The sequence below is a fragment of the Microcebus murinus genome, chromosome 13, assembly GCF_040939455.1.
Source record: "Microcebus murinus isolate Inina chromosome 13, M.murinus_Inina_mat1.0, whole genome shotgun sequence".
In the NCBI taxonomy this organism is placed as follows: domain Eukaryota; kingdom Metazoa; phylum Chordata; class Mammalia; order Primates; family Cheirogaleidae; genus Microcebus; species Microcebus murinus.
This window is the reverse complement of record NC_134116.1, coordinates 5485584-5629762: the sequence shown is the minus strand read 5'-3', so window position 1 is coordinate 5629762 and position 144179 is coordinate 5485584. Positions and strand designations below refer to the sequence as shown.

Genomic DNA, 144179 nt, shown 5'->3' with positions numbered 1-144179 from the left:
ATTGGCCAACTACAAATATATAGAAAAATTAGCCGGGCATGGTGGCACATGCCTATAGTCCCAGCTACTCGGGAGACTGAGGCAGGAGGATCGCTTGAGCCCAGGTGTCTGAGGTTGCTGTGAGCTAGGCTGACGCCACGGCACTCACTCTAGCCTGTGCAACAGAGTGAGACTCTGTCTCAAACAAAAAGAAAGAAAGAAAGAAAAAACCTCTGGGCCCATGAGTAATAAAATAAAAATTATGTGGGTATATACTTTTAAATAATTACTTCATTTTTGAGTAGGTGATACACGCTTATACCATAAAATTCAAGAAGCTACAAAAAAGGGTATATGATAAAAAATAGGTCTTCCTCCCATTCTTGTCTTCTAGCCATCCAATTTCCCCTTCAAAGTCAGCTGCCATTTCTAGATTATTTTGTATCCTTTCCAGAGTATTCAATGAACATACCAATGTATCTAAAACCTTTATATCTGTGTCTTATTATTTATCTATATGGTTGTTAACAGTCTTGGATTGAAAACAAAGGAGAGGCATTTAAAATATTTTGGGAATAAGGTTTTAATATTGGAAATCAGGATTTACATGAATATTGGAAGAGCCGGGGCAATGAGTGTCATTAAAGCACCTTGGAAGGTCAGGAAAGCAGACACTGAAGACTTGAGTTTAAAAAAATATTTGAGTCATATTGTCTATAGTTCACTATAATTCCCAGGCAATATAATAAAAAGTACATGGGCCAGTGTGAGTTCATGTTTTTGAAATTGTGCTATACTTATACAAGATGGAAGCATTGGAGGGAACTGAGTGGAGGATACATGGGTCCTCTGTACTATTTTTGTAACTTCCTGCAAATCTATGATTATTTCACAATTTAAAGGAAAGTACATGGACCTGGAATTGAGTCTAGGAATCTCTATTTACTATCTGAGTCACCTTGGGAAAGTCGTTTAGCTTCATTAGTTTCAGCTACCATGTTGGGGGCTGATTCTGGTGTTATGCCTTATACTACTCATTCACTACAGCCCGTAATGTACGTGTGCTGCCTGAGGCAGCAGCAGTCGGCATTTTCTTCAGACACAGTTGCTGCCCTGTGACTTGATAAGAGGCCTGAGTTGTTGCACATAAGCAAATGCTCCCAACTCCCACACGGAGGGCCCCCATGGTGGGAGTCTGGAGGCCAGGAGAACAAGAACAAGAAGAACTCTCCCAAGAACTGGCCTCCAGTTGATGGTTGGTAGTCAATGACGGGTAAGACTCCCCATGTGGGGGGCGACCTAAGACAGGCACAACCGTGGGGGCCAGGGAGGAGCACCAAGAAGCACATTGAGACCAAGAAGCACTTCAAACGGCTGCATTGTTTTAGGTTGCCTATCTCGGCCTTGGCTTTTGGGCTTTGTCTGGCACCTTAACTTTAGTAACCGTTTTGAGGTCTGATATCATGGGAAATTGTTCCCTTTTGAAACAACTCCAGAATTGACTGATATCGCTGCTATGCTCAGATGCTCATGTACAAGGAACTAACCTTTTATACCTCTGGGGGGTATAAAAATAAAGCGACTGGTGCATTGGTCACTCGAGTCATTGTCATGTCCATGTGTGTCTGTGTCATTATTTTATGTTCTGTGTCATCCCCAGTCCTGTAATCAGGCCACGTCATACCATATTTATAAAATGGGGTTGATAATAAATCTCTCACAGGATTGACATAAGGATCAAGTATGAAAACAGTTTGTAGACAGCAGAACTCTATGTGAATTTTGCTTCAAATTGGATACTTCGTATAATTAAGAATATTTTTACTTATTAAGGGGTGTTGCTGCCTGACCAGGTTCATTTGCCCGTTGCCCAAGAGGAAGCCAATACGCTGAGACAGCAGGATTTGCAGCAGAGAAAGAGTTTATTCTGCATAGCGCTAAGTGGGGAGGCAGGAGAAATTTCTCAAATTCTCCTCCCCAAGAATTTGGGAGACAGGGTTTATAAAGACAGTTTAGCATAGGCAATTGAGTCTGCTAATTGGCTAGGTTCATGGCAGAACCATACTGTTGTAGAAATTGTCTTCTTTGCTGACCAGGTTCTTGGGGGGGGGTGTCATAAGACCAGTTAATTGATTTTCTCAGTATTGGCCTCTGGTCTGTGTGGATCAGCCATTCCACTGGAATGCAGGTCCTGGAAGACATCTCAGAAATTATCCCTAGGTTTCAAAAAGGTTTCTCCATAGATACTATGTATTGAGAAAGCCGAGAGTCTTTATGACCACCAGCTATATGGCTCCAGAGTGGCAACTACAGAGAAACAAATGGGGACAGTGGCTAATTATTATCATTATTTTTAGCTAGGCTCATGCCTTACTAGGCTCTTACTACAGTTCTCTCCTTGCACCTCTTTATCAATTTGTAAAGGCAGTTTAAGGTCATCTTGTTTGATTTTTTTTTTCAAACAGACGATTTCACAAATTCATTAAAATTGCTTTGAAGTTCAGTTCTACTTTCTAAGGTTATAATTCTTCTAAGCTTGATTTTACCCACAAACAATGAATGTACCCTCAGTAATATGTGTAGATAAAAAGTTTGCAGTAGGGTATAGTCCCTTTTGCATTAAATTTATCTTTCTTTTCTCTTAGCAACAACAGCTTGAAGTCATTATTTGCAAGGCTTATCATCATTTGCAGGGGTAGTAGCTTTTATAATTTATTTATTAGGCTAGATTGGACAAAAAGGAATAGGGCCTCATGGCTCTTAGCAATGTTGTAGTCCTTAGACACTGGCACCTGAGGTTTGGTTCTTTCATTCAACAAATGTTGATTGTATGTTATATGCTGAATACTGTTGTAGACACTTGGAATACATCTATGAACCAAAGGAAAAAGTTGCCATCAATTGAGAGAGAGTTTTCTAATGAGACAAGACAGAAATAATAATCAAAATAAATATATCATATATTAGAAATCGATAAGTATCATGATGGGGAAAAATGCGTGTAGTGCTGGTGGGAGAAATGGGATAGGTTTTATGCAAAAGGTACTATTTGAGCAAGGGGTTAAAGGATGTGTGGAGGTTAAGCATGAAGTGTATCTGAGGAAAGGGCACTGCAGTGCAGGCCAAGGGAACAGCTAAAACAAAGGCCCTTAAGCAAGAGAGTACTGCCATATCTGAAGAAGGAGTTTTACATGGCTGGAGTAGAGTGAGCAAACAGGAAAGTAAAAAGATGTTAGTTCAGAGAGTTAATGGGAAATCCAAGCTGACACAGTCTTACCTTCAATTTTCTATGTGATTAAAGTCAATTTTAGGACATTTTATATCTTATTCTGATATACATGGTAGTATTATTAAATGAATCATGTGTGTGGGTATTTATCCCTCATTTTATGCAATTAACTAAATAAACCAAAAAATATAACCATGAAATCCTATATTTGTCTTTTTACTATAAGTATAAACTCTTTCATGTGAATGAGTACTGTAGTAATTCATTTTAAGGGAATCTTACTTCAGAAACATTTCAAACTGGTACAAATGGAAAAGACAAGTCTTTGCCTTTAAGGCTAAAGACAAGAATGTCATGATATTCAGGTGCAACTCCATCTCTGTTAATAAAAGCCAATGTAGATATATACATTTTACCATTTGAAGTAGCTGTGTCCCAACCTGTTACCGCTGATTTTTTTTGGAATAGCTTTAGAAATTTCTAAGTTGTCCTTGAATTGTGACCATGGACATCAGCAGTTAGTTGTCTCCCTTCTACCATGTAGAATATATTGACTTAATAAAATTACTGTCTTGGAGAGATATCTGCATTCCCATGTTCATTTCAAAAAATAGCAAGTTATGGAAACAAAAGAACATTGGCTGATAGATAAAGAAAATGTGATACACATGCACAATGCTAATACAATTCAGACTTTAAAAATGATATTCTGCCATTTGTGATAACACGGATCTAAAAGTATAGACCTGGAAAACATTATGCTGAGTGAAATAAACATGACACAGAAAGATAAATACCATATGACCTCAAATATATGTAGAATTTAAAAAAAAATCAAACTCATATTAGTAAAGTGTAGAATGATGCTTGCCAGAGGCTAGGATAATGGAAATGAAGAGATGTTGGTCAAACGGTACAAACTTGCAGTTATCACATAAATTAAGTTCTGAAAAATGGATGTACACAGCATGGTGACTATAGTTACCAATACCGTATTGTATATTTGCAATTTGTTAAGAGAGTAGATCTTAAGTATTCTCACCATTCATGCACATAAAACCTAACTATATGAGGTGATGGATATGTTAATTAGCTTGATTGTACTAATTGTTTCATAATATGTAAGTATATTAAAACATTAACTTGTACACCTTGAATATGTACAATTTTGTCAGTTATACTGCGAAAAGCATGAAAAATAAAATAAGCAAAAAATAGGTTATGTTAAAAATAAATCTATGAAACTAGACTCATATCCTGAGGATTGGGAAGCTTTCATGAAACAAAAATAATTTTTAAAACATTCATATATTTGACTAGTTTAAATACAAAATGTTTTGTATTTCAAAAAGTTAAAAGATAGATGGCAGCCCCTGGAGTGAATATGCAAGAGCTAATAAGATAATATCCATGCAGCAAATTAGAATCTCCCCCAAAATGAAAATCCAAAAAATAGGAAGTATCCCATTAATTTATAAAAAGATGTGCAGGTAACAAGAACAAGAAAAATGAACACTTACATTGAAATAAAATACCATTTTTCCCAACAGGGAGTTGAACTAGTTTTTATTTTTCAAAGATCCATGTGTGTTCATATAGGAACTCATACATAATAGGTGGTTGTAAATTAACCTGACCAATCTATTGAAACGACAATGGTGGGCCAGTTTCACGGGTGTGTGGCCAGCACAATTTTACTGGGCCCCATGCTAAGAAGAGGGTCCTCATACTTGGGGCTTAATGTTCTCTGGCTGCTTTCTTAAAATTCTTATTACATTTAACTTGGGTCTATAAAACAACCACACACAAACAACAAACCTACACGACGAACACACACACACACACACACACACACACACACACACGGGCGGTTCCTGAGGCCGCAAGGCTCCACAACTCGCCGGTAGGACCCGTGGGTACGAGGCACACGGGAGGCGAGAGGACTTCGCGCTGTCAGGGGACGCACGTGCACAGCTGGAGGGCCTCAGGCAGAGATCTACCCTCCATTCCTGGACGACACGCCGCTTCCCCGCGCGGCGACGGAGGCTTCTTCAGCCCGCTGGGCCGTCCTCCTCCTCCCCCAGGGAGCACGGGCGATGCCCCTGCCGGCGTCCGGGCGAGGACAGGCCGAGCCTGGCACGGACGCGCCTGCGCGCTGAAGGCTCCCGCCAAGCGGACGCGCCGCTAGGCAACAGCAGGGCGCGGCGCCGCGACTTGCGCACGCGCAGTGGTGAGGCCGGCCCGCCGCCCCCGAGGCTGCGGCGGCCCCGAGGCTGCGGCGGCCCCGAGGCTGCGGCGGCCCCGAGGCTGCGGCGGCCCCGAGGCTGCGGCGGCCCCGAGGCTGCGGCGGCCCCGAGGCTGCGGCGGCCCCGAGGCTGCGGCGGCCCCGAGGCTGCGGCGGCCCCGAGGCTGCGGCGGCCCCGAGGCTGCGGCGGCCCCGAGGCTGCGGCGGCCCCGAGGCTGCGGCGGCCCCGAGGCTGCGGCGGCCCCGAGGCTGCGGCGGCCCCGAGGCTGCGGCGGCCCCGAGGCTGCGGCGGGCGCGACCCGGCGGTCCGGGCGGTCGGGGACGCGCCAGGGCGTCGGTGCAGGGCGAGAGCGCGCGGGCCCGGGCGTCTGGCAGGGCGGAAGGAGGCCGCGGGACCGGGACCGGGACCGAGGGGCACAGCCTCCCGTCCGGTTCTCGGGACCCCTCTGAGCAGACCTCGGCGTGGGCTCGCGGCTCCCGGCGGAGGGCCGGCCTCAGGGCGGCAGGCGGACGTTCCGGTCCTCCCGCTGGGACCGAGCTGCAGGAGACACTGGGGACGGGCGTGCCCCCCACGGCAGCGGGGATGGAGGTCTGGTATGTGTGAACACACCCGGATGAATCACCGAGAGTCCAAGAGGAAAGAGAATATAATAATAAGGTCCTTTGAGGGAGTATTTAGTCCGAATTCCCCCTGCTGCCATGGGAGTACACGGAGAAGATGTGGGGAAGGTGGTGGTCGCGGCACTGAAGGTTTGGGCAGAACCAGTGGAATTGTGTGAGGCAGCCGGAGGCCGCCACAGCCGTGAGAACGCGTGTGAACGCCGAACGCCGGCAGAGGAGGGCGAGGGCTGCGACGCATGCGCAGCCGGGGATGAAAGTTAACAGCAAGTGAGGAAGAGGAGATCATTAGGAAATAAAACAAGAATTATTCCTTTTACTAAAGTCAGAGAGTCAGTTGTGGAGCCTGCAAAGTACTCTCCCTGCATGCAGAATCAATTCTGCCTCACCTTGGACGTTTCATTGTTTTATCCAGAGGTACAAACTCACTCTAATAAAAATATTTTACTCCTAATTTTACAGCATATATTACACACCCTGTTCTATCCTGTGTATTTGTTCACTTCATGTAAATGTTGAAACAGCCTTTTGCCTTGCAAGGCCTCCCCATTTTTCATTCAAATTAACTGTCCAAGTACAGTCCAAACAGATGATGGTACTTATAAAAAGGGAAAAGGACAACTTTTTTTTTTTTTTCACACAGCTTGAATAAACGAAAGCATCAGAAAAGGACAACTTTTAAGTGGCTTAAATAGTGTTCTTTAATTGAGAAGAAAAATTGAAATGTACCAATTAAATTAAATGTAACTTAATGCACTCACTGTAGAATTACATCTTTAAATTAATATCTGAATATCATTAAATTTTATAAAAGCATTATTAAAATCGATGAGCAGGTTATAGAAACAATACTTTATGAATGCTGGAACAAGGCAAAGAACACACACACAGTATTTGCAGTAGGAGATTCTGGACAAGGAACCATGATAATTTTGAGAAATGAATTCAGTGTAGAGAAAACATATTTTCTTTCAGAATCTGTGAGGTTTCTAGTTTGTTAGTATACCATCAACTCTTTTAAAATTATATGTTCTGTTTCAGTATTTTCATTTTCCTCTCTTTTTCTCCATATAAGTATCCTCTCTCCCTCTTCCTCTCCATTTCTCTCGCTCGCTCTCTCACACACACACACATTCACACATACAAATGACTTCCTCCATAGTTCTTATACTCCTAAAATTTATCTTTAGATTGATACATTTGTATACTTCTTAGTGTAAATCAAAACCAAAAGTCTGTGTGTGTTTTGTAGGCCCAGAGGGTTGGCATGCAAAAAGGAATTTATGGGATAAAATGTTGTAAATAGTCATACCTGATTAATAATGATACCAATTATTGTTGCACTCATTAAATTTGTGTTATAACCCTCATTATGCCACAGAAGTTACAAAAAAGATAAAAGAATTTTAAAGACTTATGAGATAAATGTTCTCCAAAGTATTTGGAGTTTAATACCACTGGGAATAAGGATTTCTAGAAATATCATTGGACTGTATTACACAATAGTACATTATTGCCATATATTGCCACAACTTTGAACAAGATGGACAGGCTAATATTTGTGGCAGGATAATATATTATTCTAAATATAACAATGTTAAAACATCAAAAACCATTCAGTTTTATTTATTATAACAACCCAGTTCACACATAGTCTGAAGAAAGCACTTTAAAATGCACTGTATCTTCAATGGCTAGTATAGAGGTTACAAATGCTCAAGAACATTCTTGTTCTCCTGATACCATGATATATGTGAAAAGTGTGCTTCCTTTATTTTTTAAACTGAGGCTAAGTATTTAGAAAATTGGATTCACAATAATGCCATGTCCTACCAGAGGAGTTTTTGTATCTATTTCTGTTATCTGTAAAGATTTCTTTATTGCTACCATATCAAGAAATACTTATTACTTCTAATTATTGCTACTATGAATATAAATATCTGTATATTAAAGAAATGGCTAGATTCTTCTCCTACATGGGTAACTGGTAAAAGCATTTATTTCTAAAACTCAGTGTTCCTATCTGAGACTTTAATGAAGAAGACTGATGCCCTGAACACCTACCTTATACATGACTTATAACATGACTTATAAGTCAAACAAAAAGAGCTTTTCTATTTAGATTTTCATCTTACACCCTATGTTTCAGTGCTCTTAATCATCCATGAGAGTTGATGTGAATGATGCCCACCTAACATAGAATAGCCTCTCATAGCTCAGGGGTATCAACAATCAACCACATGCTTTTACATAAATAGTAGAAATGAAAGAATAGCATCAAATTTAATTACATCAATAGTATTTGTTCAAATCTCAAATACTGTAATTACAAAAGGTATACATTGAATATAGTTATACCCATTGAAACATCAATCTCTTTGTTCCTTTGACTCATACAATTAAATTATCTAATTGTTTTGACTTTGGATTATTCTTTATAATAAGCATTCCAATTTAGAGGAATGTCTAACAGTGTTAGTGCATTAGTCCTTCCTAGGATGATTCCTCTGATTTTTATTTAGACATGATTTTTTTTTTTTTTTGAGACAGAGTCTCACTTTTGTTGCCCAGGCTAGAGTGAGTGCTGTGGCGTCAGCCTAGCTCACAGCAACCTCAAACTCCTGGGCTCAAGCGATCCTCCTGCCTCAGCCTCCCGAGTAGCTGGGACTACAGGCATGAACCACCATGCCCGGCTAATTTTTTTGTATATATACTTTTAGTTGGTCAATTAATTTCTTTCTATTTTTAGTAGAGACGGGGTCTCGCTCAGGCTGGTTTCGAACTCCCGACCTTGAGCAATCCGCCCGCCTCGGCCTCCCAGAGTGCTAGGATTACAGGCGTAAGCCACCATGCCCGGCCCTAGACATGATTTTTGATTAAATAAATTCTCACATATATTTCACCTATAAAATTGCTTCCTAGTATAAAGTCTCTGTTGTTTTCTAAGGTGTATATTTCGCACAAAGGTTGTTCCATATTTATAACATTTTTAAGAGTTCTCTTCTACAGGAACATCTGTCGAGTAAGATATGAGCAACAGTTAAAGATTTTGCTATCTGATTTACATTTGTAATTTTTTCCTCCAGTATAAATACTGTGGTGTTATCTAAGGTACATATTTTGGACAAAGACTTTTCCAAAATTATTACACGTATAGGGCTTCTATCCAGTATTCATTCTTTGATGTTGAGTAAGGTATGAGCACCATTTAAGGGTTTTGGCACTTTCTTTATACTTGCAAGGTTTGTGAGTGGTATGAATTCTCTTCTGCTTAGTAAGGTCTGATCCAAAATTAAAGGCTCTGTCACATTTTTTACACGCGTAGGGTTTCTCTCCAGTATGGATTATCTGATGTTGTGTAAGATGTGTGCACTGCCTAAAGCCTTTGCCATATTCTTTAAATTTAAAACATAAATTCTCTTATGTTGTGTAAGGTTTGCGTGAAGTCAAAGGCTTTTCCACATTCTTTACATTTGTAGGGTTTATTACCAGTATGGGTTTTTATGACATGCATAAGGATTAGGTGTTAGTTAAAGGCTTTGCCACATTCTCTACATTTGAATGGGTTCTCTCCAGTATAGATTTTCTTATGTCTATGTAGAGGTGATGACTGATTGAAGACGTTTCCTCATTTATTACATCTGTGTGAATTTTCTCCAATATGGGAAAATTCTGACATTGAGTAAGTATTGGGGACTGATGAAAAGTTTACCACATTCGTTACATTTGTAAGTCCTTTCTTGAGTATGGATATTTCTTCAATCTAGACAAGAGTTTGAAGAGAGCATTTAAGAACATATTTATCAAATGCTATCCTCTTGGTAGAATATGGACATGTTCTTGCCTTGTAGACTTTGCTAACTTTTTTATTCTGGAGTAAAAGCAGCTCACTGAGAGAGAGGCTCAACTCTAAGAGCTATATGACAGCAGGGTAGGAGGACCCTGCCCCTTTTTGTGGCAACTTCTCTCAAGAGTGGGAAATCCCTGACATGCTTCTAGAACCCTAGGATTTAAAAAAGAAGTCTGCAAAGAACCACATCAAAACCCCACAAACAAAAACAAACCTGAGTCTGCAAATATCTGTAGTAGGGGCCTCGTGCCCCATGTCTGAGTTCTCAGGGGTCGCCTTCCCTTGCAATCACTTTAATGTAGGGCAAATCAAAAGGGCTTACCCTCCTTGAAAACAGAATTTCTACTCCTCATTCTCTTCTCTCTTCTCTGTCACTGGCCCTGCAGTTTTCTCTGTGGTTACAGATCAAGTTCTGTCAGAAGCCAGTTACAAACAGAGGACGCAGGCTGGCTTATCAGACATAAAAGGAAAGAATTAGATCATCTAGAAAAAGTAAATTCTTAAAAGTTTCTCTAGCATCCGAAGGGGATTACCAACATGGGGTGAAGGTAAAATACAGATAGTAGTAAGGTAACCAGAATGTGGTCATGGAAAAGGGGTTCTCTAACTTCCTGAGGCTTAATGTTGGTTTGCCATCATCTTGCATTGCTTGTGTCCACCAGATCAAGCTGCTGGGAACCCACAGTCCTGGCCGTTATGAACTGCACCAGAACCGTCCCTGTCGTAGGGAAACCGTCTCTCCAGGATGCGATTTGTGAATCATCAGGTGTCATTGGGGATGGGGACTAGAGTATAGCGGACTAGAAATCAGGGCTGGGAGGAGAAGGAAAGGCATAAATAATGGAGTAAGAGGAATGGGGTGGTTGAAAACCATGACAGCATCAAATGGATAATAATCTGGAAGGATGAGAGGAAGAACTGGACAGAGGGATCTTTAAGGTAGAGTAGTGAGAAGGAAGGGCAGAGAAGGTAAACAGGTAGGGTAGAAAACAGAAGAAGTTGGACAAATATAGAGGATAGACTAAAGGCCAGAAGATTGAGATGAAAGGGGAGGAAGGAGGGCTGGATAACAAAAACATAAAGAAACAGAATAAGGCAGATGTTGGGGTTGAGAAAGAGATATACAACATAACTTTCTTGCTATTTTTTCCAATATGAGCTCTCATTACTCACTTGTCCAAAGGAGTCAAAATGAGTAAAGGGACATGCTCACACTTAATTCAGCATTTATCTCACACCCACTCCTCATGCCATCCCATGACTGAATACCCATCATGATATGTACATTTCCCTCCCTCAGGTCCGGTGAGTAGGACCCAACAGCCAAGAAAATGGTTCCAGTTTCTAGGTTTAAGTTCTGTCAAGAAGCCAGTTACAAATGTAGAGAATGCAGTATGGTAAATAGTAATGAGAAGAAATGGGGCTATAATGTTAGTCTCTCTTCCTTAACTACCATGTAGCTTTGACCCTCATGAGGCAAAGATTGATCAAAGGGCTAGGAGAGAGTTAGGGGCTTGGTGCCTAAGGGAATGGTTCTGAGGCAGCAGTTGAAAAAATGGGTGAAAGCAGGTGCCCCAGTCCTTTTTGTTTTTTTTTTTTTTGAGACAGAGTCTCACTCTTGTTGCCTGGGCTAGAGTGCCATAGTGTCAGCCTAGCTTACAGCAACCTCAAACTCCTGGGCTCAAGTGATCCTCCTGCCTCAGCCTCCCTAGTAGCTGGGACTATAAGCATGTGCCACCATGCCTGGCTAATTTTTCTATATATTTTTAGTTGGCCAATTAATTTCTTTCTATTTTTAGTAGAGACAGGGTCTCACTCTTGCTCAGGCTGGTCTTGAACTCCTGAGCTCAAACTATCTGCCTGCCTTGGCCTCCCATAGTGCTAGTATTACAGGCATGAGCCACTGTGCCCAGCCCCATTCTTTAACTTACTACATTTTTTAAAGCCCTTGCATCATTTTATTCCTGTGTAAATATGCATGACTAGAGAAGAGAGGTTATATCAACTTTACCAATGAAAACACTGAAGACTCAAGAAGGATCTATTATAGGCAGGGAGTGGGGGACAAAGCAGGTAAGATTTAAACTTGAGTCAAAAGGAGGGAACAGGGAGAAAGGAGAGCAAAATGGCACAAAGTGCTGACATTCCCTTCTCCTGTCCCTCCAGGCAAGATCCTGCAGGGGATTCTCCAGAGCAAAATTTTACTTTTGTAGCTTACCTCTTGGTCCCTGTTGTTTTTGGTTGATACTTCACTTTGAACTGGAACCTAAAACATAGAGCCAAAGCTGAGAACATGAATGCTCACTCCTGAGTGTCTAATGACTAGATTTGGACTTCTTGCTCAATACCTGAGATGCCTAACTTCATGTCACAAGAGGAAGGAGGTTACTGCATTCTCCTCCTTTCTTTTGTCTCATGTAGCAATCCTCTCTGCTTAACATTCCTGGTATTTTTTACCACAATCCAAATCATAAGCCCCTTTTGTACCAAATTCTCTCCTGTATTGTTACTATAATATTCTGATTTTTCTCCCTAAACCTAATATGCTTCTCCTCCCATATGACACAGAACTTTCAGTTGTATTCTCTGAAAATCAAGCTACATGAATCCTTCTTTATTGACAGTTTCTTCCATCTTCTGGCTTTAAGTGTAATCTGGATTTCCCTTGAGGATATTGCTGCCTTGTATCTCAAGTAAAGTGTACTCATTCTCTCAAACTCTAAAGCACTTTAAGGTGGAAATGTGGTTTATAGAGTCTCCTTGTTCCTTCTGATTTCTTGAAGATCATTATTCCTCTCTTCCTACTAAAATGTATCTTGCTGCTTAGAAGCTTGTGCTACCCACCACCATTTCCCTGGCATTGCCACCTTCAGATCTCCTTGATGCTCTCCTATGAAAACTTTTACACTTGTCTCAAAGTTTTATTCTTGAGTCCATCATCCTGAGTCACTTCAATATCCATTTAGATGGCATCATTCAGTCTTCTGGGTTCACTGTGAGTCCTACCCAAACTTGATCTGTTGACTTTTGGATTTTTTAAATTTATGTGCTTGCTTTTATTTATTTTCTTCTCTATGGAAACACAGAATAAGGAGTTTACACAATTTCTAAGACAGGTGAATGCAAGGGACCAGAGGAGGGTACAATAGTTGTGCGAGAGGGATAGGGCCAGGACATGGGGAGGTGTTATTCTCTTTAAGATTTTCACCCTAAAGTCTGTGCTTTCCTCTTTCCTTTGTACCTTCCTATATTTGGAGAGCATTCAGGATCAGAAGCTTCTATCTTTGCTGCCATGTTTCACCCCACTGTCTTTAGCATTTTCACCCACCTTTATTACCTACTGTTCCTGCCCAGGATACCATAGAAGATGGTGACTTGGGTACTTGTATAAAAGAGAACTATAAAATTTTGAGTTGGTCCCTCCCCAAAACTCCCAAGTGGATTCAAATTTTTCCATAAAGCTGCTACAGGGAGAGAGTGACTCCCTGCTAGTAGGCAAAACACCAAATGCCACATTTTCTTTGAGTTTACTGCTGTCAGCAAAACCACAACACTTAAAATATTTTTGACTTATCCAAAGTGCTTTATCAGCTGTGGGGACTCTGTCCCGTCCTTCTCCAGACAGGAGGAGAATAAGCAGCAAATGAAGCATGCTCAGATGGCTCATTTCAATCCTCCCCCCACACAACCTTAATATCAGGTCAGAGAGTGGATGGGTTACTTTCACTTCACTTTCACTTAGGGAGAGACTTTGCTACTTGTTCTAGGGAGCCTTCTCATATCCACTAACCATGGCTCTGAAGAATCTTTCTACTTTCCTTTTATACAATGTTATATTACATTAAATGGGAAATATCTAATTTTGAATCAAAAGTTTATTATATCTCAAGCAAAAGCAGTATAGTTAATCAAAGTATGCCCCTAAACTATCAACTCAGTTTTGCCATCTTCTCTTCTGCTTGTTTATGCCAGCAGCAAAGCCTGGCATAGCTAGTGGTGATGAAATCCCGAAAGGTGTTTTCCATAGCTTGCTGAGAATTGAGTATTTTTCCTTGCAACAAGTGGTCCAAAGCCTGGAAGAAGTGGTAGTGAGTTGGTGCAAGGTCTGGTGAATACAGTGGATGACAGAGAGTTTGAGCAGCATTGTTTGTGTGACATGTGGTCAAACACTGTCTTGCAAGAGGATTGGCGTGTATCTATTGATCAATCTCAGCTGCTTAATTGCAAGCATCCTCATTTCATCCAGTTGGTTGCAGTAGACAGCCACTGTAATCGATTGACCAGGTTTCATGAAGCTGTAGGGGATTATGCCAATGCTGGACCACCAAACAGACACCATTAGCTTTTTCTTAATGAATATTTGGTTTTGGACTGTGTTTTAGCACTTCATCTTTATCCAGCCATTCTGCCAAATGCTTGTGATTGTCAAAAAGTACCCATTTTTCATCATACATAACAGTACGGTGTAGAAATGGTTTGCCTTTATGTTGTGACAGCAAAGAAAGACAAGCTTTTAGATGATTTCTCTTCTGATGTTAATTTACTTCATGTGGTACCCATCTATCCATTGTGTCTACCTTGCTGATTTGTCTCAAATGGTTGAATATTGTTGGAATAGTAATGTCAAACCTTGCTGCTAATTCATGTGTGGGTTGAGATGAATTTGCTTCAATGCAGCTTTCGGCTCATCCTTATCCGACGTGGTCTCAGGTCGCCCACATGGCTCATTTTCAAGATTAAAATCACCAGAACAGAACTTCTCAAACCATCAACATGCTGTGTGTTCATTAGCCACATCCTTCCCAAACTCTTTATTGATATTTTGAGCTGTATGCAGTGCATTGGTTCCACAAAAGAACCCATATATGAAAATAACACAAATTTTTGACTTATCAATGGTTTCACAAAAATTGTTCCAAAAAATTTTTGAAAGAAAATCACAGGCCAAACTATATCTTTGAAAGAATGAAGATGTACCTTCATAATATAAATAAAACAGTAAATGTCAAAGTGAAATGTCAGAGATGTCAACTATCAAACTTAGTACTTAAGGAAATCAGACATTTCATACTTTATAAACTTAATATCTTAGAAATCCACCATCATCACCAAAATTGTCAAAAATGTGAAGCTCTTAGATTTTTTCCTATTTGCAAGCCAACAAGTTATACTATCAGTATTGTAGAAAAGCCAGCTCCAAGGGAGGGGTGAGGTTAAATTGGGTGAGGCAATGACAGGTGACAGCAAATAAAAAGAACCATAAGACAACATTTGAAGAATAAATTGAATTTTATTATCTTACTGGAAAAAATTAAATCACTAGCCGCACAACATCAATTCTGAATGGACTGTGAAACCAAGTTTTAAAATATATTTTTTAAAAAAAGAACTTCTCTATGGTCTTAAAATAGAAAAAAATTATTAAATGAAAGAAAAGACATTTAATATACTGGGGGAAATAGCAAATGAGATTGTCGTAAATTTGAGAGAGAGAGAGAGAGAGAGAGAGAGAGGGAGAAGAGAGAGAGAGAGGGAGAGGGAGAGGGAGAGAGAGAGAGAGAGAGAGAGAGGGAGAGGGAGAGGGAAAGAGAGAGAGAGAGAGAGAGAGGGAGAGGGAGAAAGAGAGAGAGAGAGAGAGAGAGAGAGGAAGAGAGAGAGAAAGAGAGACCAAAGAAAGGATCCTATCCAGCAAACTCCTACAAACCCATACAAAAAATACTGCTAAAATAAAACATCATAGTCCTTCAAAAAGAGGTAATTTAATATCTTAAGAAGTGTAAAAAAAAAAACCTTGCCTGCACCCGCCCGGGGCCAGCGGCTCTCCACGCAGCCAGCACCCCGGGAGGCGCGCCGCGCACCGACGGAGGGGACATGGGCAGAGCGAGGGTGGCCAGGCTCGGACTGGGGCTGCTGCTTCTGGCACTGCTCCTACCCACGCAGATTTATTCAAATCAAACAACTGTTGTAAGAGTTTCAAGTAACTCCTCCCAGAGTACCTTGGCTCCCCCAAATCCAGCTAATGCCACCACCAGGGCAGTTGGCAGTGCCCTGCAGTTGACAGCCAGTCTCCTCATGGTCTCGCTCTCTCTTCTACATCTCTACTGTTGAGAGACTCAAGCCAAGAAACGTCTACACTTGCTCATCTTCTAATCACAATCCAAATGGCGTCTAGAAGTCCAATGTGGCAAGGAAAAAACAGGTCTTCATGGAATCTACTAATTCTACACCTCCTTGTATTAACACTGAAAATGTTGAGAATCCCAAATCGATTGGTTTGAAGGACATGGGAAGAGTTTGACTAGATGATGGATGCCAGTATTAAGTCTGCTGGAGCTTCATATACAAGAGGAAGAGAGGCAACATCCAAAATCAGTTAAGACATGATTTCCTTGAATGTGGCTTAAAAAATATGGACAGTTAAAACTACCTTGACTTGATTATGTCTTGTCTAGAAATAAAGGACATGATGTGGAATGGAGATTCAGTTTTCATTTGGTTCATTAGTTCTATAAGGCCATAAAAGCAGGTAATATAAAAAGCTTCCATGATTCAATTTATATGTACATTAGAAGGAACTTCCAGGTGTTACTGTAAATCCTCAATGTATTGTTTCAGCAGTACTAATTTAATGCCGATATATTCTAGCTGAAGTTGTATATTGTTAATCTATCACTGTTCTCTTGGGAACTGAACTCTTGCCTTTGAGGCTTTGGATTTGATGTTGCATTTGACCTTTTATGTAGTAATGGGTATGTGCCAGGGCAATAAAGGATTGGAATCTTCCCCTGCCCCCCCCAAAAAAAGAAGTGTAAAAAATGCTCAACTTTTTTTAGTAATCAGGGAAATGTAAATAAAGCCTGATATAATCACACAGCAACCAGGAGACAAAGCACAAATACCAGAAAATACCATGTTAGCAAGGATGTAGATATACCAGGAAACTTACATACTGTTGGTGGATGTGAAAAGTGATACAAACATTTTGGAAAACTGTTTGGTATATTATTTATAGATAAAGAGATGTAAACATATAACATGAAATTTTACTTTACATATGTTCCCAACAGAAATTTGTACATGTGTCACCAATACATTTTCTAGAATTTATATACTGGCACTGTTCCTAACAGCCCCAACTAAAGCACACTCACATGTGCATCAGCAGTGGAGTAATTATGTTAGTTGTCTGACATTTACACAACAGAATTCCATGCTAAAAAATGACCCCCAACTACATGCAAAAATACAGATAAAGTTAAAACAATCTATGCAATTTAAAAAGTCTTACTAAAGAGTTTTTGCTTCATAATATTTATATAAAGTATAAAAGAGGTCAAAGTGACCTCTGCCATTAGATGTCAGTATAGTGCTCACTGTTGAGTGTAGTGACTGGTTGAGATCATAAGAATATATCTGTGGGCTAAAATGTCCTTTAAAAAAAATTTAAAAAGCCTCATACATAATTATGCCAGAGACATTTTAATATTTCATTGTGCTTTCCACTTATGACCTGTGTATGTACCTTTAAATATTTTAAACACATGAGAATTTTTTAAAAGTTGAAGAAAGGTAGATTAATGTAATATTGTTCATAGGGCATAGGCATTGTCACTTGACACCATGATTTGTGTTTAAAAGAAAGCTTTAATTTCTAGGTTTAAAACGAAGAGATAATAAAAAATAAGAAAATAGAGCAGGTTATCATGAAGAACACACCCCAAAATATACCCATTATTATATTTAACAAAAAACAGACTAATCATTCCTATTAAAGACAACATACTTTGGCTATAATCAGTTGGATAATTTAAAGATAAATTACCATTAATCACTTACCATAGTGATATAACTATCAAATGTAATTAGACTTTACGGCAAAGCATTTGCCATTATTGTAATTGGTATTATTTTCACATTCTTCATGTGTAATTTCCAATGTTATTGCTTGATAGATAAGAATAATCTGATTGTCACAAACACATGCCAATATATACACTCATATACACACACATTTATACTTACACAAATCTATTCAGTCAGTTTCTTGAAATGAGAATATTTCATAGTTGTGTTTATAATTCTATAAAGATGAGTAAATAAACAACTGAATATTGAAAAAAACCACACAATTCACATATTTCTGAGAGGATCAGGGGTTTGTATTACTTACCCAGTGGGTGATGGGTAATTATATGAAAATATACTTATTTTTCAGAAGTAAACACTCAGGTACTCAGACCATAATGTATGTAACTTACTGACAAATGGTTCATAAAAAATTCACATAGATAAAAATTTTATTTCATAAAATATGTATAGTTATATAAAAATTATACATAATTTTATATCTTACACATGTGCATATAAAATAATTTTACATATATGCATATGACATAATTACACATATATTTTATATATAAAATTATACAGAGAGAGACAGAGAGCAAATGACAAAATAAATGGAATAAAATATTGATAATAGGTGTATCTGGACAAAGGGTTTACTAGTGTTCTTTGTACTGTTTTTATTTTTGCAGCTTATCTCTAAGTTTTAAATGTTTAAAGTTATTTTTCAAATAAAAATTTAAAAAGACTTCAATGGATGGATTCAACAGCAATCTAGACATAGACAAGGGAAAAACTAGTACACTAAACAATAAGGCAGAAGAAATTACCCTGAATTCAATAAACTGGGGGAAAATGTAAATCTAAAAGAGAGAGTAGGATACATGGGCAGATGATGGGATTGTCTATGTAAAAAATCCAAAATAATCAAAAAAATATCTGGAACTAATAAGAGATTATAGTAAGGTTGCAGGATACAAGGTTAATATACAAAAGTAAATTTATTTTCTTGCTAATATATATAGAAAAAATTAGCCGGGCATGGTGGCGCATGCCTGTAGTCCCAGCTACTCAGGAAGCTGAGGCAGGAGGATCGCTTGAGCCCAGGAGTTTGAGGTTGCTGTGAGCTAGGCTGACGCCACGGCACTCACTCTAGCCTGGGCAACAAAGCAAGACTCTCTCTCAAAAAAAAAAAAAAAAAATATATATATATATATATATATATATATATTACCCAGGTAACCAAGCTAGGCAAAAGCATCAGAAGGAAAGAAAACCATGGACCATTATCCCTTATGAATATATAGACACATAGTCTCAAAAATACTAGCAAACTGAATGTAGTAACATAAAAATGATTGTATACCATCACCAAGATGGGTTATCTTACAAATGCAAATATGGTGTAGCATTTAAAATCAGTCAGTGTAATATACTATAATACAATAAAATACAAAATTCAATTGACAGAGATAAACTTTTGATAAATCCAATGCCTATTTAAGATTAAAACCCCCAGCAAACAAGGAATAGAAGGGAACTTCCTAGGCCTACTAAAGGTCATCTATGAAAATAACCACAAATATCATACTTAAAGGTGAAAACCTGGGGGTTTATATCTGAGTTTGAGAACAAGATAAGAATACCTGCTTTTACCAGTTCTGTTCATCATTATACTGGAGATTTTACCAGGTGTATCCTACAACAAAGAGAAACAAATGGTCTCCAGATTGGAAGCCTATGCAGGTGACATTAGTCTGTGTATATCAATTTCTAAGGAATTCATACATGAAAAAAGAACAACACTAGAACTAATAAATTAGTTTATCAAAGGTCCAGGTTACAAGTCCAATATGAAAGAATTAGATTTTTGTATACTGGCAATGAACAATCTCAAAATAAAATCAAGAAACAATTCCATTCACAATAGCTTGAAAAATACTTAAAAAAAAAATTTAACAAAAGAACTTTAAGGCTTGTTCACTGTAAAGTTAAAAAAATTGAAAGAAATCAAAGACATAAAAAAAATGGAAAGGCAGCTAATATGAAAAAATAACACAACTTCATTTGATAAGATCACTATAGTCCACAAATAGATTTGCAGATTCAATGCAATTCCTGTTGACATTTCAGCTGTCTTTTTATAGAAATTGGCCAAATGATCCTAAAATGTATAAGTAAATGCAAAGGAAATCAAATAATCAAATCAATATTGAAAACAAGCCGGGCGCGGTGGCTCACGCCTGTAATCCTAGCACTTTGGGAGGCTGAGGCGGGCGGATTGCTCAAGGTCAGGAGTTCGAAATCAGCCTGAGCGAGACCCTGTCTCTACCAAAAATAGAAATAAATTAATTGACCAACTAAAAATATATATACAAAAAAATAATTAGCCGGGCATGGTGGCGCATGCCTGTAGTCCCAGCTACTCGGGAGGCTGAGGCAGAAGGATCACTGAGCCCCGGAGATTGAGGTTGCTGTGAGCCAGGCTGACACCACGGCACTCACTCTAGCCTGGGCAACAAAGTGAGACTGTCTCAAAAAAAAAAAAAATATTGAAAACAAAACCAGAATTGGATGACTTGCCTTGTAATTTTTGTTGAAAGTAGTATATGGTGTACAAAATTGCACATTAGGTATAAATATCTTTTAAGGCTATTGAGGAGCAGAATTTTTCCTCAGAGTTTAGTGTGGAATTTTCTGTCAATGTAGACATGTATCAGGCTGGGATTAACATTTGTTGTTTCAATGATAAGCTTCTAGAACCAGAGAATTCTAATTCCTTCCATGATATTTTGCAGATAGCTCCCAGGTTTGTTGTGTCTTCCGTTTGTGCTCCTTACCAGTGATGGCCTGTCTCTTGCACTTGTATCCCACCTTCATTTTTACACCATGTTTCTTAGTCTGGTGGTAGAGGTGAGAAAGTGAGGGTTTCTCTGATGTTCTGATGAGCCCTCAGACTTGCCAGCACTGTTAACCAGGGTCTAGAGATGTTGACTTTCAAGGATCTTCCTGCCCTTTCTGAAGACACAGTGCTGGGACAAGAGCACATTCCTGCTCCTCCCCAAGTGGTAGAGTTGCACTTTGTCCCTGTGCCTAACTCCCTGTTGATGTGGGTTTGCAACAGTGCCCTGTAAATTAAGGCTTTGTTTTTACTTTTCTCTTTTTTTTGTTGGAAATAATATTTATTATCCCTTCCCCCCTGTGCAGGCTACTTTTCAGAAACATGAAGATATTATTCATGTCTTCAAGAATTCATCAATTACAGTTTGTAGAAAATAAACAACTCATATCCTATCAACAATATATTTCTATCATTTTTAAATGGCCATTTTCTTTTTCCATGTTAGTTCAATAATAGCTTCAAGTTTTATCTTTTAGATAAAATCAAGTTAATTTTTGTTTCTAGATAACAATATTATAACAGAGCCCCACTCTTCAACTCCTAAAAAAATTGTATATTCTAAATGATAACCTCTTCTTGTACATTCAGCAAAATTTATATTAAAAAAAGAATTGAGGTGTTTACTCTCATTCACAGTAATAAATCTAGCTGAGTTGCTACACATTGCTTTACAATAAAGTTTACATAAATTATCTCTTATCAAGCTATGATGGTAATTTCTTTCAATGTAGATATGAAAGCTATACCCTTAATACACTGAAATTTCCCTCTAATTTTTAATCTGTAATTAAACCATCACCATAAGCATAAGCTTCATCTTAGGATACATCCCCTTTTCTCAGCTGTTTCTCTTTATATGCTCGAATCCTCTCTCAGATCATGTAAAAAGATTTATTGAACACACAGAAAAGAACTGTTTTAGATACTGACATATACTCTTAAGTTTGCTGACGTAATGCCCACATTTTAGCTTTAAAAATGTAAAATACAGTTACAGCATCACTTAATTTATACAGTACATTATAAATTAATCAACAATATCCCACTGATTAATAAGGTTTCTAAATTTGTTGTCTTCTCTGCATTTAGTAAGTTTATAACCAATTAGAAGTTTTATATTGGGCTATCTTCAAATGTAGAAATGTTATGAGTGGAATATGAACCATTAATACTGTTTTCTATTACCCACAGGAAGAATTTATTCAAATAAAATTTTACTAGACAAAATGCATATCTTTATGTCTATATAGAGACATATACATGCATATACAGAACCTAACTAAAGTTTTATAACCCATACTAACATAGTTCTGGTCATACATTCCTAAAGATGTAATTGTTTTAAAAATGTGAATTATAAAGAGGCTTATACAAAAGGCAAAAATTAAGAACTGACATGATCTTTGAGGTTTTCAATAGTAATTCAAAAAGTTGTTTCTATCCCCCATGGAAGAAAACTATGTATTTGTTTATCTTAGGGGAAAATTGTAAAAAGACAATGCTCATCATGTAAAGAAGCCACAAAACTATACTGTATATCCCATAAAAGTCATACCTACTTAAGGCCTATCATAATTATGGTTTATATTGTATTATAGGCATAACCATCATATTCCCTCTTTAATAATAAGAGGGTTTAACTTTTTTTAACTTAGTGTCACAGAAAGTCAAGTGCCAGTAGCAGCAAGTTAAACAGGATTACAAAATAAGGCATTCTCCTCACACATCATGAAAGTAATAGGCTTAGTACAGTAAAGTAGGCTCTTACCATTTTTGCAAATTTATATAATATGTATTTATACAGAAGGCAATCTTTACCAAAAAATCCAATTAATTGCTATTTTCCGGGGAAAAGAAAAACATACATAGAATTCTCAACTTTGGCTATTTCTCCCACTGCCATATACACAGGCTCATCTTATCTATGTGATAAAGCCCACTATTATTAGAAATGTGGAGGAAATGTTTTTGACTATTCCAGTTCTAAGCCTCTAGGTCACACACTAAATGATTTTTCAAATTGTAGATTAAATCTAATTTGACAAAATCCTTGTAGTGTGGAATCAGAACATACACATGAATGCAGACACACATGCCATTCAACACAATCTCCTTAAACATTAATAGTTCTCCAGAAAGAATTAAAACTCTTTTATCATCGAGTTGTAGCAGGTACATAAGAGGCAGCAATGCAACCTTTTTTTTTTTTTTAGCAAAGATGAGAATATGTATGAAATTTTAAACAACTAGTACCTTGAACCACAGTTTTTACCAAAGATGAACTCTAAAATACATATTTTTCAAAATTTGGACTCAACGGCTTCTTGCATTTTACATTATATTGCTTCAATAAATAAAAATAGAGCAGAAATATAATATTCTGTTCTCTAAACATCCTAAAGCAATGGTTATAAATCATCATCAACAAATAAAATGCTCCCAATTTGAGTCTTTTGACACCTTTCTTATCGTATGACAAAGTTCCTCACAGTTTAAAATACTGTGAAGTTTTGACAGCACAACAAAGTGATTATAATCAACAATAACTTAAGGTATACTTTAAAATGACTAAAAGAGTGGAATTGAGATGTTCCTATCATAAAGAAATGAAAAATGCTTGAGGTGATGGATAACCCAATTACCCTGATTTGATTATTATACATTGTATGTCTGTACCAAAACATCACATTGTACCCTGTAAGTATCTACAACTATTCTGTACCTATACTAATTACAAATTTGAAAAAAAATTCAAAAGAAAAAATAAATATTGTGAAGAAATATATGTATGTTTATACTCACATACATGTCATGTATACATACTATGTATTTGATGTACCCATAAACTTTGAATATGTGTGTATCAATAGGAAACCCCACACATATACAGAAACCCTGAATGACAGGGTTGATGTGGACTGTGAAATGATTTTCCAGAAATGCTTACAAATATGAAAAGAATGTTATGAATAATTATAACAAAAGTTGACTGTATTTACATAGTGCATATCTTCCAAGAGGTCTAAGAGGTAAATATGTTTTATAGATTTTTTTTAGTATCTCTGTGAGGTGGGACATTGCAGACATTATCAGTTCTTATTTTCTACAACCAAGTAACCTGTCCAGGATCATATACTTTAACAGAGGCAGAATAAAATACTAACGTGGAGATCTCCCAATTCTCTAAGTCTCTAATTGCCAGATCAAATAGTTTTGTGGCGGTAACAAGATTCCCAACACTAAACAGAACTTCTACCACAAAGGATGAACTGTGAAAGCCTCATATACTTGTGACTGTGCATTATTTCTACCACAGGGAGATCCAGATGGTTTTTGGTTTTGGCAGATGAGAAGGTTTCAGATTCTGTGATTATGATTCCGCATAACCCCTCCAGCTCAAGAGCCGCGGGGCTGACGGGTCTGTGGGAGACGCTCGCTGGCGGCGGCCCCCGCAGCCTCCGCGTGCGAATCAGCGACCGCATCGAGCGGCATCTCCCAACATTTCAACAGAAAACATTTTTTGAAGCGACATCACTGACATTCGCTCTTACTCATTCTCATCACAGAACGGGTTTCACTGTCAGACCCTTCTTGTGCTGACATTTCGTCCAATTCTTCCCCGGAAGAAAGGCTCGCGGCCGGGCGAGCGCGCGGCGGGTCCGGGCCACCGCACCGAGCGGCGCGTGCTCCCCGCTGGGCCCGCCGGCCCGTGCGCCGGCCCGCTCCGCAGAGCGGCCGTTCCGTCGTTCCGCGGTGACCTCGGTCCTGAGACGCCGCGGCTCTCGGGGTTCCCGGGCTCTCCCGGTGGGGCTGTCCGGCGAAGACGGAACAAGGACAGAAACGAGTCCCGGAGCCCTCGCTGCGGCCAGGCCAGAGGCTGGGCGGGAGCCCCGCGTTCACCTCCGCCGCGCCCGGGGGACCGAGGCCGGCGGGCTCCCAAGGAGCGGGCGGCGCCGCCTGGACGGAAGCGGCGGGACAGCGGGCGGCGGGGAGAGCGGGCGGCGCCGCCTGGACGGAAGCGGCGGGGAGAGCGGGCGGCGGGGAGAGCGGGCGGCACCGCCTGGACGGAAGCGGCGGGGAGAGCGGGCGGCGGGGAGAGCGGGCGGCGGGGAGAGCGGGCGGCGGGGAGAGCGGGCGGCGGGGAGAGCGGGCGGCGGGGAGAGCGGGCGGCACCGCCTGGACGGAAGCGGCGGGGAGAGCGGGCGGCGCCGCCTGGACGGAAGCGGCGGGGAGAGCGGGCGGCGGGGAGAGCGGGCGGCACCGCCTGGACGGAAGCGGCGGGGAGAGCGGGCGGCGCCGCCTGGACGGAAGCGGCGGGGAGAGCGGGCGGCGGGGAGAGCGGGCGGCGCCGCCTGGACGGAAGCGGCGGGGAGAGCGGGCGGCGGGAAGGAGCGGGCGGCGCCGCCTGGACGGAAGCGGAGGGGAGAGCGGGCGGCGGGGAGAGCAGGCGGCGCCGCCTGGACGGAAGCGGCGGGGAGAGCGGGCGGCGGGGAGAGCGGGCGGCGCCGCCTGGACGGAAGCGGCGGGGAGAACGGGCGGCGGGGAGAGCGGGCGGCGGGGAGGAGCGGGCGGCTGTGGCCAGCCGGCAGCGCTAGTTGCGGTGCCGACGACAAACGCGGTGGCTTTCTGCCGCGCCGCGCAGGCTCAGTCTTTGTCCCTTATGGATAAAGACCCCGGGGCGGCGGCCTAGCGTCCCGCCCCCCGCTGGGCGCGTTCCCGCGCGGCTCAGCCTCCGACGCGCTTTCTCCGCAGACGCCGCCGGGCCTCGCGCTCCGCGGGGCCGTGCAGCCCGTCTGGGAGCGGCCCGACGGCGCTCCCTCCCCGTGGCGCATGCGCAGCACTCAGGATCCGTCCCCCCAGTTTAGTTTTAGCGGTTTACAGGATAGGGTGCGAAGGGCCCTGGAGATTCCTTTGTCCACAGATAACAGGTTAGTTGTCTGAAAAATCATCCATTCGCAGTTTGTCCTGCCCTTTTGTTGTTTATTGGACGAGAGCAACTCTTTTTGTCAGTTCTCTATAGCTAAAAACTTAGAAAATAATTATTATTTTTTCAAAAAATTCTTTTCTATCATACTTTTCTATCAATTTAGAGTTAGGTTAGCGCTGCCCTGCCAATGCTAACTGTGCTTCAGTATTTTCTATATTTGTATGTCTTTAACTCTCTGTTTTAAAACCAGGTTAAATTCATTCTTAAGCTAATCTACTACTTCTTGATTTTCTTCTGATTTATTTACTTATTTCACTGTTACTTTAATTCTCTTCCGATATTTAAAGCATTGGTGTGCGAGTCCAGTGGAGGAGGTCAGATTACACAGTGCGGTCCGTCCTTGATCACTGGGTGTAACACTACAGTCCTGATTACAGTTATACCTGAAGCCAGATCCACTCTTAACTTGTGTTTATTATTTTATTATTCAGTGTATATTCACTGGTAATGGACTGTATGCCCTTATAGTCCTAGGCCTCTTGAGCCTGAATAGACAGTAACATAAATAAGAATCATAGTGCCTTTGTGGAGAAAAATCTAACCCACTGTTCTGCTTCCGTAAATTCCGCTCGCTCAACCCTACTCCCTCCCCTCGCTGGTGCTGCTCGCTCAACCCTACTCCCTCCCCCGCCGGCGCCACTCTGTAACTCCCCAGCCATTAGTCCTTGGAAACTATTGACCAAGATTAGAAGTTCCCGACATGAGCTCATCTGGTACATGTTTGTGCAAGGTCGAAGCCCATGAAACTTTCCCCCCACCCTGTGACCCCTAGCCACCTGCGTGTGGTTTCTGTCTATAAAAATCCTAAGGAAAAAAGGTTGGCGCGGCAGCTTCACTGGCTAGGTGGTGCTGTTCGTCCCCGGGAAAATAAATCACCTCATGCTTTTGCATCAAGTCTCTGGACTCTGAGTCTTTTCGAGCGGCCGTCTCTCCCCCACACGGGCTGTATATTTCTGAAGCCTAACACCTTACCTTAGGGGGGTATAATTCCTTGCTTAATTAAAACATGTTTTGCCTTTCTATGATTTTCAACCTTGAGTGATTGCCTTGAAACAGGGACCAGAGTTGAGGCTAAAGTAGCAGGTGTAGGTCAGATTCTGATGACTGAGAACATAAGGCTCATTTTGTAACTGAAAGAAAAATAACACAGGTCACCAGGTCCCTATGATCACAGTGCATTGGGCATGATCGCCATGGCAACCATATGACTGTTGGATTTTGAGAGAGCGGAACTAGAAATAAAACGACCAACCAGCCTGAGCAAGAGCGAGACCCTGTCTCTATTAAAAGTGGAAAGAAATTAATTGGCCAACTTAAAATATATAGAAAAAATTAGCCGGGCATGGTGGCACATGCCTGTAGTCCCAGCTACTTGGGAGGCTGAGGCAGGAGGATCACCTGAGCCCCCACGGCACTCTAGCCCAGGCAACTGAGTGAGACTCTGTCTAAAATGGATCTTTGTCTTCAACACATACCTGCAACACTCATAAAGGTGGCAAGCAAATGACTTGTCAGCAGTGTTCCTTCTGCTCAGGTTCTTATTTCTTAGGGTTTCATTTCTGCAAACATAGGGTCTTCACACAAACCCCTTCTGTCCCTTTGCACAGTCTGTTCTATATGAAAACATGAATATGAGATAAAGTCATCCCAACACTATCCTGTGCCCAGGTGTGACAGTCCCAGACCCGACCCATGCACTAGTACAGGTGAAAGAGATGATTAATTCTGAGCTGGAGCTGAAGCAGCTGTGAGGAGGCTGTGATGGCCAGAGAACTGAGGATACTGGGAGAGTGAAGACCCCAGTCTGCAGGGAAACCAACCTCAGATTCTGGGTGAAATCCACTGGCAATTCTCCAAATCACATGTGGGAAGTGGTACAAGACTGTAGTTGAGGAAGTGAAATTCTCACTCATTGTTTGACTATCCTGTGTTTTCCATGTCTATAAATCTCAAGGGACTTCTATATAAATTGCTTTGAAAACAATAGATGTTTCAGTGTGAAAAACAAGCAAAAAAACTTATGGTTAAAATTAGTGTACTGTAATATGAAGTGAGTATTAGCATGGGAGATATGAAAACAAAAGTATATTATATTACTTAAAATATAAGAAAAGTTCACTTTAATAACAGCAAATATTACAAAATAATAAAAATGAGAAAAAATGGTATCAGCTGATTTTCCAAAAAGAGATAAATAATCAAGATTTTTAAAGTACCTCTAATGATGTAAATATAAGAAAAGCTTGACAAATATCCAATGTTGATAGACAGATATGGACACATATATTTATGCTACAAAGCTAAAACAAGGAAAATCTAAGCAATAATAAGAAATGAGTAAAAAATATATATCATATTCTTTTTTGTGTGTTATAAACCATATACTTGGCTGGGCACAGTGGCTCACACCTGTAATCCTAGCACTATGGGAGGCTGAGGCGGGCGGATCAATTGAGCAGACCAGCCTGAGCAAGAGCGAGACCCCGTCTCTACCAAAAATAGAAAGAAATTAACTGGACAACTAAAAATATATAGAAAAAATTAGCTGGGCATGGTGGTGCATGCCTGTAGTCCCATCTACTTGGGAGGATGAGGCAGAAGAATTGCTTAAGCCCAGGAGTTTGAGGCTGCTGTAAGCTAGGCTGATGCCACAGCACGCTAGCCCAGGCAACAGAGTGAGACTCTGTCTAAAAAAAAATATATATATATACATATATGTATATATGTATATATATATATAAACTTGTGTTACTGTATACACAATGCAAAAAGATATTATTTGAGACATCAAAACTCAATGAAGTACAGTGGGGATGTAAAGGGGCAGGGATTTTGCATATAATGGTAGTTATCAGCTTAGAATAGATTGTTATAACTTCAAGATGTTTTTTTTTTTTTTTTTTGAGACAGAGTCTCGCTTTGTTGCCCAGGCTAGAGTGAGTGCCGTGGCGTCAGCCTAGCTCACAGCAACCTCAAACTCCTGGGCTTGAGTGATCCTTCTGCCTCAGCCTCCCGGGTAGCTGGGACTACAGGCATGCGCCACCATGCCCGGCTAATTTTTTATATATATATCAGTTGGCCAATTAATTTCTTTCTATTTATAGTAGAGACGGGGTCTCGCTCTTGCTCAGGCTGGTTTTGAACTCCTGACCTTGAGCAATCCGCCCGCCTCGGCCTCCCAAGAGCTAGGATTACAGGCGTGAGCCACAGCGCCCGGCCCTCAAGATGTTTTATATAATATCTTTGTAACCACAATGAATATATTTATGGTAAGTAGATACTCAAAAGAAATGAAAGATTAATTAAAATGTATCGCTACAAAAATCCATACAACACAAAAAACAGTGAGAAAAAAATGGAAATGAAATTGCTACAAGACCTACAAAACAAATGAAATGCAAGACTAAGTAATTCTCTTTCAATAACAACTTTATATATAAAGTAAATCTGTGCAGAAACATAGTTTAGCTGAATAAATTCAAGAAACTAGATCTAATTCTATGCTTTATACAAAAATATGACTTTAATTCTAAAAACACATGAGCTTAAAATGAAAGCATAGAAAAAATGATTGACAGCAATATCAAATACTGTCACAGATAAAATACATCTTGCAGCAAAAACTGTCACAAGGCCATGCACAGTGGCTCATACCTGCAATTCTAGTGCTTTGGGAAGCTGAGGTGGGAGGATCACTTGGGGCCAAAAGTTTGAGATAAGCCTGGACAACATAGTGAGACCACATCTCTACAAAAATTGTAGAAATCCATGTATAGTGGCACATGCCTATAGTCTCAGCTACTCAGGAGACTGAGGTAGGAAGATTGCTAGACCCAGTAATTGGAAATTGTAGTTAGCTGTGATCATACCACTGTACTCTAGCCTATGTGACATTTTGAAACCTCATTATAAAAACATTGTCACAAATTACAAGAAAGAGCATTGTATAATGACAAAGGGGTCCAATGACTAGAAAGCTAACACAAGTATATTAAGATACATACGCCCAACATCAGCAACCCAAATGTATAAAGCAACAATTTACAAAAGTAAAGCTAGAATTAGACAGCATCACAGTAATATTAGCAGACTTTAATATCCCATATTAAATAATGCAAAGAAAAAACAGAAAGAAGATCAGTAAGAAAATAGAGAACTTAAACAGCAATATTACACGATTAGACCTAACAATCACATACAGAACTCTCCACCCAACAAGGGAAGAATACACAATACTCTTAATCATACATGGTACATTACCCCAAATAGACAACTAGTTACGTCATAAAACAAGCTGTAAGAAATGTAAGTGGATGGAAATCACATGAAGTATCATTTATGGCTATCATAGAATAAAACATAAAGTTTAAAACAGAAAAAAACTGCCATGTCCACAAATAGGTGGAAATTAAACAAAAAACTCTTGAACGCACTCTAGTTCAGGAGTTTAAAGATTTAACATTGTTAAGATGTCAATATTACCTATGGTGATCTTCAGAATCAATGTAATCTCTGTATAAATATTAGTGGAAAATTTTCAGAAATATTAAAATACTCTAAGTTCCAATGGACTCTCCAGAGACCATAAGTAGTCAAACAACCTTAAAGGAGAAAGACAAAGTTTAAAGTATCCTACTGTGATTCCAAAACTTATGACAAAGCAACAGCAATCAAAACAGTGTGGTACTTTCAGAAATACTGACAAATTAATGATTAAACAGATTAGACAGAATGAAAATAAACCCTCATGTATATACTCAACTTATCATCAACAAGGATCCCCAGCCCTCACAATGAAGAAAGGCAGTCTCTTCAACAAATAGGGTTAGGAATACTGGAAATCTACATGAAAATATGAAGTTGGACCTTATCTTGCACCATATGTGACCATGAACTCAAAATGGTCTTAGTTTTTTGGGGAGCTATCGTAAATGGAATTTTAAAATTTCAGATAGGCCACTACTATCTTACATAAATGATACTAATTTTTGTATATTGACTTTGAATTCTGTGCCTCTATGGAATTTATTAGTTCTATCATTTTCTTAATATAGTCTTTAAGGTTTTTTTATATAAGATTATTTTGTCTACAAATAGGGACAACTTGACTTCCTACTTTCAAATTTAGATGTCTTTTCATTCTCTCTTTTCCTAATTGCTCTGGCTAGAGTTTTCAGTACTATGTTAAATAGAGGTGATTAAAGTGGTTTTCCTTATCTTGTTCCAGACTGTAAAGGAAAAACTTTCAGCTTTCCCTGTTTAGTATAATGTTAGTATTGATTTGTCATGTATAGCCTTTATTTTGTTAGGGTATATACATTCTGTACCTAATTTTCTGAGAGTGTTTACCATAAAGAAATTTGCATTGTGTCAAATGTCTCTTCTGCCTCTATAGTAGCTAAAAAGAATTAAGATACCTGGGAATAAACTTAACTAAAAAGGTAAAAGATCTCTAAAAACTATAAAACATCAATAAAAATTGAAATAAACATGAATAAATGGGAAAATACCTTGTGTTCATAGACTGGAAAAAATATTTTTGAAATGGCAATACTACTCAAAGCAATCTACAGATTTAATGCAATTCCTATCAAAATACCAACGACAAATTTGTATTTGTATACAACATTTCCAAAAATAAAATATATTAGAGAGAAACATAAGCAAGATGACAGACTAGGAGGTACCCTCTTGTATCTTTCATAGTATAATGTGGCAGTCATGCCCAAACAAAACTGCTTTTATTGGAGGTTTAGGATCTACGTCTGAGCTTGTGATTCCCTGGTGGAGCACAAGACCAAGTAGGACCATTTCAAGACAACAGGACCATGACCATATGACAGGCTTGTTAAACTAAGTTCCATCTACAGAACAAAAAGTGGTGACATCCCGCTGTAGACCTAGCTACAGTCCATGTTGTTTTGGTTTTGTCCTTTGCATCATCTGATAAGAGAGCCAGGAATTTTCATAGCTACCTGTGTCTGCAGTGAGAGGCCTGATGACATTTGTTTTATCTATGGCCCCTAAATCAACCCCATACCCACATTTCTCACCTCTTATCCATGGTATGAAATAAAATCCCACGGGGATATTCAGGGAGAAGCATAAATCTGTGACCCTGGATGCAAAACAACAAACTTTGACCTGAATGTGAATCTTGAAACAACATAGGAACTTGAAGAAATTCATCACCACTAGACCTGTCTTACACAAAAATGCTAAAGGGAATTCTTCAAGTTAAAATGATGGAATAATAACTGACAATATAAAAACATAAAGGTATAAATCTTACTGGAAATACTAAATATATAGTGAAATTGACAATATTCTGATAATATAATGGTGGTACATAAATCACTTTCAACTCATACAAAAGCTACAAAAGTATTAAAATGAGCACTGTTACAATAATTTGTTGGATATACAACATAAAAAGTTGAAAAGTATAAAAGTATAAAATATGTCGACAGCAAGAAAGTTGTTGCTTTTTTTAATACATAGAAGTTAAATTGTTACCTTAAAGTAGATTGTAGAAGTCTCATAATAACCACTAGGAAAAATAAACTGTAGCAGATAATACCAAATAAAAGAAGAAAGTAATCAAAGCACATTATAACAAAAGCAAAAGTCCAGAAAACAGAAGGCAGTGCATAACAAGAAGAAATAAACAATAAATGACATAAAACAACAAAATCACAATACTAAGTCCTTGCCTATCAATAATTACATATAAACAGATTAAATTATCCGACAAAAAGACACTGCCATTGACTATATGTTGCTTCCAAAATTTGTTAGAATTTAATTGCCATTGTTATGGAATAAAGGGGCAGGACCTATAGGAGATATTAGACCGTGAGAGGGCTGTGCCCTCAAAAATGGAACAATGTCCTTATCATGGAAGTGGATTCATTATCACGATAGTGGGTTTATTATAAAAGGGAGGTCTCACTGGCATAACCCTCTCTCATATGTCTTCATCCATGTTATGTCACAACAAACAGACATTCACCAGATGCTAATGCCATGGTCTTGGCCTTCCCAGCCTCCAGAATCATAAGCCAAATAAATTTCTATTTTTTTATAATTTACTCAGTCTTTTTTATTCTGTCATAGCAGCAGAAAATTGAATAAAATAAACACAGAATGAATGTACAAAAAATCCAACTATTGTTGCTGCTTACAAGAGTCTCACTTTTGTTTTAAGGACAAACACAGGGTAAAAGGATAGAAAAGAATATTCTATGAAAATCATAAACAAAAGAGTGCAGGAGTGATTATACGTATATTAGACAAAATAGACTTCCAAGCAAAATCTGTAACAAGAGTCAAAAGTACTTACTATATAATAATAAAGAGGTTAATTTTTCAGAAGGATATTAACAATGAAAAATATATATGCACCCAACACTGTTGTGGCCCAATTGCAGGATGGGGGATGACACATAAAAACATAGACATAAGACACAGACAGACAGAGTTGGCTGCAGTCTCAGAAAATAAAGTATGCAGACACAGAGACAGTTGAAGACTGCAGCACCTTAAAGCGCCAGTAGTTTTATTTTTATATTGTTTAATTGGGCAAGCGTCCCAGAGCTATTTTCTCATGCCAGCTATTTTCCCAGCTACTTTTTGGCATGTGACTTCCCACAGACAACAACACCTGTTTTTCTAGTCAAAGCACAAGACAGACATGGCCTTTGATGCCTGATACCATTTGTGGATAACAGACAACCCTGGCTCGCATGCGAGACCGCAGGTCCTCAGCCGTCAGCAACGTCTGGCACCGCGTGCAGGACAACAGACAACCCTGGCTCGCCTGCCGGACAACAGACAACCCTGGCTCCCATGCGAGACTGCAGGTCCTCGGCTGTCTGCAACGTCTGGCACCACGTGCAGGACAACAGACAACCCTGGCTCACGTGCAAGACCGCAGGTCCTCGGCCATCTGCAATGTCTGGCACCGCGTGCAGGACAACAGACAACCCTGGCTTGCATGTGAGACTGCAGGTCCTTGGCTGTCTGCAACGTCTGGCACTGCGTGCAGGACAACAGACAACCCTGGCTCATGTGCAAGACCGCAGGTCCTTGGCCACTTGCCAGGAGGAACAGTTCTCTCGACTGGTCAACAAGTCATGTCCTGCTAATTGTGGGAACAAGCAATGGGCTCCCGTTTGGGTATTGGCCAATCCGACCCAGGGACGGCTTGCTTCATCTCTCCCTTTTTAATTTTGAAAAACCATCATGATATCATGAGACGGTTGTTTTCTTTTTACTCAGTGGTAGCACCAGCATCTGTAGACTAAGAAAATGCAAAGGGTTAAGAGACCTAAAAATCCTATATTAACTCCTATTCCACTAAATAATGTCTTTAACTGTGTAATCGGGCTGGCTTGTGCCAGCCTATTGGCTAGGCCTTGGAAAAACTCATTTTCATTAAACTCTGGAAGATTCTCTTGGAAGGTGCTTGTAATCTCTTGCTCGAGACTTTGGAGATCAGCAGTCAAATTGTGACTTCCAGTCAGTATATGCCCTAAGGCCTGCCAATGTTTACTGCTATTAAAAGGGATAGGGGTGACACAGAATTTAGAAGAGTTCCAATCACATCGAAGGAATGATTGAGTAGTCAAAATGTGAATTTCATCGCCAAACCACCGAACAGTGCTTTGTAGGTGGAGGATCTCTCCTTCCAACCGACTATCAATCTCCTACTGATGTTGCCATAATTGATGAGAGTCCTCATGCCACTTGCGAATAAAATCAGCAGTCTGCTCTGAGTGCTGCAGTGCCATCCCTGAAGTAGCAGCAGTGGCAGCAAAGGCAACTAAACCTGCAACAGCAGTAACTATAAGACCTATGGCTCTCTTGGCTCTGTGGGTCAAAGTTACTTTATTAAGAAAGGCAGTGATCATGGCCGACTCACTTCAAGGTCTGGACAAGTTAACAGGAAGCCACAGCTCTGTTCTAGCTTTTAGAATATATAAACTCTAGGCACTGGGATTAAATCCTGCCCAAGAGGTGTGATTAAGGCAAGTAAATAAAGAACAATTATTAAGGCAGGAGACTTGTCCTGTGGACTCATTCCACTGGATTGAGCCCATTAGCAATAAGTAGGGATAGAATACACAGGCTAGAAGAGACTGTGAAAGATTACAGTGGAGATGAACTTGAAAACCTACAGAATTATTAAAAGACATGTTACAAAGCCAAATATTGATGTGCTGACCGGATGCCAACAATCTCCATATCTGTCCTTGCATGTATAGAGTTCCCAACAGGTGGGGCTGAGGAGGAGAAAGGCCTTTATCATGCCACATGATGGTCTCGTTGGCGGTGGTGCTTAAATGGTTTCCCTTCCGATGCCATCACACGGAATGACCAGAGAACTTTTCATGAAAGTCACTATGAGGACTCCAATCTACAATTTTGGGATGATCATGTAACAATTTTAAAGTCTTCCCTCTACATCGACTCCTCTCTATATGAGACAACGGAGGTTCGATGTGAGGCATGGAGCAAAGAGGCAATAGTGACTGCCCTTCAGATATATATAAGGCACACCCCTAAGTCCTCTGACTGACAAGAGCACGGTAAGGGCTGCAAAAGATGAAGTATCATACTGCGGGCCCCATGCTTCATGAGAAATATTCAATGAGCACTAGCCCCAAAACAAATGGGATATCCTTCTGCACTAAGTGAATAATTAGAGACCAGCTGACCTCCCTCACTAGGGTGTAATGAATATGACTGATAAGGGGCCGGCATCCAGTCAGAGTCGTTGGTATAAACCAGAACTTCAGGCACTCCCCAGGAAATGGCTTAAACAAAGGAGGGTAAGGCACATATGCCCAGTAGACATGTGAGGAATTCGTAAGCCCCACCTGGCAAGTGACTATGGCCAGCATAGCCAAAAACACGGTGCTCGGATTACATGGCTGCTGGACTTGGAATACAATCTTTTCTGCTTCCTGAGTCAACGTCTTGAGCTGACCCCAAGTTGGGGGGACCGCACACATTGTCCTGGGTGTTGGACTCCGCGCCTTCACGGAGAGGTTCCTGAATTCCCTGAGGATCTCCTCGGTCCGGATTCTCTTCGCCATATCTTCTCTTAAGGCGTCGCGTGGGAACCCACTCAGAGCCTCGCTCTGTGGAGACATAAGCATAGCCCGACCCCACTGTAGAACTTCACCCCCCACCAACTCCCCTGTGGGTGTAGAAACATACACGGGGTCACAGACTCTTTCTGTTGGCGAAGATGAAGAGGCAAAATGACGGTCCGCTGTGGAGGAATTTAATGTCTGCCAATGATTTAAAAAATTGGGAGTAAAGAGGGCTCAGAGTAGGTGACGACGAGGGGAATCTGGGACTCCCCCTTTTTGTTTTTGTGACTGAAGTTTAAGAGTGCGATTGGCACGTTCAATGATTGCTTGACCTTGGCTACTGAAGGGAATGCCTGTAATGTGATGGATAGAATACAAAGCAAGGAAATCAGCAAGTTTACGGGAGGTATACACAGGAGCATTGTCAGTTTTAAGAATTTCTGGAAGCCCCATGACTGCAAAACGAGAATAAAGGTGAATAATGACAGCCTTTGTAGAGCTTTGGGCCATGGCCCACTGAAAATGAGAATGGGTACCAATAGTGTACTGAACATAACGGAGTCGCCCAAAGGAAGCAACATAAGTAACATCCATTTGCCAAATATGGTTCCCTTGTAATCCACGCAGGTTGCACCCAGGTGGGAAGGAAGGGAGGGTGAGAGCAGCACAGGTAGCACAAAAACGAACCATTGCACGGGCTTGCTTACGGGAGAGAAAGAAATGACATTACAGGCCTTTAGCATTGGTATGGTGAAGAGCATGTTCAGTAAGGGCTTCTTGAACGGGGGTGACGAGAAGAGAATCAACACTTTTATTGCCTTTAGACAAAGGACCTGGTAATCCAGAATGGGATCGAATATGCACAATAAAGATAGGAAGGTGGTGAGCATGGAGGAGAGTCTGCAAGTGGGAGAACAAATATTGTAAAGTTGTTTGGGGGTTAAGTGGTAAAGAGACAGTGGGAAGTTGAGAAGTAACATAAACAGCATATTGAGAGTCAGTGACAATGTTTAAGGCTCAGAAGGGAAATCTTGTAACACCAAACATTGCATATAGTTCACTCTGTTGTACAGATGTGAACGGAGAAGTAACAACTCTCTACACTGTTGAACTCCAATAACTTACTTTTTTTTTTTTGTTTTTTTTTTGTTGTTTTTTTTTTTGAGACAGAGTCTCGCTTTGTTGTCCAGGCTAGAGTGAGTGCCGTGGCGTCAGCCTGGCTCACAGCAACCTCAAACTCCTGGGCTCCAGCGATCCTTCTGCCTCAGCCTCCCAAGTAGCTGGGACTACAGGCATGCGCCACCATGCCCGGCTAATTTTTTATATACATATCAGTTGGCCAATTAATTTCTTTCTATTTATAGTAGAGACGGGGTCTCGCTCTTGCTCAGGCTGGTTTTGAACTCCTGACCTTGAGCAATCTGCCCGCCTCGGCCTCCCAGAGAGCTAGGATTACAGGCGTGAGCCACCGCGCCCGGCCAATAACTTACTTTTTGAGAGCTAGAAGCATTTGTAAAAAAAAAAGTAGACCCTCAGAGAGGACTGGAAGAGATGGGAGACAGTGGGAGGACTGTGTGTACCTGCAAAAAAGAATACAGCTTATGTGGGGAATAATGGTTATCAAAGCTGCCAATGTAATCTGCACAGGCCACCTGCCAAGCAGTAGAAAATTCAAAGTTAGTTTGAATATATTTAGAGCTTAAACTGGTAACAATTTTACAGGGATCTTGTCCAGAGAGTTGACGACATTGCCGGCAACCTCTAAGGATTAGCTGGGCAAGTTTATCCACGTTAGGAGTTTTTTATCCTGTTGATTTGGTAAGAGTATCCATTCAAGAATTCCATGGGTCTGTCCTAGACATCCAGAAGGGGAATGAAAGGTATGAAAAAGAAACAACATAACAGGGAATGAGGGTTCAAAAAAGGGGGGGCAACCAGAACTGAGACGCTGCTCCACAAACTGTAATTCTTGTTCTGCTTGTGGAGTGAGAGATTGGGGGCTGTCAAGGGCAGAATCACCCTCAAGGGTAGCAAACAGATGTTGCAATGCATAAGTAGGTATACCAAGCAATGGCTGAAGCCAATTAATATCTCCAAGTAATTTCTGAAAATCATTAAGAGTCCTTAAGATTATTTCTCTGAATTTGTAATTTTTGGGGTCGAATCTGTGTTTCTGAAAGACAATACCCCAAGTAATCTAAGGGTGGGGTAGTTTGAACATTTCAGGGGCAATAACCAATTTAAAAAGCTTAAGGTGCTCCTGAAGATGAACAAAGGCAGCATCACGCAAAGCTTGTGATGGAGCAGCAGGGAGAATGTCATCCATGTAATGGTATAACACAACGGCAGGGTGCCGAACACGAACAGGATTTATGGCACGATCAACAAACTCTTGGCACAAAGTAAGGCTATTTAGCATGCCTTGAGGAAGCACCCGCCACTGATGTCTTTCAGTGGGGCGGCCATTATTATATCCAAGGTATAGTAAAGGCAAAACGTTCACAATCTGAAGGCTGTAGGAGGATACCCTATAATCCTAGCACTTCTGAAGCCTGAGAGGAGTTTGCAACAAGCCAGATCAAGAGCAAGATCCTGTTTCTACAAAGTATAGAAAACTGAAGCAAGCATGGTGGCACATGCCTGTAGTCCCAGCTACTTGGAAGGCTGAGGCAGGAAGACTGCATTCACCCAGGAGTTTGAGTTTTCAGTAAGTTCTGATGACACCACTAAACTCCAGCATGGGTGAGAAAGTGAGGTGCTCTCTCAAAAAAAAAATGTGTGAATATTCACACTGCAAAAATGTTACAAGCACACCTATGAGGGAGACTGATAAGAAAATGACAAAATAAAAAGTGATTATTAAAGTTAAAAAAAAACAAAATTCCTGGAGTGGGACTCAGACATTAGTACTGTTTAAACTTCTCCAGGTGATAACAATGTATAGCCAAGCCCCCAAACCACTGCTTTAAACTAACATCTTTTTTTTTTTTTTTTTTTGAGACAGAGTCTCGCTTTGTTGCCCAGGCTAGAGTGAGTGCCGTGGCGTCAGCCTAGCTCACAGCAACCTCAAACTCCTGGGCTCAAGCAATCCTCCTGTCTCAGCCTCCCAAGTAGCTGGGACTACAGGCATTCGCCACCATGCCCGGCTAATTTTTTGTACATATATTAGTTGGCCAATTAATTTCTTTCTATTTATAGTAGAGACGGGGTCTTGCTCTTGCTCAGGCTGGTTTCGAACTCCTGACCTCGAGCAATCCGCCCGCCTCGGCCTCCCAGAGAGCTAGGATTACAGGCGTGAGCCACCGCGCCCTGCCTTAAACTAACATCTTTTGATGAACCAGTTGGAAAATGTTTCTCAAATGAATTATATAATGTTTGCTATTGAGTTGTGGCCTTTTATTATTACCTGTATTAATACCCACGTTTAATCACTTGCCAAATTGACATCTACTTTTCATTTTGTTCCAATTTGACCCAGTGTGACATGTACTGAATGTATACTATGCCCAGCTATCTGTGCTAGATGCTCTGACCTTGGAAAGCACTATTGTGAGAAAAAAAAATTAGCTGGGGAAAAATTAAAGCACACACACACAATTAAAACCACATGATTTATCAAATTAAGGCAAAAATAGAAAGGCCTAAGAGGTCACCCAAAGGTTAGGGCATTAATACATAGAATTTTCTAATAATACCATGAGTGATCATGTTTCACTTCTGAAAAAACAATAAAACACTGCTATTATCTGGAGATACTGAGTAACAGTTTTTGTACAAATATGTAATATTTCAATTTTTATTGATATATAACACAAATAGAAAAAGGCACACACAAATATTCAATTCATGTAAGGCTTGATGGGTTACAATAAAGGGAATACAACTGTGTAAATTATAAACTTATATTCCCACCCATAAAAACATACATATACATATCTCAATACATATAAATTCAAAGATCCTACTTTACTATAAAGATACCTCAGTATTTTAACTAACTGGCTAGTTTTTTCTACTTAAGGGGATAATTTATATCCATCTAATATAGAATAGTTTCTAATAATTCTGATGCTGAAACAACATACCACATATTTTCATATAAACACTAGACATTAAGGCACAGCATCAACTGATTTGAGAGTTCAATTACATCAATAAAACATCCCTTTCAAACACCTCAAATACTGTCAATACAATAAAATGTCAACTGTAATTACACGTCTTCAAATGATAATGTGCTTACTCTTTTGAAACACATGGATCAATTTTGTAATTGCTCTGACTTAGGATTATTCTCTATAAGTACTCTGGTTTGGTGTAAACTTTTGCTTCACTTCTTCTGTTAGTCTCTGATAGAATTGGATGAGTTTTAAATAGTTCCCTCATTTATTGCATATGTAAAGTTTCCTTCTCTATGATCTTCCTTGTAACCTGTATATTGTATATTTCAAATAAAATGCTTTCCTTACTCATTACATGTGTAGAGTGTATCCACTATAAATGCTCTGATGTCAAGTAAGATTTAAATTATGATAAAAAAGCTTTGGCACATTCTTTACATTTGTAGATTTTACTCTCCAGAATGAATTCCTTCACATTGTCTAAGGTTTGAAGACTGGTTAAAGGACAGGCCACATTCTTTACATATATAGGTACTTACTCTAGTATGAATTCTCTAGTCCACAATAAGACCATAAGAATGAGCAAAAGCTTTGCCACATTCATTACGTTTTTATGGTTTTCCTCCAGTGTGAATTCTTTGATGCTGAGTAAGAGTTGAAGGAAGAATAAAACATTTACTGCAAGATTTTACATTTCTGAAATTTGTCTCCAGTATGAATTCTCTGTTGCTTAGTGAGATGTGAACTTCACTGAACACCTTTGCCACATTCTTTGTAACTATAGGGTTTCTTTCCAATATGGATATTCTGATGTTGAGTAAGATATGAACTACGGTTAAAGTCTTTGCCACATTCTTTACATTTGTAGGGTTTCCCTGATATGAATTCTTTGATGCCTACTAAAACTTGAAGAATAAGTAAAAGATTTACTGCACGTATTACATTTGTGAAATTTTTCTCCAATATGACCTCCCTGATGTTCAGTTAGATATGAGTGACGATTAAAGGCTTTGTCGCATTCTTTACATTTGTAGGTTTTCCCTCTGATATGAATTCTTTGATGCCTACTAAAACTTGAAGAATAAGTAAAAGATTTACTGCACACGTTACATTTGTGAAAATTTTTTCCAGTATGACCTCTCTCAAGTTCAGTTGGATGTGAGCAACACTTAATGGCTTTGCAACATTCTTTACATTTGTAGAGTTTTTCTCCAGTGTGGATTCTCTGATGTTCAGTAAGATTTGAAATATAATTAAAGGCTTTGCCACATTCCTTACATTTATAGGACTTCCCTCTAGAATGAATTCTTTGATGCCTAATAAGACTTGAAGAATAAGTAAAAGATTTACTGCATACATTACATTTGTGAAATTTTTCTCCACTGTGGCTTTTCTGATGTTCAGTTAGATGTGAGCTACGTTTAAAGGCTTTTCCACATTCTTTGCATTTGTAGGGTTTCTCTCCAGTGTGGATTCTCTGATGTTCAGTAAGACTTGATCTATAATTAAAGGCTTTGCCACATTCTTTACAATTGTAGGATTTGCTTCCAGTATGAATTCTCCAATGTTGAGTTAGGTGTGAGCTACGTTTAAAGGCTTTGCCACATTCATTACATTTGTAGGGTTTCTCTCCAGTGTGGATTCTCTGATGTTCAGTAAGACTTGATCTATAACTAAAGGCTTTGCCACATTCTTTACAATTGTAGGGTTTGCTTCCAGTATGAATTCTCTCATGTTGAGTAAGGTGTGAACTACACTTAAAGGCTTTGCCACATTCATTACATTTGTAGAGTTTTTGTCCAGTGTGAATTCTTTGACACTTAATAAGACTTGAATATGTAAAAGATTGACTGCATGATTTACATTTGTGAAATTTTTCTCCAGTATGAATTCTCTGGCGCTCAGCAAGGTGTGAGCTATTATTAAAGGCTTTGTCACATTCATAATATTTGTACAGTTTCTCTTCATTATGAATACTCTGATGTTGAATAAGGTGTAAAATATGGCTGCACACTTTGCTGTATTCATTAAATTTGTAGAGTTTCTTTTCAGTATGAATTATCTTGTATTGTTTTACATTTGATGACTGACTATAGACTTTCTCACATTTATTATATTTGTATGAATTTATTCCAGAATAGATTCCTTGCTGGTGAATATGATTTGATAACTGAGTAAAAGTCTCTAGACATTTATTAGATTTGGAAGACCTCTTTTGAGTACAGATACTACAATGGAATAAAAGATTTGAGTGTTGATGAAAGACTTTCTTACATTTTTTACATTTGTAATGGTCCCCTGAAAAATGAGTATTCTGATGTTTTCTAGGGCTAAAACCTTGGTTAAAGGGTTTTTCAGATTTCTGGCACTGATAATTTCTGTCTCCAATATAAATATCCTGGCAATCCTTTAGGATAGAGCTGTGGCTAAATGACATCAAAGTTTTATTATAGGTGTGATGTCTTCTCCAAAGATCTATACCCTGATATTGATTAAGCAATAATAAATGGGTAAAGACTTTCTTGTATTGAATGAAATTGTAGATTTTGGCACAGGAAGGTATTATTCTTTGGTGGAAGAATAATAAACTTTTAACAAAGTACTCATAAATTTGATATTTACAAATCTTCCCTTCATTTTCAAATCTCTGATTTTCAGAGATATTTGACCGTACATTAAATCCAAATTGATATTTTAATTGGTACAAATCATTATTTCGAACATGGACTAGGTCAGTATTTAGATTTTCCAAATTTCTTTTCAGAAAAAAGATATGTTCCAAAAATTGATATTTACTTATGACAATATTTGGTTTAGCAAAAGTAACTGGCATGAAGGAAGATTTTTTCCAAAATGTTTTAAGATTTTGACCTCTTGTATCAGTAGTGTTTTTACTATCAGTAGTTGTCTTATATTTGTTATGTCCATAATAACAACTGTTTTGGTCTTCACACTCACCCTCACTTTCCCATTTTTCCTTCAAGGGTAAATTTTCAAGGCCACAATTTCCACATACCCCCAATATCACTTTTTGGATTGGAGTTTCTATGCACTGTTTTGTCCACAAGCCTTGCATGTAATAAGAAAATAAATCTGAAAGATATAAAAAAATTTTAATTACTATATTTGGGTTAACATACTTTACAAGTAAAATATGTATAATTACACAAAGCTGTGAACATCACTATGATAGTTGAATTAAAAACCTGAGACCCTTGTTTATCCATGGGTATATTGTATTAACAAAAATATGCTAACAAAATACCAACTGAATATTCAACAACCCCAGTGAATACAAAGCCAAGAATACTCAAATTCAGTAGGAGAAAATTCATTACATTTGTGTACCACAGCAGAGAGGAATGAGAGAGAATAACTTTCCACTCTTTGTTTCTCCCTCAGGAACAGAGAAAAGAGTAGAACTTGTGTCCATAGGCTACAGTTTTTCTGGGACTACCTAAAGACTTGTTATTGCTTGCTTTAATATGCAGTGCTGAAGGGAATGGAAATATAGTTTAAATGACAGGTTGGGTCCACTGAAAACAAAGATGAATGTTTGTTACAGTAACAGAGAAACTGCACTACTAATGACATTTGCCAAGGGAAGCAAGAGATTAAATGAGTTCAAGAAGAAACATAAGGAACATTTTTAACAGAAAAACAAACAGTAGCATTTTAACAGAAAAACAAACAGTAGAAACACATATTTCTAACAGGTTGAAGAAACCCCTGGAGTGCCTAGTATGGTTAAATAGTGTCAGTTACTCCTTGTTCAAAGACATCACATGAAGGATGGGATAGGCAGCTGTTATTTAGATGACAGAAATCTTAACAAAAATTACAAGACATCAAAAAAACATGGCCCAATCGAAAGTTAAAAATGAATTTTCAAGAGACTCCATGAAGTGAAGATCTATACATTAGTTTTAAAAGAATTTAATAAATCTATTTTAAAGATGGTCAACCAGCTAAATGAGAACTCAGAAAACAACAACAACAACAACAACAACAACAAAAAAAGGAAGGAAACAGTGTATAACAAATATTCTGGCCAGGAATGGTGGCTCATACCTGTACTCCTCACACTTCGGGAGGCTGAGGTGAGAGGACTGCTTGAGGTCAGGAGTTCCAGACCAGACTGAGCAAGAGTGAGACCCTGTCTCTATCAAAACCAGAAAAATAAGCCAGGAGTGGTGGCACTTGCCTGTAATCCCAACTATTTGGGAGGCTAAAGCAAGAGAATAGCTTGATTCCGGGAGTTTGAGGTTGCTGTGAGCTATACTAATGCCTCGGCATTCTAGCCTGGGCAACAGAGTGAGACTTGAAGGGAAGTGGAAGGGAGGGGAGAAGAGAAGGAAAAATTCCATTACTAAAGTGAAGTAAAAATGATGAAAACACAAACATCAAGTATGGTGCTGAAAAGTAAGATAACTGAATGAAGATTCACTAGAGGAAGTCAATAGCAGACGTGATCTAGCAGAAAAAAAGGGCAGAAAGTGTGAAAATGAGTCATTTAAAATTATAGAGTAAGGATAGCAAAAAGAACAATAAAATGAGGAAAGGTAAAACAGCCTAAAGGACTTATGGGATAACATCAAGTAGGCCATTATACTGATAATGGGAGCTCTAGACTGAGAGGGGTAAAAAAAAGGAAAATTACTTGAAAAATAGGGGCTGAAAGATCCAATGACACTCTACAAAAAAGACACCTGCACTGGAATGTTTATAGCAGCACAATTCATAATTGCAAGGCTGTGGAAACAGCCCAAGTACCCATCAATCCAAGAATGGATTAATAAAATGTGGTATATGTATACCATGGAGTACTATTCAGCTCTAAGAAACAATGGTAATATAGCACATCTTATATTTTCCTGGTTAGAGCTGGAACCCATACTACTAAGTGAAGTATCCCAAGAATGGAAAAACAAGCACCACATATACTCACCAGCAAATTGATATTAACTGAGCAGCACCTAAGTGGACACATAGGTACTACAGTAATAGGGTATTGGGCACGTGGGAGGGTGTGGGTATATACATACATAATGAGTGAGATGTGCACTATCTGAGGGAATGGTCATGCTGGAGACTCAGACTTGTCGGGGGATGGGGGGAATGGGCATTTATTGAAACTTGAAAATCTGTACCCCCATAATATGCCAAAATAAAAAAAAAGGGGGGCTGAGAAATTTATAAATTTGAGGGAAATTTAAAATTTAAAGAAGCTCAGCCAACTGTAATTAGGTTTAAAACAAAGGGAACCATAGAAAAACATGTTATACTCAGAAATTTCAAAGTCATAAAGAAAATATTGAAATCCACAAGAAATGACTTGCCTATGAAATGATCAAGAAATGTTGCAGTCAAAAATCTTACAGACTACGTACGTGTAGAATGATATATTCAAAGTGCTGAAAAATGACATCTCACAACCAAGAACACTATTTCTGGCAAAAATGATCTTTAAAATGAATTAGAAATAAAGAATTTATAAGATTAACAAAAGCTGAATAAATTGATATCCAATAGACGTGTCCTATAAGGAATGTTAAAGAGCATTAGTTCTTCATGTTGAAAAATAAAATGACGGTAAATAGCAATAAAAATCATGTGAAAATGTAATGTTCTCTGGTAAAGGTAGTTACACAAATATAGTATTTTTCATTATCATAATAAGGGTGCATATAATGCTTTTAATTCTAACACAGATTCTAAAATACAAACATGTGAGAATAACTATAAATTTGCATTACTGGATACACAAGGCAAAAAGATATTTGAGACATCAATAAAGTATAATGAGGGATGTAAATCAGCAGGGCTTTTGAATACAATGGAAGGTATCATCTTAGAATAGATTGTTATAACTTCAAGATGTTGTATGTAATATCTATGATAACCACAATCAATATACGTATGGTACGTACTCAAGAGAAATGAGAAATAAATTAAATCATATCACTATAAAAATCAATAAAACACAAAGGAAAACAGTAACAGAGAAAAACAGAAATAAAATTGCTATAAGACCTACAAAAACAAATAAACATGCAATAGTAAGTCATTCCCTTTCAGCAACTACTTTATATGTAAAAAGAATCTATCAAAAGACAACTTAGCTAAATAAATTCAAGAAACCATACTAATTCTATGCTTTATACAAAAATATAACTTTACTTCTACAAACACATGGGCTGAAAATGAAAGCATAGAAAAAAAATTATTGACTAAAATGTCAAACACTGTCACAAACAAAATATGTTACATTGAAAATTTTCAGAAGACCAGGCACAGTGGCTCACACCTGTAATCCTAATTCTTTAGGAGACTGAGGTGGGAGGATTACTTGACACCTAAAGTTTGAGACAAGCCCAAACAACATAGTGAGATCACATCTGTACAAAACTAAAAAATCAGCCATTTACGGTGGCGCATGCCTATAGTCCCAGCTACTCAGGAAACTGAGGTAGCAGGATTGTTAGATCCCAGCAATTGGAGATTGCAGTGAGCTGTAATCATACCACTTCACTCTAGCCTGAGTAATATTTTGAGACCTTTTTATAAAAAACATTGTCACAAATTTCAAGAAAATCATTGTATAATGACAAAAGCGTTCATCATAACCCAACATCAGCAACCCAAATGTATAAAGCAACTATTTACACAATTGAAGCTAGAATCAGACAGTAACACAATAATAGGAGACTTCAATATCAGACATTAAATAATGCAAAGAAAAAACAGATAGAAGATCAGTAAGAAAAAAGAGAACATAAACAATAATAGGGAACAATTAGCCCTAATAGTCATATACAGAAGTCTCTACCTAACAACAGAATACATAGTACTCTTTTTGTTTGTTTGTTTGAGATGGAGTCTCACTCTGTTGCCTGGGCTAGAGTGCTGTAGCGTCAGCCTAGCTCACAGCAACCTCAAACTCCAGGGCTCAAGCAATCCTTCTGCTTCAGCCTCCCGAGTAGCTGGGACTACAGGCGTGCACCACCATGCCCGGCTAATTTTTTCTATGTCTTTTTAGTTGGCCAATTAATTTCTTTCTATTTTTAGTAGAGACTGGGTTTCGCTCTTGCTCAGGCTGGTTTCGAACTCTTGACCTTGAGGATGCCTAGGCCTCCAAGAGTGCTAGGATTACAGGCATGAGCCACCGTGCCTGGCCAGAATACATAGTACTCTTAATCACATATGACACATTAACCCAAATAGACAACTTATTATGCCATAAAACAAGCCACAAGAAATTTAAGTGGATGGAAATATACAAAGTATCATTTATGACTATAATTGAATAAAACATAAAGTTTAAACCTGAAAAAAAATACCCTGCCATGTCCATGAATAGGTGGAAATTAAACAAAAATCTCTTGAACACACTCTGGTTCAGGAGTTAATAAAGGACTTAATATTGTTAAGATGTCAATACTACCTATAGTGATCTTCAGAATCAATGTAATCTCTGTATAAATATTAGTGGAAACATTTTCAGAAATATTAAAATATTCTAAAATTCTGATGGATTCTCAAGGGACCACAAATAGTCAAACAACCTTCTAAGAGAAAGACAAAGTTTGAAGTACCATACTGTGATTCCAAAACTTACGACAAAGCAACAGCAATCAAAATAGTGTGATACTTTCACTGAAACACAAATATGATTAAACAGATTAGACAGAATAGAAATAAACCCTCATGCACATAGCCAACAAGGATTCCTAGCCCTCAAAATGAAGAAAGGAGGTCTCTTCAACAAATTGAGTTAGGAATACTGGAAATCTTCATGGAAATATGAAGTTGGACCTTATCGTGTACCACATGCAAACATGATCTCAAAATGGACTGTTTTCTTATAGCTACTGTAAATGGAATTTCAAAATTTCAGATAGGTCTATTAGCTTACATAAATGATAATGATTTTTGTATGTTGATTTTGAATTCTGCACCTCTTCTGAATTTATTAGTTCTATCAATTTCTTGATATGATCTTTAAGGTTTTTTTTAGATAAAATTATTTTTGTCTAAAAATAGGAACAATTTGACTTCCTACTTTCAAACTGAGATGCCTTTTCATTCTTTCTCTTCCTATGGCTCTGGCTAGAGTTTTCAGTACAATGTTAAAGAGAAGTGATTACAGTGGTTATCCTTACCTTGCTCCAGAGTTTGGAGAAAAAATCTCCCTGTTTAGTATAATGTTAGCATTGATTTGTCATATATCGCCTTTATTTTGTTAAGGTATATACATTCTGTACCTAATTTCTTGAGAGTGTTTATCAGAAAGAAATTTTACGTTGTGTCAAATGCCTCTTCTGCCTCTGTAATAGCTAAAAAACTTAAGACACCTAGCAATAAACTTCAGTAAAAAGGTAAAAGATCTCTAAACTAAAAACCATAAAACATTAATAAAAAGCAAAATAAACACAAATAAATGTAAAAATAGCTTGTGTACATAGACTGGAAAAATATTATTAAAATGGCAATACTACTCAAAGCAATATACAGATTTAATGTAATCCCTATCAAAATACCAATGACGAATTTGACATACAACATTTAAAAAACTGAACTAGACTGGAAAGGAACATAAGCAAGATGGTAGACTAGAAGGTCTCTATGTTGTATCTTTTATAGTGTAATGTGGCAGTCATGGCCAAACAAAACTGCTTTTCCTGGAGTTAGGGTCCTGGTCTGAGTTTGTGATGTCCTGGTGGATCCCAAGACAAAGTAAGACCATTTTGAGACAACAGGATCCTGCCCATATGATAGGCTTGCTAAAGAAAGTCCCATGTACAGGACAAATAGTGATCACATCCCACTGTAGATCTAGCTACAGTACATTTTGTTTTGGTCTTGCCATTGGTACCATCTGACAAGATATCCAGGAAGAATCATACTTCCCAGTGTCTGAGACGAGAGGCCTGATGACCTTGGCTTTATGTGTCATCCCTAAATCAGTCCCAAACCCACCTTCTTCATCTCTCATGCATGGCCTGGAACAATATTCCATCCACACAGGGATATTCAGGGAGAAGCACACATTTGTAACCCTGGATGTAAATCAACCAACTTTGACCTGAATGTGAATCTTGAAAAACATTGTAACGAGGTAATTCATCACCACTAGACCTGCCTAACCAAAAAAAACTAAAGGGAATTCTTCAAATCAAAATGATAGAATAATAATTGACAATATAAAAACATAAAGATATAAATCCCACTGGAAATACTAAATACATAATGAAATTGACAATATTCTAATACTCTAATGGTACATAAATCACTTTCAACTCTAGTATAAAAGCTAAAAAAATGTTAAAATGAGTATAGTTACAATAATTTCTTAAGGGATAAACAATATAATACATTATAAAGCATAACATAGATAGTATCTAATGTGTGGACAAGAAGAAAGTTGATTTTTTTATGCATAGAAATTGTTACCTTAACCTACCTTAACCTTATAAGACTTTTTAAAATGAAAGTCTCATAATAACCACTAGGAAAAATATATTGTAGTAGATAGCACAACATTAAAAAAGTAATCAAAGAATATTACAACAAAAGAAAAACAAAAGTGAACAAAACAGAAGGCAGTAGAGAACAAGAAGAAAGAAACAAACCATAAAGTGGACGCAAAACAACAAAATCACAATAGTAAGTACTTGCCTATCAATAATTATATACAAATAGATTAAATTATCCAATAAAACGACAATGCCATTGACTATATGTTGCTTCCAAATTTTAAGTTAGAATTTAATTATCATTGTTATGGAATAAAGGGGCAGGACCTTTAAGGAGTGATTAGATAATAAGGACTGTGCCCTCATGAATAAATTAATGGCCTTATCATGGAAGTAGATTAGTTATCATGATAGTGCATTTATTATAAATGGGAGGTCTCACTGACATAACCCTCTCTCCCTCATATGTCTTCATTTGCATTATATCACAACAAATAGATATTCATTTACCAGATGCCAGTGCCATGTTCTTGGCCTTCCCTGCCTCCAGAATCATAAGCCAAATAAATTTTTATTCTTTATAATTTACTCAGTACTTTATTCTGTTATAGCAGCAGAAAATTGAATAAAACAAACACAGAATGACTGAATGAACAAAAAATCCAACTATTGTTGCTGCTTACGAGACTCTCACTTTTGTTTTAAGTAGAAACCCAGGGTAAAAGTGAAAGGAGAAAAAAATATTCTATGAAAATGATAAATAAAATAGTACAGGGGTAATTATATTAGACAAAATAAACATATATTAGACAAAATTTTCCAAGTAAAATATGTAAGAAGAGTCAAAGGAATTTACTATATAATAATAAAGAGGTTAATTTGGCAGAAGGATATTAAAAATTAAAAATACTTATGCACCCAACACTGCATGATGTCGTGGCCCATTTACAGGACGGAGGATGAACAAAGAACACAAAACAAAAACGCAGAACACAAAGAGAAACACGGATACACATATAGACGGTTGACTCGAGTAGTAATCCACCGGGTCAGTTTTATTTTTTTATTTTATTTTTTTTATTTTTTTTTTTTTTGAGACAGAGTCTCGCTTTGTTGCCCAGGCTAGAGTGAGTGCCATGGCGTCAGCCTAGCTCACAGCAACCTCAAACTCCTGGGCTCAAGCAATCCTCCTGCCTCAGCCTCCCGAGTAGCTGGGACTACAGGCATGCGCCACCATGCCCGGCTAATTTTTTCTGTATATATTAGTTGGCCAATTAATTTGTTTCTATTTATAGTAGAGACGGGGTCTCGCTCTTGCTCAGGGTGGTTTCGAACTCCTGACCTTGAGCAATCCGCCCGCCTCGGCCTTCCAGAGTGCTAGGATTACAGGCGTGAGCCATCGCGCCCGGCCGAGTTTTATTTTTATACTATAAAAAATTAATGTTAGTTCCTTATACATAACTACCCAGGCATTTCAGCAATGGCCATAAATTCTGGTATTCTTTAAATTCTTAAATTCCATAAATTCTGGTAGCCTTAGGGAAGCAGATATCCCCTGGCTCAGAATTTCCCAGGTGGTTGCTCTAGGCGCCAGGCATAGATCATGGACCGAGATTAGCAAGGATGGGCAGGCAGCCACAGGGGACATTTCTCGTCCCCAGTTTCTCTTAGGGTGATCCCCTAAGACCGCAGGCTGATCCCCAGTGGCTGTGCTGGCTTAGGTCGCCCCTCCCTTGAGGGGTCTTACCTGTCATTGACTAACCAGCCTTCTTATGGGGCTTAAGCAGCAATCATAGGAACAATGTGTTTATGGTGTGGCCTCCAGACCCCCAATGCCATGGGGCTGAGCAGCTCTTGCTTACTTGCCGCTCAGGTCCTTTGTTATGCCTCTAGGCAACAGCTTTGTTTATCACAAGGAGCCTGTCCAGAGCACATTACTTTCAAACGCTCTGGGCAGAACACGTACATTACTCACTAAATTTAATTCTTAAACTAGGAAAATATATGTCAGTCCCCTACAGCATGACCTAAATATAAACAGTTAACAATAACAGAACTATAGGAAGAAACAGACAGAAATACAACAATAGGATCTTCAACATTAAATAAACCTAACAGGAATACATACAACATTCTATCCAACAGTATGAGAATACACAATCATCTCAACACACATGGAAGATTCCCCCAAATAGATCATATGTTAGACCAAAAAAAGTCTTTTCAAATTTAATAAAATCAAAATTATATCTTTTTATGATCACAGTGGTATAAAGTAGAAAATTAATAGCAGGAAAACACTGAAAAAATTCATATATATGGATATTAAACATGTCCCTGAACGACTAATGGGTCACAGAAGAAACCAATAAGAAAATAAAAAATACCTTGAGACAAATGAAATTGGATACACAATAAACCAGAACTTCTTAGATGCAACAAAAGCATTTCTAAGACAGAAGTTTATGGTGATATATTCTTACATTAAGAAAAAAAGGGGGCTGGGTGCCGTGGATCACTCCTGTAATCCTAGCACTCTGGGAGGCCAAGGGGAGCAGATTGTTTGAGCAGAATAGCCTGAGCAAGAGCGAGACCCTGTCCCTACTAAAAATAGAAAGAAATTAGCTGGACAACTAAAAATATATAGAAAAAAATTACCTGGACATGCTGGCACATGACTGTAGTCCCAGCTACTTAGGAGCGTGGAGCAGAAGAATTGCTTGAGCCCAGGCAGGAGTTTGAGGTTGCTGTGAGCTAGCTAAGCTGACACCACAGCACTCTACCCGGGGAGGGGAGGGGAGGGGAGGGGAGGGGAGGGGAGGGGAGGAGAGGAATCTTAAACAATTAGCTTTAATCTTAAAAGAACCTGAACAAAAACAAAATAATCTTTCTGTCTGTGATGGTTTAGCTTGCATGTGAATTTAATAACCTGCCAAAGGCTTAGCCAAGTGTCAAGCCTATCTTTGTGTACCTGACACAAATGGTGCTTCTATCCAACTATATTGAACTTGTATATGTCAAATTGGTGAAACCCTTTGTTCTGAACACCAAATCAACCTAATTAAGGATGATAACAACAAGAAAGCAGGGGAATTGGTAGGCCTCTGTAAAATTGAGAAAGAAGGGAAATGACATAAAAAGCTTGGTTGCAGTTGTTTAGTAGTTAAGGACTATAGCAAAGAATCTCAAGCCAAGGATGTCACCAAAGACAAGAAATGCAAGAAATGAACATGTAAGTTTTGGCTCACATTCCTCAAAATTTCTCAATGGCAATTTTTTTTTTTTTTTTTTTTTTACAGAAAAAGAAAACAATCCTAAAATATTTTTCCGGGACTGTGAATAGCCAAACACCCATTAAGAACAATAAAGAAGAACTATACTTTTGAATTTCAAAACAATCTGCAGAAATAAAAATATGGTACTGAAAGACAGATAAACAGACAGTGGAAGAGAACAGCACCAAAATAAACCCTGTGTATATAATCAAATTATCTCTCACAAAATTGCCATGACCACAGTGGGAAAGGGGAACAATTTCAAGAAATGGTGTTGAAAACTAGATATTTATATGGAAAAAAGTTGAACCCTTCTCATGAACCATATAAAAATGTCTTAAATGGATTAAATACTTAAACATAAGAAATATAACTATAAAACTCTTAGAAGAAGATACAGGGGAAAGATCATGATATTGGTCTTTGCACTGTTTTCTTGAATTTGACATCAAGTGCATAAACAACAAAGAAATTAACATAAAACTGGGATTACATCAAACTCCAGAACTTCTACACATAAAAAAAAAAAAAACTTAGCAGAGTGGAAATGCCCTGTAAGAACTGGGTGAAAATATTTTCAAATCACATTTTGATGAGTTAATATTCAGAATATATAAATAACTCTTAAATCCAAAAACAACAGAAAGTGAATAACTTGATCAAAAAAGAGACAAAAGATTGAACTCACATTTCTCCAAAGAAAATATTAAAATGGGCAACAAGAATTTAAAAGGATGTTCAAATTTTTTAATCTTTAGAAAAATGAAAAAAATCACACAAGATATCACCTCACACATAAATTAGCCACAATAAAACAAACAAATGAAAAAACAAAGCTGTTGAGGATGTGCAGAAATTGGTACCTGTCAGGGGAAAAATTATGCAGATACTATGAAAATCAGTATGGAGGTTCCTCAAAAGATTAAAAATGAAATTGTCATATGATCCACTTATGGGTATGTATCCAAAGTATGCAACACAAGACCTGGAATTGGTATTTCTACACCCATGTTCATTGTGGCATTATTCACAAAAGCAAAATGTTACAGGCAACCCAGATGCCCCTCAACTGATAAAAGTTAAAGAAAATGTGGCATATGCACAAAATGGAATACTATTCATCTTAAAAAAGTGAAAATCTAGTCACAGGCTACGTACGATAAGGTCAAACCTTGAGAATATTATGCCAACTAAAATAAGCCAGTAAGAAAGTGACAGATAGTATCTGAATCCACTCATGTGAGATGTCTAAAGTAGCCAAACTCATAAAAGCAGATAGTAGAATAGTGTTACAATAGTGTTTTTGTCCAGGGCCAGAAAGAGGGTGGAATGGGCACTTGTTTTATAATGCAAAAGATGTAAAAGATCTAGAGATCTTTTGCATAACAATGTGAATATACTTAATACTACTGAGCTTTACAATTAAAAATACTTAAGAGGGTAAATTTAGAATTATGTGGGTTTTTTTTAATTTCGGCATATTATGGGGGTACAGATTTTAAGGTTTCAATAAATGCCCATTTCCCCCCCTCCCCCCACAAGTCTGAGTCTCCAGCATGACTATCCCCCAGATGGTGCACATCTCACTCATTATGTATGTATATACCCGCCCCCCTCCCCCCACCCCAATACCCTATTATTGTAGTACCTATGTGACCCCTTAGGTGCTGTTCAGTTAATACCAATTTGCTGATGAGTATATGTGGTGCTTGTTTTTCCATTCTTGGGATACTTCACTTAATAGTATGGGTTCCAGCTCTAACCAGGAAAATATAAGATGTGCTATATCACCGTTGTTTCTTAGAGCTGAATAGTACTCCATGGTATACATATACCACATTTTATTAATCCATTCTTGGATTGATGGGCACTTGGGCTGTTTCCAGAACCTTGCAATTATGAATTGTGCTGCTATAAACATTCCAGTGCAGGTGTTTTCTTTGTAGAGTGTCATTGGATCTTTTGGGTAGATGCCCAGCAATGGGATTGCTGGATCAAATGGTAGATTCGCTTGTATCGCTTTAAGGTATCTCCATATTGCTTTCCACAGAGGTTGAACTAGTTTGCAGTCCCACCAGAAGTATAGGAGTGTTCCTCTCTCTCCGCATCCACGCCAGCATTTCTTGTTTGGAGACTTTTTGATAAAGGCCATTCTCACTGGAGTTAAGTGATATCTCATTGTGGTTTTGATTTGCATTTCCCTGATAATTAGAGATGATGAGCATTTTTTCATATGTTTGTTGGCCATTCTTCTGTCTTCTTTAGAAAAGTTTCTGTTCAAGTCTTTTGCCCACTTTTTAATGGGGTTATTTGATTTTTTCTTCCTGATTTTCGTGAGTTCTAAGTATATTCTAGTTATCAGTCCCTTATCGGATGCATAGGACGCAAAAATTTTCTCCCATTCTGTAGGTTGTCTGTTTACTTTTATGACTATTTCTTTGGCTGTGCAGAAGCTTTGTAGTTTGATCATGTCCCATTTATTTATTTTTGTTGCTGCTGTGATTGCCTTTGGGGATTTCTTCATAAACTCTTTGCCTAGGCTGATGTCTAGGAGAGTGTTTCCAACTTTTTCCTCTAGAATTCTAATAGTTTCATACCTTAGGTTTAAGTCTGTTATCCAGCGTGAGTTGATTTTTGTGAAAGGTGAAAGGTGTGGGTCCTGTTTTAGCCTTCTACAGGTGGCTATCCAGTTTTCCCAGCACCATTTATTGAAAAGGGATTCTTTTCCCCAGCGTATGTTTTTGTCTGCTTTGTCAAAGATTAGATGGCTATATGAGGATGGTTTTATATCAGGATTCTCATATCTGTTCCACTGGTCAATATTCCTATTTTTGTGCCAATACCATATTGATTTAATTACTATAGCTTTGTAGTATAGTTTGATATCTGGCATATTAATGCCTCCCATTTTGTTTTTTTTTGTTTTTTTTTTTTTTTTGAGACAGAGTCTCACTTTGTTGCCCAGGCTAGAGTGAGTGCCGTGGCATCAGCCTGGCTCACAGCAACCTCAATCTCCTGGGCTCAGCGATCCTACTGCCTCAGCCTCCCGAGTAGCTGGGACTACAGGCATGTGCCACCATGCCCGGCTAATTTTTTGTATATATATTTTTAGTTGGTCAATTAATTTCTTTCTATTTTTGGTAGAGACGGGGTCTCGCTCAGGCTGGTTTCGAACTCCTGACCTTGAGCGATCCACCCGCCTCGGCCTCCCAAAGTGCTAGGATTACAGGTGTGAGCCACTGCGCACGGCCTTCATTTTGTTTTTGTTGCCTAGAATTGCTTTTGATATTCGGGGTCTTCTTTGGTTCCATACGAAGCATAAAATTATTTTTTCTATATCTGTGAAGAATGCTGATGGAATTTTAATAGGTATTGCATTGAATCTGTAGATCAGTTTGGGTAGTATAGACATTTTGATGATGTTGAGTCTGCCGATCCACGAGCATGGTATGGATTTCCATCTGTTTACATCCTCTGCTATTTCCTTCCTCAGTGTTTCATAGTTCTCCCTGTAGAGGTCTTTTATGTCCTTGGTTAAGTATATTCCTAGGTACTTTAATTTCTTTGTTGCTATTGTGAAGGGAATTGAGTCTTTGATTTGGTTCTCAATTAGATTGTTGTTGGCGTATATGAATTTGTTTTTATCATAATTAATTTTTTAAAAATAATTAAAGGAGATACAGTTATAAAGCTTCCCAAAAAATACCTTCAAAACATGTTTTTCTCAGCAAAGAAAATATATATTCATCAGTAAACACATGATGAAATTAAAAGTATTTTTATAACTACTCACCTAGACAAAACATTGGCAATAAGCCAAAAGACTATACTAGATAAGCCACAAAGTTGTAGTCATATTTATAGAGATCACCAAACACATAAATTAACTGCTAGTCCTATGTCTGATTCATATTTTAATTAAACCCCAAATTGACTTAAAGTGTGTACATAAACTTGTAAAATTTTATTCAAAATTATAATAGAGGTAAGTCAAAAAATACAATAACCTAATTTTAAAGAACCTACCTCCCAAAAGAAACACAGTAGTACAGTATTGCAAAACAAGAATAAAAGAAACACCTATAAAATTCTATAAGCAACATTGATGTACCATTAAAAAAAAATTGTTCTAAATAACTGCAATGTTCAATTGTGATTATGCACTCACATGGAGCAGAAATTTTGAACCACTGGAATGCTGTGTAGGGAGATAAAATTTTATTGAAAATGCACTGAAATTATTAATATAAGGCTCTAATGAAAACATTTTAATTGAATAAAGATTTAAAAGATACTAAAGATGAAATTTTATTATTTTATTAATATATTAATGTTATTCCTACAAAAAAAATAAAAAGGTTGTAATCCAGCCCTTAGAGGCAAAAAGAAAAAGAACCTTTTTTTAATTCTCAAAGGGCATGATTTACTTTTCTAAATGAAGACAAAAATATGAATTTTGTTAAACATAATGAGCATCAATGCTTTGTAAAATGAATATTTGGGAGTAAGTCATATTATCATTTAGATACAGGTTGAGGAAAGTGGATGAAAATTTTAATGATTCCTTTATACCTTCACTAAATTTAAACTTACAAGTGGACATATGGGGTGCCTACTAATTATCTCATTTACTTCTCCCATAACATATAAATTCACGCATATTGTTTTGAATGTTTAAATACATATTACAAACTTGAAAGTAAACAATTCAGAAAGTGAAAACATATAGGGACAGCGACATCAGCAAGATGGAATAATAGAAAATCCCTCACTTGTATATCTACCTTCAGCATCTAAAATTTGGCAGACATCCATTGGCCAAAGTGCATTATGACACATTTGGGAGCCAGGGAGAGTGCTGTGAATCCCTGCTAAACCCCCAAACCAGGAAAGGTTGATCTGAGAAAGCAGGCCCTCATCTACATAGCAAACTTGAGAATCCCTGTTCTTGGCTACAGACTAGGAATTGGCACACCAAACGTGGTCTGAGAATAGAATTCTGAAGCTACTCTTGTTCCAACTCCTCCCAGCCACATTATGGGAGTGGTCCCGCCCATCCAAAGACCACATTCATGGCCATAAAGGCAGGCTTGCAGACTTTGGTCCTTACTATGGTCTCTGAAGCAGTTCTGTGACTCAATATCAGCTCTCTTAGCCTCAGTCCTTGGCTAGCCTTGCCCACCAAGGGACACACAGTGACCTGAGGATACTCTCCACATACTCAGTGGGAGTCACATTCATGGATCCATACACCTGATATCAGGCCCATCCTATGCAGACCTAACTGCAAGTACCTGCCCTACAGATCAAAGTCATGAAGGCAATTCAGTCTGCCCCCAAATAAGAAAAGATTTACAAGGCCAGGTGCGGTGGCTCACGCCTGTAATCCTAGCACTCTGGGAGGCCGAGGCGGGCGGATTGCTCGAAGTCGGGAGTTCGAAACCAGCCTGACCAAGAGCAAGACCCTGTCTCTACTAAAAATAGAAAGAAATTAATTGGCCAAATAAAAATATATAGAAAAAATTAGCCGGGCATGGTGGCACATGCCTGTAGTCCCAGCTACTCAGGAGGCTGAGGCAGAAGGATCGCTTGAGCCCAGGAGTTTGAGGTTGCTGTGAGCTAGGCTGATGCCATGGTACTCTAGCCTGGGCAACAAAGCGAGACTCTGTCTCAAAAAAAAAAAAAAAAGATTTAGAACCGCCCAAGGCCCTGGTAACAAGCTCACCAAAGCTAGACCCCAATGAAGACCTGCAGTGACCAAGCTACAACTCCTCTCCACTGCAAACACAGAAGGGGTCCCATCAGCTTGGGGAACCAACAAGAAAAGATCTTTACCTGCTGAAGTCAGTTTATAAAAACTGCAGATACCAAGGCAAGGCCATATTCTACCTGCTTTCAATGCATATATTTTACCATAATACTGGAAATTCTAGGCACAACAATTTGGCAGGAAGATAAAACAACAAGCAAATTGAAAAGAAGTAAAAAAGTCACCATAGATCTAGACATAATGTTATACATAGAGAAACACGAATATTACACCAATACACTGTTTAAATAAATGACCTCAGTAAATTAGCAGAATAAGAAATTAACCTAGAAACATGAGTTGTGCTTCCATACCCTAACAACAATCTGATAAAAAAGAAAACAATCTCATCTACAATATCATCAAAATAATAAATGTCTTAGGCACAAAAACCAAAAAGAAAGATCTTTATGCTGAAAAACAAAATAATATTGATGAAAAAGACACAAACAAACATACAAACATATCATGATTATGTATTGAAAGAATTAATATTATTAAAGTACCATATTATCCAAACCAACATATAGACTTAAGGTGATTTCTATAAAAATCCCAATGGCATTTTTCACAATAATAAAAACAAAAACAATTCTAAATTTATATGAATCTACAGGAGACTAGTCAAAGTAATGTTGAGAAAGAAAAACAAAGCTGGGGACAGCATGCTTTCAGATGTTAAACTATTTTTCAAAAATATGGTTATAAAAACAGGATGCTAAGTGCATTAAAAACAGACACAAGAACCAACGGAACTGAAGAGAAAGCCTAGAAATAAACTGAAGCATATAAGGTCAACTAATCATTGACAGGGCAAGAAATTATGATCTTCTTAATACTTGATGCTAGAAAAACTGGATACCCACCAGTAAAAGAATGAAATTACACCATTTTTCTAACATCATACCTAAAAAGTAACTCAAAATAAAATACAAATGAAATACATGAATCCTTAAAAATCATAAAAGAAAACATGAAATATCTTCCTGATGTTGGTCCTGGTAAAGATTTTTTGGAATGTGACACAGAAAGTATAGCAAGAAGAGCAAATATAAATAAGTTAGACTGCATCTAACCAAAAAGCTTCTACAACAAAGAAAACAATAGGGAAAGTCACAAGATAGAAGAAAACATTTGCAAACCATATCTGATAAAAGCTTAATACCCATGATATATTAATACAAGAAACTCAAACAAGTTAAAGACAAAACCAATAATGATAATAACTGAAAAATAGAGAAAACACTAAATAGATGTTTTTCCACAAAATACACAAAATGGCCAACATTTATATAAAATGATGTTCAACATCACCAATCATCAGGCAAATGCAAATTAAAACATTACTATTACCTCACACCTCTTAGGATAATTCATATCAAAAAGAAGAGAGATAACAAGTTTACAAGGGCATGAAGAAAAAGAAATACAATAAACTGTTGTTGAGTTGTAAATTGGTAGAATCATTAGGAAAACCAGTAAGAAGGCTTTAAAAAAATTTTTTTTAAAAATAGAACCATAGGGGGGAAATGGGCATTTATTGAAACCTTAAAATCTATACCCCCATAATATACTGAAATAAAAAAAAAAAAATAGAACCATAAAATCCAGCAATCCTACATCTCTGTGTATAAGCAAAGAAATAAAGTCATAATCAAAGAAGGATCACTCGAGCCCAGGAGTTTGAGGTTGCTGTGAGCTAGGACGCCACGGCACTCACTCTAGCCTGGGCAACAAAGCGAGACTCTGTCTCAAAAAAAAAAAAGAATGGTTATATGGCTGGACATTTTCCAGACAACTCTCTCTCTCTCTGTCTCAATCTCTTTCTCTCACACACTCACACACACATCATACTTGGATATATATGAATGATACAGCCAGGGTAAGTTTCATAGTAAACAAGAGAAACTTATAAATTTTAAAAATATAAGGTCACAACTATATGCTCAGCAATGTACTATAAGCCCTAATAACATAGTATACTTAAGAAATTTAGGAAGTGAGTAGATGCAATCAACTATATTAAAGGTGAGGAATATGAAAATATATAATTTATTAATCTCAATTCACACTAAAAAATTCTGGAGTAAAATAATGTTGGTTTTTTTATATTTAGAGAGAATCATTGTTCTGATGAAACCACTGAGTATAAATTTCTGCAAAATAACAATGGAAACCTCCATATGATAGGAAATAACAGAGCAGAAAATGTACATTTGTCTCTGATTTTCCTGGGATTTCTGAAACAAATATCAATATCGTCATCACTGACACATTTCTGACACGATGCAAAAAAAGAACATAAAAATGGTTTAAAACAGAGTTCCTCAAAAATATGCTCAGATATTCTCATGTGTCCAAAAGCAAAGGAAGAGCACTCAGATCTTATAGTCCCTTATAAGCCATGAACTTTGGCTCTCTTGGCAAAATTGAAGAAAGATCACTGAGTAGAAAGAGAGACCTTAGAGAATTTTAGAGCATGGGACAGAAAATGCCCTACATGAGAGTAAGAGAATGAAATCCAGGCTTTTCAGAAACCATTTCCACTGAACCAGAGCTTCCCAAACCATATTTTAAGGTCTGGCTTCTTGCGAGACCTCTGGGACTCTCATCTGCTTCATTCATTGCCACCTACCTGGGTGTTTGGCTACTCTCTCATGTCTGTTTACATTCCAGGGCTCTTGCCTTTGCTCCAGACAAATGATAAGATCCGGCTTAGAGGCAGCAAAACCTATTTTAGTAAAAAAAAAGTAATATAACTCTTGCTAGCATTCTCCAATTACCAATCTAGTACTGTGCTCAGTAGAGAAGACAAAATATTACAGAAGTTTCTAGAAAATTAAATTCAAAATACTGTTTCTTGACAGAACCATTAGAATATTTAGGAGGCATTTTAAATGTATGGGTCCTTAGCTCCAATATCCAGTACTACTGAATCAAACACTGGTGATAAAATTGAATTTTAAGGTCTGAGCAACAATGTTTTAAGCCACCAAACTGAACTGTCACTAGAGTGCAGAATATAGATCAGTTCAAGAAAGGGACAGCAGTTTCATGTCAAGATGACACCCTGAAAACTTTCTTTTTTATACAAGATATCCTTGAAAGCAGGGATCTAAAACTCATTCATGCGAAGCAGAAACTCCAAAAAACATTCCACAAAGAAAGAAAATGAAAACCTTAGGGTGTATTACGAATTCTAAAGTGAAGTTATCCTCACCCAGGGAGACCAGGTTACTGTAGTTCTCTAACATCACATCCCTATACAAATTCCGTTGAGCAGGATCCAGGCATGCCCACTCCTCCAGAGAGAATTCTATGGCCACATCCCTGAATGTCAACAGGCCCTGGAAAAAAATGTGTATTTACCAAGTAGCCATGTAGCTATTCTTGTAGCTATTACCATGTAGCTATTCTTAATTTGACTAAATGTGAAATGAGAGAGTGAAGTAAACTGGCTCTGACATGCATGAGTGACTATAATTATCTAATATTATTAATTACCTAATATTAATAATAATATTCTCTAAGGTATTCTCTAACTTGGAGGACAGAGAATGGCAAAAAGATCAACAAAACAAGTATAGATACTGTACTTTTCTGTATGATAACATATAAAATTAAGAGCATTGACACAGGCATATACATTTTTGAGTGGTCTATATATATCATACACAATAAGCTTTTTAAGTTTTTAATTAATTTTTTCAAGTTTTTTACATATACTTGGTAAATAAAACTTGCATATATTTATAATTTATAACATATTATTTTGATATATATTGAAATGATTACCATAATAAAGCTATTAACATATCCATCATTTTATATACTTACCTTTGTGTTAGAGTTGAGAACACTTGAATTTACACTTTTAGCAAAAGTCAAGTACACAATACATTATAAGCTTTATATGTTTCTCACATGGAAAAGTGATTAGGAGTGACAGGGATACTTCTAAAATTTTAATATGTACTACAGAGAACTGGCGATCCTGTTAAAATGCAGATTCTCACTCAGGAGATCTGGAGTGGGACCTGAGTTTCTGTATTTCTAACAAACTTCTCAGCAATGCAACCTCTTCTGGCCCAAAAACAATATTTTGTCAAACATACAGTAAGTGGAAGAGCCTGAGTTTTATCCTAATTTGTCTGACAAATAAACCAAGATGAAAAGCTTCATTTCCCAAATCAAGCTATAAGCAAAGAGAAACTAAAAGGAAACTTCCAGATTAAATGTGATGATTTATGTACATCAGCCAGTAAAATTCCCCAAGATACATATTAATGATAAATAAGAAAAATAATTAACTTTATAATTCAGGACTCTCTCAGAGAGCACCTAGCTAATTTCTCACTCTCACTCAAGCAGGTGTCAAACTCCTGACCTCAACAAATTGTCTTACCTTGGCCTCCCTAAGTGCTAGGATTACAGGCTTGCATCGCCATGCCCAGCCGTTAAGTGTGCATTTTAAAGTTGTATTTGGCATAGCGATGATGGGGCATCAAGATAGAACCTCAGCAGCACATATTTTCCTTCTTCACTGATAATCTGAGTACCCAACCCTATACTTAGAAATCTTGGGTATCTGCACCTTCTCATGTTGATCTGTCAAAAGGGAACACTTTCAACATTGCAGGTCATAATTTCATGAGGAAAAATGTTCTTAGTATGTAAAAAGCGTGGATGGAGAGAATAGAGAGAAGCCTCTGATAAGTAGAAAATAAGGATTTTAAAGAGCTCCCTAAAAACCATAAGAAGGGAAAAAAAATATTTGAGATGATGCTGTGAGGCAGAAGCCTCAGAATTAGAGAAAAAAACAGTTAGCAAGTCCTAAATATATGACATTCTAGGAGTAAAAGTGGACACAGCCCCTGAACTGGTTGGCTCTTACCTGAGAACCAGCCATTTCTTCCTCGTCCTGCTTCTCTAGGATTCCTTTCCAGGTGAGAGTATCTGGACAAATCACAGGTGCATCTTGAGAATATGCATTTTAAGGCATCAGAAAAACCCCCTTTTTTTGCTACCATGAAACCTACAGGCAAAAGAAACATGAAGTAATCAAATAACCCTATTAAAAAGTGGGCAAAGGACTTGAACAGAAATTTTTCTAAAGAAGACAGAAGAATGGCCAACAAACATATGAAAAAATGCTCATCATCTCTAATCATCAGGGAAATGCAAATCAAAACCACAATGAGATATCACTTAACTCCAGTGAGAATGGCCTTTATCAAAAAGTCTCCAAACAAGAAATGCTGGCGTGGATGCGGAGAGAGAGGAACACTCCTACACTGCTGGTGGGACTGCACACCAGTTCAACCTCTGTGGAAAGCAATATGGAGATACCTTAAAGCGATATAAGTGAATCTACCATTTGATCCAGCAATCCCATTGCTGGGCATCTACCCAAAAGATCCAATGACACTCTACAAAAAAGACACCTGCACTCGAATGTTTATAGCAGCACAATTCATAATTGCAAGGCTGTGGAAACAGCCCAAGTGTCCATCAATCCAAGAATGGATTAATAAAATGTGGTATATGTATACCATGGAGTACTATTTAGCTCTAAGAAACAACGGTGATATAGCACATCTTATATTTTCCTGGTTAGAGCTGGAACCCATACTATTAAGTGAAGTATCCCAAGAATGGAAAAACAAGCACCACATATACTCACCAGCAAATTGGTATTAACTGAGCAGCACCTAAGTGGTCACATAGGTACTACAGTAATAGGGTATTGGGGAGGGGGGCGGGTATATACATACATAATGAGTGAGATGTGCACCATCTGGGGGATAGTCATGCTGGAGACTCAGACTTGTGGGGGGAGGGGAGGAATGGGCATTTATTGAAACCTGTACCCCCATAATATGCCGAAATAAAAAAAAAAAAAGAAACATGAAGTACAGAAAAGGCCACACTCATCTGTACTTTGTCACAGTAGAGATTCTGTAACAATTAGCTCCTACATAAAGATGAAAATGTGAGTTTCTCCTTTCCTTGCCTCAGGTGTCCTCCCCTGCCATAGGCACCAGCAATTTCTGCTGCAGCAATGGGAATATGGGCCACATTGACCCACTCCCACCAAACCCAATCAGAACAGGCACTGTGACCTCCCTTTGAGGATAAAGGCTACAATGAACAGATCTGGAAGCCCACATGCTTGACCCTGGCCTACCCTTAGAATCACTTAAGGGACTTAATTAAAACTACATGATGCTCTCACCCAGACCAATAGACAGAAGCTGCAGGGAGGGCACAGGTGATGGTATGTCTTCAAAATGGTCATGGGATTATAATTGGAAGCCTGGGCTAAGAGCCACTTAGCTGAACATTGCCTCTCAAATTTCAATGTAAACTACCAACTTGTTTTCAAGTTGGTTTCAAATGCTTTCAATAGAAAGCATCTGGTATCCAGGCATCAGCCTAATTAATATGATTCTACAGATAGAAAAGGAGTCTATGTATTGGCTTCATAAACAAGTTCCCTGTGAATGCTGATGCTGCTTCCCCAGATCTGATATCTGTAGCACTCAGCTAGAAACACAGGCACAGCACAGAGTCCCCTACACTTGACACTCTTATAACAACATAAATAATTCTGGTCAAAGAGAAGACCACAAATCACCATCAAGAAACAACATTTTCTGTCGTCCCTTTAAAGATTACAGAGGCCGGAAAGGCAACTACATCTAAAGAAGTCATTTGGAAACAACATGTGCACATGCCTTAATGCAATTTTCACTGATGATGTACTTTGTGCTCACAAGTATGCTAGAGTGCACTGTGCTGAGATCCTCAAATTGTGGCAGTTAATCCATATAATTCCCTGGGAATCAGGTACTAATTGTCCCATAATTCATATTAGGATCCAGATATTGGGCACAGATTTAAAATTTTTCTTCTGTTTCTTTGTCACTGATGAAATAAAAACTATACAGAGTAAAAGACATAAATGGATGGGAGATACGTGGAAAGGAAGGGTGGAAAAGTAGTATGAAGGGATTTTTCATTATTGTGTTTATATTTATTTTCTTGTAACTTATGGAACCTCTACTGGATATGATGGAATGGAAAATAAGTTGGTGGTTTAAATGTCTCTAGAAGCACAGATTTTTAAACAAAGATAAAAATTAAGGCAGCAAAATAACCAATCTTTTGCACCCATTTATCCACTTTTGGCTTTAAGGAAATTGTTAGTTCCAGCTCTGGACAGACAGCAGAGCAGCCACCCCAAACTCTGATCTCCTCTAATCAGTTCTGTGATGGGAGGTTCCAGGGTGGGGACAGACCTGGACAAGGCTTAGAAGAGGTTGGATCTGGGCATGGCTGTGGCATGGAGCAGGCCTAAGGCTCTGATCTCTATGCTGCTGGTTTATTTGTTTATTTTGTCTTTTCTAAACTTGGTCAACATAAATTCTACTTCCAGAGTTTGTATGTTTTTAATTATTTAAGGTACACTCTTGTCTATTTCATAGCATAACAAGCAATTTAACATAAAGCATCAGAATTTTCTAGGACAATTACATCAAATGCTAAATATTTATTCCAAACACAGTAAAACATTAGAAATAACAACAAAAATTCTTCTTGCCATGTATAGTGACATCAGAATTCACAGAAACAACATAGGAAAGTGGTTCAAATGGAGCCAAAGTTCTCCATATATCTCCAATTCTTTGTACTGACTACGTAATGCTGAATTTAATGATTTATCCATTTGCTCTAAACTGAAAGTATCTAGACAGTAGAAACCATGTGCTTCATCACTGTTTTTCTCATGGTCACTTGAAATTTTTGAAGCCAGTTGGTTTACCTATCAGTCTAAGTCTCTAAACCTTTTTTTCTTCACTTAAGTACAGGAAACTGGAGAAATTCTCATCTAGGGACCATCCAAGATTTTTTTTGGGAATGGAAAAAAAAAGTCCTGGATAATGCAGTCTTCTCCCTCTGAGATGGAAGGAGGTTTAGACCCTGTTGTTAGCCTAACTCCAGTCTGCACAGGTCATCCCCAATGTCTAAAACACTCCTGGATGCTGCTGAGATATCCCCATTGAGCCTGGGCTTATGTTTACAAGGTGATGCAGGAGAAGAGACTCAGGTTGACTCTCTGGGGTCAGGATAGAGAATAAACCTGCTTTGGTGAAGCAGCCAACTATGGATAGAGGTGTGGTATCGCCTGTTCATGATCAGCTAACTCTAGGGTTAAGAGGAAGGAGAAGAACACCCTACTCGAGTAACACAGTGTACAGGCAGGGGTCGTTTTCATCATGGATATTTTGTGGTCCTCATCTTTCGATGTTAATTGATCTTCTCCCTTCTTATTTTGAATTAAGGAAGGGTGGTGTCCCTGGAAGTGTTGGGTTAAATGCTGATGACTTTTTTCACTTATCGATTATGTACTGACCACTGGGAGCCATTTACAGAGCTAAAGCAAGTCACAGGACAAGATCTGGAAAATTCTAGGGCTCTACCTGGAGAGGCATTTCAGGTTTATAAAGTCCATATAGGGCTCTTATGCTGCAGAAAATGTATTCCCTGGGGACATTTTTGTACATCACAGCCTGAAGTCTGGCCCTGTGTTGTAAATCCCAGGTGGAGGCCAAGTCTTGTGTGTACATTCAAGGAGGAATTATACTTGCTCTGAATTCCTGGGATTTACAAAGCCAGAAGGGAAACTAGACGAGAGATCTAATCATGCAGCCTGCTCTACATCAGGATCTGGGATCCTGCAGAACCCCAGATCTTGGATTCAGAATTTTAATCTACAGATTTAGGCGCCTAGAGAGGTGGGAAAGTAGCAGCATCTGCTGCACGTTTCCTGGCATTTGAGCAGGAAGACCCAGAAGACCTGGAGATTCACAGGCCAATGTGGTGTGCATGCATCCATCTGGGTGTGCATCAGACCCCATGGTCTCAAAAACAGTTTCAGGTCTGAAGACACAGGACTGAAAGACAGGACTGGGACTGCTGATTATAACCCTGTGGGAGTATTTTTGTAAAAATTTGGTCTAACTGTGCTCTAGAAGGGACTGTACTTCATAAATAGTCAAACAGGCCAGAAAGGTTCTGTTTTTAAAAATTATAAATGGTGGCTGGATGCAGTGGCTCACATCTGTCATCCTACCAGTTTTGGAGGCTGAAGCAAAAGGATAGCTTGAGGCCAGGAATTCAAGACCAGCCTGGCAAACATAGTGACAGCTTTTCTCTAAAAAAAATTTGGGCATGGTAGCACACACCTGTAATCCTAGCTATTCCAGAGGCTGAGCTGGGAGGATTGCTTGAGCCTAGGAATTTGGGGTTTCAGTGAGCTGTGATCATGCCACAGTACTCTAACTTGGGTGACAGAGTGAAACTCTGTGAAAGAAAAGAAAGAAAGAAAGAGAGGAAGAAAGGAAGAAGTATTAGTATGGGACTAACAGTTAAAATTGCATGTTTCAACTAGGTGTGGTAGTTTACACCTATAATGCTACACATTTTGGAGGCTGAGACTGGAGGATTGCTTGAGCCCAGGAGTTTGAGACCAGCCTGGGCAACAGAGCCAGATTCTGTCTCTAAAAAATAATAAAAATTAACCAGGCATGATGGCATGCACCTGTCACCTTAGCCACTCAGGAGGCTGAGCCTGGAGGATCACTTGAGCCCAGGAGTTTAAGGCTGCAGTGAGCAATGATTATACCACTGTTCAGGTGACAGAATGAAACCCTGTTTCAAAAATATTGCTTATTTCAGAGGACTTCAATATGAATTAAGATTACAAAGAGTCAAAAAAATCTTACTAACATATGGAAACTAAACCTAGAGATAAGAAGAGAAAAAATTTCTACATACCAAGTATATAAAGAAAATAACATGTGTTTTGTGGTGAAAATGGTTATAAAAAAAGACATAAAGATGCTGGTTTTTCCTAAAAAAAGTAAGTTTACCTAGTTTACAGTTTATTTCAATGTTGCATTAAATTAAAAGAATAAAAGAAAAATGAGATAAAATGAATATAGAAGACTGGAGAAAGAGAATGGGAAAAATTCACAAGAGATTATAAAAGGTTTATGGAAGTCTTATCTTGTGTGATGAGAGCTGATTGAGGTTGAATAAATATTTATCAAGTTTTATTTAAACTAGATTTTAAAATAGTACAGTAATGAGGATAAAACTTGGTTTTATCTTTTAAACAAGATTTTCATGAAGTATTAATAACAGATATTAAAAGGCTTTGGTTCACCTTCAAGTAAACTGTGAAAAAATATAATGACCCAATTTTTTTATTGTGTCTTTAACCATGATCATTTTAAGTCTTATCCTATTTCTTCTTTGAGATTTTATTCTCATCTTCACAGAGATTGAAAATCCCCTTTCACTGGTAAAATAATTTCTCTATTTGTAAACTACAGCCAATTTTTTAGCATTTCCATTGTGTGTATCACTCTCAGTTTTCTGGATTGGTGGAATATACAAATAGAATAATAGAAAATCAACTGGAAATGTTTTAATATTCCCTGGCCTAGGGCTCTCTTCTGGTAGTACTGTTTTACCCTCCTGAGAAAGCTGAGAAACATCAGCTTTCTCCCTTTAAAATAATAGTAGGAAGGTCCACGCACCTGGATGCAATAGTCTACAACTAGCTCTCTTTAAAGTTGATATGATTCATTATTGCCAAGGCCATATAAAGCTTTTCACTAAAAGTTTTAAATTAGCCGGGCGTGGTGGCTCATGCCTGTAATCCTAGCACTTTGGGAGGCCGAGGCGGGCGGATTGCTCAAGGTCAGGAGTTCGAAACCAGCCTGAGCGAGACCCCGTCTCTACCAAAAATAGAAATATATTAAATGACCAACTAAAAATATATATACAAAAAATTAGCCGGGCATGGTGGCGCATGCCTGTAGTCCCAGCTACTCGGGAGGCTGAGGCAGTAGGATCGCTGAGCCCCGGAGATTGAGGTTGCTGTGAGCCAGGCTGACGCCATGGCACTCACTCTAGCCTGGGCAACAAAGTGAGACTCTGTCTCAAAAAAAAAGTTTTAAATTAAAGATTTCTTTTTAACTGGGTGCTCCCTGGTGATACAAATATCAAAGATTATGGCCTCCAACATGGGTAATTTCTTTATTGGAAACACCAACAAATAAAACATTTCAACCAACGCTGACAGAATCATATCCGGTATTGTTGAACAATCCCTGTGCTGGTAAATTAAAGAGTAATCTCTTCAGACATTTTGTCAGTCCTCTAACTATAGATACCTCTGAAGAAACCCAACACTCTACTAGTTCCCACAAAATTTTCTCTCAATCTATTTTAGATGGAGATTCTATTGGGGAAAAAGGCTAATTATCTTCCTAGGCAAAAAAGAAGATAGGCCCATGCCTTTCTTTGGGAAGATACTTTTGCCTTAGTGGGTGTCACTTTTCATCAATACATGATTAGAAATCTTTCTATAACTTTAGAAAAAACTGCTAATGCAACTATAGTTACCATCAAAGCTCAACAAAAAGCTATTGATTCATTGACTTAGGATGTATTAGGCAATCACACTGCTTTAGGGTATATATTACCTGAGTAAGGAGGGGTATGTGTGGTGGCAAACACCTTTTATTGTCTATACATAAATAGTTACCATGAAGTAGAATTTCAACTAGAAAAAATTAGAAGTCACTTGGTTACAAGTCTCTAAAAAAGAACCTGGGTTGGATTTTTGTCATTATGCTTTTAGTTGGCTCCCTAATGGAATAGGTATTGTGTTACTGATCTGGCATACAAATTCCTTTTCATGCTTATTTACATTATATGTGTAGTATTCAACTTATTAATGCTATGTATTGTTCTTTTATTTCTTCCAAGAAAAGTAAAATCAAAGTATTCCAAGGGCTAAAAAAAGAGAGGTATAGGACAAGGAAATGTGGCAGGGAAAGGTGGGATGAATGTCCTGGTAAATAGGTTTGAGTAAAGAAATCCCACATCCTTTATTTCTCCAAGAGCAGCCAATGGCATACAAAGATCCTTCCCATTATGACTTAAATGATGCTTTTTTCACCTATCACAAAGCCAAACAGACTCTAAAAATTTTCATTTTTACCTTGTCAACAATTTGCTGAAAACTTTTATTTTTGGTATTTTGATGAGAACAAAATACTGTTTATCAAACTTTCTTTAAGTTTCTCTCCTCTCTGGCTGTTGAACTTTGGCCCACCCTCAGCCTCTGCCAACATATACAAGCCCTCTTTATACCCCTCCCAAGAACGGGCTGACTTCAGGGTGAAATATTCTCTGATTTAGGATCTGATTCTATCATACTCCATCCTACTCTTCCTCCTTGCCTTCTTTCTAAACTTCTTTGTTCTTCGCTATGAAAAAAATCCCTTGTCTGCTTAAACTTTGAGAAGTTTGCATTTAACCTAAATTAGAATTCATTTTATTAGATAATGTCTAAAAACAGCCCAGGAAAAAAAACAATTACACCCTCAGAAAGGGCATCACACCCCTACTTCCATCCCAACCCTGACCACATCTGCCTGAGAATCCTCAGGTTTCCAGGGCTCTCTAGCTTCACTCAGTAGAAAGGGCTCCTTTCTTGGTTGTTGTAAACAGACTGGGGCATCTGGAGGGGAGGCTCCCCAGGAAGGAGTATCTGGGCCTTTAATGATCTCCTTTTGCTAGATCAGGATTGACTTTTGCTTGGAGTCTCCGAGCCCAAGTCTCTGTTGCCCAGTTAAAGTTTTTTACATAGTTTTAAATGAGAAGGAGCCAGTGTTTGAAGAATCCAGCAAAATCACTCAAACTCAGTATCTATATTTACAGAAGGGAAGAAAATTATAATGCATTTATATTTCCCATATCAATAATAAAACAAAAATATCTATCCCTTTCAAACAATAAACATGTCATTTAATTATTTCCACTATAACAAACATTTAGCAAACAATGAATTACATGTGCACACTTCTAGTAATTCCAAGTTGTCACAAAAAAATTTAGCTATGAACTCTGACATCCAGATCACAGGAAACAGCACAAAGTTGTCCACTGTCAAAAATTCCCCATCCTGAATAACAGAGAAACTGATGTTTTGGTGAGTATTTACAATTCACCAATTTATCTACCATACTTTCTTCTGGAAATGAATTCATTTTTCTGCAGCCTAATGGTAGAGACATTTTTCTTATTTCTTCTCCCTGGTAGCATTACCAAAGCTAAGCCCTGGGATTCTGTTTGAAATCACCTTGAGACAGAACAGCCCACAAAACCTTACAACACTTACTCTGGGGAAGAAAAACAGTAAATAAGAATTATTAACAAATGGAATAAAAGACTAGATTTTTTTCCCTGAAAGCCACCCTTCTTGCCTCATTAGAAATATATTATCTTTCAGGCCCCACTGATAAAATATATTTTGCAGTTAATGAATAAATCTTTTCAAGGTGACAAGTCCAGGGAAGGGTGGTGCTGGCTGCAGTACAGACATGTGTGACTCCAGTGTCAAGTCAGATCGTCCTTTCACTTGGGAAATCCTTCCACCCCCATCTTCCTCATTGTAAGAAACAGTGACTACCATTCTAGGAGACCCTGCTCTGTGCCTCTTTGAGCTGAAAGTGGAAATTGCTTTGCAGGTTCTTACAGTTCCTTACTTGCGTGGGTTTTCCTTGTCCTTTGAGACAGCTTATTTTTTTCCTCCCTTCAAAAGTCTGAAAGAATCCAGAGGGCAGCAGTCATTTCTGCTTTCTCCTCAATACCAGCATCTTATTGGCTGAGCACCAGTGTCTACATGGAATGGAAGCTTGGGTTGAGGAAAGAAAACCTTAACGTCTCAAAGGGTTAACTTTTCAGATGACTCCTCTCAGCACCAGGGCACACAGCTATTCCTCCAAGGAGTTTCACCCCCACACTTCAGGCTGCTGACATTCACTAGACACAGCAGGAGACATGACTGCTGTGAGCATTTGAGTCATCCCCAGACAGTCGTAAAACCAGCACTAGGAAAAGACAGAAAGATGGCTGAGGACATATCACCCTGTAAAGTTTCCAAGGGGTAACCTCAAGATAAAGGTAGTCTAGTAAGGTGTGTGTGCCTAAGGAAGATAAAAAGAAGAGAATCACAAAGATTTTTTATAGGGGAGCATAAGGTGATTATTCTGGTTTCCTCTCATGTGAGACGTTCAGAAACAGAACACAAATATCTTAAAAAGAGATCGTCACCACTCTGTGAAAAAAATAATCAACAAAATACTGTCTGTTTTAAAAACAAATAAAAAAAAATATAGTTGTTAATGTTATAAAGTGGAAAGCAGTAGTAGGCATTTGGAAGTGTGAGTTAGGCACTCAAAATTTACGATTTTCAACAGACCCCTAGAAGAGTAAGGTTGGGCAAACTGGAGTTGAGTCTTGCCATACCTTTGGAAAATGCAGGGAAAACCACTTCCCCGGGAGGTGTTAAAACAATCAAATAGGGAGAAATTAAACAGAAGTGGTTCTAGTGCCCTGGGTTTCTTCTACCTAACACAACTCTAACTCGAATGCATTTCCTCTAAATTACAACTTAGAGGAAAACAAAACGTAGGTTTAAGCAACCACAAACTGCCAGTAAAGCTGAGTACATAACCAGAAAATAGCCACCTGGGTAGTCCAAATAAGGCCACCACATAGCTGTATCGAATCAATTACTGAATGTAGTTTGCTTCCTCAAGCACCTCATAAAAGCCTTTCCTCCAAGCCCTTCCAGGGTCCCCAAACCACAAACCATGCTTAGAGGCTTCTAGATTCACAAAAATTGCTATTCGCTTAAATAAACTTATTTAAGTTTTCACACTTCCTCAGATAAATTTTTAATAGGAGAAAGGAAGTATGGGGCCCTCATTCTACGCTGAAGACTCTCCCGTCTCCCCGCACAATCTGGGGGAGACGCTGGGCTGTGGGCGCAGAGCTGCACAGAGAGGGATCGCAGCGGCGGCCAAAGTAAACGTGAAGGGACAGTACAGGATGCCCAGGGGGCCAGCTGCCCAGGCTGCCCTACCCTGTGGCTGGAGGGAAATAAGGCCTAAGGTGTGCCAATGGCGAACTTCCGTCTCAAGACTTCCGCGCTGCCGCGGGGAGGCCCGGGTTCACCGCAGCCGCTTCCGAGGCTCCGACCAGCCCCCTTCCCTCGCACTAGGCACGCTCACCATTTCCCAGCATCTGGGGTGTCCCAGGGTCCTCTCTATGGATATCCCAGTACCTGGTGTCCCAGGGTCGCCTCTCTATGGATATCCCAGTCGCCCTGGTCACAGGGCGACTGCAACTGTGGCAGAGACACCTGGACCGTCCTGGAGGTGGAACGATGGAGAGGGTACCTCCTCTCCGTGCCTGGCGCAGGAAACAAAGGCCGCACCAGATGCCGGAAACTGTCTCTTCCTTTCTGGCTGTGTACCTGATTGGACAGTCTTCACCTCAGCTCCTGATTGGGTAAGGCTCCAGGCCCCACCCCTCTGGCCAAGAGTGACAGGAAACACGATCAGACTGGGGCTGAATCAGGACAGAGTAAGGGGTTTCTTCCTATGGCTCTTCTTAGGCAATTGCCCCTGCTCTGGGACATGCCCTGCCCCAGGGGACATTTGTATTTAACATTTAATATTAATTACATTTTTATGAATTTTATATGTATTATACATACACATACAGTAAATATATATGTTATTCACAAATGGAAATAACATAACAATTAATTTACACTTTGAGTTTTTCTAAACTTCTTGGCCTCTGGTCATTTTGTTTTTTTTGAGACAGAGTCTCACACTGTTGCCCAGGCTAGAGTCCTATGGCATCAGCCTACCTCACAGCAACCTCAAACTCCTGGGCTTAAGCAATCCTACCGTCTCAGCCTCCTCAGTAGCTGCAACTACAGGCATGTGCCACCATGCCTGGCTAACTTTTTCCTATATATTTTTAGTTGTCCAGCTAATTTCTATTTTTTTTAGTAGAGCGGGGGCCTCACTCTTGCTCAGGCTGGTCTTGAACTCCTAAGTTCAAACAATCCTCCTGCTTCGGCCTCCCAGAGTGCTAGGATTACAGGCATGAGCCACCGTGCCCAGCTGGCCTCTGGTCTTTTGAGGAGTCAGCCTGAGCCTTGAAAATGGAGGCACTCCTCTAAGGAAGCAATGTCCAATAGACATAAAATGTGAGGCATGTATATCATTTAAAATTTTCTAGTAGCCACTTAAAAAAAAAGAAACAAGTAAAATTGATTGTAATAGTTTATTTAACTGAATATATCCAAAATGTTGTTTTTATATTTGATCAATATAGAATTATTAATGAAGGTTTTTTGGGGGGAGGGGTGTACTGTTTTTTGGTACTGTTCCTTTGAAACTCACTTTATGTTTTAAGTATTTAGCACATCTCAGTCCAGACCAGCCAGATTCCAGGTGATCAGCAGACGCCCCACATGGCCAGTGGCTGCCACACTGAAATGCAGCTCTGAGGGCTCTGACTCCTGTGACCTCAGAGAGGTGAAGGGCCTGAACCATGCTTTTTTGTCAGAGGAAAGGTAATACCCCGTCCCTAGTATCATCTTTCTTCAGGCCCAAGACAGGGAGTGATGGTGCCCCAAGAGAGAACAGGGGGCTGTAAGCAGGAAGTGTCCACAGATAGACCTCCACATGCACCTGTTGCTTGGTGGGGACCTATTGCCCTTCCAGAAAAACTGAACAACGGATGAGGGAACCGCAAGATTGTGGTCACAGAGCTCTGCAAATACATTACAAAACATGGAATACACACTTAAAACATATGACTTCTGTTACAGGGAATGTTAGTGTTAAGAACTAGGATTCTGAAAGATGACTAAAATCTAATAGTATATCCATGGCCACCAGGGATTAGTGATCCCCTCATATAAACCCAGTGGCCAGGACTTGAGCCTCAGCAAGGGCACTGGTGGGCACAACACCAGCTCCTTCTCCCGTGGTCAGTACAAAGCAGCAGAGAGCTCAGGGCTGGCCTAGGGAATAAGGGACATGGAGCCCATGAGCAGCAGCTGGTAAGGGCCCAGCTGCTCTCTGCTCTGTGCCTAAGCATCACCTGGGAAGATAAACTCATAATTCATTATTAATGTGGAATGGAACAGACTTCACTTTTAAGAGCTAGACTTAGTCTACAGACCCAAAGTTGCAATGTGCATGTCCTTGCTTATGAGAGGCCAGCAAACTTCCTTATGAATGATCTGTGGGGGCAGTCCTTCACAGGGGCCTGAGGCGTTTACCTTCCCTATTTTGCATAAGGAGTTGAGCAGGGTGGTCCTGAAATTTCTATTTTTATTTACAGGTTGATGAGAAAGAGAATACACTACCTAATTGAGGAAATTACGAAAAGAAAGTGTTAGAAAAAATGTGACTCATCATTTTGATCAGATCTCAGAACAGAATGTACAAAGAATATTTAACACTTACACCTTGTCATGAGGCTGGGCCTTCCACTAAAGGGGGCCGATTATGTCACACTGAACCCTGGGAACTGTGGGATTAAAAGTGTGCACAGTGACTACTTGGCAAGCTGGCCTACACGTGGCCAGATAACCACATTTCTCTCTCAGGGGAAGTGGAGTTATGGTCTCTTTCTCTGTCTCATATAGTTGGGACACCAAGTTTACCTCAATTAAGATGGTGAACATGTTTCTCAGGCTTGGGCTCATGGCATTGATAAGTGGGAAGTGAAGTAAATTTAGAGAAGAGAAACCAGCAGGAGCCCAGTGAGGAGGCTGATGCATCACCATGGGAGACAGGGTGGTCAGACCAGGCTGGACCCAGTGGGAGTAGTGAGAAGTGGCCACATGTTGCGTATATCTGAAGTACTTGCTGTTAAGTTTGGTGTAGAATGTGAGGTGAAGATAATAGTCCAGGATTAATCAAGTTTTTTGGTCTGTGCAAATAAAAATATGTGAACTTATTGGTCTGCACCAGAGGAGAATTTAGGCATCACTCATATTAAATATCTTTGAAAGTCAGCTTGTATAAGAAACAAATGTAGTATTGGAAGACTCAATATTTATAAAATGTAATTAGGGTTAAATGAGGTCATAATGTTGGTTTCCTAATCCAGTAGAACCAGTCCTCATAGGAAGAGGAAGAGACACAGGCATGTGTGCACAGATAAAGGCCATGTAAAGAGGCAGCAAGAAGGGTCCACCTAAAGGCCAAGGAGAGAGGCCTCAGGAGAAACCAAAACCGCAGATACCTCATGTGTTGGACTTTCTGCTTCCAGAACTTTGAGAAAATAAATTTCTGTTGTTTAGGCCACTCCGTCTGTGGCATTGTTTTATGGAAGCCCTAGTAGAAAGAAAACAAAGACTAAGCCTACATGTTTTCAAGATTTAATATAAATCTAAATTAACCAAGATGGTATGATATTGGCATAAAGATAAGAAAATTAGCAAATGGAACCTAATAGAGAGTCCACAAATAAGCCTACACAAATATGGGCACCTGATTTTTGACAAAGGTGAAAAGGCAAATAATTTGAGGAAGGATTGGATTTTCAACACATGGTACTGGAACAACTAACTAAGTAATCATTTGCAAATAAAATGAACTTGAATCCATACTACACACCACATAGAGAAATGAACTCAAAATGCATTAAATATAAATGTAGAACCTAAAAATATAAAACATCTAGAAGGTAGTTTTTTTTTTTTTCTTTTGAGACAGAGTCTTACTCTGTTGCCCAGGCTAGAGTGCCGTGGTGTCAGCCTAGCTCACAGCAACCTCAAACTCTGGGCTCAAGCAATCCTCCTGCCTTAGCCTCCTGAGTAGCTGGGACTACAGGCATGCGCCACTATGCCCGGCTAATTTTTTCTATATATTTTTAGTTGGCCAATTAATTTCTTTCTAATTTTAGACGGGATCTCGCTCTTGCTCAGGCTGGTCTTGAACTCCTGACCTCGAGCGATCCGCCTGCCTTGGCCTCCCAGAGTGCTAGGATTACAGGCGTGAGCCACCACGCCCGGCCGAAATAGAATGTCCAATAACAGGTAAATGGACAAAATGTATTATAGTTATATAAAGTAACACAACTCAGCAATAAAAAGAAATCAACTTTTAAAGCATGAAAAAACACAGATTAATGTCAAAATACTATTGATAAGTGAAAGAAACAAGAACAAAAAGAGTAAAATTCTCTTAAAAGACAAACTAATCTGTAACAATAGAAAGCAGATCAGTGATTGTCAGGGCAGGGCAAGACAGGGAGGGAGGACTGAGAGGTGGAGATTATGAGGGATATTAGAAAACTTTGAAAGGTGATGGATATAGTTACTGTCTTTATCGTAGTGATAGTTGATTTCATAGGTGTTTACATACCAAATTGTGTCAAACTTATTAAATTGTACATTTTATTTTTTTATTTTTATTTATTTATTTATTTATTTTTATTTTTTTGAGACAGAGTCTCACTCTGTTGCCCATGCTAAAGTGCTGTGGCGTCAGCCTAGCTCACAGCAACCTCAGACTCCTGACCTCAAGCGATCCACCCACCTCAGCCTCCCAGAGTGCTTAAATTGTACATTTTAAATTGTGCAATTGACTATATGTCAACATACCACGATAAAAAATGGAAGGAAAACCATATGTGGATATATCTCCTCTGCATATAATGTCCAAACTTAATAAAACTAATTAATTAATTGATACATTAATTAATTAGTACAACAAGCGCAATATTCTGTATTGATTCTAAAAGCTAGAAAAAAGTCATCAAATAGTATGTACAGAAGATTCCCAACATGTCCTCTTTGGCTCTGACAAAAATTTATGTTTCAGACCATGGCTAAAAGCTATGAAGTAGTCCTGGGCCATAGCTTCTATCTGATGTTAGGCTTCACATCACCTTCATCACAGCCACATTTCAAAACAATTGCATCAGCACCGCATAGGAGCCCCCGTGTAAATAAGACAGCAAGAGAAGCAGAACATCATCCGGTTCCTGAGAAGAGGCTGTTACTTCTTAGCCCATTAGATATTTAATACATATTTTGGAATAAATAAAGTAAGAATTCTTGCATTGAAGCTTCAATTTGTTTATTTTGAAATATTAAGGGAGTACAAAAGTTTTTGTTACATGGATACACTCTATAATGCTGAAGTCAAGTTTTTCAGTGAGCTTCCCATCAGGACAGTGTTTATTGTACTCAATGGGTAAGTTTTTAATCCCTTACTCCCCTCTCATCCTCCCCCTTCTTGGTTTCCAATGTCCTTTACATCTCTTTGTGCCCATTGTTTAGCTCCCACATACTTATTTGAGAGTATATGTGCTGTTTGTTTTTCGTTTTTGAGACACTTTGCTTAGGATAAGGGTCCCCAGTTCCATAAGTTGCTGCAAAAGAAACTATTTTATTCCTTTTAATGGCTGAGTAGAACTCCACAGTGTGTGTATGTATATGTGTGTGTGTGTGTGTGTATCACATTTCCATTATAACACTTACAAATTGATGGTCTCTTAGGTTGATTACACAACTTTGCAACTGTGAATTAGCTTCAATTTTTTATGACCAGAAAGAATAATAATGAAGACAACTTTTAGTAGGCCAGAAAGAAACAATACTATATACATGGTTTAAATTCTATTTAACATTGTACATTATAATTGGATATAAAACACATGTTAAACAAGAAAAAAAAAAAAAGAGACTAATTGTGTCATTTTGAGCAAAGCATTCAAAAATAAATGTAGTTTGCAAATTGCAGCCAAATCTACATAATTACTTGCTGTTAAGGATTCAACTTTATTTGAATATATTTTGGTAAATGTCCTTGTAACTACTATGGACAACACAGAGGCTTTCATTTTTACACGTTAATATAAGCAAAATGTGGGATCATTGATGAATGTTCTGTTACATAGTCTTCACTTATTTTAGATTATAATCATAAAAAAGATGGTATTCAAAGCAGATTTCTAATTTTTCACTTTTATTTTTATTGTACTATTATAATACTCTTATCCCTGGTGTCACTATGATTCAAGTTACACTTCAATGTTCAATGATCACTGATTCATTTAAAATATTTATTGAGCATACAACAACTGAAGAAGTGCTATTCTAGATAATGAAGACACATTAGAAACAAACAAACACACTTCCACTCCCATAGACTTTAAGTCTGGCGGGAAAAGCTGAAAGATTCCAGGGTGGTATAATGTCTTTATCAAAATGGTAAATATAGAGATACATATACATTTAAATATAGGAAAGTCCTATTTCAAGAACTGTTTCTTCAAACTAAGACCTGAATATGAGTACATTATGTCAGCAAGAAAAAAAATCAAATCTGACTGATAAACTGAGAGTCTTCATTTTCCAAAGCAAGCTATAAGCAAAGAGAAACTAAGAAGAGAAACTTCCAGATTAAATGTGATAATTTAGGTACATCAGTCAGTAAAATTCCTCAAGATACACATTAATTATAAATAAGAAAAATAATTAACTTTGTAATGGAGGAATCTGTCAGAGAGCACCTTAACCAAGTGAATGAACATCAACTGTAAGAGGATAGATTGGTATAACGTGCTCATGTATACAGAATACATCAATGCTAAAAGATTGCCGGCAAAAAACATGTGAATTGTAATCTCAATCTAATCACAAAAAATCAGTTTTTTGTAACGTTCAAACCACATATATTTCTCATGTTTTGTTATCTCCAGTAGTATATTTAATAGTCTTTCTTTAGCAACCTAGGGAGCTAGGTTGCTAAATCTTCTCGAATTAACCTTATTTTCAGAACTTTCAGAATTATCTTGGGCAATTAATGTCATCTTTGTTAATGTGTATTTTTTGACACAGGGTCTCACTGTGTTGCCCATGCTGGACTTCAGTGGCATCATCACAGCTCACTGCAACCTCAAACTCCTGGGCTCGAGCAATCTTCCTGCTTTAGCCTCCTGCGTAGCTGAGAGCACCACCACACCTGGCTAATTTTCTATTTATTATACAGAGAGGGTCTCACTCTTCCTCAAACTGCTCTCAAACTCCTGACCTCAAGTGATCCTCCCACCTCAGCCTTCCAAAGTGCTAGGATTACAGGTGTGAACCACCACACCTGGCCATAAATGTGCATTTTTAAATCCTATTTGGCATAGAGATGGTGGGGTATCCAGAGAGAACCTCAATAGTGCACATTCCCCCTTCTCACTGATACCCAAGAACCAAATCCTATGCCCTAGAGAAATCTTGGGTATCCACACATTTCCACGTTGACCTGTCAAAAAGGGAACATTTTCAATATTGCAGGTTTTAAATTCTTGGTGAGAATTTCTCGCAATTTGTAATAAGCCTCAATGTAGAGATGGCTCTGGTATGTAGGGGTGAAGGACTTCAAAGAGGTCCTTGAAAATTATAAGAAGAAAGGTAAAAAAGTAGCTGAGATAATCTTATTAGGCGGAAACATTCAGAAGTAGAGAAGCAATGATTTGCAAGTCCTAACTACATGACATTCTAGGAGTAAAAGTGGAGGCCGGGCGCGGTGGCTCACGCCTGTAATCCTAGCACTCTGGGAGGCCGAGACGGGCGGATTGCTCAAGGTCAGGAGTTCGAAACCAGCCTGAGCAAGAGCGAGACCTCGTCTCTACTATAAATAGAAAGAAATTAATTGGCCAACTAATATATATAGAAAAAAAATTAGCCGGGCATGGTGGCACATGCCTGTAGTCCCAGCTACTCGGGAGCCTGAGGCAGGAGGATCGCTTGAGCCCAGGAGTTTGAGGTTGCTGTGAGCTAGGCTGACGCCACGGCACTCACTCTAGCCTGGGCAACAAGTGAGACTCTGTCTCAAAAAAAAAAAAAAAGTGGACACAGCCCCTGACCTGGGAGACTCTTACCTGAGAACCAGCCATTTCTTCCTCTTCCTCCTCCTCCTCTAGGATTCCTTCTCAGGTGAGGTTATCTGGACAAATCACAACTGTATCTGTAGAATATATTATATATTTCAAGACATCAATACAACCCCTTCATCTGCTACCACTACACCCACAAGCAGAGGGGCCTTGAAGTGCAGAAAAGGCCACACTCATCTCTCCTGTGCCACAGTAAAGATTCAGCAAAAATGAGCTCCTACATAAATATCAAAACATGAGTTTCTCTCCTTTCCTGCCCTCAAGTGTCCTCCCCTGTCACTGAAACCAGCAGTTTCTGATGCAGAATGGGAATATGGGCCACACCGACTCACCCCCACCAAACCCAAGCAGAGGAGGCCCTGTGACCTCCCTTTGGAGAAAAGGCTGAACTCAAATCTCATGAATGGATCTGGGAGCTCACATGCTTGACCTTGGTCTCACCTTAAACTCATGAGGATCACTTAATTGAAACCACATGGATGGTCTCACCTGAACAAGAGACAGAAGCTATAGGGAAGGCACAGGGGATGGTATGTCTTCAAACTGGTCACAGGATTATAACTGGAAACCTAGCCTGAGAGTCACGTAGCTAAGCATTGCTTCTCAAGCTTCAGTGTGCATATAAATCATTTGGTGCCCCGGCTCCAGCCTAAGAAATGTGACTCTGCAAGTGTAGAAGGGGTTCGTGGATTGACTGTCTTCATCAACAAGTCCTCAGCATCAGTATCACTCAGCTAGAGACAGCAGGCACAGCACAGAGTCCCTTACACCCAATAAGTCTGTCACAACATAAATACTTCTGGTCCAAGTGAAGACCACAAATCACCATCCTGAAACAATATTCTCTGCTGGACCTTTAAAGCTGACAAAGGCTAGAAGGGCAACTATATCTGAGGAAGTCAACTGGAAAAAAAAGTGCACATGCATTAATGCAGTGTTCATTGATGATGTACTCTGCTCGCAAGTGTGCCGCAGCGCACTGCGCTGAGAACCTCACACTGTCTGTGTTAACCCTCAGAACACCCTGGCAGTCAGGAACTAAGTGTCCCATAATTCATAGCAGAACCTAGATTTGGGGCCCAGATTGTTTTTCTTTGTCACTGATGAGTAAAAGATATACATGGATGGGAGAGACATGGAAAGGAAGTGTTGAGGAGGAATAAAGGATTTTTTATTGTTGTGTTTATATTTACTTTCTTGTAACTTGTAGAACCTCTACTGGATCTGAAAAAATGGAAAACAGGCTGGAGGATGAACTGTCTCTAAGAAGCACAGGTTTTAATGAAAAAGATGTAAATTAAGGCACCAAAATATATAATCATTTGCACACATTTATCTGCTTTTGGGTTTAGGAAAATCCCAGTTGTGAAACTGGGCACCAGTTGTGGAAGGATGGCAGGAACAGCCGAGCCAAACTCTGACCTTCTCTAATCAGTTCTTTGAGGGGAGAATCCAGAATGAGACCAGACCTGAGCAAGGCACAGAGGAGGGTGGGTGCGGGAAGGGGTGGGACAGGGAGCAGGTCCTGGGCTCTGACTGCTATGCTGCTGGTTTATTTTTCTGTCTTTTCTAAGCTTACTCAACATAAATTATACTCCCACTGTTTATATACTTTTAATCATTTTAAGGTACTTACTTGTCTACTTCATAACATAACAAGCAATTTAACATAGAGCATCAGAGTTTTCTAGGACAATTAAATTAGATGCTCAATATTGATTCTGAACAAGGTAAAGCAACAGAAATGACTACAAAAACAACTGTTCTTTCCTTGGGTGGTGACATCAGAACTCATGAGAACAGTAGAGGGAAGTGATCCAAATGAAGCCAAAGTCTCCATATATCTCCCCTTTCTTGTACTGATTACATGATGCTGAATTCAACAATTTATCCATTTGCTCTAGACTAAAAGTTCAACTCCCATCTGGGAACCAACCAAGGAGATTTCTTCTGGGAGGGGAGGAAAAAAACCCCTGCGTGACACATCCTTCTCCCACTGAGATGGAAGTAGGTTTAGACCTTGTTGTCAGCCTGAGCCCAGTCTACACAGGACACCCCCAATGTCTCAAAGACTCCCAGATGCTGGTGAGAGGGTCTCCAGCAAGCCTGGGGCCAATGTCCCCATGGTGAGCCATGCAACAGAGACTCACGCTCACTCTGGGGTCAGAACAGAGAATGAACCTGCCCTGACAGAGCAGCCAACCATGCATCCAGGTGTGATATTACCTGTCTCTGAATTCTGGAGGCCAATGAAGGAGGATAGCTTGAGGCCAGGAGTTAAAAACCAGCTGGGAGGCCGGGTGCAGTGGCTCACGCCTGTAATCCTAGCACTCTAGGAGGCCGAGGCGGGCAGATTGCTCGAGGTCAGGAGTTCGAAACCAGCCTGAGCAAGAGCGAGACCCCGTCTCTACTATAAATAGAAAGAAATTAATTGGCCAACTAATATATATATATGTATATATAAAATTAGCCAGGCATGGTGGTGCATGCCTGTAGTCCCAGCTACTCAGGAGGCTGAGGCAGAAGGATTGCTTGAGCCCAGGAGTTTGAGGTTGCTGTGAGCTAGGCTAACGCCACAGCACTCACTCTAGCCTGGGCAACAAAGCGAGACTCTGTCTCAAAAAAAACCAAAAAACCAGCTGGGACGAAACAGTGACATCTTGTTTCTACCAAAAAAAATTAGCTGGGCATGGTAACATAAACCTGTTATTCAAGCCACTCAGGAGGCTGAACTAGGAGGATTGCCTGAGCCCAGTAGTTTGATGTTGCAGTGAGCTGTGATCATTTCATTGCACTCTAACCTGGGCAAAAGAGTGATATCTTATCTCATAAATAAATAAACAAACAAATAAAGGTGCATTCATAAAGTGCTAGTATGTGATTAACAGTTAAAGTTGCTTATTTCAACTAGGCACAGTGGCTTACATCTGTAATCCATTTTGGGAGGCCAATGTGGGAGGATACCGTGAGGCCAGGAGTTTGAGACTAACCTGGGCAATATAGTAGGACTCTGTCTCTACAAAAAGTATAATAGGCCGGGCGCGGTGGCTCACGCCTGTATTCCTAGCACTCTGGGAGGCCGAGGCGGGCGGATTGCTCGAGGTCAGGAGTTCGAAACCAGCCTGAGCAAGAGCGAGACCCCGTCTCTACTATAAATAGAAAGAAATTAACTGGCCAACTCATATATATAGAAAAAATTAGCTGGGCATGGTGGCACATGCCTGTAGCCCCAGCTACTTGGGAGGCTGAGGCAGAAGGATTGCTTGAGCCCAGGAGTTTGAGGTTGCTGTGAGCTAGGCTGACGCCACAGCACTCACCCTAGCCTAGGCAACAAAGCGAGACTCTGTCTCAAAAAAAAAAAAAAAAAGAGTATAATAAAAAAATTAGCCAGGCATGGTGGCACATACTGTAGTCCTAGTTACTCAGGAGGCTGAGCCTAGAGGATTTCTTTAACCCCAAAATTATAGGTGGCAGAAAGCTAGCTCAGGCAACAGAATGAGACCCTGTCTCAAAAAACTGCTTTTTTCTTAGGTCTAAAATTCTGAATACCATAAAGTAATTAAAGCTAGAGATACGAAGAGAAACAATTTTATTAATATGTACAGAGTGTATAAAGAAAATAAGATATGTTTTTTGGTGAAAAAATTATTTTTTTCACCATAGACATAAGGAGACATAAGGATGTGCTTTTTCCTAAAATAAAAAAGTAATTTTGCCAGTGCAGAGTTTATTTAAGGGTGGTATTATAAGAATAAAATAAGGGAAAAATGAGAGAAACTGAATGGACTTAAGAGATTGGAAAGAGAATGGAAAAAATTGTAAGAGGTTATAAAAGATTTATAGAAATATTATCTTGTATGGTCAGAGCTGAAGGAGATTGGGCAGATCTCTTTATAAGGTTTTATTAAAATTAGCTTTACTAATAATACAATAATATGAGGAAAACCAATAAAATTTGGCTTTCTCTTTTAAAAAAGATTTTTATTAAGTATTAATAACAGACAATAAAAGACTTTGGTTCACCTTTTGAGTAAACTGAAAAAAAATAAAATGACTAAATGTATTCATCAATTGTATCTTTAACCATGATCATTGTAAGTCTCATTTCATTTTTTCATGGAGATTTCCATCTCATCTTCACAGAGGTAGAGAAACCCCTTTCACTGGTAAAAGCACTATCTATTTGTAATATGTGGCCAATTTTTCAGGATTTCCACGTGCATATCACACTCAGTCTTCTGGATTAGTGGAATATACAAATAATGTAATAACCAGCCTGAGCAAGAGTGAGACCCTAACTCTACTAAAAATAGAAAGAAATTAGCTGAACAACTAAAAATATATAGAAAAAATTAGCCAGGCATAGTGGCCCATGCCGGGAGTCCCAGCTGCTCGGGAGGCTGAGGCAGAAGAATCACTTGAGCCCAGGAGTTTGAGGTTGCTGTGAGCTAGGCTGATGCCACAGCACTCTAGCCCAGGAAACAGAGTGAGACTCTGTCTCAAAAAAAAAAAAAAAAAAAATCAATTGGCAAAGTTTACAGAAACTTTTAACCTTCCCTAGCCTAAGGTTCTTCTGTTGATATTATTTAACTTATTTTTAACCCTGTTTGGTTAAAAAATCTTTCTCCTTTTAAAATAACAGCAGGAAGGTCCATGCACATAGATGAAGTAGCCTACAACCAGCTCTCTTTAAAGGTGATTTTATTCATTGTTGCCAAGGCCTTATAAAGCTTCTCAGTGAAAATTTTAAACTAATTAAAGATTCTTTGAATGGCATATGTCCCGGGCACATAAATTTCAAAGACCATGGCCTCCAACATGGCAACTTTGTTTACTGGAAACACCATCAAATAAAAGCTTCTCACCAACACTGTTAAAAGGAATCATATCAGGCATTATTGAACAATCCCTGTGATGCTAAAATAAATAGCAATTTCTCTTAGGATATTCTGTCATCACTCTACCCATAGATAATTCTGAAGAAACCCAACATTCCATTAGTTCCATCAAACTTTTTCCTAAGCATAACCACCAATCCATTTTAGATGAGAATTCTATTGGGGAAAAAAGGCTAATTATCACCCTGGCCGTCGAGAAGATAGCTCCATGCATTTATCAAGAGGATACTTTTGCCTTGGTGGGATTCACTTCTCATCAATACATGATTAGAAATCTTTCTATACCCTTACCAAAAATTGCTACTGAAACTACTGCCTTTATCACAGCTCAACACTAAGCTATTGATTCACTGGCTGAGGATGTAGCAGGCAATCACACTGCTTTAGATTAGATATTAACTGAGGAAAGAGATATACGTGCGGTGGCAAACACCTTTTGTTGTTTATACATAAACACATCCAATGGAGTAGAAACTCATCTAGAAAAAAATAGAAAAGAAGTCACTTGGCTACAGCAAGCCTTTAAGGAAATTAGATTTAATTTTTGTCATGCTATTTTTTGTTGGCTCTCTAATGGAATAGGTATTTTGCTATTGCTCTGGCATACCAATTCTTTTGGATCCCTATTTGCATTACATGTGCACTATTTAAATTACTAATGCTATGTATTTTTTTTTTTACTTCTTCCAAGAAAATTAAAATCATAGTATTCCAAAGACTATACAAATTAAAACAAGTGACAGCAGCTTTGTAAGTCAATGACTTGAATGAAGTCTCATTTTTGCCACTGTGTGATGCCATCCAGATTTGCTTTTAGGTGCTCTTGAAATTCCTCATTGAAATGTCTCTTTTTCCCCCATCCTGATGTCAGAGAGGCCTATATGGAAATCAGACTTCCTGGCAACAAGGAACATCTTGACAGACATTTATCAGTGCTTTTAAAAAGAAAGATTGTGATCAAAAAGAAGAAATTATAAAGAAAATAAACTTTTATTTTAGGAATGCAGGCCTCCTTTTAATTATTAGGCCCAAAGAGGCACAGGAAAGAGGCAGAGCCATGTCCCACTACCCTCTGACCTCTGAGCTAAGCAATCACCTTCAAAATCTGTTTGCAATGTGGACTCTACACTGACTAACACCACAAGTAGCTATGCAGTAACTAAAAATGCCACATGCTGAGCACCACAACTCATACCCTATAGTTGAACACTGTATAGCCAATTAGTTATCAATTTTATTTCTGTAAACTGGTGAACATTTCTGACAAACAACTTCATACTGGCCCACTTCTTGACCCCTCTTTTTGTCTTTAAAAATCTGCTTATAACAAAGACCAAACAGAACTCACATCCAAGGTTAATTTGGTCTGAGTCTTCTAGGCAACTGTTCTTGCTTTTAGCTCAGGTAAACTCTTTAAAATTATGTTTTGTTCCTCAGCTTCTTTTATTAAGTCAATGAATTTATACAGTGTTAGTGCTTGGGGACAAAAGAAAGAATGACATTGCGAGCATCATCAAAAAATAAATTTGAAACAATTCAAGTCCTATTAGCAGTGAAATGGGTGACCAAATGGTGTGACCTAGGGCTGCAGAGAGCACCATGTGTACCATAGACTGAGGCACAGAAACAACACAAAAACCTTTTCTGCATAATATTAATGAAATATTAAGCATAAAATTAAGTCACTGAAAACTCAAAAGAGGCAAAAACTTTGCTGGACAATAAATAGATGTTTAAGCTTCACAGGATAATAAGAATCAGCATGTAGTCCCTCAGGGTACAGAAGGTAGATAACACCAGGTGGGGGAGACACCAGAATTGCCAAAGGCTGTTTATTCACCTGAAGGCGAGTCCCTGGGGGATTATCTTATTATTTAAACTCAGCATAAAACAATTTATTGCAAGAATTTACTTTGCTTTTTCAGTTCATATCACTCAATCTAATCAGAGTTTCAAGTAAGAAAATAAAAATCTTATACTGAATTCATGAAATAAAATTGTTAACTGCTTCAGCAAACTGAAATTATATGGCAACAAGGTTTTATAGAAGAAACAGCAGCTCAGGTGAGCAGCCTGGTTCACTCACAGTTCAGAAGGAGCCCACACTCGGTTGTTTAAAATTTTTCCAACAATATTGGCCATGCGCGGTGGCTCACACCTGTAATCCTAGCACTCTGGGAGGCCGAGGCAGGTGGATCGCTCAAGGTCAGGAGTTCGAAACCAGCCTGAGCAAGAGCAAGACCCGTCTCTACTATAAATAGAAAGAAATTAATTGGCCAACTAATATATATAGAAAAAATCAGCCAGGCATGGTGGCGCATGCGTGTAGTCCCAGCTACTCAGGAGGCTGAGGCAGTAGGATCGCTTGAGCTCAGGAGTTTAAGGTTGCTGTGAGCTAGTCTCTAGTCTGACGCCACGGCACTCACTCTAGCCTGGGCAACAAAGCGAGACTCTGTCTCAAAAAAAAATTTTTTTTTCCAATATTGGGGACCACTCTCACTGTGGAGATGTAGCCCAGGGTGGCTTACACCTGGGTAGTGAGTGACAGAAACCTGAACAGCTGGGAAATTTAATTCTGAGAGCTTCATACATTCTGTCCCTTCCTCACAGCATGGAAACACTCCCTCCTCCAGGTCACAAGTCTCACCAGCAACCAAACACTCAGCCAGAGTCATTTCAAGGTCTGACCTATAACGTCTTTCTTCTCACACCACTTCTGATATCATATGTGCTGTGTCTGCTAAACACAAACCAATTCTCCAACACCAACTGGGTGTCCAGCAATTAAATTCTGACACCACCCAGAGTCAGTACATACCACAAATTCAGGGCTCACTCCCACATCACTGCACCCACTGCAGATTCCAGCAGCAAGCCCTGGAGTGCATATATACTTCTGAGACAGTACCTATGAATCAGGGGCTTCCATAATACCTCCTCAAGTCCAGTAATTAGACAGAATTACTCACAGAACTCAGCCAAACATTTTACTTATTGTTACTAGTTCATTGCAAAGGAAACAACATCCAAGTGAAAGAGATGTGTAGGACAAGGAAATGTGGCAGAGGAAGATGGGATGGATGCCCTGGTAAATAGCTGTGAGTAAAGAAATCCCACATCTTTATGTTCTGCAAGAGCAGCCAACTGCAGTCAGAGACCCTTCCCACTATGACTTATATGATGCTTTTATCACCTATCATAAAGCCAAAAAGAGACTCTGAAAATTTGCATTTTCACCTTATCAACCATTTGCTGAACAGTCTCATTTTCAGTGATCAGAACAAAATACTTCAGCCAATTTTCCTTACGTTTCTCTTCTTCTCCCAGGCTGCTGAACTTAGAGCCACCTTTAGCCTGAGACAACATACAAGCCCTCTTTATGCCTCTCCTAAGAACAGGCTGACTTCAGGGTGAAACATTCTCTTACCTAGAGTCTGATTTTGCCACCCTACATCCTGCCCTTTTCTTTCACTTTTCTTCTAATCTTGTTTATTTGTTTTTCCCTATCAAAAAGCCCTTGTCTGCCAAACCTTTGAGATGTTTGCAGATGTTACTGTCAGAGCTTTTACTCTATTGCAATACGTCCTCTGGGAAGAGATGACCCAAGAATGACATTCACTAGACCCCCCCCCCCCCAGGAGACATGGCTGCTGTGGGTATCTTGGGCCATCCCCAGACAGTTGTGAAACCAGGACCAGGAAAGGACAAGTGAATGGCTGAGGACACATCACCCTGTAAAGTTTCAAAAGGGTAACCTCAACATAAAGATATTCTCGTAAGTTGTGTGTGCCTAGGGAAAATAAAAGGAGGAGAATCACAAAGATTTTTTACAGGGGAGCATCATGTGATTATTCTCTGCTTTCCTATCATGTGAGATGTTCAGAAACAGAAAATATCTTAAAAAGAGACTATCACAGTTCTGTGAAAAAAAGATCAACAATTAAAATACGTGCCTATTTGAAAAATAAATAAAGGATGAACAGGTGATAATGTTGTGAGTTGGAGAGTGGTTGTAAGCATTTAAAAGTGTGGGAAAAGAACTCAAAGTATAGGACTTCCAACAGGCCCTAGAGTAGTTATGCTGGGAAACTGGATTTGAGTTTTGAATTTGAGACCCTCTTTGCCATATATTTGGAAAATGCAGGGAAACCAGTCCCCTTGGACAGTGTTAAAATAAGTAAATAGGGAGCAAATGGACTGACGTGGCTGTAGTGCCCTGGGTTTCTACCTAAGGAAAACTAATTGAACTCAAGTGTATTTCTTGTAAATTACAACTTAGAGGGAAATAAAACTTATGCAATCTACCAATAAAGCCCTGAAAATAGCCATCTGGATAATCCAAATAAGGCAACTACATAACCGTCCCCACTCCGTTATTGAATTTAGTTTGCTTCCTCATGCTCCTACAAAAGCCTTATCTTCAAGACCTTCTTGTTGACCCCAAAGGATCAACCTGAAAATAGCCATCTGGATAATCCAAATAAGGCTGGGGCCTTCCCTAGTCGCCAATCGGTTTGCTCAAACACTGTTTAGAGTTTTAGTGGTGCGTCACTTTAATTTTTAACAGGAGAATCAAGGGACTGGGGCCCGCGAAGCCTAGGCACGAACCCTGCGTACGGAAGGGGGATCCTCCCGATGACTGTCCCTTCCTCTCCGCACAATCTGGGGGAGGCGCTGGGCTGCGGGCGCAGAGATACCCAGAGAGGCCTCTGAGCCGGGTGGAAGTAGAAGAGCGGGGACAGGACAGGACGCCCAGGATCCAAGCTGCCTGCCAAGCCCAATGCGGTCCGGGAGGGGACTGAGGGCCAAGGTGTGCCGCCGGCGAATTTTGGCCTCAACACTCAGGAGCTGAGGCGGGAAGTCCCGGTCCCACCACAGCTGCTTCCGGTCGGCTACAACCAGCGCCCCCCTCGTCTCGGGACGCCCGGCCACGAACACTCACCATTTTCCAGCTTCCGGGGTCTCCCAGTGTCCTCCCTACCGCTCTCTCAGTACCTACAGGTGTCAGGGCACCAGGGGCTGCATCAAAGACACCACGACCCTCCTGGAAACTGGACAGCGGAGAGAGGACCCGGCTCGGTGCCTGCTGCAGAAGGCAAAGGCCCCGCCACATTCCTTACGCCGCGTGTTTGCTTTCCAGATGCGCATCTGATTGGACAGTTCTCAACACAGTGTCCCTGATTGGATGGGGCTCCAGGCCCCACCCCTCTGGCCATGAGTGACAGGAGATGCGAACCAACCAGGAGCTGAATGAGACCACAGCAGCAGGTTCCTGGTTATAGCTCTTTTGAGACTTGGCTTTGCCCCTGCTCTGGGACCTGGACCTGCTTGGAGGACATTTGTATTTAACCTTGAATGTAACCTTATATCCATTTATGAATTTTATATATATATATGTATATATATACTTATACACACACAGAGTAAATATATGTTATTCACAAATGGAAAAACATAATGACAATTATTTTAAAGTTTGAGGTTTTGTAACTTTCCTGGCTACTGGTGTTTTGAGGAGGCAGCCTGAGCTTTGAAAATGAGGAAGGACTCCTCTAAGGCAGTAATGTCCAGTAGAAATAAAATATGAGCCACTTGTGTCATTTAAAATTTTCTAGTAACCACATAAAAGAAAAAGAAACAAGCAAAATTGATTGTAATAGTTTATTTAACCCAATATATCCAAAATATTATTGTTTTTATATTTGATTGATATACAATTATTAATGAGGGTTTTTTTTACTGTCTTGACAACTCTCTATGTTTTAGGCATGTAGTACATCTCAGTTGAGACCGGCCACATTCCAGGTGCTTGGTAGCCCCCTGTGGCCAGCAGCCGCCTCACTGAAGTGCAGCTGTGAGGGCTGTGACACCCCTGACCTCAGAGAGGTGGTGGTAGTCCTGAACCATGCTTTTTGTCAGAGGTAAGAAAACACCCTCTTACTACCATCATCGCTTCTCAGGTGCAAGGGTGGAAAAGATGTTTCCTTAATAGAGAGCAAGGGGATGCAAGCAGGAAGTGTCAACAGGTAGACTTGCACCTGCTGCTTGGTGGGGACCCACCACCTTCCAGGAATAATGTACTGAACAAAGAATGATGGAGCCCCAGGAGGAAGGAACCTCAACATTGTGGTTATATAACTCTGCAAATACACTATAAAGCATGGAATATACACTTACAACATGTGATTTCTGCAACTGGGAATGTTGAGTGTGGAGTCTAGGCTTCTGAGAGGTGCCTGAAATCTGATGAGTGCATCTGGGACCTCTGGGGATTAGTGGCCCCAACATACTGACCCAGTGCCCAAGCCTTGAGCCTCCAACAAGGGCCCTGATGGGCACAGCACCAGCTCCTCCTCTTCCGGTGGCCTGCACAAAGCAGCAGAGAGCTCAGGGCTGGGCTGGGGAGCCAGAGCCATGAAGCTCATAAGCAGTGGCGAGTAAGAGCATTGCCAGCATCTGCCCTGTGCCTGAGCAGGACTTCAGTGCCAAGGTGTGGGGTCTGGCACATCACACAGTGGGCAACCTGTTGGTCCTATTGTCATGGAGTGCATGCTCTCAAGCCGGGACCCTTCCACATTAACTTATAGAAGACATTTTGGTGAATAAATTGTGAGATATCCTCTCATATGTCCTGACCCCAGAGAGGCTGGACATTTATTTTCCAATTCTGAGTGTACCATTGCTCAAAACCTTGGGTAATGTCTTGATATGCAGCCCAACTGTCTGTACACAGTGTAATAGGTGTAGGCTCATTTAGCAAGGCCATCCAGGTGCCCCATTGGCTGCTCCTCCCTGTGCGTTCATCTAACCAGATGGTTTCAGTGGATGGCTGGCACACTACAGCTCTCCACCTTGGCAGTTGTCATCTTCAGGAGCCATCTGTATGCCAAGCCCCTGCAGAGACAAATCCCTGCCTGGTCTTACTTGACTGGGTGCTAGCTGTTCCTCTGGGTAGGTAGTAAGGTCTGAGCTATAATCAATGGGCCCAAGCACTTGCTGTACCTCAGAGCTCAATGTAAAGTACTATGTACATGCCACTGTTGCAAATAAGCAGTCTATTTTGTCAACATAGGCAACGGGGTTCACTGGCTTGGAGCACCATGTAAGTGGTTGCTAGTTGTTTTTTTATGAGGCTATACCATTTTTATGCTCCTCCTTGCAGTTATGACCAAAACTCAATGGGGCAATGGACTTTGCCTGCCTCTGCCACAGATCCCAAGACAATCCTTCCTGGGTAACATGAACACCCAATTCTCCAGGACAGGAGGGATCATAAATGTCCAGAGCCTGTACCTGTTTTACTGCTTGGTTTGAATTTTCAAACACTCACTGGGGAGTTTCTTCTCAGTATCATTGTGTTACTTTCCTAATCTGTCTATAGTGGTTATAGGAGTTTTGCCAAGTGAGGAATCAATGCTTGCCCCTAGCCTAGAAGGCTGACAATTTCCTGTAATGGCTTCACAGTGCTCAGCTGAGGCAAAGCCTCTATTTTATCAATAATTGTCTGAGGAACGACTTTAGTCTTACCCAACCAGAAAATACTCAAAAAGTTGACAAGATAAGCCAGGCCCCTGGACTTTTCTGGGGTTGGTGGCCCATCCTTTAGATTCCAAATAGGAGATAAGGTCCAGTTCATACTCCCCTAAGATGGGGGGAGAGAGAGGTGTTAACATAATGGCATCAATGTCATGAAGCAGCATACCTTGTTGGGTAGCTCCCATGCAGCCAAGCCTTTGGCAACCGTGTTATGGAAATAGGTTTGACTATGTGGTTGTGCCTAGGGGAGAACAGTGAAGGGCCATTGCCTGCCTTCCAACATGAAAGTAAATTGATCTTGGCTTTCAGGGGCTATGTTGATACTAAAGAAGGCATCTGCCAGGTCCAATGCACAATGATAGGTGTCAAGGTTGCTACTGAGGCATTCTAGCATTTCGGTTATGTTCAGGACTACGGGAAAAAGTATAGTTATGACTTTGTTTGACTCTCTATAATCTACTCTCATGCACCAGGTGGCATTGGGCTATGCACTGGCCATACAGAATTGTAAGGGCTGTGGGCTGACTGAATTACACTGATCCTTTCCCATTCAGCTATGGTGGCAATACTCATCATTTCCTCCAGGGAGTCAGTATTGTTTGGTAGCAACAACCCCACGGGGAGGGGGTAGTTGCAAGGGATTGTTCTTTGCACAATTCCTTAGAATTGGCTACACAGCTCAGTCTTCATTGTCCTAACCCTTAGACAGAATTCTCCAATTATAGCCTGTGAGATCTTTCCTAAACGTTTATCCACTCCCAAAATGCATTCAGGGATGGGAGCTATACAAAATTTGTATTCCCTTGGGGACATTCAATCAATGCCCAAGGTCAAGGAAACACACCTAACCATCATTTTCCCGCCATATCCATCGATAGCAGTGGTATGTCCCTTTACCCTGGTGGGGTTTCCATAGATTAAGGTACACTTCATTCCTGCATCTACCAAGACTAATACTTTGCTTGTTTTTCAGGCCAGTAAATGCTAACAATGACATATGGCCTCTGGTCCTCCTCTAGGGCACAGACTAGACTACCCTCTCGTCCCGGGCAGACCAGAATCAAGGCTCAGCAGGAGAGATGTTTATCACCTCAGTGTGGGGGCAAAGACTCAGCCTTATTCATGAATGATTAGAAATTGGGAGTTTTTTGTTTTGATGTGGTGACTGCCCATTCCATTGTTCTCATGGCCAGTTTTGACTTTGGTGCTCGAGGCAGAAATGACCAATCAATTTTTCTTTTGGCAGCTGTTTTCAAGGCCCATTATTATGAGATTTGGCTGTTCATGGATCTTTTAGGATTGATTGCAGCTTGTATCCGGTCCGCTTACATTTGTCTATGGATGATTTTATTGGGCCTTGGGATCTTTTACTTCCACCATATTCTTGGCTTTGCTATGGACACTCTTCTTTTGTCTCAATAGTTCAGTCTTGCCTAAGTCTGCCATTGGTTGGGTTGTGATCTGCACTGACTGTCCCACCACAAAACTTAAAACCAAAGCCAGCATGCCATGGTAATTTGAGGGAACAGTCTGAAGAATGGCATCCCACGTGGTAGCTGTGAACAGATCCACGTTGACCCCCTGTAACTCTTGAATGTAAATAGCACCCTTCATTCCCCGTTCTCAGAAGTACGCTTGTAGCTCCTCCATTGACCCCTAGTTCCCATCAGGCAATGGCATAGTGCCAGCATCTTTCTAAATATCTCTACATGCCATGATCAGCCAGAGAGCCCTGGTATATATAAGAGTCTAGTATCAAGGTCTCATTGGGTAGGTGCACTATATGATTTTGGGAAACCACTTGTTGAATTCTTACTGGTGCCAATTTACCCATTTCATTTCCATTAAACAGCACACCATCCAGCATCCATATTGAACAGCTGAACCAAGCACCTGGCATACTCCGTCAGTTTCTGCTTAAACCTCTGAGTCAGTTCTGTCGGCTTGCAGGGGGTGTACGGCTGTGCTGATGTGTGCTTCTCCATTGTGGGGAGAGGGTTCAGACCTCCTGGCATTTGGCCCTGGCTAGCCTTTACTTTGGTCTGTATTATTGGGTGCACTTTCAGTTGGCTCAAACCACAGCCTTCAGCCTCTTCCAAACATAATTCTATGGTAGAGTTCAAACTGCCTGTGCTGTTGTTCAGGGGGTCCCATCCCTTGGGGTCCCATTCTGCCTGTGTGATTACAGCCCTGATACAAACGCTGATAGTCTTTTGCCCTATAGGTGAGTGTAAAAGCTCACCATAAGTTGCAACTGCTCCCTGGTTTGCTCTAGTCTAGTGGAAAGTAACTATTGTCTGCTTTGGCCAGCTGAATATAAATGCTCCAACTTGCAGTCCTCCCTTGCTCTTTGCAGAGTGGCTTTGGCAGCCAACTTGGCCTGTGTTGCAGCGTGTACAGGCTGCAGTAGCAGCCATGCTATAGCTGCCACAACTTGCTTCAATTTTATTCTTTTCCCAAGGGCAGAGTGGGTTGCCACAGCTGCCATACTGATAGCAAGCCTGCAGGCTTTTTAGGGCAGTTCTGCACTCACATGGTGATACCCGCTTATCTACTAATGTGGCCACCTCATAACACATGGATCCAACTTCCCAGCCTGAGATTCCCACCAGGCTGACACCTATTATTCATTATGTCATTTTGGCCAGAGGTCAACTCAACAGGGGCTTTATAGCATCTTCCTGACTATGCCAAATGTTATGTGAATTAAGGATCTTGAAAGCGTTCACATAAAATGAGCTGAGAACAAAAAAATGACACTAGAGGACCAGAGAAAAGAGACATAAGTTTATTCAGAGAACTTACTGCAAGATCCAATGATGGCAGGCTAGGAAATTCGTCGTGCTGCTTCCAGAAATAGCAAGTGATTATATAGGCAAGCACAAACAAGGAAACAACAACTTGGACATAAGATGTGTCACCAGGTATGGTAGGGCAGTCTTTCATAAAGGTCAGCGTGTTTTCACTCATACTGCATGAGGGGGTGGCCAGTCCCTGTGCTTTCTTTAACTCTTAAACCTCCGTGAGTGGAATTTGTGCCAGTGTCTCCAATTACCCCACAGAGATAAACTTACTTAGATTCCACATATGAGTGAGATCATAAGGTATTTATATTTCTGTATGTGGCTCATTTCAATTAACATAATGTCCTCTAGCTTCATCCATGTGATAGAAAATGACAGAATTTTCTTTTCTATGGTGAAATAATATTCCATTCTGTTTATATTCCATATTTTCTTTATCCACTAATTCAATAATGAACACATAGGTTGATTCCATATCTTGGTTATTGTAAATAGGGCTGCAGAAGCATGAGAGTGCAGATGTCTTTTCAACATACTGATTTTATTTTTTGGATAAGTAATTAATAGTGTGACTGCTGTGTTTTATGGTGGTTTTATTTTTAATTTTTTGAGAACTTTTCATGCTGTTTCCCATAAAGTCTGTAGTGATTTATAGTCTACACCAACAGCATGCTAGTGTTCCCTTTTCTCTTGGTCTTTTCCAAAGAGACAAAGATTTTTAATAGTAGTCATTCTAACAAGGTTGAGTTGATATTAGTGATTTAGATTTTTCTTTCTCTGATGATCATTGATGTGGAGAAATTTTTCTTATAAATATTGGCCATTTGTATCTCTTCCATCATTTGAGAAATGTCTATTTGGGTCTTTTGCTCATCTTTAAATATTTATTGGATTTGTGTTTTAGAACACAAATCAAACACAGCCCCTCTCAGCCAGGGCTGCAGATTTGAGGAGACAGAGCTGGCTCCTAACCTCCCTTTTCTTACAATTCTGTGACCCTACACAAGTCCTTGTGTGTTTCAGGGCCTCCCCAGTCTCCCAACATGCACAGTGGGGATCATGCTAGCATCTTCTTCCTAGAAACCAATCAGGTGTGTATGAGATAATACTTACAAAACTCATGATGTGGTGTGACATGTAGATAAGGCACAGACTGAGAGATGAAAGAATGACAACGAAGGGCCAGAGGTCGCATGGGATACAACTCAGACAGGCCTGGGGCCCCGCTGTGTGATCTTGGGAAAGTCACTTTCTTTCTGCGCCTCATTTCCCATTCTGCAGCAGTAAGAGGTCAACATAAAATGAAATCCACATATTCTTATGCTCTGACATCAAACCTTCCAGTGCCTTCTCACTGTATGCAGAATCAGAACCATGAGCCTCATCGCAGCCGGTGTGGTGTGCAGCCTCCACAAAGGCTCACAGCACTGAGTGGCCAGTGACTCACTTCTGCCCAGCAGAACACCGCACAAATGATTGGCTGTCGTGTCTTAGTTCAGGCTGCCATAGCAAAGGCCATAGACTGGGTAGCTTCTAAAGAACAGAATTTAATTCCACAGAGTTCTGGAGACTGAAAGTTTGAGGTCTCGGAGCCATGGTAGTTGGGCCCTGGTGAGGACTCTCCCCTTAGTGGCAGACTGCAGACTTCAGGTTTTATTCTCACCTGGAAAACAGGGGGGTAGAGAGCTCTGTGGGGTTCCCTGCATAAAACCAGGAATCCCAGTCATGAGGGCTCCACACCCAGGACCTAAATGTATCCCAGCAGACCCATCTCCTAATGCCATCACATGAGTTTTGAGGAGATAAAAATGCTAACTTCACTGTGACTTCCAGAAATGACTACTAAAAAGCTGCCATTTTCCTCCTAATTTTTCTCTCATGCATTCCCTCCATAAAACCTTCCCACGCCCACATCATATTCTTCAAACTAGGGAGGCAAGCTCCGCTGCTGTGCGCTGCCCTATGTCGAGGCTGACTGGCAGAAACTGAGTAGTGAAGCTGAGAGAAGCAAAAGAAACCCAGGCTCTCAGTCGACACAGATTTCAACACACACATGCGAGCTTGGACGCCGGTCCTCCCGCAGTCCCGCTTCAGGTGAGACCACAGCCCCAGTCACTTGACAGACTTTGAGGAAGAAGCATCAGCCAAGCTGTGCCCAGAGTCTGGCCACACAAATTGCAACGCATTAAGTGTTTGTTGTGTGAAGGTGTACGTTTGGGGCAGTGCTCTCAGGGAAGAGCAGGTCATCCCTCATCTGCCGGGCCCAGGAGCCTCCCTCCCTTTTCTCCTCTCCACCCAAGCTCTCTCCAGCTACATTGGCCCTTTCAAACCTCCCCTGTGACCGTCTGCACCAGGGGTGTCTCCTCCCTGACACGCTGTTCCCAGACTTGTGCAGGCTGGCCCCTGTCATTCTCATCAACATGTCACCTCAGTGAGGCATTTTGCACCCATCTCACAGGCTCTCCCAGCCCCCCCTGCCAACATCATGCTTTGATCCCACTATAGCACTTGCTCTTTTCTTTCACATGCGCTTGCTGCAGTGCTTTGTCCACCTGTCCTCGACTGTGGGCTCCTTTTGAGAGTACAAGTTGGTCATTTTCAGCTCAACACGCTGGGCCCACCACAGCCCCCTGCAAAGGGTGAGAGCTCTGGGCAGTGTCGCAGAGTGAAGGAATGGAGGAATCTCAAAGCCCCATTTCTGTTTGTGACCACCTCCTTAGGTGGGGTGTATTGATAATAACAGGAGATTCAAGTTGGGTCTGAGAAAAGGAATGCTCTGAATGACCTTGGCACGACTCTCCCTGGCTCCAGCTGCTCCAGCCAAGCTCAGTGGGAACCAGAGAATCAGAAGGCTGCTGCCCTCTTGTGGCTAGCACTATAAATGCAGCCCCAGGAAGGAGCAATACAGAACACTGCCACTTGCATTTGGAGGTCCTCGGAAAAGCAGCTCTCTAAGGTTCCAAGGGCTCAAGAAGCAATATCTTCTTGCTCCAAGGGCAAAAGAGGGACATCAGGAGCTTGTCTTGTCCCCTCTTTCCTTCTATCTCCTGAAGTGTGCAGTTCATTCATGAGGCATTTCCCCTCAGCCAGGGCAGTGATTCTCACCAACTTCCAATTGGGGGCTCAGGGACCCAGCAGGAGCTCATACACTCCCTAGCCTGACACTCGGTGCCCAGTGACCTGCAACACTCTGTCCCACCCCAGGTCCTTGTCCACAAGCCCCATCCTCTCTCTGCTGTGAACAAGCCCCAGCGAGTGCAAGGCATTTTTTCAGAATCTTGGAGCACAGTTGGTCACCAAAAGAGATCCGAGGGCAGCAGACACTTATGAGCATGTGGAATCCTTGGGGCCATCCACTCTAAACAGCCCAATTTATACAGCAGGAAACAGGATTTCTCTCCTATATCCTGTCTACACCAGGCTCACCCTAGCTCCAGCTGCCCAGAGAGGTGATGGCAGCGCCCTGGTCCTGTTCACCTAAGGTTGTGTTGGGTGTGGCCCCCTGTCCAGGTAGAACACTGAGGACCTGCATGATCATCCTGCCAACGATATGAGCCCATAGGCACGTAGCTAGGAGAGTGGATGCCTCTGTCTTACGGCACGGCTGCCTCCAATTTTTCTTCTTTTCTTCTTGTCACATCACTGGTGTCTACTCCTTTTGTGACCCCACATCCATGGTCCCCACCTAAGAAGTCACTGTTCATGAGTGGTAGTCTGTGCTAATGTGGGGATGTGGAAGGGAAAGCAGCACCAGGTGGAGAGGGAGTGAGCAGGGATCCCCCATTCTTAGAGGCTTTCATTTACAAAGAAAACCTAATGGGAAAAGGTGGGCCAAGGCCTAGGAAGTAAAGTGCTTCCAAATACTCTGGACTCTGCCCACCTCCATGCTCTTCACTGGTCCCTTTCTATTTATGTGCTTCAGTTTTCCAATTGTTCAATGAGGAGCTGAATAAGTATGTGTTCAATGAGAACATAGTGTTAGCTCCGTGAATAACAGATAGGGTGTCAGCACAGGCTGGCCGAGGCACATGGGTGCACAGGGCTCCCGACATGGCCCATGCTGGGGACATGGAGCATGGGAAAGCCAGGTCTCCCGGCAGAGGTCAAGTGGGCATACACAGGACACCAATAGCCCTGCTCTTGGGGCCAGTCCCATGCGATTCTTCCCCGTCAGCCTCTGTCTGCTCTTTGTGCACTGTGTCTTCTGGGGCCCATGGGCACCACCAGTGTATTCAGGTGGGGCCACAGGGTGCTACAGTGTGTTGTCAAATTTTGAATTTGACAAGTTTTTTGATGTTATGACTGAGCCTGAGCATAATCTCATGTTTTTAAATCTATTGAGAGTTCTTTTTCTGTGAACTGTGGGTTATAGATTTTATCAAATTTTCCACTTTGTAGCGTTAATCTTCTTACCAATTTCTAGAAGTTTTCTATGTAGTGAAGATGTGAGCCCTTTTGTGATATGAGTTGCAGATATTTATCCACACTTTATTCCTTTTTAAATTATGGTCTTTAGTTTTTTTGTTTTTGTTTTTTTGATTGGTTTCCTTTATGTTTTGTTTGTTTGGTTGGTTTCATTTTGTTTTCGATTTACTATGAAGATGTTCCATCTCTTCAAATTTATCTGCAGGTTCATACAACCACAGTAACGTACCTCAGCAGATACCTCTCAAAACTGATTAGCCAATTTCAAAATTTACATAGAAATAAGGGACAAGAATAATCAAGACAATCATGAAGAATAAAAGTTGGAGGATTTACACCTCATATATGAAGACTTAGATTACAGCTACAGTAATTAAGGTCATATGCTTTAGTTATGCAAGGATAGGCATAAAGAGAAATAGAAAGAATAGAAGGTCCATCTCAGACCCCCACTTTCAGGTGTTCTGCACATGACAATAGTGGCACAGTGGGGCAGTGAGGAGAAGAAATATGCCCTGCAGTCAACTGATTATCTACACGGGAAAAATGAATCTTAATGCCTATCTCACACTATAAATAAAAATCACTTCCGGGTGAATTTTAAATCTAAACATGAAAGCTAAAACGTATATTTACCATAGATAACAGGAGTATATTTTATTACTTTGTGACAGAAAGATTTTATAGATAATACATACAGTACATTAACAATAAATACAAAATTGATAAATCAAACATTGTTATAATTAAGAACTTCTCTTCATCAAAGGATACCCTCAAGAAAGTAGAAAAGCAAGAATAGAATGGGAAAACATTTGCCATATGTGTATGTGACAAAAGCCTAACATCTAGGACATGTAACTAACTTGCATAAATAAGAAAAAAGACAACACACTGGAAAAAGTAGGCAAGAAATTTCACTAGCCATCTCACTAAAAATAACTAAGTGGCCAACAAGTGTACGAAACAATGTTCACATTCTTCCTCATCAGAAAAATTCAAATAAAAACCACAATGTTATACCATTATACAATGGCTATAATTTTAATAAAAAGATACTATCCAGCATTGGTGAGGATGTAGGGCAAATAGACCTCATATGCTGCTGTCTGTATAAACTGTTACTAATGTTTTCAAAAACCCTTTGGTAGTATCTTCTCAAAATAGATATACACACATACTCCATAATCCAAAAATTTTACCTTTAGGTATATATCCAATAGAAATGCCTGCCTCTATTCACCATTATAAACAATGTCCAAGTCAGGAGCAGTGGCTCACACCTGTAATCCTAGCACTCTGGGAGGCTGAGGCGGGAGGACCACTAAAGGTCAGGAGTTCGAAACCAGCCTGAGCAAGAGTGAAACCCCGTCTCTACTAAAAATAGAAAGAAATTAATTGGCCAACTAAAAATATATAGAAAAAATCAGCTGGGCATGGTGGCACATGCCTGTAGTCCCAGCTACTCAGGAGGCTGAGGCAAAAGGATTGCTTGAGCCCAGGAGTTTGAGGTTGCTGTGAGCTAGGCTGACTCCATGGCACTCTAGTCTGGGCAATAGAGTGAGACTCTGTCTCAAAAAAACAAAAAACAATGTCTTTTGTACAATGTATTTTTCCAAACTGGAAACAGTTCAAATGTGCTTCAATAATAGAAAAGGTAAATAAAATGTGATATATATACATATATATGTCCCCCATACACAGAAGAATAAAATGTGATTTTGTGAGTATATACATATATAATGAATAAAATACAGGAATAAAAATGAAGCATGCATACATTAAGAAAAACACATGAAACTTTCAAACATAATAAGTACCTTGACATGAAGAATATATTCTGTATCATTTCATTTCAATAAGCTGTTAAAACAAACTCAGAAGTTAGAATATTTGTTAGCTTTGGAGAAGAGAGTTCAGTGATTTTGAATGAGAACAAAAGGGAGCTCCTGGTGGGTTGATGATGCTATATTTCTGTTTTGTTTTTTTCATTTCTTTTCTTCATTTTTTTTTTACCCCAATGTTCTATTTCTTGTGATTGATAGTACTGGGTGTCATCACTTTGAATAATTCATTAATCCATATGCATATTATTTCCATACATTTAGATATAGATGCTACACTTCAGCACAAAAATCCAATCAGTGGGATCTAGAATTTTTATTTTTCTAGTTAGTCACAAGAATACGAGGCATAGGAATGGGCTCAAGCTTCTAGAATTATACGGTCTAGGTTCATACCCTGGATCTAATCACTTCCTAGCTCAGACATCTTGGCCAAGGTCCTAATTCTCTGTCAATTTTTCTATCTACAAATGTGTTGATTATGGTTCCCTTCTTGTAGTTATTGAGGAAATTAACTGCTCGCAATAAATACTAGCCTTGGTGGTGATCCATTTTGTTGTTGTTCTATGGACTATGGAGGAGACAGCTTGTGGTAGAGGAAGGAGAAGGATGAGGTTCAAGTTAAACATATTTTCAAGGTAAAAAGTGAGGATTAAAGACTAGAGAGGATGCTGAGGTGCAAGAAAGAGCATCAGAGGCCTTCCATTCTGTCTCTCACCTCGTGCCCGTCTCTAGGTATGAAAGGTGGACTAATCAGCAGATCTTTATTGATTAGTCTTGCTAGCTATGACATTGTGAAATTGGGAGGATAATGGAAATGGCACCCTGAATCCAAACACAATTGGCCATATTTCATCCAATCACACACACAAAGGCCTGGAACTATGAGAGTTGAGGGAAGTAAATTCTCAGTGGTAAAATTTGGGGTTAATTTGATTTCTCCATTTATTTTTTGTCTCTTTTTTAACTTTGTATAGTAAGTGTGTCAATTAATCAGAGATAAATACTGTATATAATATATCCATTTCTTTATATTTATATCCACAGGAAAAAAAAGAAAGAAAGGAAAAAAGAAGACAGAGAAAAGAAGAAAAAAGAAGAAAAGAGAAAAGAAACCCCCAAAACTCAAAAAACAGAGTTCTGGGGAAAACAGTTTCTGATGCAGCTGATCATCTTAAGATGAGACAGAGATATCAGAAATTGCAAGATATTCTTGGGTATTTCCTAGTTGTTATTGTGTTCTTCATCCCTTTGCTCAATTTCATATACTTTTTCTTTTTCCAGCTAAAACTAACCAAATATCCTTGATAACATTTTATCTTTTTAATAAACCCCTAGCCCAAATGGAATAAAAAAGTTGTATAGCCAGGTGTGGTGGCTCATTACTGTAATTTCAACATTTTGTGAGGCCAATGCAGGTGCAGGAGGATTGCCTGAGGTCAGGAATTCCAGACCAGGCAAGATAGCAAGGCACTACCTCTCTCACACCAAAAAAAAAAGAAGCCAAGTGTGGAGGTGCATGCCTGTACTTTTAGAAACTCAGGATTCTGAGCCAGGAGAATTGCTTGAGCCCAGGAGTTTGAGGTTACAGGGAGCTATGATCTGATCACCTCACTGAAACTTGGGTGCCAGAGCAACACTTTGTTTATAATAAAAAAAAAAAAAGTGTACTAATTTTTTCTAATTATGGTTTCTTAATTTCCAAAACTAGCCTGGATGGACCGACCATTTGATTTAGGTGGTTGCATAAGGAGCATTTATTAGCATATGAACAGAGATTCTCCATTCTAAAAATCTAAGTCCATATGCACTGCAGTGATTTGGCAGTGCAATTCCATTTCTGTGATTAGTCCTTATAGAATTAGTTGTATAAAGGTACAAAGATACAAGGAAGTTCATATTTAGAAATTGGGACTAATGAATAAAAGAAAATCAACTGGGGATAGTTATGGTAACAAGCATCTATATTAATGAATTATTCATGGCCATTTAAAGTTGAATATTGTAGGGCAGAGGAAGGGCAGAGGAATTTGTAGGGCAGAGGAAGGGCAGAGGAATTTTTCCAATTGTCGGGAATTTACTTGGGTGGGGCAATGAGCTAACCGCAAACTTTTGCTTCTGGTCATTGCTTGCTTGCTACACCGCTGTATGGGGAATTATGGGATGAGGTCACTGAAGCACGGGCGACTGGCCCATCAGGCAATAGAGGGCAACCAACCCGCCAATTATTTCAAAAGGCAATAGTGGGCAACCAATCATTGTAAAGGTCAACGCATGATCCACGCGTGATCAGCTTGTGCGCAGCTTGTGCACCATGGGGATAAAAGGCATGCCGTTGTTCCGGCCGGGGTCCTTGCCTGCGAGGGTGGCCACTGCATTGGTGCTCTGGGGCTTGGACCCTGGCTAGCCAGAAAAGAAACCTCCTCTTGTGTGATTGCATCCTCAATGTCTCTGCTTTTCTGTCCGGTGGGGCTGTGGATGGTCGGTCCCTAACAAATATATCTGAAGCTGGGTGGCCTGGCGGGGTGCTCCAGTGGAGCACAGTGGCTGGAACCGGGAAGGCAGGCTTTCCTCCCTCTACTGCCAAAAGTAAACTTCCCAGGCGCTCTGGGCGCTCTGGCATCTTCGGACAGCTGCTGGGCCGCCAGAGTCAGTGAGCAGCAGTCCTGCGTCAGGGCCTTGCTCCCTCCTCTGGCGCGAGGCTTGGCGCCACGGACAGGACCACGCTGGAGCGGGACACCTGCAGTCCACCCACCTGGCAGGGCAGCGCCACCATGACCACGAGGGCAGCTACCCTGAGCCTGTGTTTTACTGCAAGGAAGCTGTACAAGCAAGCCTTAATTTATGCTGAAATGACAGCCTAGAACATATTCAAGAAAAACTAAATGAGTATCTGGAAAGAGTTCAAGCTTTACATTCTGCAGTTCAAAGAGTGCTGATCCTTTGAAATCAAAACATCAGTTGGACTTAGAGCTGCCCATTTCCTTGTCACACAAGCTTTTGATGAAGCTGAAAAAGAGAATGTTGAAGATGCTATACAATTATATACAGAAGCTGTGGATCTGTCTGAAAACCTCTTATGAAACTGCTGATAAAACCCTGCAAAACAAACTGAAACAGTTGGCTCGACAGGCACTAGATAGAGCAGATGCATTGAGGGAGCCTTTGACGAAGCCATTTTGTAAAATCAAGTAAATGAATATTAAACCAAGCCACTTCCAACAACAGCACATTTTCCACTAAGACCTAATCCCCTCCTTGAAAGACCTTAGCCATTCACGAGTCCACAGTCATGTGATGCACAAGGACAGAGATACACAGCAAAAGAAATAGAAGTGCTCAGGACAACAGAAATAAATGGTATAGAATATGTTCCTTTTATGCATGTTGATCTGAGAGAACATTTTGCCTATCTAATGCCTTTCTGTAATAGATGGGGCAAGCTACCATTATCACCTACACAAAAAAACCACATTTTCCAAACAGGTACAACCAGAAGACCTTACCAACAATCCTACAATGATATATACTGTGTCTAGTGTTAGCATAAAGCAGACAATAGTATCAGATTGTTCATTTGTGGCATCACTGGCTATTAGTGCAGCTTATGAAAGACGATTTAATAAGAAGTTGATTATCGGCCGGGCGCTGTGGCTCACGCCTGTAATCCTAGCTCTTGGGAGGCCGAGGCGGGCGGATTGCTCAAGGTCAGGAGTTCAAAACCAGCCTGAGCAAGAGCGAGACCCCGTCTCTACTATAAATGGAAAGAAATTAATTGGCCAACTGATATATATATAAAAAAAATTAGCCGGGCATGGTGGCGCATGCCTGTAGTCCCAGCTACTCGGGAGGCTGAGGCAGAAGGATCACTCAAGCCCAGGAGTTTGAGGTTGCTGTGAGCTAGGCTGACGCCACGGCACTCACTCTAGCCTGGACAACAAAGTGAGACTCTGTCGCAAAAAAAAAAAAAAAAAGAAGTTGATTACCAGCATAAATTACCCTCAGAATAAGGATGGTGAACCAGAGTACGGTCCATGTGGAAAATATATGGTACAACTTCACTTCAATGGTGTCCCAAGAAAGGTAATAATTGATGACCAGTTACTTATTGATCATAAGTGAGAATCGCTTTGTTCTTATTCCAACAACAAATGTGAATTATGGGTTTCTCTCATAGAAAAAGCATACATGAAAGTCGTGGGAGGATATAATTTCCCAGGATCCAACTCAAATATTGATCTTCATGCACTGACTGGATGGAAACGAGAAGGGATTGCTATGCACTCAGATAGCCAGACTTTCAGTAAGGATAATTCTTTCAGAATGCTTTATCAAAGATCTCACAAAGGGGATGTCCTCATCACTGCATCTACTGGCATGATGACTGAAGCTGAAGGCAAGAAGTGGGGTTTGGGTCCCACACATGCATGTGCTGTTTTGGATATTAGAAAGTTCAAGGTGCTGCGATTTATCCAGTTGAAAAATCCTTGGAGTCATTTACGTTGGAAAGGAAGATACAGTGAAAATGATGTAAAAAACTGGACTCCAGAGTTGCAAAAGTATTTAAACTTTGGTCCCTGAACAGCTCAGAAAATAGATGATGGACTATTTTGGATTTCCTGGCATGATCTCTGCCAGTATTATGATGTGATTTATTTGAGTTGGAATCCAGGTTTTTTAAAGAATCAACATGTATTCACAGTACTTGGGATGCTAAGCAAGGATCTGTGAAAAACTATAGCCTGGCCAACACCCCCCCAGTACAAACTGGAGGTTCAGTGTCCACAAAGTGTTGCTGCAGTTGGGGGTTTTACTTAGTAGACACATAACAGACAAGGATGATTTTACAAATAATTGAGAACTTATCACAATTATTGTATGTAAGACTGATGAAAAAAAGTTTATTACCCAGCTGACCCGCCTCCATACATTGATGAAATTTGAATTAACAACCCTCATTATTTGACTAAGATAAAGCTGACCACAGCTGGAACCCATACCTTTACATTAGTGTTTTCTTAGTATGAAAAACAGAACACAATTCATTATACAGTCCGGGTACATTCAGCATGCAGCTTTACTTTTTCAAAGATTCCTTCACCATACACCTTATCAAAACAGATTAAGGGGAGGTGGAGTGGTCAGAGTGCTGGAGGATGTGGAAATTTCTAAGAGACTCACAGAAATAATCCCATCTACCAATTCCATATAAAAAAAACTGGACCTCCAGCTGAACTCAAACATCTTCTATAGGAAAAAAGAAAAAAGAAATATGAAAAATATAAAATTAAAATAAAAACAATTTAAGAAAAAAATCCCAGATCATTATTGATTGAGCTGTGAGGGCCAAGGCAATATAGTGTTGGATTTGAGGTAGTAGCAGTTTCTGTGGTGGGGGATCCTGGTTCCCATGGCTTTCCAAGGAAATCTAGTGGTGACTATAGGTGGGGGTTTTGCTACTGGAATTACAAAATATACCTGCTGGGATCTTCAGTATCATTCCCAGTACTTTTTTGCCTAAACAAGAAGGACCTTTTTTCTTGGACTTTAATAGTATTATCCTCATTAAGATAACACAACTTCAGTAATGGAGAAATCTCAAAAATTACTGGATTTTATATTTACCAAACATCAACTTTTCAAATGAGGACACAGATCCTCAGGACAGTAAACACAACAATCAGAATGGAATTAAATCTCTAAACACATGTTGCAGTAGAATCTGGTGCTTGTCAGGGCATTTGGTGAGAATTGTATGTAGTCAGAATTACCTAAATCACCTTGACGTACTGTTTCCATGATTTTGTGTATATATAGAGTTGGCTTGCATTTAGGGCCCATTTTGTATAACAAGTGCATATGATTAAAGATTAGACTCAGTCATCACTGTGACATGCCTTTCATAAAAGGATAAAGGAACTAAGACCAGATGGGCAAAATGAGGGGCAAAGATTCATTGAGTGGAATTCTAGGCTAGTCTGATATCCTGAAATATTTACATTACGTTTCCCTTTTTTGCAGAGCATGTTATAAGTTAAACCAGCCTATGTTGACTCCACTATAACATCTTGGGCAACTGATTACCAAATGAATTGTTACCATAACTAATTTTAATTTTGCATTATTTATGATTTTAAATGTTTATTATTGCCCAGATGTTATAAAGAATGAAGCTAATTCTAATTAGCATGAAGATGCTCATGGATATTTCATTTCACACATTCAGCATTAGAGTGTATGGAATAAAATGCTTAGAGCATCCTTAGCAACTGACATATTTTTCCCCCACTCAACCTATGGATCTTCCCCCCAGGCACCAGATCTAAGTATGTTTGGGTTTAGCCTGGTGGACCCCTCATGTACCATCTTTCATGCCGTAAGAAATAACTTTACACTTGGCTGCAGGAAGAACCACCTGACCCCCAGACTTCTATGTCTTCCATTACAATTTTCCCTGCTGTCTCCAGCCCTGTCTGATGTATCACCAACTGCCAACACTCTGACTTTGTTGCTCTATTGGGTCAGTGTTCTTGGGTCTTCATTTGTTTGCCCTCTTAGAAGATTTTCAAGTCCTTCAGCACACATATATATCAATATATTTATATTTTATATATGTAAATTTTCCTCCATCTCTTTGAAATATATACACATCATTTTACCACCTAAATAAGTTTTTTGTCATTTTTTAAAACCCAGAGTTGTCTTTTTCAAGGACCCTCTTTTGATTATCCTTATGAGTATTATATTTAATTTTTTATTTCAGCATATTATGAGGGTACAAATGTTAAGGTTACGTATATTGCCCATGCCCCCATCTCCCCTCCCACCTGCCTGACACGCGATAAATGTTATTCCCATATGTCTACTTAAGTGTTGATCCGTTAATACCAATTTCCTGGTGAGTACATGTGGTGCTTGTTTTTCCATTCTTGGGATACTTCACTTAGTAGAATGGGTTCCAGCTGTATATAGGAAAATACAAGATGTGCTATATCACCATTGTTTCTTAGAGCTGAATAGTACTCCATGGTATACATATACCACATTTTATTAATCCACTCATGTACTGATGGACATCGGGGTTGTTTCCACACCTTTGTGATTGTGAACTGTGCTGTTATAAACATTCGAGTGCAGGTGTCCCATTTGTAGAGTGTCCTTTGATCTTTTGGGTAGATGCCCAGTAGTGGAATTGCTGGATCCAATGGTAGATCTACTTGTATCGCATTAAGGTATCTCCATATTGCTTTCCACAGACGCTGAACCAGTTTGCAGTCCCACCAGCAGTGTAGGAGTGTTCCTCTCTCTCTGCATGCACACCAACATTTATGGTTTGGGGACTTTTTGATAAAGGCCATTCTTAGTGGACATAAGCGATATCTCATTGTGGTTTTGATTTGCATTTCCCTGATGATTAGAGATGTTGAGCATTTTTTCATATGTTTGTTGGCCTTTATTCTGTCTTCTTTTGAAAAATTTCTGTTCATGTCCTTTGCCCACTTTTTGATAGGGTTGTTCGGTTTTTTCTTGCTGATTTTCCTGAGTTCTAAATAGATTCTAGTTATCAGTCCTTTATCAGATGTGTAGCTTGCGAAAATTGTCTCGCATTCTGTGGGTTATCTGTTTGCTCTCTTGACAGTTTCTTTGGCTGTGCAGAAGCTTTTTAATTTGATCAGGTATCATTTATTTATTTTTGTTGCAGCTATGACTGCCTTTGGGGTCTTCTTCACAAATTCTTTGCCTAGGCCAATGTCTAGAAGAGTATTTCCAACATTTTCCTCTAGAATTCTAATAGTTTCACACCTCATGTTCAAGTCTGTTACCCAGTGTGAGTTGATTTTTGTGAGAGGTGAAAGGTGTGGGTCCTGTTTCAGTCTTCTGCATGTGGCTATCCAGTTTTCCCAGCACCATTTATTGAATAAAGATTCTTTTCCCCAGTGTATGTTTTTGTCTGCTTCATTGAAAATTAGTTGGCTATATGAGGATGGTTTTATATCTGGGTTCTCTGTTCTGTTCCACTGATCAATGTCCCTGTTCTGGTGCCAATCCCAAGCTGTTTTAATTACTATAGCCTTGTAGTATAGTTTGAAGTCTGATAAATTGATACCTCCCATTTTGTTTTTATTACCTAGGATTGATTTTGCTATATGAGGTCTTCTCTGGTTCCATATAAAGCGTAAAATTTTTTCTATATCTGTGAAAAATGATGATGGTATTTTGCTAGGGATTGCATTGACTCTGTAGGTCACTTTGGGTAGTATAGACATTTTAACAATGTGGATTCTGCCGACCCATGAGCATGGTATATTCTTCCACCTGTTTACATCCTCTGCTATTTCCTTCTTCAGTGTTTCATAGTTCTCCCTGTAGAGGTCTTTTACCTCCTTAGTTAAATATATTCCTAGGTACTTCATTTTCTTTGTTACTATTTTGAAGGGAATTGAGTCTTTGATTTGGTTCTCACTTGTATTGTTGTTGGAATATATGAATGCCTCTGATTTCTGTGTATTGATTTTGTATCCTGAGACTTTACTAAATTCATTTATCAATTCAAGGAGTCTCTTGGTTGAATTCTTGGGGTTTTACAGGTATAATATCATGTCATCAGCAAAGAGTTTTGGATGCCCTTAATTCTGCTCTCTTGTCTGATTGCTATAGTGAGGACTTCCAGCACTATGTTGAACAGAAGTGGAGATAGTGGGCAACCTTGTCTTGTTCCAGTTCTAAGTGGGAATGCTTTCAATTTTTCCCCATTCAGTATGATATTGGCTGTGGGCTTGTCATATATGGCTTGTATCATTTTTAGGTAAGCCCGTCTATGCCTATTTTGTTGAGTGTTCTTACATAAAAGGGTGTTGAATTTTGTCAAATGATTTTTCTGCATCTATTGAGAAGATCATATGGTGTTTGTTTTTGCTTCTGTTTAAATGGTGAATTACATTTATAGATTTGCATATGTAGAACCATCCCTGCATCCCTGGGATGAAGCCCACTTGGTTGTGATGGATTATTTTCTTGACAAGCACCTGGATTCGATTGGCTTGGATTTTGTTGAGAATGTTTGTATCTATATTTATAAGGGATATTGGTCTATAGTTTTCTTTTTTTGTTGCATCATTTCCTGGTTTTGGTATCAGGGTTTATGTTCACTTCATAAAATGTGTTAGGGAGAATTCCATCCTTCTCAATGTTGTGTAATAATTTCTGAAGGATAGGCACCAGTTCTTCTTTGTAGGTGTGGTAAAATTTGGGTGTGAAACCATCTGGTCCAGGACTTTTCTTTTTAGGAAGCTTTTTTATTGCTGTTTCAATTTCAGTACTTGATATTGGTCTGTTTAGGAATTCTATTTCTTCCTGGGTGAGCCTAGGGAGGCTGTGTGTTTCTAAGAAATTGTCCGTTTCTTCCACATTTTCCAGTTTGTGTGCATAGAGTTTTTTGTAGTATTCATAAATTATATCTTGTATCTCCATGGCATCAGTTGTAATTTCTCCTTTATTGTTCCTGATGGAGCTTATTAGAGATTTTTCTTTTCTGCTTTTTGTTATTCTAGCCAATGGTGTGTCAATTTTGTTTATTTTTTCAAAAAACCAACTTTTTGTTTTATTAATCTTCCGTATAGTTTCCGTGTTGTCACTTTCCTTTAGCTCTAATTGGGTCTTAATGATTTCACTTCTTCTGCTGGGTTTGGTTGGTCTGTTCTTCTTTTTCCAGCTCTTCGAGATGATTCATTAGGTTGTCTATTTGTAATCCATTCAATTTTTGTATATAGGCATTTATAGACATAAAATTTCCTCTCAGGACTGCTTTAGCTGTGTCCCACAGGTTTTGGTAACTTGTGTCACCTTTGTCATTTAGTTCAAAGAATCTTTTGATTTCCATCTTGATTTCCTCGTTTATGAAGTGATCATTCAGCAGAAGGTTGCTTAGTTTCCATGACTTTGTGTAGAAATGAGAACTCTGTTAGGATTGATTTCTACATTTATTCCATTGTGGTCTGAAAAGATACATTGTATAATTTCTATTTTTTAAAATTCTTTGAGACATGCTTTGTGTCCTAGGATATGGTCAATCTTAGGGAATGACCCATGAGCTGATGAGAAGAACATATAGTCAGTGGTTTGGGGGTAGAATGTCCTGTAAATGTCAGTAAGGCCCATTTGTTCTAGAGTTCTGTTTAAGTCCATTATTTCTTTGTTGATTTTCTGTTTGGAGGATCTGTCCTGTGCTGTCAGTGAGGTGTTAAAGTCTCTGACTATTGTGGTGTTGTTGTTCATCCATTTGTTTAGATCAAGTAGAGTTTGCTTTATGAATCTGAATGCACCAAGGTTGGGTGCATATATATTTAGAATCCTTATGTCTTCTTGTCGAACTGTACCTGTCACCATTATATAGTGACCTTCTTTGTCTTTTATTACTTTTGTTGATTTAAAAACTAAGTTATCTGTAATCAGCACCACCACACCAGCTTTCTTTTGGCTTCCATTTGCTTGAAATATTGTTCTCCACCCCTTTACCTTTATTTTATATGCGTCCTTATTGGTTAGATGTGTTTCCTGAAGGCAGCAGATACTTGGATTGTGTTTTTTTATCCATTCAGCCAGCCTATTCTCTTGAGTAGGGAGTTCAAGCCATTCACATTTATTGAGATAACTGATAGGTGGTGCAGATTTCTATTCATTATGTTGGGTAGAACTTTGTTGCTTTGTTTTCTCTCTTGAGCCATTGTGGTATCTGGGCTTTGATCTTTAGCTTTGAGTAGATTTACATTCGTGGGTGTTTATTGTGCTGAACAGTGCTGGTAACACTGTTTTGAGTACCTCTTGAAGGGCTGGTCTTGTCTTGGTGAATTCCCTCAGTCTTTGCTTATCTTACAATGTCTTGATTTCTCCTTCATATACAAAACTTAGTTTTGCAGGGAATAAGATTCTAGGCTGGGCATTGTTCTGTTTCAGAAGATTGAGAATGGGGCCCCAGTCTCTCCTTGCTTATAAAGTCTCAGTAGAGAAGTCTGGTGTTATTCGGATTGGCTTTCCTTTGTATGTTACTTGCTTCTTTCATCTTACGGCTCTTAGAACGGCCTCTTTAGTTGATATTTTGGTCAATCTGATGACTGCATGTTGTGACGTCTTTCTGTTTGCACTGAATCTCCCAGGGGTCCTCTGAGCTTCTTGAACTTGTATGTCGAGATTTTTTAGTAAGGCCTGGGAAATTTTCCTCTATTATATCTTCAAATAGCGTGTCAAACCCTTGAGTGTTTTCTTCTTCCCTTTCTGGAAACCCTATGACCCTCACATTAGGTTTCTTCACATAATCCCACATCTCTTGTAGGCTTTGCTCTTTTCTCCTGTTTCTCCGCTCTATCTCAGTGACTGATTTATTTAATTGGAAGGTGTTATCTTCAATCTCTGAGATTATTTCTTCCGTTTGATCTACCCCATTCTTGAGGCTTTCCACTGTGCTTTGTAGTTCCCTGAATTGATTCTTCATTTCCAGTTCACTTAAACTTTTCTTCATTGTTTCAATTCCTTTAGTGAATATTTGTTCCAGGTCCTGGAGTCTTTTTGTGTTTCCTTTGTGTTGGTTATCCAGTTGTTCTTGCAGGTCGTTGAATTTTTCTTATGATCCACATTTGAAATTCCTCTTCTGTCATTTTGCTTGCCTGATTTTGGTTGGCGTCCATTTCTAAGGGGCTGGTGCTCCTCGTTGGGGGTGTGGTTTCCATTTTTTTCTTCATATTTCCAGAGTTCCTTCGCTGATTTCTTCCCTTCTGCACCAGTTGTTGCTTCTTGCCTTTAGGTTTTTGTTTGAGTATTGACACACCCTGTTTAGTCTCTGAGGCGGTAGGTGGTGTTTGTAGGTGAGATTTGACCACACCCTGTATGATGAGTCAGTAGGTGCCATGAAAAGGGTGTGCAGAATGTCCTCCCTGACGGTAGGTGGTGCTTGCTTGGAGGAGCAGGCTACACTGATGCTTTTGGGTCCTATATCCAGTTCTTGTTCCTCTGGAGAGGCACTCTATTGCCTCAGGTGGTCGGTGGGGCCCTGGGACTTCCAGGTGTGTTCTTTTCTCCCCCTCAGTGAGGGCTGGCTGGTCTTGGAGTGAGTCTGGGTGGAGTTGGGTTGGGTAAGCCTGCCCTCAGGCACCACAAATGCTGTTAGCAGGGGTCAAATTTCTGTTCTATGCTTCCAGTAAAAGCTGTCAGGGAGGGGCTGGAATGGCCCCGCTCAGTCAGAAAGTCTGCGTGTGGGGGTAGGGCCATCTGAGACCCTCAGTCTGGAGCGGGCCTCACTTCTTTCCACCCTCCCCAACTCCACGGCTTCTCCTGGGCCTCTGCCAGCAGGCCAGACCACACACCACCAGGCCTCCCCTGGCTGTGATGCCAGCCGGGAGGTTCCCTGCACAGGATTGCCACCTGGGCTGGGCACTCAGCCCCCCTTTGGGAGGAGGGTTGCCCTCAAGGATGCTGATCTGCCCCTGAAGGCACACACACCTCAGTAGACTGTTCACGAATACCCCTTCTGTGCCCCCAGCAATGCAAGACCTGAGTGCACAAGATCTGGTCTGCAGGTCTGACCTCTAGTCCCCGGAGTTCAATCACTAACCCCACCATGGAGAGGAGTGCCAGTCCCAATTCACCCACGGGGAGCCCAAGCTGGGTCTATGTCTCTCAGCCTCAGGGTCTGCCCAGTTCTCCTGGGATCACCAGGCCAGCAGCACCTGGGAGGGCTGGCGGGTAGGGAGTTCACTGTTTGAGTTCCCCTCAGTCAGCTGTAGGGACCCAAAAGGGAAGGTCCTGTTCCCTGGAGGTGCCTCTGGCTGGGGGCTATATTGTCTCTCTCGGCAGCTGTGGATAGGGTGGGGGAGGGGGGAATGAGGCAATATGGCGCCTGCCGCGCAGCTCGGGTCTGTGCACAGGGAGGTGCCCCTCGGGAGTTGGGAGCTGGTGCTGCTTCCGCTACAGGGTTACTGCTCACTGGTGGTGGCCGTCTCTGGGCTGGTGTCCACAGGTCTCTCCAACTGCTGGGGAGCCACCAGCAGTCCCAGATGCAAGGGAAGGGAGAGTTAACCTCTCCACCTACCCTTGCTGCTGGTCTCCAGGCTACTCGGGAGGTCTCTGCTTCCAGTTCTCCTCCACAACCTCCTCTTGTGGAGTCTCCCGTGGTCTCAGGTACCCCTCCTTCTGACCCTCCTCCGATATGTGCTCGTCTCCTTGCTCTTTTCTTCTAATTTCTCCTAGAATCTGCCTTTTCTGCAGAGTCACTCTGTCTGGCAGTGTTTCTCGTCCGCCATCTTGCTCCTGAGCATTATATTTCTACTATTCAAATTATTAATGCTATGTATCTCTCATCGTTTTACTTCTTCCAAGAAAGTTAAAATTTTGGTCATCCAAAGACTAGAGGTAATAAAATAAGCAACAGCAGCTATATAAATCAATGACTTGACTGGAGTCTCATTCTTGGCATGCTGTGATGCCATCCCAATTTTGCTTTTGGTTTCACTTAAAATTTCTCATTGAGGTATCTCCTCTTCCTCACTTCCCACTGTGGGACAGGACTGCCTGGGAATGAGAATTCCTGGTGATGAGGGAACACCTAGACACTCAGACTTTGAGCCACAAAGCTTATGAAATATTTTGATTCAAAGGGAGAAATAAGAAGGAAACTTTTTGTCTGAAACATACAAGCCTCCTCTAAATTATAAGGCTCAAAGAGGCACAGAAATGAGGCTTCAGTCATGTGCCACTCTCCATCTTGACTCTTAAGCTAATTAATCATCTCTAGAAACTGCTTGCTATGAGGACTCTAGACTGATTGGCACCATAAGTAACTATAAATTAATCTAAAATGCCACATGCTGAACACGATAACTCATACTACATAGTTCAAAAATGAATAGCCAATCACTAAACAATGTTTATGTAAATCAGTAAGAATTCTTGACAAACAAGCTGCATTGGCCCACTGCATATCCCCCTTTTTGCCTTTAAAAACCTGCTTATAACAAACACCAAAAGGATCTCATAGCCAAGGTTACTTAGGTCTGTACTTATTCTGGCTCAGGTAAACTCTTTAAAATTGTATTTTTTGCCTCAGTTTCTTCCTTTAGGTTCAAAAATTCACAAAGTATTAGCATATAGGGGACAAAACCAAAAATGGCCTCATCAACAGCATCAAAAATAAACATGAAACAAAGTCCCATTAGGCATAGCATGTGTGAGCAAGTTGGGTGAGCCACAGCCTCAGACAGCAGCATGTGTGCCACAGACTGAGGCACAGAAGCCACAGAAAAACCTTTAGAGCATAATATCAACAGAATATTAAAGGCAACACTAAATTACTGAGAACTCAAAGGGGCAAAACTGAGTAAACTTCTGCTTCATAATAGATCTTCAAGCTACGAAGAATAACAAAAAGAATCAGGATTGCAGTCACCTCTGGGTGCAGAAGGCAGCTGAGATCGGGGGTTTATTCACCTGGATGGTGAGTCCAGGTGTGTTCATATTTTTATTACTTAAATCCCACATAAAACTATTCATTCAAGAATTGTCTTTACTTCTTCAGACCATATCACTCAATCCACTCAGATTTTCCAGCAAGAAAATAAAAATCTTACACTCAAACCATGGAATAAAATTCACAAATACTTGGGAAAACTGGAATTATACGGTAGCAAGCTTTTATAAAGGAAACAAAAGAGAAACAGCTCAGACAAGCAGCCTGTTTCATCCACAGATCACAAGGAACCCAATATTCAGTAGGCTGAACACATTTCCAAGCTTGGGGACCATTTCTGCTGTGGAGATATAGCCTAGTGTGGCTCAGTATCAGGTAGTGGGTCAGGGTCAGAAAAACCTGAAAAACTGAGAAATTTAATTCTGGGAGCTCCACACACCTACTGCCCCTCTTTGCAGGGTAGCAATTCTCTCTCCTACAGGGTCTCAATTCTCACCAGTGATCGAATGCTAACCAGGAGTCAGTTTAAGATTTTGACTTGTGGGATCATTATTCTGACAACACTTGTAACACCAAAATGTGTGGCATATGCTGAACATCAATCAATTCTTCAGCACTAATTTATGGTCTAACAATTCAATTCTGACACGGCCTAGAGATGGCACAAACCCCGCAGCTTCAGAGCTTAGTCCCACATCAGTGCTCACATTTAAGATATCATTTCCAAGCCCTGAGAGCCCATCTATCCTTTGGAATGCTCTATAAACCCTGCCTCTAAACCAGGGGTTCTTATAACCCCCTTCTCAAGTTCAATAACTTGATATAACTGCTCATGGAACTCTGTAAAACACTTTAAATACATTTACAAATTTATTAAAATTGCTACCCTTAGGAATAGAAGAATGGCAGAGATATGTAGGGAAGGGAAAATGGTAGGGTCAGAGGGGGCTGGAAAGTATACCTGGCAAATAGCTGTGATTAAAGAAACCCCCATCCTTTGTGCTCATCAAAAGCATCTCACTGTGAAGAAAAACCCTTCCCATGATGACTTAGATGGTGCTCTCTCTTTCATCTACCACTAAGCCAGACACAGACTCTACAAATTCCCATTTTCGCCTCAAACAATTAGATGAACAATTCTGTTTTCACTGGGCTGAACAGAATACTTATTAAGCAAATACAGCTTATATTACTCTCCTTCTGCCAGGTATCTAAAATTAGTTCAGCCCAAAGGTTGGGAGTGAGAATGAAAATTCCATCCCTCTAAGCACATGGCTGCTTCCCCTGTCAATTAGCCTCCCATCCAGTGGTTTCTAGGGGCTTTGAAAAAAAACACCATATGAACATAAGCTCAAATTGGTTTGAAAGGCTTACCATAAATAACAAAAGACTGTCTTTCATCTTTATCATTCAGGAGCTACCTCAGGAACCCAGAACAAAAGGCCAAATATTTTAATAAAAGATATTCTTATTTCTCTAGTCACTTAGGAAATAGCAAGGTTTATGGAAGCTGAGAGCCAGGAATCATACACAAAAAACCAGAATATATCTATCTTAATATCATAAAAATGTAAGGCATTTAAATGTTATAACACAACAGGAAAACCAAAAGTATCTAACCCTTTCAGAAAATAAACACTACATTTAACTTTTATTTCCATGGTAACAAATTATTTAGTAAACGATCACACATGAATACTTCTAGAAATTGCCAAATCCTATCATGTGATTTATCATTAAACTCCAACATTCAGATAATAGAATGCAGAACAGAGTTACACACTGTCACAAATTCTCCACTATGCACAAGAGAGAAACTGATGTTTTGGTAAATCTTTGTAATTTACCGATTTTTCTACCACACTTTCTTGTGGAAGTGTATTTATTTTTCTGCAACCAAAATGGAAGAGATTTCTCCTATTTTCTCCCCCAAGTAGCATTCCCCAAACTAAGTCCTGAAATTATATTGAAAATTAGCTCCAAATAAGAGATTATCTCTAAATATAAGAGCCATCACACTGAGGCTAGAGTGGTGGCTCACACCTGTAATCTTAGAGTTTTGGGAGATCCAGGTAGAAGGATTGGTTGAGGCCAGAAGTTTGAGACAAGCCTGGGCAACACAGTGAGATGAGTCTCAACAAAAAATTTTTAAAAAGTAGTCAGCATGTTGCCACATACCTATAGTTGTAGCTACTCATAAAGCAGGAGGATGGCTTGAGCCCAGGCAGTAGAGGCTGCAGTGAGCTACGATCATGCCACTGCACTCTCCAGCCTGTGCCAAAGATTGAAACTCTGCTAAAACAAACATACAAAAAACAAAGCCAGACCTGAGAAACTTACTACTCTCACTCTAGGGAAGAAAATATGTAAATAATAATTTTTAACAAATGGAAGATATGCTCAGTTTTTATTTTCTGGAACCCACCTCTTTCATGCCCCCTTTGAAAGTATTTTTTATTTTTCAAGCTCTACTACTAAAATTCATTTTACTGTTAATGATAAACTGAAGTTGAAATGAGTGAACAAATCCTTTGAAGGTGACAAACCAAGGGAGGAATAGTGATGACAGAAACACAGACATGTCTGACTCAAGTGCCATCAGGCCGTGCGATTGCTTGGGACTCATTGCCAACCCTATCCCGCTCACCACAGTGCTCAAAGACCACCCTCCCAGGAGCCCCTGACCATTCCTGCGCCACACTGAGTGCCTGAGGTGCAAATTGCTCTGCAGGTTCTCGTACCAGCTCACTGGGGAGGGCTTTTCTTGTCCTTCAGGGTAGCTTTTCCCTCACAAGTGTGAGAAAGTCCAGAGAATGGGAGTCATTTTTGTCTTTTCCCCTTAAAACCAGCAACTGATTGGTTGGCCACCAATGTGTCTCCAAGAAATGAAAACTGGGGTTTGGGGGGGGATCTTAATGTCTCATGGGGTTATCTTTTTAGATGAGAGGTACACCAGAAGCCTCTCTCAGCCCCAGGGCATCCAGCAAGCTCCTCCCCAGAGGCTCCTGCCCCATACCTCAGGCTGTCCTGTGCAAGGAGATGGCCCAGGGATGATGACATTCACTAGACACTCCAGGACACATGGCCACTGTGGGTGTCCTGGGTCATCCTCAGATAGCTGTGGAACCCATGACCAGAAAAATCAGGAGGGTGGCTGAGGACATACAACCCTGTAAAGTGTCCAGAGAAGAAACTTAACATGAAGACATCCTGGTAAGGTTTATGTGCCTAGGAAAGATAAAATGAGAAGAGGCACGAAGAGGTTTTACAGAAGGGTCTCACGTGAACATTCTCTGATTTCCTCCAATCTGAAATTTTCAGCAAGGGAAAACAAATGTTTTTAAAAGACAACCACCATTCTGTGAAATAATAATAAACAATTAAAATATTTTCTTTTTGAACAACACAATAAAAAACAAATAGTTGATAATTTTGTGAATTGTGAAGACCAGTTGGCATTTGGGAATGTGGGGAAAGAACTGGAAATTTGGGATTTTACTGCAAATCTAGAGGAGTTAACACTAGGGGAATAGTTTTGGATTTGAAACCCTGTGTGCCTGCCATACATTTGGAAAATGTAGGAAAAAACCAGTCCGTCTATGGAGTGTTAAAATAACTAAATAGGAGGCAATTAGACTGAAGTGACTCTAGCGCCCTAAGTTCCTACCTAAGAATACAGAAATATAACTCAAATTTATTTTTTGTAAATAACTTAGTGTGAAGCAAAATTTAGCTTTAACCAACCACAAAGCACTAATTAACCTCTGATTACATAACCAGAAAATAGCCATAGTCATAGTCCAAAAAAGGTGACTACAAAACTATAACCAATCAATTATTGAATTAGGTTTCCTTCTTCATTCACCTTATAAAAGCCTTTCCTTAAAGCCCCCTGGTGGGCTGGAAACCACAAACTATTGCTGGGTGCTTCCGGATTCATAAATTGCTGTTTTGCTTTCATCAACTCTTTACTGTTTTAAGGGTGCCTTAGTTTAATTTTTAACAAGAGAGAGGAGGCCTGGAGACTCCCCCGACCACCGCTGCTCCCACGCACTGGCTCCCACACCGAGCGAGGGTCTTCCTGTAACGACCCTCCCGTCCTCACAGCACAACCTGGGCAGACGTGGAGCTGAGGGCACAGAGCTGCCCAGAGTTCCTGCGGGGCCAAATGCCTCAGGGATGGACAGGATCTCGGGTTCTGCCTGCTGGCCCAGCCAACTACCCTCGCCCCCTCAGGACACCTGGCCTGCATACTGGCCGGTTCCTGGATCGCCAGGTGTCCTGCCATCCTCCACAGAGATCTTCCACTAACTGCAAGTCACGAGAGGACAGGAGCTGGGCAGAGCCACCCAGACCTCCCACAGCTCTGCGGGGAGCGGCCAACGCACGCGCAGCCTGCACGCTGACGTAAGAAACACAGGGCGCCAGATGGTGGAGGACCCCTCCTCTTCCGCTGAGCGCCCCACTGCACAGTGCCCGCAGCTTTGCCCCAGATCGGATAAGGCCCCCAGCCCCACTTTTTGGGTCTCTGAGCAACAGGTGATGGGATCCCATATATTTATGGCCGGGGTCAGGGCTGCTTCTCCACTGGGACCTGGCCCTTCCTTGATGACATTTGTATTTAACCTTACATATAAAATTATTGTAAAGCTGGTGGCGGCCCCCTCCCTTCCCTAGATCAAAAAAGAAAAGGCTCACGAGACCAGACCTGCCAAGGACAAAACTGCCAGGCCCTGTTAAGGGGAACCACACCCAGATGTCCGCCCAGATAAGAACGTTTTGGCTCCTGGGTTCTGCAAATACCTCCAGCCCCTCCTATTTCTCAATGACCACCCAAGGTCACAATGGAAAATCCCCAGCTCTTCCCCCCAAAAGTCCCTAGCCCGCACAAATGGTATAAAAGGCCTCGCCCCTTCAAACGGTGGCGACTTCTGAGGCCCCCTCTCTTGGGGCCCCAGGACCTCGTCCAGGAGTGTACAATAAAGCCACATGCTTTGGGCCCCACTATTTCTCTCTGTGTGTCTTTTCTTTTCACCGCCGCTGCTGAAAAACCTTACAGTTATGTCCATTTATATATGCCATATGTGATATTCAAAATTGGAACAATATAATAAAATTCTTTTTAGATTTCAGATTGTGTGACCTTCCTGGATTCTGATCTCAAAAGACCAGAGGCAGGCTGAGTTTTAAAAAGGGAGGTGATCCTCTCTGGCAGCAATGCCTAATAAAAATAAAATATAAGCCACTTGTGTCATTTTGAACTTTCTAGTAGCAACATAAAAGTGTTCCGGCAGGTGTGAACAGCTCTTGGCTGAAAAAAAACCCGAGCGGCACACGGAGAGCTGGAGAGTCAGCTTCACCCCGCCGGCGGGCTTGGAGGGGCACGTCTGCCACCAGACTCTGAGCACCCCTGTTTCGTTGTCTTTTAGTTTTATGCCTTTTGGGGGTTACAGTTAGCCAATGGCAAGTTTTCACAAAAGTCACCTCATTTACTTGGTAGTCAGCCAAGCAGAAGTATGTCCCCAAAGTTACTTCATTTACACGGTAGTCAGCCAATCAGAAGTATGTCCCCAAAGTTACTTCGTTTACATAGTAGTCAGCCAATCAGAAGTATGTCCCCAAAGTTACTTCATTACATAGTAGTCAGCCAATCAGAAGTATGTCCCCAAAGTTACTTCATTACATAGTAGTCAGCCAATCAGAAGTATGTCCCCAAAGTTACTTCATTACATAGTAGTCAGCCAATCAGAAGTATGTCCCCAAAGTTACTTCATTTACATGGTAGTCAGCCAATCAGAAGTATGTCCCCAAAGTTACTTCATTACATAGTAGTCAGCCAATCAGAAGTATGTCCCCAAAGTTACTTCATTACATAGTAGTCAGCCAATCAGAAGTATGTCCCCAAAGTTACTTCATTACATAGTAGTCAGCCAATCAGAAGTATGTCCCCAAAGTCACTTCATTACATAGTAGTCAGCCAATCAGAAGTATGTCTCCAAATCACCTCATCAGCTGTGAGTATTAGTAGCTGCTCAATTTAGGAGCACGATAAGTGAAACAGGTGGGTTTTGGTGGAATGCCCTGACAAAAGCAAGGCAAAGAAGCACGTGCATTTGATTGTAATAATTTATTTAACCCAACATATCCCAAATATTATTGTTTCTATAAGTAATCAGTAGAATATTATTAACAAAGTATTTTTTATTTTGATATTAAATCTTTCAAAGTCACTTTGTATTTTAAGCTTCCAGCACATCTGGATTCAGAAAGTGTGTTTGGATACACATCTGTTTTCTTCACTTTTATTTATATTAAAGTTGATAAATGGGTCCAAGTATTGTCTGCCTGTTTCTTTCATATAATTATTTAGCATTTTTTGATTAATATTTTTCTAATTTCACTTATTTTACTAAGAGTTGTCTAATAGCAGTTTTCTAATTATTATTAATATACCCTTTGAATGTATGTATGAGTTCTCACTCTTCTATGAGAAATTGCCTTTTCTCATGAGCTCTTCATACATTACAAATTAGGCTATTAGGGCCTGGCATGTTGGCTAACACATCTCATAATAACATTTCGGGAGGCTGAGGCAGAATTGCTTGAGGCCAGGAGTTCAAGTTGAAACTGAGCAACATGGCAAGATCCTGTTTCTACAAAAAAGGTGTGGTATGTGCACCTATATGCCCAGCTACTCAGTAAACTGAGGCAGGAGGATCTGCCACTGTACTCTATTCCGCAACAGAGTAAGATACTGCCTCAAAAAACAGAAATAAAAAAACTAGCCTATCACAAAAGGAAAGCTAAAAGCTTGATTCTTTCTTTTATCAATTATCATAATGATAGTGGGTCCCAGCAAACAAATAAAACATATAAGTAATATTTTCCTAATATTATTTTTTGTGTTTTTGATGGAATTTCATATACTGCCATCTAAGTTTATTTTTGAGCTCAAATTATCCCATCTTAGATGAGTGAGGGACCCTTCATAATGCCTCCTCTGTCTTTGTGCCATGAAACTATGTTTTGAGAACTTTCTTGTTTGCTAAACAAACAGATGTGTGCTTCCTTTTGTCTGTTATGTAAGTTGCAAAACCTATCCCCTTTGGCATTTTCCTTTTTACTTGACCTATGGCGCTTCCTGCCATACACAGTATTGCTTTTCTATTGCATGCTTTATTGATCTTTTCTTTTATTAACATTTCCTTGTTTGAGTCATAAGCCAGATTTATCACAGCTTATAAAAATATTTATCAATGTTTTCTATTTGTATGTTTTGATTTTTTGTCATTTAGATTTCGCCTTTGTCATTTGTCTTACTATAGCATGTAAAGAATATATCCATATTCACCTTTTTTTCAGGAATATGCAGTTCCCAAACACCAAGTATTAATAAAACTTCCTCTTCTGTAGTTTTTGTTGCATATCTTCTCTTATGCACATTGCTGGATTTCTGAATTTTCTACTGCCCTGGTCTGTTTGCCTGTTTTTGCATCAATATCATACTGCTTTATTATAGAATATTTTATTTAATAATGCATTTTGATTTATCATAGGACCAGACTCCTTCACCGTGTTTCTTTCTTAGGGATTTTGGCTATTCTTATGTGTTTGCTCTTCCATGGGCACTTTGAGAAATCATTGCTAGCTTAAAATAAAACTTACATAAACTATTTTGAGATCAAATACAAAACTGAAGTGAGTTTAAGGATAAATGACTTCTTTATCTTATTGAGTTTTTCTATCTAAGAATAAAATGCAACTTTTCATTTGTTTTAGTCTTCACTCATATACTTCTGGAATTCTTCATTTATTTTGGCTCATACAGACTCTGCACATTTTTTTTTAATTTTTTTTAATTTCAGCATATTATGGAGGTACAGATTTTAAGGTTTCAATAAATGCCCATTTCCTCCCCTCCCCCCACAAGTCTGAGTCTCCAGCATGACCATCCCCCAGATGGTGCACATCTCATTATATATGTATATACCCACCCTCCTCCCCCCTCCCACCTGCCCAATACCCTATTACTGTAGTACCTATGTGACCCCTTAGGTGCTGTTCAGTTAATACCAATTTGCTGGTGAGTATATGTGGTGCTTGTTTTTCCATTCTTGGGAAACTTCACTTAATAGTATGGGTTCCAGCTCTAACCACGAAAATATAAGATGTGCTATATCACCGTTGTTTCTTAGAGCTGAATAGTACTCCATGGTATACATATACCACATTTTATTAATCCATTCTTGGATTGATGGGCACTTGGGCTGTTTCCACAGCCTTGCAATTATGAATTGTGCTGCTATAAACATTCCAGTGCAGGTGTTTTCTTTGTAGAGTGTCATTGGATCATTTGGGTAGATGCCCAGCAATGGGATTGCTGGATCAAATGGTAGATTCGCTTGTATCGCTTTAAGGTATCTCTATATTGCTTTCCACAGAGGTTGAACTAGTTTGCAGTCCCACCAGCAGTGTAAGAGTGTTCCTGTCTCTCCGCATCCACGCCAGCATTTCTTGTTTGGAGACTTTTTGATAAAGGCCATTCTCACTGGAGTTAAGTGATATCTCATTGTGGTTTTGATTTGCATTTCCCTGATGATTAGAGATGTTGAGCATTTTTTCATATGTTTGTTGGCCATTCTTCTGTCTTCTTTAGAAAAGTTTCTGTTCAAGTCCTTTGCCCACTTTTTAATGGGGTTATTTGATTTTTTCTTCCTGATTTTCGTGAGTTCTAAGTATATTCTAGTTATCAGTCCCTTATCGGATGCATAGGATGCAAAAATTTTCTCCCATTCTGTAGGTTGTCTGTTTACTTTCATGACTATTTCTTTGGCTGTGCAGAAGCTTTGTAGTTTGATCATGTCCCATTTGTTTATTTTTGTTGCTGCTGTGATTGCCTTTGGGGACTTCTTCATAAACTCTTTGCCTAGGCCAATGTCTAGGAGAGTGTTTCCAACATTTTCCTCTAGAATTCTAATGGTTTCATACCTTAGGTTTAAGCCTGTTATCCAGCCTGAGTTGATTTTTGTGAGAGGTGAAAGGTGTGGGTCCTGTTTTAGCCTTCTACAGGTGGCTATCCAGTTTTCCCAGCACCAATTATTGAAAAGGGATTCTTTTCCCCAGCATATGTTTTTGTCTGCTTTGTCAAAGATTAGATGGCTATATGAGGATGGTTTTATATCAGGATTCTCACATCTGTTCCACTGGTCAATATTCCTATTTTTGTGCCAATACCATATTGATTTAATTACTACAGCTTTGTAGCATAGTTTGATATCTGGCATATTAATGCCTCCCATTTTGTTTTTGTTGCCTAGAATTGCTTTTTTTTTTTTTTTTTTTTGAGACAGGGTCTCACTTTGTTGCCCAGGCTAGAGTGAGTGCCATGGCGTCAGCCTAGCTCACAGCAACCTCAAACTCCTGGGCTCAAGCGATCCTCCTGCCTCAGCCTCCCAAGTAGCTGGAACTACAGGCATGCACCACCATGCCCGGCTAATTTTTTGTATATATATTTTTAGTTGGTCAATTAATTTCTTTCTATTTTTTAGTAGAGACGGGGTCTCGCTCAGGCTGGTTTTGAACTCCCAACCTCGAGCAATCCGCCCGCCTTGGCCTCCCAGAGTGCTAGGATTACAGGCGTGAGCCACCGCGCCCGGCCTTAGAATTGCTTTTGATATTCGGGGTCTTCTTTGGTTCCAGACGAAGCGTAAAATTATTTTTTGTATATCTGTGAAGAATGCTGATGGGATTTTAATAGGTATCTGTACATTTTTAATTAGATTTTTTCCCTAGGTAATTTTCTTTTACTTTTTAAAATGTATGTCATGCTTTTTATTGTATTCTTCACACACTATATTCATGAATAATTGTGAATTATATTTAGAAAGGCTACAGTTTGTGCATCAATGTTATATTGCATTAGTCTGCTGAACTATTTTTGTATTAGATTTTTCCTACCAATTTCTTTGTGCTTCCATATATATATAATCATATCATGTGCAAATTGAGTCTTACATATTTATTCTCATTTCTTTATTTTCCTTCAATTTCCTTTGATAAAGCTCACTGCATATTTAATAAATACTGTAGAATTTTTATAGAATATTGTGCTTTTTAGTGTTGCTTCTGAAAATAGTAGTAATCTCATGTTTTTCATGAGAATGAAAAAGACTGTTTTGTCAATTTGAAAAGATCTTTTAATTTCTCATTTTGATGGTTTTAAATAAAGAACATTGTATGTTAAATTCTGCTAAATGGACATTTTTGCATCTATGAACACAATCATGCTACTGTTCCATTTATCTCCATGAAAATGATGAATATTATCAGTGGATTTCCTACAACTGAATTACTCTTAAGTATTAGACAAAAACTACATTTTTCATTATGTAATGCTTTTAATAAACAATGAAGATTTCTTTGCTAGTATTTGTTTTTTACATGTTTCTATGTGTAGGCAGACAAATGTCCTGAAGTGTTTCCCCAGTGTTTTCTTTTAGTAGTTTCATAGTTTCAGGTTTAGATTTAAGTCATTAATCCATTTTGATTTGATTTTTGTATGTGGCAAAAGATATGGGTCTAGTTTCATTCTTCTACATATGGACACCCAGTTTTCTAAGCCCCATTTATTAAACAGACTTTCCTTTCCTCATTGTATATTCTTGGAATCTTTGCCAAACCTAAGTTCACTATAGATATGTGAATTTATTTCTGGGTTCTCTATTCTGTTCCATTGATCTGTATGTCTGTTTTTATGCCAGTACCATGCTAGTTTTGTTACCACAGCTCTATTGACGTTAGTATTTTAGGGAGACAGTCTGTAAAGGAAGGAGGCTCACCAGGATTCTGGGGAAATGCTCATGTCTGGAAAAGAGATTCTTCTGGATCTCCAATGAGCCCAGTGCCAAATACAATCAGGATAGCAAAATAATTCCTGAGCCAAGGGCAGACCTCTTGGAAATAGACTAGAGGTCTCATACCCTGATCTTTATCTTCTCCTAATATCATTTAATCTATAATAATTGAAGTTGATGTTTTATCTTAGTAAATTTAAGCTGATACCTAAATGCTCTATGATTGTCATTTTGAAATTAACCTCTTCTACTTAAATACAGACACTATTTTCTGGAAAATAAAAATATTGGTACAAAATGTCCATGTTTGTGATTATAATTAAGTGGAATTATAGTGCAAAATTAACTGCTATACAAAAACCATGTGTCTATGTGACAATGAATTAAATGTGTATTTTTCTCTAATGGTTGGTGTATGATGTGCTTAACTACCTGTTTTTACAGAAAAGGTGTGTTGTTAATTATGATGAGATTATTTTCTGTGTTAAAATAATGGAAGACACATTTAAGGAACAAGTTACATTGTGGTTTTGGGTTTCATATAGCAGAAAAAAGCCTCAAAGCCTTTAAAACAACATTCTGTTTAAAAAATTTTGCAAAGTCATCTCTCATTGCACTATGAATCTCTCCAATAATTTTTCAATGTACTCATTTTCATGCCTTATATATGCACCTTTATGAATTTATCTTATATTGAAGTACAACTTAATAATAATTACATTATCTTTAACTATTATTAATTTATTATTTTTAAAATCATAATATAATTAGAATCAATAATAATTTATTCAGTATCCCACAGTGTTTTATCTTTTATTCACATGTCCAATCTCACTGCATAGCTCACAGCAGGATTCTGCAAAGATATTTGTTGTTGGCACCACTGTATAATTGACATGTTCCAGCAGCAGACAGGAGTGTCTACTAAGTACATACCTGCTATTTTCCCCAAACTCTGCTCTCACAGTCCAAGCAGGTATTCTCATGTGGAAAACTCCAATATGGTTCCACCAGGTCCTAGTGATAGACTATCCTTTTCTCTACTCTTTCCCCTTCCCTTTCCCCATTCCTTTATTATACATAAAGTGTCTGGTGTAGGTGCACAAGCATATTACCAAATGACAGTGGTCTGTGTTGATGGGCATCCAGTGGAGATGGGAAGACATATTGGTTCTCTGAAGAATCTCCTTTTCTCCACCAGTGGCTGTTCCCTGAGCTCTTACCTTTATATTCCAGGACTTAATTTAATGACATCAAAAAACACAATAATCCTTGCATACATTTTTCAGTTGGAGAATTTTAATATTTTTTGTATATCATCATAAAACCAAGGACAATTTCATAACTTTTTGTTACACATAGGGGAAATCTTTCTTTACAAAGGGATAAGTAATACTTTAAAAAAGAATGAATCCTAGATACTTTTCCTTTCAAATCAAGCATCCAATTATTTAAATACATCTTTTATAAAATAATAAAGTAAAATATAAATATAAAAATGAAAGCATGGAGTGAAGTTTCTCTTGCCTCCATGTGTATTGGTGGAGCAAAAATGAGGAAGGAGGATGTCTGCAGAAAGTTCTAACCTCTACTGGGAACACAAGAACAACCAGCACCTTCCTAGGGCTCTCCCCCTCCTGCACCTTCTGCCCCAGTAAGTGCCATCTTAAGATTTCCAAGTCCTGGCCCAGGAGGTGCAAGGATGGGGAGAGGTTGTCTGTCTCAAACCCAGACCAATATCCCTGGCCCAGGACCCTCTGGGAGAATATTCTCAGGGTCCCCTTTGGCTTCCAGGGTTGAGCCCTTTCAGAACAATAATATGGGTAAATTGTTCTTCTGGGTCAATCCGTGGGCTATTGCAGATGACATGGCATCCTGGACAGAGGGCAACCATCTAGTGCAAAGTACAGTAAACCTGTGTCAGCTGACAGAGGTAGAGCCTGGGGCATCCTCCTTGATGCTTTGAAGGAAGGGAGAACAGACTAGAAGGGCGAGGCTCACTTGTTCTTGACTATTGTCAGGGTCGCTTGAGAAGTGCAGGAGGTCAGAAAAGGGCTGTGATGTAAAACAAGCTGGAGGGGGTGACAGGGGGACTATAAATGGAACCTGTGAAGTAATATGGTGTTTCTACTTCATGGAAACACAGGACATTTTTTCTTAAATAATGAAGAAAAAAAGAAGAAGAAGAAGAAAGAAAGAAACCTGAAGACCTTCTATTTGTATTAAGAAAAGAAAAAAAATCTATAACAAAGTCCTAATTAGGGTGTGGATGCCACATCTATGCTTTCGAGCAATGATTGGATGAAAACCGCTACCAGGAAATTACTCCAATTGCAAACAGAGCTCCAGAAAATTAAGAAAAAACAACATTGCATATATTCTTTTCACAGACATGTGAGAAACTCAGTTTCCACATGTTACATGAGAAGGAAAAAAAAGCTACCCAGATTATGTTGGAGATGAAAATGATCACTGCTGGAGCAAAATACACTCAAATAGATTAAAGTGTTGCTCCTGGTGTGTGTGTGTGTGTGTGTGTGTGTGTGTGTGTGTGTGTGTAGTGTTGTTTGTTTGCCATTGAATACCAGAAAAACTGCCTACTCGAACTAGAGGAAATGCTATGAGTCTCAATAAAAGCAATGCCCTATGGAGCCCCAGAATCCTCCCAGCTGGAAGTTCCTTCTCCAACCTCAGGTATCAACCTGGGCTCCTTTGAGAGTTGCCAGCCAGCAGAGCCAGTGCAGTGGGTTGGGGGCTCCGTGGAGGATGTCAAAGCTTTTGTTGGAGCCAGGCACTAATTGGAGAGAATTCTTCAAAAGAACACATCCCCATCCACAGCCAGGAGCTAAGTCCTGATTCTGGCTCCAGAGAAAAAGTGATCACTTCTCACTCCTATGCTTCCTTCTCCATTTGAAGATCAGTATCACCAGGACTGAAACTGGCTGCAATTCCTTTGACTTTGTCTTTTTGTAAATTGACAAATAAAAATTTTGTATGTTTATGGGGTACAATGGGATTTTTGATGTATGTATACATCATGGAAAATTTTGATCAAGCTAATTATCATATCTGTCACCTCACCAATTTATCTTGAGAAAATGAAAATTCTATTTTTCCAATTTTGAAAGATACAATACATTACTGTTACCTATGGTCACCATGCAGTGCGGTAGATCACTTACTCCTCCAGTCTAATTGAAACTTTGTATTTTTCCACAAACATCTTCCCTCCTTCCCTCCCTTCCATCCCTTCCCTCTGTCCCAGCCTGTGGTAACCACCTTTATATCTAATCTCTATTCTCTATTTTTGTGAGATTGACCTTTTGATTCCACATATAAGTAATGAAACCATCCTAATAAAAAGAAAACATTAACCTCTAAATAAAATACAGACTTCCAATAGAAACACAGCTAAGGACTAACCAGCTCCCCCTCTTGCCCACTTCCTTGCAGCTACTTACAGCTTGCCCTTTAGCCCCTCTCCTCATAGTTGCTTTCTGCCTAGAAGTCAAGGAAAACCTGTCACACAAGTCACTAACTTCCCTTAGTTGTTTCTGTAAGATAACATCTTTAAGGTTAATAAATGTAAATATTTCATTTGGGGTGTTTTCCAAATGCTAGATTCCCATGGGTCTCCTGAGACCAGCCAGTCCGAAGAGCCTTCTGAGGCAATGACTTGGTACAATGATGCAGTTTTCACACCTCATGGTTTCATCTCCCCCACCCCACCCAGTCAGTGATCCCAGCCCCTCCACACCTTACCTACCAAAATTCTCCTTAAAGCCCCAGGCCAAGACAACCGCTTGGGGAGGCAGATTTGAGGTTCCCTCCCACCTCCCCATTTAGCAGCCATGTAATTACTAAACTCTTTCCCTACTCCAGCAACTGCTATTTTATATTGATTTTATATTGATTTCCACAAAGGGCAAGAACCTGGTGAGCCTACAACAGTGAGATCACACACTATTTGTCATTCTGTGCCTGGCTTATTTCATTTAGCATAATATATTCTAGTTCCATCCATGTTGTCACAGATGATCAAATTTCCTTCTTTTTGAGGCTTACTGGTATTCGTTGTGTATATAAGCCACATTTTCTGTATCCATTTATCTGTTGATGGACACCTAGGTTGCTTGCATATCTTGACTATTGTGAATAATGCTCAAATGAACTGAGGAGTACAGATATTTCTTCAACGTAATGATTTACATTCTTTTGCATATATACGAAAAAATGAAATTGTGATATCAGAAGGTACTTTTAGTTTTAGTTTTTTGAAGAACCTCCACGCCATTTTCCAGAATGATTACACTACTTTAGAGTCCCAGGTGTGCCCTTTTTCCCGCATTCTTGTCAACATTTGTTATCATTGTTCTTTTGGGTGGGAGGCACTCTAACAGGCCTGAGGTGATGTCCTTGGCACTGCTGTCCTCTTATCTCAATTGAGTGGTCGGAATTTTGTGCTTAAAGCTTGTAAATTGCCTCAAACTCTCCAGTTAAAAAAACATTTTTTATTTCATTAGCAATATTCCAAACTACTTATCAAAACGGACAGCCGTGTTTGATGACGCGGAGTGGGGCAGCAGCGAGCAAGCTGCGGCCGCGCAGGCGGGAAGGAGAAGGGCTGCGATGCGCGCGCAGCTGGTGCTGAAACTGAAGAGACGGGGACAGACTGGAGAGAATTAGGACACGATGCAAGCAGAACTCCTCTTCCTAAGTTCAGAGAGAGTCCGTTGTGCAGCCTGGACACTGTCTTCTCTCCACATAGAGGAGCAAGGCCACTTCTTCATCTGGATGTTGCAGTCTCGTCGCCAGAGATGCAATCTCGCTACAGGAAGCCCGTTTTATTAGCTCCACCCCAAGCTCTGAGAAGGGGAGGGCTCAAAGTTAAGTTGATCAACTGTAGCCAATGATTTAATCAATCGTGCCTACCGAATGGAGCTTCCATAAATGCTCAAATTTACTAGATTCCTAGAGCTTCTGGAGAGCCGGACACTTGGCGGTTTCCGGCGGGCCTGACGCCCGCGCCGAGAGAGGGCGCTGCAGCCCCAGGTCCGCCGCGCCAGCACGGATTGAATTGCAGAGCCCCAGCGGGTGTCTGCTGCGGAATTTGCCAGTGATGGGGAGAAATTCTCAAATGTTTTGGTGACCAACGGACACAAAAATATTCTTTATTGGCTGTTGAATGAAGGAAAAAGAAAAATTTTGTGTACTTTCTCATATCCCTCTGAGCTAAAAAAGTAAAGCATAAGATGGGGGTAGGTGCATGTTAATGACAATAAGAGTCATTCAAGAGAAAGACTTGTCAAAGTGGTATCTATAAAGAACGGAAATGGTTTTGATAAACTCATTCCATGAAATGTGGATAAATAGGTCTAAGACATTGTGTGTGTGTGTGTGTGCGCGCGCGCACGTTTCTATTCATGCCCAGGATTGTGTTTGTGAATATATTTCTGGGCAATTGTAACATCCTTAAAAGTATTTGAGAAACCTGAAGTTATTGATTTTAAATCTTTCTTCCTTTTTAATTTAGGCATTTACTGCTATAAATTGCCCTCTCAGCACTGTTTTTCTGCATCCCAAATTTTAAAGAAGAATCATTTTTTTATTCACTTCAAAATATTTCTTAAATTTTCTTTCTGATTTCTTCTTTGACACATTAGTTATTCAGTATTTCATGTTTAATGTTTACATATTTTTGAGCTCACCAAATTTCTAGCTGTCATTAATTTTTAATTTACTTTTCTTGTCTCACAGAATCTTATTTGCATTTGTAAAATTCTTTTAATTTTATTATTGATTTTATATGGTATAAAATACAGTTTATTCTGAAAAATGTTTTATGTGCACTTAAGAAAAATATATATTCTGGTCTTTTGGGATGGAACATACTATACATGTCTGTTCTGTCTAGTTAGTATGCATATTAGAACAAGTTTTCTATATCCTTATTGATTTTCTGACTTTTTTATTAATTATTGAAAGTATAATACTGAAGTCTCTAACTCTTACTTGGATGGTTTATTTTTCCCTTCAGTTTTGTTAGTATTTGGTCTACACATTTTTTGCTATTTTGTTGGGTGAACTTATGATTGTTATAATTCTAATTTTAATTGTCATATATGAATATGTTTTATATAGCATATATTTGAGTTTCTGATAAGCTTTAAAACATTTTATTTAGCACTAGCTGCACTAAGAGTCAAAAGTAAATTTAGAACCATCATCCATAGTACATCTCTTGAAAAATCACACTATTAAGTACCATGGAACTCAATTAAAAAGCTGTAACTTGCTTTAATATTAAATTTAAACTTGGCTTTAACTGCTTCTTTATTTTTTTCATGCAAAAATATAAAAACAAAGCCGGGTGCGGTGGCTCACGCCTGTAATCCTAGCACTCTGGGAGGCCCAGGCGGGCGGATCGTTTGAGCTCAGGACTTCGAGACCAGCCTGAGCAAGAGTGAGACCCTGTCTCTACTAAAAAAAAAAATAGAAAGAAATTAATTGGCCAACTAAAAATATGTAGAAAAAATTAGCTGGGCATGGTGTCACATGCCTGTAGTCCCAGCTACTCAGGAGGCTGAAGCAGGATTATCACTTGAGCCCAGGAGTTTGAGGTTGCTGTGAGCTAGGCTTATGCCATGGCACTCTAGCCGGGGCAACAAGAGTGAGACTCTGTCTTCAAAAAGAAAAAAATAAATATAAAAACAAGAACAACAGAGTATTTCAATGCTATAGCTTCATGCAAATAACCTCATCTATTTTACTTATACATGTTGTGGAGATTTTCCTGATATAAAAGCTGAGTCAGGTTCAATTTACTCTTTCTCTGTACAGAAATCCTCTGAAATACAATTTTAAATACCAAGACAATTTAACTTAAGTCAAAATTAAAAAACAAAATGCATTCACTTGCGCTGCTCTGACTTTGCCCACATTCCCGGTTGTGAACCTCTGTGCCATGTTGGTACATCAGCCAGACGATGTGTAACATGGACAGGACACCTCCGGCCAGGATCAGGCTTCAGAAACTATATCTTAAACAGCAAATATGTATTTTTAAAAATATATATATACCATGATTTTCTCCTGGTATATCTGTTTAAACATCCCAATTACCTAAGTGACCCTGTGAAAGATATCTTCACAGAAAGAATACATCATTTCCTAAGCTGACAGACATAGATAATAAAAGTTAGTAATAACAGCAGATAAAATATTTTTTCTGTTATTTGTTTTCCATAGTCAACAACTTTAGTAAAATAAATTTACAAAATTACAAAAAAAATATTTTAAAAAGAGCACTTTCTGAAAGAGTTTGGTAAGGGACAACTAAGGAATGATTGCCATTTTGAATGTAATATCCAATTATTTTCTACAAGTTACATGGGGCCACTGTCAGACAACTTATTGATACAGGGAAAAATGTCAACTGTCATGGTTTACATACACTTTACACGGCATATATTACTTCTTAAAACCCTGACAGAATGAAATCCTAACAAACACATTTTTTTGTTTTTTGACACAGGGTCTCACTCTGCTGCCCAGGCTAGAGTGCCATGGCGTCAGCCTAGCTCACAGTAACCTCAAACTCCTGGGCTCAAGCGATCCTCCTGCCTCAGCCTCCCGAGTAGCTGGGACTACAGGCATGTGGCACCATGCTCGGCTAATTTTTTCTACATATTTTTAGTTGGCCAATGAATGTTTTTCCATTTTTTTAGTAGAGATGGGTTTTGCTCTTGCTCAGGCTGGTCTTGAAGTCCTGAGCTCAAACCATCCACCCGCCTGGACCTCCCAGAGTGCTAGGATTACAGGCATAAGCCACTGCACCCTGCCCACAAACACAGATTTTGATTTTTGAACAGTTTTCCAGTAAGATTTGTAAAGGTGGAGGAAAAACTATAGGGTGTGTTCCTTTGTATTCATAAAAGTTTGGCAGCATCTGGCAATACATGCTAGGTAAGTGCCATGGCAGAAGACAGGCAGGGAGAACCCTCAGCCCCACCCACCCTGGCAGAGCGCTCTCCTCACCAGCCCGTTCTGCGTGCAGGGCTGCCCGCCAACTAGACAGCGGTGCTGGGCACTGAGGGGAGTCCCCTGCAAGGTGCACAGTGACTTAGCAGGTGGAGGTCGACAGCAGCAAGGTGGGCCCGACCACACTCCCCACCTCACCATGCTCAAGTCAGCACTGCTGTTGGCTGTGTGTAGGGGGTGGGCCGGCTGGGGGCTCTGGTTCACTGCAATCTACAGCATTATAGAGCTTTTGGAGTGGCCTATGAAAGACAAAACATGGCACCAGCCACAAAACCAAATCCTCTGCAGTGATCGGTTTTCCTGGATATGAACTTGCATAGAACTTGAAATAGATACCAAATAATTTATCATACACAATTTGTTTTTCAAATGAATCAGTAATTTGAGTTTGATAATGACTTTGAAGAAGATTCATGTCTTCATCATGGAAACCTTACCTGAACATGCATTTCACATGTAGAAGAGGAAGTACTGAGTCATCATAGTTAATTATTATACTATGGGAATGAGACAAGTTCAAACAATCAGTTTCTATTTTCGAATTTAATTGAAATTACTGTAGCACTTGCAGCCATTATAGGAGGAAAGAATAAAAAAGGCATGGAAGTATAACTTTACTCACTTATCTATAAACTCTCTTCAAATGCTAATGTTTTAAAAATTTATACAAATTTTACATTCTACTCTATAATGTGGTTGCATTTATTTTAATGTAAAACATTTTAAGTTTCTTGCTATAGAGTAAAATGAGCTCCCCAGGAACTTATGCCATGTTTATTCTATAACTTTGCATATTCCTAGAAACATAGCCATCTGCCACGCTAGCACCTCTAAGAAGTTCTATATTTGTGGAAAAGTAACAGCATATTTTTCCTCAGGATATAAAAAAACTTTATCACCAGGAAATCAAATCTGGAAAGCGTGGTGTCCTCTTGAACTCACTGCAGGTAAGATGTCAATATGGTATCATTTTTATGTAACAAATTTTGGCAAGTGTAACACATTTCAAATGAAATGTAAGGAAAATCCTCCCTAGAATTTACTGCAGTAAAATCTATAGTCACTTTTATGATCCTATCACAATTTATATTGCTGAGTAGTTCATGAATTCCAAACAATTCTTGGAACCTAAAAGTATTTATTAAAATTAAGAAAAATTATGTTCCATGGAACCACCAGTTGTCATTTGAACCATGTCTCATTACAGATCCTGAATTGTGTCTCACTCATTCCTGTGCTTGTTTTATACCTTGATCTCCTCATTCCGTTCCTGATAAAATGTACTCATATTCAGGTCTTAGTTTGAAGAAAACAGTTCCTGAATGAGGCATTTCCTATATTTAGGGCTATATCTCTCCATATTTATCCATTCTGATTGAGACCCTGTACCACCCTGTAGTCTTTCAGATTTTCTGCCAGACTACACATTTTATGGGGATGGAAGTGTCTCTGTTTTGTTATTTACTACTGTTTCTTTATTATCTAGGAGACTACTTTTCATTCATTATATGCCCAGTAAATATTTTAAATAAATCTATGATGATTGAACACCGAAGTGAAATTTGAATCATAGTGATACCACGGATAAGAGTATCGGAATAATACGAAGAAAATAAGGGTGAAAATTTAGAAATTTGCTTGGAACCCCATCTTTTTTAGTCATAATATAAAATTAAATTAATACTGTAACAGAACACCCATCAGAGATTCTATACTCTACTGTGCTGGCATGTAAAAATGAGAGTCTCTATGCTGTCCATAGCAGTTATGAGAAAATTTACAAAAATATATTCAAATAAAGTTGAATCTTTAAATGTAAATAATTATGTGGATTTTTCTGCAGTTTGCAAACTACATTTACTTTTGGATGCTTTGCTTGAAGCGAAACAACTAGTTTATGATTTTTTTTTTCTTGTTTCACATGTCTCTGGAATCCAATTATAATGTACTATATTATGTAGGATTTTAACTATGCATATAGCATTGTTTCTTTCTGGCCTGCTAAAGGTTGTTTTCATTGTTCTTTCTTATGGTGATATATAAAGTGAAGCTTTGGTGCTGGAGTTCTTAGTTCATTCATTCCAAAATGTTTATTAAATATCTATCATGTGCTAGGAAGTAGTAGCTTCTTTTTAGGAATTGAATGATGGTCCACATCTCTTGTTATCTTATTTTAACCTTATTTCCTGTATAATGCTGATTTAATTGTTTTAAAATGTGACTGTGAACACTTGATGTTAAGCCTAACAACAGATAGAAGTCTGGGTCCCAGGAATATCTATTTCATCATCACTGTGCATGGTCTGTAGTATAATTCTTTATCAGATCCCCAAGAAGACAGGCCGGCCCTCTTAAGCTTATATTATTTGATGACTTTTTTTCCTAGATGTTAAAATCAATACAAAATATTGTGTTTGTTCTACTAATTTGTTTTACTTTTTATTAATTATGGAGATCATATGCAGAGAAGATATATTTCACATATAGTTTTTTCTTTTTTTTTTTTTGCTCTACTTTAGAGTGGCAATTTTCTTCATTTTTTTCTATGATATAATTGACATACAATCAACTGTACACATTTAAAACATATAATTTGATAAGCTTGACAAAATTTGATATGTAGACACCTGTAAAACCATCCTACAATTACAGTAGTGACTATGCCCATCCTCCCCAAATTTTCTAATGTCCCTCATAATTCCTACCTCCTAGCCCTCCACTTACTGCCCTGCCCAGTCACTGACTTACTTTCCATTGTTATAGATTAGCTTGTTTTTTAGAAGAATTTTATAAAGTGGAAGTATTATATAGTAAGTACTCTTTTTGGTCTAATTTCTTTCACTTGACAGTATTTTGAGATTAATCTGTGTTTTTTCCATGGATTAATAGTTCATTTCTTTTTATTGCTGAGTTGTATTACATTGTGTATTGTATTACATTGTAAACTGAAATATAATATGTTTTATCCACTCATCTGTTAATGGACATTTGGGTTGTGTCTAGTTTGAGGCTATTGAAAATAACTACCTTCCTTGCTGGGAAAACTGGATAGCCACATGCAGAAGACTGAAACAGGACCACACCTTTCACCTCTCACAAAAATCAACCCACACTGGGTAACAGACTTGAACCTTAAGTGTGAAACTATTAGAATTCTAGAGGAAAATGTTGGAAATACCCTTCTAGACATTGGCCTAGGCAAAGAATTTATGAAGAAGACCCCAAGGCAATCACAACAGCAACTAAAATAAACAAATGGGACTTGATCGAATTAAAAGGCTTCTGCAAAGCCAAAGAAACTGTCAAGAGAACAAACAGACAACCCACAGGATGGGAGAAAATTTTTGCAAGCTACACGTCTGATAAAGGGCTGATAACTAGAATCTATTTAGAACTCAGGAAAATCAGCAAGAAAAAATCAAACAACCCTATCAAAAAATGGGCAAAGGGCATGAACAGAAACTTCTCAAAAGAAGACAGAATAATGGTCAACAAATATATGAAAAAAATGCTCAACATCTCTAATCATCAGGGAAATGCAAATCAAAACTACAATGAGATATCACTTAACTCCAGTGAGAATGGCCTTTATCAGAAAGTCCCCAAACAACAAATGCTGGCGTGGATGCAGAGAGAGAGGAACACTCCTACACTGCTGGTGGAACTGCAAACTAGTTCAACCTCTGTGGAAAGCAATATGGAGATATCTCAAAGCAATACAAGTAGATCTACCATTTGATCCAGCAATTCCACTACTGGGTATCTACCCAAAAGATCAAAAGTCACTTTATGAAAAAGACACCTGCACTCGAATATTTATAGCAGCACAATTCACAATTGCAAAGCTGTGGAAACAACGCAAGTGCCCATCAATTCATGAGTGGATTAATAAAATATGGTATATGTATACCATGGAGTACTACTCAGGTTTAAGAAACAATGGTGATATAGCACCTCTTGTATATTCCTGGATACAGCTGGAACCCATTCTACTAAGTGAAGTATCTCAAGAATGGAAAAACAAGCACCATATGTACTCACCAGCAAATTGGTATTAACGTATCAGCACCTAAGTGAACATATAGGAGTAACATTTATGGGGTGTCGGGAGGGTGGGAGGGGGGAGGAGGGGATGGGTATATACAACCACAATGAGTAAGATCTGCAATGTTTGGGGGATGGACACGCTTGAAGCTCTTACTCGAGGGGGGAGGGGTCATGGGCAATATATGTAACCTTAACACTTGTACCCCCATAATACGCTAAAATAAAAGAAAATAAAAATAAATAAATAAATAAAAATAACTACCTTCTTGATGTTTATACTTTTAGGTTCCAAGTTTATATCTGATTCATTTTGATTTAATTTCTCTATGTCATGTGAGGTATGGATCGAAGTTCACTTTTTTGAACACGGTTATCCAGTTGTTCTAGTATCATGTGTTGAAAAGCCTATTCTTCCTTAACTATTTGCCTTTGCATGTTTGTCAAAGATCAGGTGCCCATATATGTGAGAGTTTATTTTGGATTCTATATTAGGTTCTATTGGTTGATTTGCTTATCTTAATACCAATATCATACTGTCTTGATTACTTCAGCTTCATATTAAATGTTGAAAACATGTAAGCTTACTTTTCTGTATTAGTATGCAAGGGCTTCCATTACAAAATACCTCCTTCACCTCAAAGAGCTAAAAATAGAAATACCATTGGATCCAGCAATAGCACTATTAGGCATCTACCCAAAAGAGCAAAGGACATTCTATAATAAAGACATCTGTACCCAAATGTTTATGGCAGCACAATTCACTACTGCAAGGATGTGGAAACAACCCAAGTGCCCATCAATTCATGACTGGATTATTAAAATTTGGTATATGTATACAATGGAATATTTTCAATTATAAGAAATGACAGTGATCTAACACCTCTTATATTTTACTGGATTGAGCTTGAGCCCATTATCCGAAAGGAGGTAACACAAGATCAGAAGAATAGGTTCCACTTATACTCGCCATCAAACTGGTACTGACTGATCAACACTATGGTGCTCACAGGGTAATAATATTCTCCGGGGATTAAGGGGTTGTGGGGGATTAACTCACAACTAGAGGACACAGTGAGCATTGTAAAGGGGAAGGGCATGCCTCTAACCCTGGCTATGGAGAGGCAAAGATAGAAAATGTAACCAAAATGTTTATACTCTCATAGTACCCTGAAAAAAAAAAATCTCCTTCTGAACCACAGTTTTACGGGGAAAAATGCCATAGACTTGATGGCCTAAACAAAAGAAACATTTCTCAAAGTTCTGGAAGCTGAAAGTCCAACCTGAAGTGTTTGCAGATTTGGTTTCTCCTCAGGCCTCTCCCTTTGGCTGCAGATGGCCCCTCTTGCTGCCTCTTCATACGAACTTTACCTGTGTGCACAGATGTCTTTGTCTTTTCCCCTACTTATAAGGACTGGTCCTATTGGATGAGGGCCCCATTGTTATGACCTCATTTAACTTTAATTACACCTTAAAAATACTGAAACTTCTAAATCAACATTCCCTGCTTATACAACATGACAATCAAAGCTTTTTTTTTTTTTTTTTTGAGACAGAGTCTCACTTTGTTGCCCAGGCTACAGTGAGTGCTGTAGTGTCAGCCTAGTTCACAGCAACCTCAAACTCCTGGGCTCAAGCAATCCTCCTGCCTCAGCCTCCCAAGCAGCTGGGACTACAGGCATGTGCCACCATGCCCAGCTATTTTTTTCTATATATATATATATTTGTTGGCCAATTAATTTCTTTCTATTTATAGTAGAGACGGGGTCTCACTCTTGCTCAGGCTGGTTTTGAACTCCTGACCTCAAGCAATCCGCCCAACTCAGCCTCCCAGAGTGCTAGGATTACAGGCGTGAGCCACCGTGCCCGGCCTAATCAAAGCTTTCTAATATTAGTGATGCCTAAATGTTTATCTAGCCCAGACCAACAAGTTCATGTTTTTCTTAGCACAGACCAAATGACTTGATTAATTTTGGACTATTATCTCTATCTCACATTCTACAACCAAACTAACAGCAAGTACTTCAGCATATACACACCATGTGACCACTTCTCACTATTACCACTGGGTCCACCCTGGTTTGGGCCACAACAGTTCTCACAGTGATGCCTGCACCAGCCTCCTGAATGGGCTCCTGCTGTTTCTCTTCTCTAAATTTATTATATTTCCTACTTATTAATGCCATTAGCCCAAGTATGAAGAATATATTCATCATTTTAATTGAGTAAACATGTTAGCCTAACAGTATGAGACAGAGAGAAAGAGACTGTAACTGTACATCCCATGAGAAGGGGAAACAGTTACATGGTCATGTATAGGTCAGCTTGCCCAAGTGAGCCCAGTGCACAGTTTCACTCCCATAGTTCCTAGGGTTTAGTGTGACATGCTTGACCACCTTCACCTGAAGGCTTGATCCCATGATGAGATCTAGCTATATTATTAAATAATCTTTGCACATTCTGTTATGGGATCTGATCCAAATAAAAAATCACCATCTTTTTCTAAAATCTTTTCTAACACTTCATTTCCTTCATTTCCTCCATTAGGTAGTGTCTTCTCTTTCTCGTCAACCTAAGTGCTCTTTGTTATATGGTAAGAGGACATTGGCCATCAATTCCTAGAATACGACATTCTGCTTCTTCCTAATATTTTAAAATTTGAAGGCCAGGCGCGGTGGCTCATGCCTGTAATCCTAGCTCTCTGGGAGGCCAAGGTGGGAGGATCGCTCAAGGTCAGGAGTTGGAAACCAGCCTGAGCAAGAGCGAGACCCCATCTCTACTATAAATAGAAAGAAATTAATTGGCCAACTAATATATATAGAAAAAATTAGCCGGGCATGGTGGTGCATGCCTGTAGTCCCAGCTACTTGGGAGGCTGAGGCAGGAGGATTGCTTGAGCCCAGGAGTTTGAGGTTGCTGTAAGCTAGGCTGACGCCATGACACTCACTCTAGCCTGGGCAACAAAGTGAGACCCTGTCTCAAAATAAATAAATAAATAAATAAATAAAATAAAATAAAATTTGAGGCTGTTCTCTCTGAAACAATCTCACTCCATCAATGTCTCTCTCTCTCTCTCTCTCTCTGTTTTCTCTCTCCATGTCCAGCAGGGCCAAAATTTTGGTTAGACACTGCATTCTCTTCCTCTGAACGCTGAGCAAAATTTTCATCCTTCTTTTATGTACATTATTTTCAAGAGTCTGTATATCTTTTTTTTTCTGTCTTGTAACTGTTTTCAGAATAAAGTACTTTGGAATACCTGTCCATTCAATTGACAATTTTGTCAGTAATCATGATCTATCTGTGGCCTTTTATCTTCAATAAATATATTCAATTTTGTCACTTGAGTCTCTAGGCTAAATATGGTTTGTATGAAAAGCATTAAGGTGTGTCATGCAAAGTCTATGGTGGCTGTAGACCCCTAGAATTTCAAACACAAAATTTACTGAAACCAAGTTTTTATTTAATATCAAGAAATTATTTCTAATTTTTAGGTAGGATAGCAATATTTGCATTAGCTTTTCCTGATTCATTAGATATGGTTAGGGAAATTACTATAAACTAATTTTATAGTAAAATTAGTTTTACTATTATGTTGACTTTAAAATGCCACTAGGATGACTGATAATGGTCCTTGAAAATGATGGCAAAATAATAAAAATTTTGGAAGTTTTTTGATTGGTACTACTTGTGAGGGGTTTTATTATACAATTATCTCTACTATTGTGCAAGATGTTTGCATTTCTATTGTAATGTTTAAATAAAGTATATACATTTTTTAATAAAAATGTCTAAGATACAGCACATCAGCTCCATTCCATAAAGAAAAAAGGCAAACATCTTCCTGCACATTGTAGTGATGGATTTTGAGTTTCGTCATCAGATCTGGGTGTGACAATCACAGGTGAATGTGTAGAGGGCAGTGCAGCACTAGAATTTGAAGAGAGCACTCTATATATCCTTCCAAGTATAGACAATGGTGCTGCA

The 144179-nt window shown here is 39.6% G+C and overlaps 1 protein-coding gene and 1 pseudogene across 1 annotated transcript; one reads left to right on the top strand and one right to left on the bottom strand.

Moving 5' to 3' along the window:
• Positions 1 to 25908: 25908 nt before the first annotated feature.
• On the bottom strand, positions 25909 to 63345 carry LOC105864257 (zinc finger protein 679-like). The gene is made up of 6 exons (XM_076009636.1): positions 63331 to 63345; positions 61657 to 61783; positions 61072 to 61167; positions 27131 to 27268; positions 26623 to 26785; positions 25909 to 26176 (listed from the first exon to the last, which is right to left on the bottom strand). The coding sequence occupies exons 1-4, from the start codon at positions 63343 to 63345 to the stop codon at positions 27201 to 27203; spliced, it is 306 nt and encodes a 101-aa protein (XP_075865751.1). The 3' UTR covers positions 25909 to 26176; positions 26623 to 26785; positions 27131 to 27200.
• A 9932-nt stretch (positions 63346 to 73277) lies between these two features.
• On the top strand, positions 73278 to 108391 carry LOC105864162 (calpain-7-like; annotated as a pseudogene).
• Positions 108392 to 144179: the final 35788 nt, after the last annotated feature.

Coding starts and splice junctions, on each gene's coding strand:
- LOC105864257 (XM_076009636.1), bottom strand. Junction 61,168..61,656: donor CAGTAACCTGGTCTCCCTGG/GTGAGGATAACT, acceptor TTACTAAAATAG/GTTTTGCTGCCTCTAAGCCG. Junction 27,269..61,071: donor GAGAGTAGCCAAACACCCAG/GTAGGTGGCAAT, acceptor GTTTTCATATAG/AACAGACTGTGCAAAGGGAC.